Raw genomic sequence first — 144,179 nt, 5'->3', positions numbered from 1 at the left:
GGCGGAAACATACACAAATGACTGCGTCTTTCTTCACGTCATCACTGGATTTGGTTCACAAATATATATATTATATACACATGTACATGCATTATTTCTTTAACTGCTTTTTGTTCCTGATTGTCTAACAAAATATTAAAGAGATTAGAGTTTCACAAAAAATTTAAAACTTGTTACTTGGATCAATTTCATTTGTTAAAAAAATTCTGATAATGTTTCTGTAACATCTAATAGTACTATATTCTGTTTCTTTGCATTATATTTTGAAGATCAATGTTCTTCTTGAGAAATAACAGGTCATGTTGCACCAATTTGTCCATATTAAGATAGCACAATAATACGACAATTATCTGTCAGAGTAACAAGTTTGATTTGATATCATTGAATAAAAAAAAAAAACAAAACTTTTTTGCGTAAGTAGCAACCTCAAAAATTCCTTACTCTGTTCAATTTAACTCAAAATTGTGTGTGGATATAATTCTAAAGGTTTTCGTCGATTCACACTCTTGTATACAAAAAAACAATAAAGTAACTGAACAGAGAAAAGGATTTTCTATTAATATCTTTCACCTCCATTATCACAGTAAACAGCTTTATTTAATATAATCTTTGTAAAACTTTTTCAGGGATAAATAAAAATGTTGATTCATGAGAAAATATCTTGTCACTACCTCTATTTACATAAATTTTCCTCCTTGCCCTGTTTGCACTGCAGAAAATCTGGCAAGACAAAGTCTGTCTCATAGATCAACATTTCCACAAAAAAAAGTTTTAAAAGGTGCAGAAGAAAATGCTCCCTTCTACAAAGTTTAAAAAGTTTTTTTTAATAAGTTAACTTTACATGATAAAAATAAATTATTTATATACAAATAGGACAGGCAATACAATTACATAAATATATTATAATTTTATCAGTAAAATAACCCCGGACCTCTGTCTTTAAATTTTTTGCAAACCTTTCGTATGCTGCCTTGGGGAAAATTTATATCCAAGTCTTCCCAATTTTGGAATTTTTACAGAATTTGCAAAAATTGTATTTACAGAAAATCCAGTTAAACTCTTTCTTTGAAATAATACATAACTTTCACTTCTGGAATAAAACCCACACTAATTGCACAGGTAAACCAAACACGTAAAAATCAACAAAAATATTGGAGAAAAAATGCTGTATAATCCTATGAAGTTCCATTTTTATTGAAAACAGGGCACACCGGTTACATCAGAAGACTTTGGGTGGACGATAGCTTCCTTTGTTGGCCTGATGTGTAATATCATTGAGAGCCAGCATTGAAATAAACCCTTCGTATCATTCAGCAACTTTACATAAGACAGCTTTTTTTCCTCTTGAGATCAATATTTGCACAACAGCAAAAGATAACCCTGAATATTTAACAAAGCCAATTTGGTAAAGAATATTTCTTACCCCCTCAAAATAACAGTATTTCAAGCAGTGAAATATTCTGAATAGTGCCTTTACATCGTAATTTGCGTAGCTAATATTCCTGATGATCATAGAAGAATATAAAAAACATTTTGCCCCCTTAACTAAAAAGTACTTTCCATCCAAAAAAGTGGCAAGACTTCTGCAGTAAAGCACATACTGTACCGACGTACGGAAATAAAAATTGCCCTTCAACATGCAAAAAACAAACTGAGTATTATTAACTAACCCAGTTTTTCAATTCAATCAGACTGCAGTAATATGTGTCACTTTCATAAATTATTTAAATTCATGGTTACTGCCTCTAGATTTTCCTTCAAAAACAGGTTAAATATGGTACTAAAAAGTTATAAGTTTGTAAAAGCTACATGTGTTGCTTTGAAAACTCACTTTCAAAATAAACAGAAATAGATTTCAGAATTATAAATGTACACTTGATTAGACCTAAGCTGAAGAAAAGGGCTAAAGAATATTGTCCACTGCTCTTTGTACAACATTGGAAAAAATTAAATGTCAGAAATATATATATTTGGCTTCACAAGAGAAAAGTTACAAGATATGACTATACTTAGTACTTTTTCATTCTCAACTCCAGAAAAAAATTGCATCCCCTTCTTCAACAGCATACACATTCCAATCCTTTGTACACTATGTATAACAGATCTTTTAAAAAAAATGTTGAATTTTCCTCTACAAGTAATACATTCATACACATATATTTACACAAACAAACACATATTTTCTGAGAGTAAATTGAAAAAAAAAATCTTCCCTCTGTCTCTTGACATACATGCAGACCTCATTTATTTTCATAGGGACTCTGGATATGGAGATGAATTTAATACTAATCGTTTGGAATCATAACCATCGCTGCCACAGCTTTCATCAGTATCACTTGTTGAACTTCCATACCCTAAAATGTCAACTTCATCTGGAAAGAAAATTTTACATTCATATTTTACTAAACATGTTTTCATCAACACAGTTTCACTGAAAGGAGTATTTCCTGTATTTGTTTGGTTGGCAGTCATGAAAGGGTTACTTTATATTTATTTATTTAGGGATGTAAACATTTTCTTATCAGTGAAAGAACCTTGTCACATATAAGTTCACAGAGTAAACTGTGTCTTATGACCTACACAACTGTGAACAGGTACTACCACTATCAAAGACAGATTACAAAGAAAAAAAAAATTATTGAGTCTTTTCCACTTTATTTCCCATTTTATGTACGTACACTTTGACATACTGACTACCTGCTTGTTAATTATCTTCTGTATTTACACAAAACTACAAACACTGAACAATCTTTGCCAAAAAAAAAAAAAATCCACGCAGTATACAAAATTTAATTTGAAGAAATTGTACGAACCGGTTTCAGAATTTGAGGAGGTAGTTGAGTTGGTAGTGGCACTACATTCACTGATGCTGCGCTCCTGTCGCCTATACTGGCCCTGCATTAGGGACTCTAATCTCTTCTGTAATTGTTGCTGTTCCCTTTTCAATTGCACTTTGGCTGAATGACTTTTCCTTTCTCTGTCTTCCAACATCTACAGAAAGAAAGCAATTGATCCTGCAAAGTCAGCATGTTTTTTTTCATACTTTGCATTCCATTCATACTTCACCTTGAAATATTTAAAACGAAATGTTCTTGTATGTGTGTATTAAAAATGTGATCTCTAATTAAAATGAATTATATAATTTAAGTTTGTAATAACTCATAATTGAAATACGTTTAAACAATACTGTCACATAAGTTTACTGCTATCAGATGAACAGAACATGTGAAGTATTTAGTTATATCTCAATATAATCAACACCAGCCTGCATGAGATAAAAGAATTTCACTAATAGTTCCTATTTCCTGGAGGCATCATGAATAAATCAGTTTGCATTATAACACGTTTACAACTTACTGTTAAAAAAAAATGAAGTCACACTAAGTGAGATAACCCTTAAAAAGATTACATCAACAAAACACAGATTACTTACTCTGATAAAACTTTTAGCCTTTGTTAATAACCCCAAGGTTGTGTGTCTTGAGGAATCACCACCAACGGGCACAATATCTTTTAACTTCTCCAAACAATATCTCAAATGTGCTCTCCTATTGGTGAAAAAAAGTCAATGTAAGCATGAATAAACATTTTTTTTTACAAAAAAAAAAATAAGCAGAAAAAACTTCATTCATTTTGGAAAATGAAATATGCACACACAGTAAATATCTAATCTAATCACATTCATATGTTTAAAAAAATATCTTTGGCCAATTAAAGCTTGGAAATATCCCAACATTATTTACTCTTCCTTGGTAAACATCAAACTTCAAAGGCAAGCACAGCTGATCATGCAGATTTCGGTGCATGACCACATTTGTAGGATCATTATATTTTCCCTGCCAATTAAATTGGATAGAAAACAGGCTGAATTTCGTTTAGCCAGCTCAAGGTTGGGTCACTCTAACCAAGTCCTCCATCTATTACTTGATAACCTCGTCAACAAAAACAAAGCAGTTGTGGCTGTGTATTTATACACTATAAACTCCTATAACTGCATGTTCATAAATATTGACTAGCAGCTCTTATCATTTCACCAGCTAACAATACACAATACTGTTGATTAAGTATTCTGAATTTCTCCAGTACAGTTACGCCCACTTGAGATATAAAAAGAATCTGGGTCAAGTTCACTTTGTGCTAAACAGCTTTTGGCTAGGGATTTTTTAAATGTTTTGATCATGTGATCTGCCACACACTATCAGATTTTTGTAGTTCTGGCCGACATGCCCCACATTGAGCCAGCATGTTTACAGTTTTCAAGATGATTGTAATTTAACTCACCTATTCTTCTCTAATTCGTTGTGTGTAGACCTGAAAATAGAATTCATATGTAAAATACTTCATCGATAAAAACAGATTTCACATGGAGTCTTTTATCATTGATCTATTATTTCAGCTGCTTAATGCAATTTTCCAGATATATCACATATTATCAAGATAATTAGGCTAGTTTGCAGATTCAGGGTGTGCACAAACAATGCAGTGTTGTGTACATGTGCAGAAAATGCACATGCCTGACATGGTGGTTTGCAGACTTGATTATCGTTTTGTTTGGATTGTTGACCCTAATAGCTCAACAAGTGCAAATGGTACCTGTTCAATTGATGATGCTTTCTTTCTTTCATTTTTTCTGTTAATTTTTTTTTCTTAAATTAATAGTAAATACTTCTGAGGCCATGAAAATTTGGATCTCGTATTCAGTCTAGACGAACTCCAAAAACAGCGTTTCCGGAAGTAAGAAATTGAGACTGAAAAAGACTCCGAAAAAAGAGTCCGCGCATGCGCACACACACAAAAAATGGCGATTTTTCGGCAAAAATGATGGGTCTACAAATACTGTCCGTGCAAAGTTTTGGAAAGTATGGCAATTATACCAGTACTCAGAAATGCTAAATAAAAGACTTCGGAAGAGATCGTATTTGTCAGATTTTTGATTTTATTTGCAAAAAAGGAGATATTTACTTTCGAAGTTAACGTTTCAAGTCAGATCAACTACAGAGAAAATAGTACGTTTTGAGAAGTAAATATGCATAAAAAAGGGATATATCTGCAAAATGGGACAATATGTATTGTAACTGTTAAAAACTTGACTGAATTTTACACATAAATTAGCATTCAAGTTTTTTATTTGTGTACGACATCTGAATTGGACGCGTAAGTTTTTACCATCGTTATTTACCGATTTTTTTTTATCATATACGAACATATATTATTATGAACACATTTTTTAAACTAGTATCTATCAATATGAAGAATTTAAAACTGAACGTGGTGAAAAATGCACATTTCCTGATTAAAATAAATACAAGTTGGGTGTCTTCAAAAACAAATAGAAGCACCTTTAGTGTAGGAACGACATAAAATTTAAATCAAGGAGACAATAAGTTTAATAAGAAAATATTTCTTACCGGCAGTATTGAATTTAATGTCGTATATCCAATTCACTATTATGCAAGAGTTTGAAGCGATAAATAAGTCAATATTCACAAAATAATTTAATAAATGCAATTATCCATTGAACAAAAAATAAAATGAAGTAATATTGCACTAAATACAGCCATTATGCAGCCGTATATTTGGAGAAAGCGAACGATAATCCATCGTTTGTTTACATCGGACGCCATTTTGACGCAATGCATGATGGAGCCAAAGACTTCGTTTTCGGAGTTCACGCTGTTTTTGGAGTTCGTCTAGACTGGTATTGGGAAATATTCAAACACCTGTCCCTAGCAGCAGATGGCTGTGTTATTTTGGCGGTTTCTTGCCTATCTATTCCTTTTTCAGTTCACAATCAAGATATTTGATATAATTTTCTATTGCATTTAAATTTTTCAATGTTTTGGGGAAAAAAACTTCAGTTTCTTTTAATATAAGCATGCATTTCACATGTGCGCCTTTTTCCTAAACGACCGTTACTACGTGTCCTATCGGTTGGACAACACGAAGAGCTTTCCTCCTGAATTTAAAAAATCAGAGTGAACTCCCCTGTAGTTTAACCTTAAAATAGCATATCGATATATTCGTTTTTTATTTGACATTAACTTTAACAAATACCATATATCCCTATCCCTCCTCAAAGTTTTTGTTTTGAATTTTCGTGAAATCAAAATGGCGAAGTAGGTCATATGAACAGTCAGCAGGAGGCTAATGCAACTCAAAAATATGCAACAAGTACGCGAAATCGAACAAAACTTCTGAAGGAAAATAATTGTTTGATGTTTCAATGAGCTAATTATAGATGAAGAAAAATAATCAGATCAAAAACACTAAAGCAAAAGGAAATAAAACTCAACGACTATGTCAGCTGATTTCAAAATGGCGACTGCTTCGTACACGTGAAAGCTGAGTAATCAACAAAATCGAAAGAAGAATTTCCACTTACCGATTTCCCTGAGATTTCTTTGGTTTTGTTTTCTTTTTGCTAGCTAAATATTCCGGCATAGGTGCAGTAGAAGCATAACCATGTTCAGCCTCTGAAAAATAGATAAATCCATGTGAACTCACACGTACTCCTTGTAACTGTCAAAAATTAAAACACTTCCAAATGACGTGGCGAAACACAAAATTATTTTTTTTTCAATATTTACCTCTCTCTCTTCTATCCAGATACTCTGCAGCTTGAATTAATTGTTCAATATTAAACACATTGCAATTCTCCATCTTCAAACTCAGACTATGCAGAAACACTTGTTATCCCTTTGACAGTTCTCGTTTGTTTTGCCAGCGTACACGTTGAGGCAGTCAACGCAGGATTTGTTTACCTGTTAGTGCAGTGCGTCAGCAAAACGAATTTTATTGGACGAAAACACACGGTGACCTTTTCATCAACCAATGAAAAATTGTTTTACATCAATGCTCTTCAGGACTTAGAACCACGCCCCTGCTTCCATATTTGGCTGAAAAGGTGTTATTCAGTAGTAAATGCGCAATCGATTTGCTTAAAATATGCAATAGTGAAAATGTTCAGTCATGAAAAACGTGTGTAGTCGCAGATAGCATCTTTTTCCTGTCTTTATAATTCTATTAAGCATATATGTGAAAATTTAAAGATAACATGCAATAAATTTATCGCTACATTTTGCATTTTATATCATTCAAAAATAAGGGAAGATAAGTTATACGCACAGCACAATTTTGGCCATAAGAACATCCAGATTTACTGTCAAAATTCTGATTTGGAGAGGGGGGCTTAAAAAGAATGAAGGAACATGACAAGGAAATCAAACTCCATTACCCACTTGCATTTTTATTTATTTATTTTTTTTTATCATTTTTTTAATAAAAAAAAATGTAAGCTTGATTAAAAAGTGCTCATTTTTAAAGTAATTATCAATCACATTTAGCTAATTCTGAATGTTATAGAAAAAAAAAACAACAACAAAATACAGGTATTTTTCTCTTAGATCAAATTGATCAAGTTGCTACCTTTGTATAATTTCTTAATGTATACTGGAAAATAGTCCTGTTGATACAGATGTTACACCAGCATATTTGGTATATTTTCAATGCAATAGTACAACTATGGAGGAACAACTAAAATCAATGTTAAATGAGAAATTTTCACCGAAAGATCTTTCTTATATATAAGTATATATTACACACAGGTGATGTACTTTACTAATTAATTATGTTTACAATTATGACTTCACTGATTGAAAAATGCACACAATTTCATCATGTAAAGCTTACGAAGTGCCCAAATTAGCAACTATTTTAAAATACACAAATATGATAAGCGCAATATAGAAATGTTACATCACTCTGATTATTAGTGGGTAACATGATATAGATTTTCCGTTCTGAAGGTATAAATTGATTCTGTAGTCACGATTCTTTCCCTCTACTTACATACTTGATGGTATGCGTATGTAATTATTGAACATTTAATTACTATTATTCACTTCTAATGATAATGTGACCCAGTTTTCCTATCCTTCACTGAACATTTTCGTAATACGAACGGACTAAATTAGCGCTGCGGATATGCATGTTATGGTGTAATTTAAAAATCTAGAACATCATGAATAAATAAATATATATATATATATATATATATATATATATATATATATATATATATATATATATATATATATATATATATATATATATATATATATATATTGAATCTTTAAACTATAGAACACGTTGTTGTTTCAGCAATATTAGTAGAAGATTTCGTTTTTAAAGTATAATTTTTCAAAAAAAAAAGCAATTTCTTCTAAATCAAAATAACTTTAAAAAGACCTACTGTTTATGATACAAATGTACAATTAGAATACGTATATAAAAATTACTTATCGTAATTTGCAAAATATGAAAAATAAAGATTATGCATGATTCCATTTGCAGAGTTTGTATCATGAAAGCTTATAATGAGTTCAATAGGAAACTGTCTTGGAGAAAATTCGTACGTACTGATCAGAATTGGTCTGATTTCCGACACGCAAAGTGGTTTGGTAAAGTGCATTAAAGCCACTGTCTGAAGCAAGGACCTATATATGAACGAATTCTTGTGCCGCAAATTGTCTTTGGGAGGGTCATTGGAAGGCCTGTGCGTGTGGTTTGATATGAACCTGCTGCCTGTTAAATACACATTATTAAAGTATTAAACTATGAAAAGCTCACGCGTCTGACTATAAATTCACAGATACCAAGAGCTGACATAAGAAACTGTTAGGGGAGGGAAAAAAGACAGAAATTGAACGCCATTTAAGTACAAAGATCTGTGCAAGGATTAGAAGAAGATCAAATAGAGAAGAATTCATTGCCTGTCTCCTCTAAATAAAATGTTCAATTAAGTTTAACAAATACCCAAAATTCTTCCAATAATCAAAGTGACCGATGTGCATGTATTCAACACTTTAACATCTGAAGCAAGGCTTCCAGGGGACTGTAGTCTACTGAAACCCAAGTGTGCAACTGGCTTCTAGTTACACAAAAGTCCTATTCATATAATTTGGGGTCAGTATGGAATCTCTTCACCTTAAATGACCCCACGCGATCACGGCTTCAATTAGATAACCAAATATTTGTTTGCAGTGAACACAAGTAAAACATTACCTTGTTCTTTTTAAAAGCGATTTGATTTAGTTTGAATTTGGTTCAGATGGATTACAGGTATATCACAAACCCAAGGACTCTTTACACTTACTGGGCACTGATCGCCTAGTACAGAGTCAGTGACCGGTTACCAGGTGACCCCATTGGTCAGGGGAACTGATTCTAGTCCTATAGCCTATACAATCGTCATTAAGGGACACTGCATATACATGTGTAGTCACTGCAGTGCAAGTGGTTTCAACATTGTTTGTCTATATAAAGTGTATACCATGAAAGACTTTGTAAATTATGGTGGAGTACATAGGACCCTTAACTTTGTGGAATTTTTCAATGAAGATCGAAATACTGGAAATAATTATGTTGTTTTTGATCTATCGGTGTGTCATGACCTTGAGCCAGGTTCATTTGTTCAAGGTCATGGTTACAAAACTCTTGGCTATAACTATGCACTGCAGAGATTGCAGGAGTCCATATACTTGACACAAAGTTTATAGGTGATCTTACCATGTCTCAAGGTCATTATATACGAGGATAAAAGCTAGGATAAGAAAAGACAGCTCTAGTCTTACTTGAAAGAAGCATCTTGCCCGCTAACAAAAAATATTAAGAAAGGAGGGGGTATTGAAGGGTATCCATAGCCAGTTCAAAATACCCGGTAATAAATTTATAATAAATTCACTAAATGCAAGAAATGAATAGAGATTGTATACTGTTATTAGAATTGAAAATGATATGGGCAAAACTAATGTAGTGAATTTACGGGGAAATATGACCGCTTGTCTCTATTTAAATTCATAATTTTCGAAAATAAAATATTCCCTATTTCCGATTTTCGTAAAAACCTGAATTGTAGAATTAATTTAATTGAACTGAAGTCGAAAGGGAAGTATGGAATAGATATTAATTTCCCTATTTAATCACAATTATCAGCATAATTTTTATGCTTCAAAATTATATGTAGGCTGTAATTTTAAAACTTTGAATATTCAAATAAATTTAAAAATTGTTAAAAATTATGAAATCATATTGTATACTGTATTTAATTATATTATTGCTTTCTTGTAATATGAATTCAAATACTGAAATTTCGTGAAAAAGCTTTAAATAGATCTAACAACAGGTATAAAGGTTTCACAAAGCTATTGAAACACAGGGAAGAAACAATTTATCCAAATGCCTATAACAGTGCGACATTTAACTCCGGACACGACATTTGTCCGGACTTTCGCCAACCACTTTTCCAAAGATACATGGAAACCATTTATGTCATCTGGTGGGATTTTTTTAATCGCACAACATGGACTAACCTTTACACCTGAATATCTTCTAGATTAAAAGATATTACACCTGCAATCAAGAAATCCCATGGGACTATGGTGGGATTTTCTCTCCTAACTAATATCCCACCATTATTCTGTGGGAGAAAAATGAGTTCTGTGGGATTTTTTCTCCTATAGAAGCAAAACTCCCATTTTTAACCTTACATGGGATTTTTTATCCCATAATTTGTGAAATAGGACAAGAAGTTCTATAATTGTCACTAATAGGATTAAAAGTTCTCTAACAAAATGATTTATAGAATATTTTATCCTACAGGAGAATGGAAATTGTTTTTTTCTCTTTAATGTACAGGGAAAAACAGTCCATCTTCTTTTAATCTAATACAGTCAAGGGTTAAAATTATTTTTGAAAGCTTTTTGCCATATAATTCATTGCAAACTTAACATTTTAAAATCATTACTTTAATATTTCATTCAGAAATAAAAAAGTTATGGCCATTCAAGAGAACACACCAGTACGATTGACAGAGTATAATATGACGATGGATTCTCCCTATGAAAATTTCATTCCTCTTACAATTTATCATTTTATATTTAGAAAGTACATGCTATTGCAAGCAAAATAATATCAAATTGGCAAAATTTCATTCAGAAATAAAAAAGTTATGGCCATTCAAGAGAACACACCAGTACGATTGACAGAGTATAATATGATGATGGATTCTCCCTATGAAAATTTCAGTCCTCTTACAATTTATCATTTTACATTTAGAAAGTACATGCTATTGCAAGCAAAATAATATCAAATTGGCAAAATTTCATTCAGAAATAAAAAAGTTATGGCCATTCAAGAGAACACACCAGTACGATTGACAGAGTATAATATGATGATGGATTCTCCCTATGAAAATTTCAGTCCTCTTACAATTTATCATTTTACATTTAGAAAGTACATGCTATTGCAAGCAAAATAATATCAAATTGGCAAAATTTCATTCAGAAATAAAAAAGTTATGGCCATTCAAGAGAACACACCAGTACGATTGACAGAGTATAATATGATGATGGATTCTCCCTATGAAAATTTCACTCCTCTTACAATTTATCATTTTATATTTAGAAAGTACATGCTATTGCAAGCAAAATAATATCAAACTGGCAAAATTTCATTCAGAAATAAAAAAGTTATGGCCATTCAAGAGAACATACCAGTACAATTGACAGAGTATAATATGATGATGGATTCTCCCTATGAAAATGTCAGTCCTTTTACAATTTATCATTTTACATTTAGAAAGTACATGCTATTGCAAGCAAAATAATATCAAATTGGCAAAATTTCATTCAGAAATAAAAAAGTTATGGCCATTCAAGAGAACACACCAGACTAGTATGATTAACGAGTAATATATGACATGATGATGGATTCTCCCTATGAAAATTTTAGTCCTCTTGTATTTTATCACTTTACATGTAGAAAGTACATGCTATTGCAAGCAAAATAATTCCAAATTGGCAAAATTTCATTGAGAAATAAAAAAGTAATGGCCATTCAGTAGAACACACCAGACTAGTACGATTAACGGAGTAATATGACATGATGATGGATTCTCCCTATGAAAATTTCAGTCCTCTTACAATTATTTATCAATTGACATTTAGAAAGTACATGCTATTGCAAGCAAAATAATATCAAATTGGCAAAATTTCATTCAGAAATAAAAAAGTTATGGCCATTCAAGAGAACATACAATTAAGTACGATTGACAGAGTATAATATGATGATGGATTCTCCCTATGAAAATTTCAGTCCTCTTACAATTTATCAATTGACATTTAGAAAGTACATGCTATTGCAAGCAAAATAATATCAAATTGGCAAAATTTCATTCAGAAATAAAAAAGTTATGGCCATTCAAGAGAACACACAATTAAGTACGATTGACAGAGTATAATATGATGATGGATTCTCCCTATGAAAATTTCAGTCCTCTTACAATTTATCATTTTACATTTAGAAAGTACATGCTATTGCAAGCAAAATAATATCAAATTGGCAAAATTTCATTGAGAAATAAAAAAGTTATGGCCATTCAAGAGAACACACCAGACTAGTATGATTAACGAGTAATATATGACATGATGATGGATTCTCCCTATGAAAATTTTAGTCCTCTTGTATTTTATCACTTTACATGTAGAAAGTACATGCTATTGCAAGCAAAATAATTCCAAATTGGCAAAATTTCATTGAGAAATAAAAAAGTAATGGCCATTCAGTAGAACACACCAGACTAGTACGATTAACGGAGTAATATGACATGATGATGGATTCTCCCTATGAAAATTTCAGTCCTCTTACAATTATTTATCAATTGACATTTAGAAAGTACATGCTTTTGCAAGCAAAATAATATCAAATTGGCAAAATTTCATTCAGAAATAAAAAAGTTATGGCCATTCAAGAGAACACACAATTAAGTACGATTGACAGAGTATAATATGATGATGGATTCTCCCTATGAAAATTTCAGTCCTCTTACAATTTATCAATTGACATTTAGAAAGTACATGCTATTGCAAGCAAAATAATATCAAATTGGCAAAATTTCATTCAGAAATGAAAAAGTTATGGCCATTCAAGAGAACACACCAGTACGATTGACAGAGTATAATATGATGATGGATTCTCCCTATGAAAATGTCAGTCCTTTTACAATTTATCATTTTACATTTAGAAAGTACATGCTATTGCAAGCAAAATAATATCAAATTGGCAAAATTTCATTCAGAAATAAAAAAGTTATGGCCATTCAAGAGAACACACCAGTACGATTGACAGAGTATAATATGATGATGGATTCTCCCTATGAAAATTTCAGTCCTCTTACAATTTATCATTTTACATTTAGAAAGTACATGCTATTGCAAGCAAAATAATATCAAATTGGCAAAATTTCATTGAGAAATAAAAAAGTTATGGCCATTCAAGAGAACACACCAGTATGATTGACGGAGTATAATATGATGATGGATTCTCCCTATGAAAATGTCAGTCCTTTTACAATTTATCATTTTACATTTAGAAAGTACATGCTATTGCAAGCAAAATAATATCAAACTGGCAAAATTTCATTGAGAAATAAAAAAAGTTATATATAGCCATTTAAGAGAACACACCAGTATGATTAGGTGAGTTTAATTAACATGGCAAATGTTCCCCATGAAAATTGAAGTCTTAATTTTTACAATATCAGAATTTCTACTCTTTTCTATATCAGTATAACTTTAAATTTTGGGTCATTTTTAAATTTAAAGGATTGTAATTATATTGATAATTTTTTCAAGGAATGAATCAAAGAGCTGAGATGTATACCTATTTCTTCATACAAAAACTTACGATGAAATATGGCACAGTTAGATATTCTTCATTTAATTTATACACTTATTATTATCATTAAATTTCCCAAACATTTAGGTATGAAATGAAAAATACAATTTCTGGTAAATTGAGTCTAAATTCTGTAAGTGATTGTAATCTGCACCATAAAAGACAGTACTGAATGCATTGTAATAGGAAAGGTCATATTATATGTATGCATATATATAAATTGGTAAAATTAAATTGAAATGTTAGAAAAGTATATTTTATGAATATATATTTTTAATCTGTTAAATAAGAAAAAAATAAAATGTTGAATAAATGATGGTTTTTTAATTATGAAAATGAGTTGCAACAGATCTATGAATGAGCAAACCATGAAGCCTCATGTATACATGTATGAATACATGTATTTTGAATTTTTTTTTTTTTTGAAACAGATACCAATAACTGTTTTCATGTGATAATAGCACTAACAATATAATTAGTCCAACATGTTGTTACCTAAACTTAATTAACAAGGTTAACTATATTTACTAATTATTAGCCATTGTCATCTTCATTGTTTTGCAGTAAAAAAAAACTATAACTATACATATTTTTGTATGTCCATTAATCAACACTTTAAAATGTTGTTGTTTTTTCTTGGAAAATGTTTTAAAATAATTTTTAGAGTAGGTACTCCAAAACAAAGTATATACACAAATTGATAATAAACAGGAAATGGCTCGAGTCATCATCAGTCGGTGTGGAGATGAATTGTTGAATATATGTGTATATCACTGTTTACATTGAAGTTCTGGGAAAAAAAGGTGTGAGAATATTCCCTTCAGGCTAAATTTTACAATATATTTTCAAAGGTGTGAAATTGGAATCCATTCAATGATTTCAATCTGATCACTCTTTTACAACATTATATAAGATTTTCCAGAATCAATAAATTACTCTAGATCTCTTGAAAATTCTTCAGCAAATCAAAGATACTGAAATACAATCAAGCCTTTGGAAGCAATTTCAGTACTCTTTTGAGATGGGGTGGGGTACATGTAAGGAGGTGGGCTCAACTGATGAAGAATTTATAGAAGCATACAACTTTTATAATTTTGTTGCATAATATTCGTAGCGTAAAAGAGACGTCTGCATATGGGGGCAACATTTCTTCTGCTTGATTTTTTAAAATTGTTTTAATTTTATTTTTTGTTTTACTGAATAACGATAAAATGTGTGAATCTTTAGCTTTCCACTCTTACTCTGTATTTGGTGTTGATGTGCAGTGCTAAGTTTGTACAATCTCGTAAAATTTCAATACATGTATATAAAAAAAAAACCTGAAATAGACTTGAAATTAAACAACAGTGGCCTTATCGGCAGACATAAGGCTGCAATTAGCCCTTCGTTTTATTTCACAAGTCCTGCATCTAGTATCTGAAATATGTACTGTTTGTACACTTTGAATACAAGATTATTGATAGGAAAGTTAAGTATATGTGTATACTTTTCACACGGAAATTACATTTGGTACATCATTAACTTTCAAATATCAAATTATATATTTTTATTCATTTTTTCTATTTACAATTTAATCAGTTTGCTCTTCCACGAAAGATATTTTGAAATGCGAATGTGATCTACAGGATAACATTAAAACAAGGTGATTGAAGTTATATAGTAGGATGACATATTATCTTCTTTATATACCAACAGTCCTAAGGGGACCGCTTTGATTATTTACTATAATTTAAATCAAGGATCTATAAATTGTCATTTTTTTCTACTAAACTTTAAAAAAAATTCCTTTTCGTCCAAAGTTTCTTAAAATAAAAGTTACATTGGCTATTATTGTTTAGATGAAAAAAATAAATCACGTAAACGTAAAGACCATAAGTATTTAAAATCTATAATTTACATTCTAGAAAGGGACATAACTCTGTAAAGAGTATCGTATTATGCTATAGTGTCCTAGATCGGACATAGATATTCTTTAAGCTAGAGTTAAAGCTATAATTTTATAAATGATTTATTTTTATTTTATCGATAAAAAACAATAATAGGACATATTCATAAATGCGTCACAAGACCCACTTCGAGATATTGACTCTGCTGACTTCTAAACGCTTTAGCTTTGGACGGGACTATATTTTTGGACGGGGGTGTCGATCCCAAGTTAAGCTCAATCTGATTTTTTTTTTTTTTTTTTTTTTTTGATATTTGTCATCTGAGTTTGATTTCACAGAAAAATAATCAACTTCTGTTGTATTACCTGTTAATCTTGCAGTAAATGTTTGAATACTAATAAAGCAACTTAAGTCTGCTGTTAAACCTACCCCCCCCCCCTTGCTAACTTCCAAGAAACCAATATCTTCACCCCAGATCTCCATAGGGTATGATACATGTATGTATATACCTAGAGGCATTTAAGAGTCTTTTGTTTTCCCCAGGTAGCAAAACTGTCACAATTTGCTTGGAACTAACAAAACATACACAAGGGATATTAACACACAGCAAGTCGATTTAACAAATGAATCTACAATAGAAATTCATGAAAAACAAACTCCATGCTTTTACTAAACCTTCGGATTAAGTCATAATTTTTTTTTCATTTTCAATTTAAAAATTAAAATCCAAACAATTTTACATCATTCATAATTGATAGCAAACAATTAATATAAAATTGCATACCCCCCCCCCCCCCTTAAGGACAGATGATACAAACAAACGCTTGTCAAAAAATTCGAGAATATAAACTTGAATCATGTTTATGAAAGTAAAATGAATGCTCGTATAGCTTTTGATTTTCATTCTACGTTTCACAAAAATGGGATTTGAAGTGACAAAAATTTATAGGTTACTATTGATTATCAAGGATGGTTGGTGAATGATACAATTTTGAACATCATAGAAGGTTAACAATATATCAAAATGTCGTGAATTAAAAGAAGAAGAAGGGGCTTTATTGAGGCTATGTACTGACTGGACTTTTAAACTTGTACTGAATATCCCACTGACCATGCAAATAAAATTTTCTTGACTTTTCAAGGGAAACATTAATTTTTATTTTAGAGATACAGAGAGACTACCCACCCGTCCACTACCCCTCCTCCTTCTTATCATGTTCTCAATGATCATGATGATGTCCCATTTATATAAAATGTTAATATTTTTGGTATTGGGCATTTTAATTACCATTATTACCCATGGCAGTATTTACAACAACAACAACAAAAATCTGAAAAAAATAGGCCTGATAATTTATTTCATTTATTTGTTTTCTCGTGAACTATGCATTGTTTAAATTAAAAAAAAGATAAACCAATAAATAAAAAGAAGCAGTAATATTCTATCTATGGATTCACTTCTTAAAAATTCTGTGCAGACGGACGCATTATATTCCTAGAATCACCCAATACCAACCAAAGAAAAAAAACGGCGACAAGATTATGAGGATATTGGAATTTCCACATGATGTTTGTAAACAAAATTATGACGAAGACCTGCTCTATTTTTGTAAGTAGATCTAGAATTATTGAATTTGTTATTTATTTCATTTAAAGCATGTTAATACATGGCTCATAGATTCTTCTTCTTTTTTTTTTTTTTTTTTGAAGTCTAAAGATCTATAGATCATCCTGATTCCTCGTTACCTATGAATTTCTGTCACTGTAAAGTGTTTGCAGAAATAGCAGTCGATGGGGTTATTCAGTAGTACATTATACAAGTTAACAAAGTAAACAATCGTCAGAAAATTATACACATCGGAATATTATTCTTTCGTTCGAATTTCCTCAATGACAACGTTGTAGGCTAGTATTCGTTCGTTCGAATATTCTCAATGTGTACACTAGCTGATGATTGTACTTAAAAAATTATACTGTCATGTCTAAATTTGTCTGTAATTTGCAAGTTACAATTTATTAGTATCTTGATCACAGTCATCATGGTCATCAGCATTACTGATTAGAAAATTAATTAATTATCTTCTCTCAGACATGGTTAAAAGTATCCTACTACTGTAGTGTACTAGGGATTAACAAACATTGCATGTGTTGCAAGTACTATTTTTTTTTTTTGTTGGTGTCAAGATAAATTTTGAGATATGAGGGGTCAGTGCTTATAGTACATGTCATGATGTACATAATTAATAACCCCCAAAACTCATACTTATATTGTTTGGAAGTATCCAAATATCAAATTACTAATTCTCTGTTAGAAAATTGGTTGATCCTCTGAAGTTTACATAGGACATGTACCCACATGATTATTGATATAATCAATGTTTTTTTTTTTAATCTCTGAAAAACAGTCTTAAAACTTTGAGTGAAAAATCAATCTTTATACTGCTAAACTCATTTTTTATACCATGAATACATACTTAGGAATATCATTATTAAGTTATGTTCATGTTCTTTTGAGGGGAAAAAATATACATCATGTAGATGCTTATGTGTAAGTAAATTATAAAAGACAAAAATGCTAGGACTTTTTTATTTTACATATTTATTTGTAAAAATATTTTTTCTATTAATTGGAAATGAAATAAAAAAAAGTTCTAGCTTTATTACTAATATGATTTTTTATTAGAATTGATAGGATATTGGATGTTTAAGAAATAAAGACCGCATTCTCATGAATGTTGCAGGATAACCTGCAATGTTAATGTAGACATAGATTTAAATTACACGAGGACTCCCATGCCAATTTCAATAGTCCTCGCCCACTGAAGTCAAACACAAAGGTAGTCACACGAGATTTACATGCATATTTAGCCTCCTTAGTGTCAGACACAGAGACAGGTGTGCACAAGATTTTCATGCATATTAGGCCTTCTTAGCTCCTGACCTATCGACCTGCCTAATTTACATTCCGATAGAATTACCAAGAAATCAATTCCGCTAACTTTCAAAGAGTTACCACAGAGAAAAAAAAAACAGACATGGAAATATTATGGCATGACATCATGAAAAATTCTCAAGGGCATAAAACTACTATAATACAGATACCGGTAAATGTATGCAGAACATGCACAAAGTTTCATTTATGGTATATTGATAGATAAAAATAATTTATACTTTTATACTTCGACCTCAGTAGGGGTAAATTTTAGTGTCAGTCATTTTGGCTGGATCGAGAAATTTGAGTGATCGATATTCAATTCATTTTCTAATTTTAGTGAAAATTTAATCCATGCTTTGTTATTATACATATAATTGGTATTGTATGATTTATTCTATTTTTTTTTCTTTAACAGAAAATGAAGGTATAGTAGCTGACATATAGTGTACATGTACCATTTGAAGATTTGTCCCCCTTGTAGATACAAGAAATGCAAAGGTAATTCTTTGTGAAAATAGAGAGAATGAATAATAAAATTTTTCAAACCATACAACAAAAACTACTTTGAATAATTAGTACGCAACCAACCATTTACAATTTAATTTTGCAGTTTTATTTCTTTAACATTGAAAAAAAATCAAATTTGATATTTTATTTAGCTCTACTGGTCAGAGACCAGAAGAGCTTATGGGATAGGAAGGTGTCCCTCTTCCATCCGTCTAGCTGTCCGTCTGTCTGTCTGTCCATGGCGTCTAGTTGTCTGTCTGTCTAGCTGTCCATCTGTCTGTAATTTTTCAAAACACTACTCCTCCTACAGTTTTATTCTGATTTCAATATAACTTAGACTGCACTAAGGTACATTTCAATGAACGGTGCTGCCATGGTTACTAAAAATAGAAATTTCTGTAAAATTCCTTTAAAACGCTACTCCACCTACAATTTTGGTATGATTTCAATATAATGTGGCACACAAGTAGACTACACTTAGATACATAATTCTATTTATTGCTGTCTGTTGCAAAGTTTCAAATCCAAGTGTTACTTTTTCTTTGTTATACATATAGACCAGTAGAGCTACATGTACAGTCTCATCAGAGACTTCTGGTTTATCCTTTTCATCACACAGCGACTTTCTTTTTTTTCAGTGTACACAGATACATACACATAAAAGGAGACATCACCTCATGATCTGTAGATCCATTGAAAACTTTAAGGACAAAACTTTTGATAATTCATTCATGTATAGAGTGTTGACTTGAATATTGAATATCTAATGAATGGAACCAAGAGAATTAATTTAAGAAGTATTATATTGTATATTACTCTTTTAATTCATCTGTCAAATTTCTTAATTAAAAATTAAACTTAAAGGCTTAAATAAGGATTTTTTTTTCATTATTTTAATTAGAACAAGTTCTTTAATTTATTTTTCTCTTATATAAACGGGCATTTAAGGTCATACGCAACGTAGTTTGCACTTTATTGGGTTCTTCCCTGGAGTTGAAGAGTTCCATTAAATGAAGGACCTGTGTGCAATATTTTTATTGTCTATATATGGATTTGTAAATCTCTTCTAAAACAATTTTGATAAAAAAAAATCTGGAATTTATGTTTTGTAATTTTTGTACATTTTTATTTGAATAATGCAAAATTTTTCAAACTTTAATATCTTTTCAAAATCCCTGGAAATGCATGCTGATTTTTTGTTTTAAAACATGTTATATGGTACATTTATTATAAGTTTAAATTTAGAATATCTTGAAAAATTATCAGTAGGTAAGGTATCTTGCGTATGTCCTTAAATGTAAAATGAAGGTATGTGTACCTTTATTCAATGAACTAGGGAACTCATGAAGTGTGCATATTTATATAATAGTGTTGTATTTTGCATGCACTATTCTTAAAAAGTAGTCAGGGTTTGACACATGGTGCACAAGCCGGAGGCTTTAGGTATAATGTACAGATAGTTTTAGAGAATAGTAGTTGAGTGATGGGGGCAATTGCAAGAAACTATTTTAGAAGAATTATTTTGTTTATTTTTCATCTTAAGTGTTAGCTGCAGAACTGTAGCTCTCTGAAAAAATATATATTGACAGACGGGAGAGCTACAGTGCCACCCATAGAAAAAACTGTATATTTATTGTGCACTTTTTGTGCGCTGTTTCTCGATTTATTTCTCAGTGTTTTTAAAACTGTCATCTCAAAATATTACTAAACGTGTGTTTCTAACATATTCTTTCACTGTTTCCACAATAAAACATTCCTTATAATTGTTTTTAACAGCTCTCCTGGCCCTGAAATTGAAATCATTGAAAATTTTGCCTATTTATACTGCCATTTTGGTCTTCACGAGAATTCGGTCCAACGCACTTAGTACAAGTGTAAACTACGAAAGTTATAGAGGAGTAAGGACTTTTTTGAAATGTAGCTTTTTTTTCAATTGAGGTAAGAATTTCGAAGAATTAATTCAGAACCGAGCGCACTTTTTTGTGCGCAATAAATATACAGTTTTTTCAATGGGTGCCACTGTAGCTCTCCAGTCTGTCAACATATATTTTTTCTGAGAGCTACAGTTCTGCAGCTACTTAAGTGTAAAATATTTGAAACTAAGTTTATATATATTATAGTACATTGATATTTATAACGGCGTCTGTGTTGTAATCGGTAGCGCGTCGGACTGACAATCTCGGGGTTGTGAGTTCGCTCCCAGGCGTGGGCGCAGTCAGTTTTTCTTCAGAAAATGAAGTCGTGCACTATTTCGGCATAGTATGCTTATGCTATTTAAATCCTTAGAACACTATGCAAGAATAGTAGGGTATGGGTTATGTAGAGACAAACTGACAGGAAGCATAATAATTGACAATATGCATTTATGACAAGAAAATTGAAAATCTTCCTGAAAGAAGTTGAATAAATTTAAGCCACTTAAGTACCAATCTAGTTAAAATTAGATGTTAGATCTGCTCACATAGTCACTACAGTCAGTTTAGCGAGTATGCGTGCGGATCTAACATCTTATTTAAATTACACGTAGATTGCTGAGGTAAAAGTTTAATACATGTACCCAATATCATTCTGCTATATTTGCATCCGCGTGGGTATTAACAGTGAGCATTAACTAACTGTGGCCTGGACCTCTTATTTTATGTGTTATGGGGTGTCCAAAACAAGGTGCATGCTGACATTTAACAAAGAAGAAACTTGCAATGGCCTAAGGTGACTTGGCTATTATCAGTTGAATACATGTCAATGGTGCATGGTTATTATATGTACCAAAAAATAACAAGTAAAAGATCAGCAGAGTGCTTTTATTAAAGAAGTAACAGAACTAAGGAAAACTTGTTTTCTACTGGATGATATGAAACAATGAGTAGAGTACCACCGCAAATATTTCTGGATCCATGCCCTTTCATCATGTTTATTTTTGAACGGGTTCAATGAACTGTCAAAAATTCTTGATATGTTTCTAAGGTGTAGGTAGAAAGTTTTGAAATTAGTGAAAAGGTTGTTAAATATTTTTAATGCAAACTACCAGTAAATGTGCATAATGAAGATGGTTGAATTTTTTTCAACATTATTTTCTGTTCATTTGTCAGATCGGGTTCGTTATGTGTAAAATAATTTCCAGCTGTCATTGGAACAAAACAAGGCATGATGATCAGGATCATACAAAGAAAATTAAAAGTAAAAATTAGGTAAATTATTACAGTTTGTGCATCTAAATAAGTTTTAAAACTCTCTTAAGAATCTCAGAGTGACTGATACGACCCAATTTCATGTGATTTTTTAATTGGAAACCTATCAGTTTAGTGCAGCAAACAGGCAAAGATCTAACAACGTGAATGGATCTGATCATGTTGTAAAGCTTGACAAATGGCACTTATGCAATAAATTAACCTAAATGATCAGGAGGAAAATAAACAAAAAAAAAGATTTGTTCTTTCTTAATTGCATTTTTTATTTTTCCCATTCAAAATTTACATACAAGGAATAAAAGAAGGTAATCTACATACAAGGGAAATTGCCTTTTTACTTAAAAAAAAAAAAAAAAAAAAAAAAAAAACAAACCTGAAAGTTATAGAGATAAAACCACTTTTGATTTTTTGATCTTTAATCATTGAAAAAATTAAACATTACCCCAAAATTGGTTAATTTTAAGAAATTTAAAAAAAAATGGTTTAGGAAACACATAACTTAAATGAAAATAAATAATTAATAGTAGTTAAACTGTTCAATAGTTTCTTTATTTGGTTTAAAACTGTTGTTTCTTTATCCCATGGGAGAATTTTTTTCTATTTTGTAATGAATATGGGATAAATCCCACATTTATAAAGAGAAGGGAGATTATCTTCTATATACAAGTATATGGGAGATTTTGTCCCATTATAAAGCATTCATGGGATTTTCAAACTTCTATGGGAGAAAAAATCCCACAGAATACCTTTTTCTCCCACAGAATAATGGTGGGATATTGGTTAGGAGTAAAAATCCCACCATTATCCCATGGGATTTCTTTGTTTCAGGTGTAATATCTTTTTACCTAGAAGATAATCAGGTGTTAATTTTGGTTCATGTGTAAAGTTTTAAAAAATCCCATCAGATGACATAAATGGTTTCCACATATCTTTGGAAAAGTGGTTGGCGAAAGTCCGGACAAATGTCGTGTCCGGAGTTAAATGTCGCACTGTTTTCTGTATTCATACAATGAATTGGGAAAATAATCACCTAAAAAATAAGAAAGGGGTTCAACAACACTACGTACATAATGTATGTGGTAAATGCCTTGTGTGACAAGTAAAAAGAAATCTGTAATACACCAGATGGTGTTTATTTTCTACGTACTTGATACGCAAAGAGCAGATGGAAATTTAAAGAAGGTGTTATTGCCACCCCTCCCCCTCTTCCTCACCTGAGATGCAATGTATTACCGGAAATTTCTCCAGCCACTACCGAAATTATTCATATAACATGCGCAGATCTGGGGGGGGGGGGGGAGTCGGGGGACACCCCCCCCCATCTGGAATTTGCAGAGTTATTAAAAGTATATACTGAAGTAAATAAAAAATGACTTTGGGCCCCCTTAGAAAACGTGGACCCTACCATCACCACCACGAAATAGGTGTTTTTCACGTTTTGGAAATGGAATTGGATTTTACGTTTTTTTTCTTGCTTGTCAAGAAATTTTTGGGTTAGAAATTTTTTTGACTGGGATCCCCCCCCCCCTGGAAAAATTCTTGATCCGCGCCTGTATAATCATTATTCAAAATTGTTAGGTAATATCCGAAACAACATATGTGCAATGTATAGCATTTATGAAAATCGAACTTCAAAAAATCTGTCATGACTACATGAGACCGATTGTATTATTTCCTCCATGGTTACCACGGAGAATGACTGAGGACTTCGAAAAGGATAATTTAAGGAGATTGGCAAAGTTCCTAGCTTTCGTAAAGAATTTTTCAAAAACTCTTGAGCAGGTGTAGTGGTACTAAACAATACACTTTATTGGTTTTCACCGCGTAGAAAATTCTACACGGGAGATAAGTCTCAATCAAGCTCCAGACAGCTCAGTATTACTCCATATCATTATTCGTGGGGAAAGAAGTCCCGGAGAGTATGGAGTATGACTCTCAGTCATACTCCATACAGTGTCAATTCTCCGGGACTACTTGGTATGGAGTTGTAGCGTAACGTAATACTGAGCTGTCTGCAGCTTGGACTCTCATGATCGAAAACCCCATGAATTACCTTTTTTCTCCGGATAACCGTGAGTTGCCACTTTCCATAAATGAATAAAATAAATAATCATAAATAATCAGCGTTTTATAAAAGAAATATATTTTTGATTTAAAATTAGACTGAAACGCTTCTAGTCGACATCACGAAAATGTACATATCATGTAGCTTGAAATGGGAAATATGACGCACGCTTGACAACGTCCCCAGAAACAATCAGTCAGTATAATTCAATTCAATTCAATTCAATTCGTTTATTGACCAATTAAGGGCCCTCATGGGGCAAAAAGAAAGTACATTGTTAAAATGTATATATTAATGATTATGATCATACACACGAAATACAATATACATATACATAAGAGGGAAAGAATTACTTGATTGATAGAAAAGACATACAAGTAGGGGAATACCCAAAATATTTTATATGAACATAAGACTTGTTTTATAGGTATATATACAGTACATCATATATATATGCATACATTACTAAACCATATACTTGAAAGTATCATACTTTTACATAATTAATAATAATAATAATAATAAAAAAAGTTATATTCCTAAGATTTATGGTAATGTTTTTTGTAAAAAACTTCCAAGAGAGTTTAGTATATCTAGTTCTTCGCAATTTAGAATCCAGAATAATTTTTGTTTATCAGGCAATTCTGTAAAATGTTTTACTTTAGATGAGATCAGGTTAAATAGGTCTTCTCTTTCCTTTGTGAATTTGCTACAGTGAATAAGGAAATGTTCTTCATCTTCAATTTGATTAAGCGTACAATTTAATTTTACATATTCTTTCTGATCTGGGTGTGTTACTGTATCTGCCTAATTCTATGAAAAGTCTGTGCGCTGACACACGTAATCTACATATTGGTTTTCTGTATTCAGGTTTTAATAAAATTAGATATTTTTCCAATCTAAAATTGTTCTTCAGAAATAAATAAGTGACAAGTTTGCCCTCTTTTAGTGTTTCATTTGAGTGTTGCCAATAAAGTGAGTATATTTTATTCATGGATTGTTTTAATGAATTCATAAAATTACTCTTAGTATAGGACATTATGCTTGGGATATATCTGGGTGCATTGGGGGGGGGGGGGGGTTATAGCACAAATTAATGTAGAAAATAGAAATTCCTTGATACGCAAAAAAAAAAGGAAGAGGATCAACTGATGTTCCCTCCCCCTTCCCCCGTTCATACAGACGTGAGATACATAAATGACTTGTATATAGAACTGGACATTCAACTTTGCCCAAAATGCTTCATGTCGGTAATAAAAGAAAATATTTTACAATAATGATTTTAAATTTTAATCGGTCATGCAATACAGCCTGCTAGATTATCCCACAGTCTGTCTATTATAGTCACAGTAAAATGTGTAATTTCTTTTTCTTTCTTTTTATTTTGGCAAAAAAAAAAAAAAAAATACAAAAATACAAAAATGAAATATTATTTCATATGTAGTTCATTATGACGAGGAAGAGTAATATTTTTATAAGAAAGAATTAAATCCAAACCATGATTATACTTTAAATCTGATGTATATGTTTTCAATATTGAATTACCTGTTTTAAGCTTTAACATTACATGTATTTTGTTTCTGCAGTAAATACAGAGCGAATACAACATTAGGCTATATATTACCCTATCCACAAATAAAGGACAAAATATTATCATAAACTGAAAACAAGTTTATTGTTAAAACTAAAGGGAAGCATATACATACTTTTATTTTTTTATCGATCTCAGTATTAAACTCTACACTTGGAATAAGAAATTTCTTTAAATATTGTAATAAAAATAGACTATATATTATTATATAATTATATCACAATTTCGATGTGTACGCATGAATATCATAATAGTATTATAATTTGTTCTTCAGCATAATTCATTAAAATAGAGAATTCATATCTATTGATTTAAAGCAAACACATGACCATTACATTGTCATTGCTATCTGCCGCGGGCTCTACCTGCGGGTACCTGTCAGGTATACGAATACTTCACACCCCCATTGTTTTATTGCCTATACACACCGGCAGATTTCACACCTTTAATCGTCCTAATTTACACAAAGCAAATGCTGGGGAAAAACAAACACAAGCCCAATAAATGCGACATTTTTTTTTTAAAATCATTGCCCGAAACGGCATTGCTAAAAGCACACTAAACATGGAGTAGCAATTCCTGCCCTAAGAGTTATATTGTACAAAAAATAAACACAACAGCTAGGGTAAATCCTTCATCTTTCTTCATATGATGTAAACAAACTCTCTTTAATTTTATGTGTTTAAGTCAAGATTAAAACATTTTGCACCACCCGGACCTTTAAACTTAGGCGGACCTTTTCTTATACGGGCCGGACCTTTTCTTATAAAAGGCGGACCTTATATGTTATCGTATTAGGTCCCCCCGGACCTTTAAACGAGGCGGACCAAATATTATGCGACACCGGTCGGCAGGGGATGCTCACTCCTCCATAGCACCTGATGTTTTAGAGGTCCGTGTTTGGTCTGCTCCAAAATTTGTATTGTTTAATGGACCTTTGAGCTTAAATACTGTTCGTTATCTCCATACATTTTGATTTTAACCACCGAACATGTATCTCTGCTGGTGGACAGTCTGTCCCCGAGGATAGTTGTCGTTCGGTACCTATTCATTCATTAGTACACAGAATAACGAAATGATACTGGCAGACACGTCGCCCAGTATAACAAGTATTCTGAGAGTATTGCATTAGCAATACTAGTCCCCTACCGGCAAGTGTAATCTGCTTCCCGTTAAAAATCGAAAATGCCATAATTCCCAAAAAAAAAACAATGAAGCGGAACGAAATGCAAACTTGATCTATAACTCATCAAGGTAAAGTCACACACCGAAAATCAGCTCAATATCTGCAAGCGTTTAGATAAAAAGTGCGGGAAACCAAGTGGGACAGACAGACGGACAGCTAGACAGACAGACAGACGGAGACGGACGGACAGACTCAGAGGAAACCTATAGTCCCCTCCAGTTTCACCGGTAGGAGACTAAAAAGGCATCACTCTTTTGAGTCTATAAGGGACACAGACTCAAAGAGTTCATTACAAAAAATTGTAAGAATATAAAGTTTCTATTAGAGATATATTTGAAGATTCCCTTCCGATCCCATGTCTTCTATTTCAAAATGTTCTGCAAAAAACTGTAAAACCTGTGACATTTTGATAATTAACACATCTTTTACTAGTAATCTTACTGGACAGAGCTTCTATACCAAAACTTGGGAAAATCTGAACTGCAGATCTTCTAATGTTGTCTATGGAATAGAATGTAGACTTTGTGGACTTGTTTATGTTAGTGAAATTAAGGGTTCACTTAATAAAAGAATATCAGGACACAGATTTCAAATTAACAATGGGGCCCAGCAGCTTCTATACAACAAGCATTTTAATTTACCTGATCATTGTATTTTGTCAATGAAAGCTGGAATTCTAGAAAAGATTTATCATCATCCATCACCGAGTACACCTTTCCGTAGACAACGAGAAGAATATTGGATTAGAAAACTAGGCACGGCTTTTCCCTATGGATGCAATGACAATGTCGATAGTGTTGGGAATCTTTCCAGTCCACAGTGTAACAATGTAAATGTGATGGGGCTTTTTAACTATAAACAGAGACCTAAGCGTAGTCATGGGCATCGGTCTTACAATAAACCTTTAATACACGATGTCTCTTTTGATTAATTACTACCTTATTTAAATCAACAGTTAGGTCTTCATCACATTCGCACCAAACTTTACTCTGTCCCTTTGAAACTTTAAAATAATCTACTTAAAAAGGCCAAGGAAAGTCCATTTTTTGATTCCTCGACACTAGAATACAGACTCAGATCTGTGGTTATGGACATTGCAAATCATCGGCTTTTTAAACCGCCACGTTTTACAAAAAAACATGCAGCTAAAAAAACCCCGTTTTTTCCTTAAACTCCAATATGCCAACAAAGGAATTGACGCGGTTAATATAAGTAATATTCTTAATCACAAAAGGGTCCAGTCTTGTATTCCACCACATTTCAAGTTGAAGACTACACCTTGTATTTCCTACAAATATACATCGACTATTGCTTCCAAACTTTTTAATTACAAGAAAGCTTTACAGAGCCTGGATAGTGAACATCTGATACATATAATTCTCCTTCCTGTTCATGTTCTTCTTCACCCTACAACTATAGTCCTGCTAGACACGTTATTACTGGTGACGTAAAATAATGAGGACCTTAAATCATTAATTTTAATTGGGCCAAAATTTAGGGAACCCCGATCTCAAAATTCTATAAATATTATGGCTTTGTGGAAGATTACGCCAGACGATGGGCCAGACATGAAAAAGAAGACCTTGACACTTTGTCAGAATGGATTAAGAGCATCAGATGGATGTTGAAATCTCGCATGTTGAAAACCAGCTATCCTTCTGTGTTCAATAATTCAGAAGTGAAAAAGAATTAAATAGATTACACGATCAGCATGGACTGGTCCCTGCTGACAAAGCAGGTAACAACATTGTCTTTGTTTGTAAGGCTCATTATTTAAATTGCATTTTAGAGGAACTTGGATTTTTAACAACAAATGGTAATCCAAGTTATACCCACAGCTCCCTTTCTGAGGAGTAAATTCTTCAGAATCTTATGTCAGTTTTGAATATTTTTAATATTGCCAACAACCAACATGAATTTGAATTACCACATCTATATTGGATTCCGAAATTTCATAAAAATCCCTACAAACAAAGCTACATAGCGGGTCACAGTAAATGTTCTACCAAGCCTCTTTCTTTACTCATCACTAAAATATTAACAGTAGTGAAGGAGAAACTTCAGGAGTACTGTGCAACTATATATTCGAGAAGTGGTGTAAATCAGATGTGGATACTTTTAAAAAATCCAAGGAACTTTTGGAAAATTTGAAATCACAAAATTTTACCAAAATCAACAACATAAAAACTTATGACTTTTCAACTTTATATACAACCATTCCCCATGATATATTAAAGTCCAGGCTTTTTGATATCATTGACAGCTGCTTTTCCAAAAAAAAATGGAACTCGTAAATTTACTTACCTTGCTTACCTTGTCATTGGTCATTTGCAAAATTATTTTGTTAAAAACATTCTAATTTTACACACAAGTACTCTATACTTTACTTTATATCGTATAAATTGGGTTGCCTATGTCACAATAATTTGCGTAAAAACGTATCGATCTGCATGCCGTTACATTTAATTTTTGTACAATTTGAAGTCATTTTCTGAGGAGAATCATTTTTCTTACACTAAATGATTGAAAATTAAATTATAAGAAATGAATTCATGAGCTACCCAATTTATACGGTGAAAACTGGGTTGGAATAGTTTACGCCTTTTTATAAAGCGCTTCCACTTGACAATACTTTGAATTTCACTTGAACCCTTGGTGACTGCATATCTATAGAAAATGAGGTTATTTTTAACTACTGTATGTATTTTGCATAGAGCCAAACCTCTGATCTAAAATGTGCTTTTATATCATTAAAGAACTTTTCTAAAAATTGTAACTCTTTGCTGAAGGTACTTAAATACACACACACACGATACCTGGAAAATTCAAGAACATTGCAGTTTCATGAAGCCTTTTATTTTTTAATACCTGGACTCTCAGAGGAATCTTTTTAATAGGAAATGAAAGCAAAGTTTTTATACTTACATATTGAGCTAGGACACTGGGTACTAATGCATTGTGAATTGGATGGATAGAAATTATACAATGTTATGTCTTTTGAAAATGCGAAAATTATATAAGACTAGTACAGATTGGAAAGATTGATGCACTGCGCAAATGCTCGAATAGGTTGAAAAGGCATAACAATAAACATACCGTCAACCTCCCTCATTTATGTAGCGAGATCCAATAATCCCCAGTTTATGGTATTTGTGTCTCAATAGAATACGTTCTGCATAAGATCAATTTCTGAAACGAGACTGGTAACTGATTTATAAGTTTATGAAAGGGTTGTTAACAAAATTCGTTTTATTTCAACATTTCCTAAATATTAGGTCTTTAGGATGATCTTGTTTCCAAATAAAAAAAAATCAATCAGTCGAATGTTGTCGGTCATTTTCGTGCAAATTGTACAGTTCATACTATCAACGTACATTCTTATATGTAGTACAATTAGCATTTGTTTTGTATGCATCGAAAGTTTTACCTATAATATCTCCATGATAATACAATGTACCAGGTGCATTACTTTCTGTTCTCCATTCCTAAGGTCTTACAAAGATCTCATCAACTGCTCAGGAATAGTGAAAGATGACGTGTACTGGATATATCCAACTAGAACAAATGGACAGAGAGTTAAGCTCTCTCGTCACAACATGGGATCCGACCCATCGGTATACATCAGCTTTTTTCACTTGCCACGACAAATCAAATCAGACAATTCCTCCACAACAATGACAATCAAGTTACGTTCCGCCTTTACAAATAAGTAATTTTACAAAAGTTGCAATAGATATGCATGTAAATACTTATTCTAAAAATGTTTAATTGATAAAGAATGATCAATAATAGATGTATAGAAAATGGTAAGGTATCTTAATTTTACAGAAGATTAAAGGAACGGATTACACTTTTGCAAGGTTGATTGGTTCGCAAAAATTATGCTGTAATGGGGGGGGGGGGAATTTTCGAGCCCCCCTGCACTCATCAACACCAGAGGAACTGGATTTATTATCGATCCTACAGAAAAGTCTCATCTAAAATGAATTAAAAACGGAATCGATTCTTACTTTTATTAATCAGTGTATATTGTGAATTAGTAATATCCTCGTAGTTGAATAAAAGCCTTTTCTCTCCCATTCTTTTCCATCTCACATTAAGCAAAATCATGTATTTTTAGGTAACATGGGGTGTAGTCCATGGTTGAGCTGCGGAGACTAAAAGCTTGCAACGTTCTACGGACGGAAGTGAGACCTCTTTTGCTTGTATAGGGTATTACTTTTCAAGTTACAAACGAGTGTGGTAAGATTTTTTTCTTTGGTGTGTGTAAATTTCATGTAATCTTTCTAATCATATTCATCTTTCCCCTTTCTCTATTTTGAACCGTAAGATAACAAGGAAGACTCACATTTAATATCCAACTGATGATCTGATGATACATTCAATTAGTTGGACTTATGAATGAGACAAACGTACTTGGAAATATTGTAAATATTGATAACTGTGGAACAGTTTTCTCAGTGTTTCATTAAAATCCCTAATTAATTTCTGTTAAGGAGATATATCATTTAAATAAATGAGTCTAGAATGGACTTTTTCAGAAATCATCTACAGCTACATGATTCCCGAAAATCTTAATCGTGTAATAATGTCATTAATATCATTAATTTAAATCAGACTAGATTGATTGGTGTGGGAATCACAGTAACATTGGAATAAATGTTCTTTAACATTTCAAGCTGATCTTTCATTCCAAAAGATGTCCAAAAAATCACTTGTAGCATTCTAAAATTGTTGACAACGATTCATGATGGAATCAAGTATTTGAATCCTTAATTGTTGAATAATGTCCGATGATAAGATTTTATACGGAACCACATCCTCCTGAGTTCCTAGGGAAGTCTAGCAAAATACTGAACGGATACTTTTATGTACTTATAAAACTGTAGGAGGTCTTATGACAAGAATATGACACAATCCAACGGACGCATGAAACATCAGCTAGACTAGGATAAGACAAAACTTTCTGTAGAAGGACCGGATATTTTAACTAGACGTTTACGATAAAACAGTTTACATTTTTAACTTAATTTTTTTTTCATTGCATCAAAACAGTCATTGAAAATATTGGCAATAACTTCTTAACAAAATTTACTTTATAGTAAACTTTTGTAAATCAAGGTATCAAAGTTTGATTTTGCCATATTACAAAAAAGGTTTTTTTGGGTTTTGTTTTTTTTACCTTAGTACATCAAGGTTTCAATGATTCTGTCACTGTGAACCAAGGTATTATTATTATAAAATCAAAATTGTTTCGTTAAATTATTTTTTTATCATTAAGGAAATATGAATTGTATAATTCAAATATTGTTTTAAAAGATACCATCATTACCATCCAATTCGTGAGATAATACTGCTAAGTCTTTAAGCATAGTAAATTAAATTATTACAGTTTGTATTGTAGTAATCTATACTAAACTTTTGTCAGGGTGCCTGTAAGAACTAGACAGCAGGGCACCCTCTCCAGTCAAACGACATCTGGTATTCTAAATTTTCAATTATGTAGAAATTTCTTAAAGCTTCATGTGTAAATTACATTGTTCTTCACGTATCAATGAAGAACAAATTGTATGTTAAACTTCAGAGGCACACTATACTTCACCACTTGATTAAGTACACTTTAGGTGGCATTATGGATCCATACATTCATCAGCTACTAGAGCAGAAGATTGTATGCAATGTACATTTGACTAAGCTAGGTTAAGACGCATATCCAAATATCTTAAATACCCGAAAAAGTATATCTAAATTATTCTTTAAATTTGAACTCAATAATGGTGACATTTTCAAACAGTAATTAATCCTTTTATAGACATAGTTTTTAAAAGGTTTACTCCAACAAAAATGAATAACAGATATACCTATTATATATTCAAAAATGTATGTTTTAAAATGAATGCTTTTTCAAATTTTAGTAAAAGAGATCTACAGTATTATTTCATGATCAAACAGTTGCCGGTTTGTAAATACATGTAGCAATCACAATAGCTTATCCATGTCCATTTCTACACAGTCACTCCAAATAATAGCTTATACAAATCTTAATTCCTAAAGAGTTTGAAAAACAAAGAGGTTCCATCAGCCTATAAAAGAGCACCGAGGCATTACTGTGCTGTGATCTAAAATATGGAGGATTGCATATGGTTAAGACTAATTGTGGCAATACACATTGATCCTTCTTTTGTGATCCGACATAGTCCCACTACATGAAGAAAAATACTTTGAAAGATCTTAGAATGCCTGCAATTTAATTTATGTTTCCTCATGCTGCACAATCTATTGTTTAACTTGATTTGAAAAAAGTAATTGCATTTCTGACAATAAAAAAGATAACTCTTGAATGGAATGATCTAAAAACAAGAGTACAACGAGACAGATGATTGTCACTTGTTGCCCATAAAATTCTTTTATCAATTAAAACATTCAAAATTCTATTTATAAGGCATTCTAGATTTTCTTAAATTATCGCCTTATATTGCACTAAGGGGTTAAACCTTTATATATATATATATATATATATATATATATATATATATATATATATATATATATATATATATATATATATATATATATATATATATATATATGAAAACTTTTACGTACATTTGGTCTTTATTTTACTCTCTGAGCATTAGGATCTTTATCATATACCCTATTTTAATACTGATAAATAATCCCTCCTCCGAAGGAGGATATAGATCATCATGCAAACATTTTGACCTCCTGTTACTCAAAAAGTTTTGTTGAAATTACCATGTTTCTGAGAAGGTCGAAATTCTGTGTATTGTGAACATACCGGCAAACTTTGTTTCGGAAACCTCGCTTGAACTTTCACTTCAGGTAACCAGAGATCGGGAGGTCGTGAGTTCGAATCTCGGCCGCGACAGACCTAAGTCGATAAAAAATAGGTAGCAACTGTTCCTTCGCCATGCGCTCGGCACTTTGAAGTGAAAGTTGCGGGTCCTTCGGATGAGACCTTAAAAACCGAGGCCCCGTGTCACGGCAGGCGTTGACACGATAAAGATCCCTCACTGCTCAATGGCCCTGAGTGCCGAGTAAAGGTCAAAATTTGAAGCCCTTCACCGGTATATGGTGACGTCTCTATATGAGTGAAAAATTCTCGAATGGGACGTAAAACAATATACAATCAATCAGGTAACCAGAATGTTATTTTACTAAAGACAATCACGGTCAGCAGATGAATGTAGTTTACAAAAAAGATGAATTACACTGTCCTAGTACATATCCTATTTTTCTTTGTTGACCTATGGGGTTCAATATGAAGATGAATATAATATTCATAAATGGTCTGTGAACTCTAATTGACACAAAGGTTTATTTTAGTGATCTTTACAATTCATATTTTTATTTTGCCTTTGTTCCATTGATGTACATCACATTTTCTCTATAAATTAGCAACTGGTTAATGTTTACTTGACCTGAAAGTAGTGAGAACGCTAATGCTTATTCTGTAGTCAAATCAATAATTGAACTAGCCACACTCATTTTGAACAATGCAATATGCTTTCAGTGTTGTTTTGAATGCAGACAACATATATTTGTCCAATAAAAGATATTAGACTAGCACAAACATAGTCAGGTTGTTGAATAATTATGATGGTCCCAAATGCAATTAATATATCTATACTTCTCTAGTCATCTTTGTTTCCTTGGCCTTTTTCTTTGGTGAGACTATTTTCATTTTTCGATTTTGAATGAATGTATGTGAAAGGTGATTTTGAGTGATTCATAAATAATACACTGTAACACAGTGGTAAGAAAACCATCTTTCACCAATATTTATATGATCTTTTTTTTTATCAAGAACACGTCTTAAAAAGTAGCAAAAAGGTGTTCCACACAAGTTGGAGATAACACAACTCTCTCACTTTTTCTTCTCCAGAACCTTCACAACAACATTTTGTTAAACGGAACCGGAAATTGGATAAAATAAGAATTATCGAACGTTCTACAGACATATTGAAAGAAGATAGAGGAATGCATTCATAAGATTTGATGAATGAGATGAATAATGAGGGAAATGTTTTTGACCTTCACAAGCCATAAATTTGTTTATCTTTGAGAAAAAAATACAATCAGCTTCAATACCACCCTCCAACCCCTTGAAGAGCACGTAAGAACATATTGATTTGTATGTTAAGCATATGAATCCCACTATTTACAAATATAGTAAAAATCTGTTTGTATTACAAAATTGAAACCGTAGAAGTATTGAAAATACTCGTCGGACGATAAGGGACAGTTTGCATGGTTTTGATTTAAAGGCCCGTGCATAATATCAAGAGGTGACGCATTATTGATTCAGAATATTCATATCATCAGATATATAACCCAAACATTATTTTCCAGATAATTTAGTTAAATAAGCGGGGATATATTATGCATCGAATAAATTACTTACTCATCTTTTGCTATCTTTACCCAGGAATATTAATAGTTGCAAAAACAAGTGAGTTAAACAAACTCTGATGATAGAAAAAAAAACCTTGAGTTTAAACATTTTATTCCAATAGTTATTTCAGATTATGAGATTAGATTTATATATCCGGAATAATTTTACTATTTACAAACTTTTTTTTCAGATGAAATATACATACGGCTTATAAAAGTAAGACCGGATCTTGTGGAGCCTTCATTAGCTTTTTGGTCTGGATTTTCAAACACATTGAATCGCTGTACGTTTCAGTGTCTTCAAGAAAGTCACTGTGTGTCTTTACTGTACAATTCTACTGATTACTCGTGTAAGCTATTTAACACCATCTATAGTCTGGATAGAAGTGAATACACTGAAAGCGTTCAGTATTATATCCTGCATAGTGGAAATACACGTCGGGGTAAGTAATGGTGGAGCTATGATATTCACTCTTTTTATCGTATTAAACAAGATATCCACAATCATTCAAAAACAATAATTTAGCTATATAATATTTAAATGATTTGATTCATGCTGGAGGTACTATTTATAGTCTATAAAAGCATTAATGTCTGACATTTAAAACTGCAAAAGAATGATTTTTCTAGTTCTTAAACATATATATATATATATATATATATATATATATATATATATATATATATATATATATATATATATATATATATATATATATATATATATATATATATATATATATATATATATATATAATGTATGTCGTAAGCACCAGGTCCTATAGCTTTCTGATGTTTGGAACAGATATTTTAAGTTGGAAGAGTTGGTAGAGGCATCTTAAATGCTTCGTCCAACAATGCACGTTCGAAGACTTTTAAAGAGAATTTTCAGGTCACGGTACATTGTAAATTCCTATATCGCCTAACTGAAAAGTATCTGTTAAGTTCCCTTCTTGTATTTTTTTTCCCTTCGGTAAAATTCAATGCAAGATTGGCGATATCGTAGATGATATTTCTCTCATCATACCGTGTTATAAACCTTCTGATGATTTATTCCATGAACTTGTTCATGTTGTGTTGAAATTTCAATTCGAGATTTTTTCCTTATAAAGAAATATAATAATTTTAAAAATTGACACCTTTATTTCTATTAAATCTCTATATAATTTTGCTTTAAAAATGAAATTAACATAATTTTGTTTTTCATAAATTGATTATCATTTGGGAAATAGCCAAAACTCTATGTCATTTATACCAACATATCTTCTTTAAAAAATATATTAGAATCTTTGTAGGACGAAATGAAAATTGTTTGCCCCTAGGAATATTTTCCAGAAAATGTTAACTGACTATAACATTCCTTTAAAGTTTTAAATTAATGCATTGCAATCAGTGGTACAATATTTTATGAAAAAAGAAACCTTATTGTGGTACTGACGTACAATGTACTCTCATTGCTGTTTTGTTTTAAGAGTTTGAATTTCCTAACTTATTAAAAATATTATCATTTCAATAATTTGAACTTATATGAAAATTCTTCATTAACTCAAACATGGGTTTGTTTCTGATTCCATTTTATCAGGTTTGTTCGATTCCCTAACACATAACATGCACTAAACACAAACAGACAATACTGGTGTATTGGTTTTGCCTTCTTCTTATTCTGACTTGCCTGATTGTGCTATTAATATTTTTACACCACAGATAAAATATAGAGGATAGGAACTGTAAGTTCAAAGATGTATGAAAATCAAGCATGCCAGCATTTTGTGTCTATAATAATTTTAAGATTCAAGAAGTTTCCGAGGATGCTTTTGTAATTTAAAAGTTTGATGGGCTCTGGCAAAAATTTCATGTAAGCAAGTGGGTATTCCATTTAACACAGAAGACTCTTGATTACCAAACAAAAGTAAAGAAAGGAATAACAGAAGGCCATTTCATAATAACAGAAGGCCATTTCTCTTACGTCAGAATATTCTTTCGATAAGTTTTAAAGGTTAACTTTATAACAGCTTTTCCTGGTTCATGAATAACAACTCATCATGTTGAAGAAAGATTTCAGTAACATACAAAGTGATGAATTTGTACTATTTTATTAAAAAGTTCCTTTTCTTTTTATAATTTTAAGCTTATATATATATATATATATATATATATATATATATATATATATATATATATATATATATATATATATATATATATATATATATATATATATAACATTTTCAACAGTGAAATACTGTGATTTATTTATTGAATAAAAGTGATATTCTCTCACAGTGTGAAAGGATACCAAAATTATATTCTCTCACAGTGTGAAAGGAAAGTAAGTAAAAAATAATTCCTGGCCTGTCATAAGATAGAGATAGTAACTACGCATCTTGATAGAGCTAAAACTGCAAATTTCTTCCCAAATATGTTGCTAAAATCCATGCTATGTAATGTTTTCAATGATCCCACAACTGCTAAGCTATGACGTCTCAACCGCTCAACTATGACGTCAAGCCTATGACACTGTGTTATGAAAAGACAGAGGCAAAGTAAAAATCAAAGAAAATGTAATAAACAGAAAATTCAATGTTTTGTAGATGAATATGGAATTTATTTCATTCGTGAGACAGGATTTTTTGATATTTTTACTCGTGCTTCGCACTCGTGAAAATATCAAAAAAATCCTGTCCCACTCGTGAAATAAATTCTATATTCAACTACAAAACATTGAATATCCTCTATATATCTCAAATAAAATCACAACACCGAAATAAACTCTACCGGTTTCATTTTCAATCTTCAGGAGTTTGACAACATATTGCTTAGTTACACATAAATACAAAATCAACATTCTTACTGTGACGTCAAAAAGCGCCAATATTAATTTACGCGTTACCAAAATTAATTATGACGTCATGACATAACGTAAGAAATTAAGTACGGGAAATTAAAATTTTCCGTACAAATTATACAGATATATACTGCGGGAAAAAGTATATCTTTGATACAAACTATAATTACGTAGCATTTAAAACAGGTTTATATCTGTTAATAAAAAGTTTTTCTTTGGTTTCACGTTCTTTTTCTGTGGTATCCCTTCGAAATTTGTAAAATGGAAAAACGGTAAAATTGGGACTTCTATTCTTTGCACAGTTTCTAATATGGTCACTGACGGAGGTACACTGGTATTTTGGTTCCCTAATTTGCTGTCGGTGTACGGTCATTCTGTGTCTTAAGGTGTCTCCTGTCTGACCGATATAATTTTCACCGCAACCGGCGCAGGTTATCACATAAATAAGATTGGAACTAGTGCACGTCATGGAGGTTTTAATATTAAATTTACTTCCGGTTTTGAAATGAAATGTAGATCCTTCTGTCAGGTATGGACATGTACTGCATCTGGAATTGTTGCATTTATTGATGATGGGTGGTTCCTGGTTGTTACTGGAAAAAGATGCTCTGGTAAGGATAGATTTAAGAGAAGGGCTTTGTCGCTTGCTTTTGATAATCTGTGAAGTATCTAATATTTTCTTCATGTCTGGGTCATCTTCTAAGATAGGCAGGTTATTTCTTATTATGCTGAAAATTTCCGGATTTCTTGGATTGTGTGTTGAAACGTATGGTATGACATTATCAACCATATAATAACGGACGTTTTCTGCAAAATAACAGATACAAAACAATACCTTATATTTGATTCATGTCACCCTAGACACACCAGGAATAATATTCCATACAATTTAGCTAGGCGTCTTTGTACAATAATCTCCGATACGGAAATCTTGGACTCTCGTCTCACAGAATTACAAAATCTACTCCTTCAAAGACATTATCCGAGACAACTGATTCAAAACGGAATAAACAATACCAATTCTCACGAAAGAGAGGATCTTCTTACAGTGAAAAATAAACCCGTTGATAATGTCATACCATACGTTTCAACACACAGTCCAAGAAATCCGGAAATTTTCAGCATAATAAGAAATAACCTGCCTATCTTAGAAGATGACCCAGACATGAAGAAAATATTAGATACTTCACAGATTATCAAAAGCAAGCGACAAAGTCCTTCTCTTAAATCTATCCTTACCAGAGCATCTTTTTCCAGTAACAACCAGGAACCACCCATCATCAATAAATGCAACAATTCCAGATGCAGTACATGTCCATACCTGACAGAAGGATCTACATTTCATTTCAAAACCGGAAGTAAATTTAATATTAAAACCTCCATGACGTGCACTAGTTCCAATCTTATTTATGTGATAACCTGCGCCGGTTGCGGTGAAAATTATATCGGTCAGACAGGAGACACCTTAAGACACAGAATGACCGTACACCGACAGCAAATTAGGGAACCAAAATACCAGTGTACCTCCGTCAGTGACCATATTAGAAACTGTGCAAAGAATAGAAGTCCCAATTTTACCGTTTTTCCATTTTACAAATTTCGAAGGGATACCACAGAAAAAGAACGTGAAACCAAAGAAAAACTTTTTATTAACAGATATAAACCTGTTTTAAATGCTACGTAATTATAGTTTGTATCAAAGATATACTTTTTCCCGCAGTATATATCTGTATAATTTGTACGGAAAATTTTAATTTCCCGTACTTAATTTCTTACGTTATGTCATGACGTCATAATTAACTTTGGTAACGCGTAAATTAATATTGGCGCTTTTTGACGTCACAGTAAGAATGTTGATTTTGTATTTATGTGTAACTAAGCAATATGTTGTCAAACTCCTGAAGATTGAAAATGAAACCGGTAGAGTTTATTTCGGTGTTGTGATTTTTTTGATATACGACCACGTGTGTGGATTTATATTATATATATATATATATATATATATCTATATATTAGGGATGTCAACGAGTACCCGGTTAACCGGGTACTCGATCGAACGTCCGAGTATCGAATAATAAAAATGGTACTCGGTTACTCGGATGTGTATTTTTTTTATTTCAAAGAACATATTTTTATCAAAAACTTATCAAAAAATAACTCAAATGTGCATACGGGTAATTAGCGTGTCGTTTCTACACCTTTGAAACACCCGTTATCGCCTGAGGCTGTGTATATACAGTAATTAGTGACCAATCACCTGGTACACAGCTCTCCTCACCTTTTGTGGTTCTAAATTTTGGATGGCTCAATTAATATGGTCTATTATCTTCAAATCATTTTAATTAAATTATCTAGTTAATATACAGCAGCGAAATCGGGCAAGGATATAAATGCTGCTACCCACTTCAAAATAAGTAAAGATTAAAAAAAAAATCTAAAGTCAGTTTGCGTAGTAAATTTAATGTATTCGGGGGAAATAACCAACAATATAAAATATTAGACTAGCGATCCCAACAACTTCAACAACGTCCGTTCCTTCTTTTTCGCTAGTCTAATCAGCACAAACCTGCGTAACAGATTGTCCTCCTTTTGTGTTAATGATATAGATCCTAAACAAGAACTGTAAACATTTGTAATTTTTTAATTGCGTCTTTTGTGTTTATTTGATAAATAAATTTAGCAGCAAAATCATTTCGGTTGGACTCCATGTTTATATACATTCATAAAACATGATAAAAACAGCTTTGGGGTTTAAGAGCTTAAGAGGGCTCAAGAAAATTAGTTTAACAGACTTTTATTTACATTTCTACCGAGTACCCGGGTACTCGATCGGAAAAACGTCCGAGTAACAGATTATCAAAAATTGACCGATTTGACATCCCTAATATATATATATATATATATATATATATATATATATATATATATATATATATATATATATATATATATATATATATATATATATATATATATATATATATATCCAGTTCCAAAGTCTTGCAAAGATCTTGCCGACTGCTCAGGTATAATGACAGATGGCGAATACTGGATTTATCCTACTGGTACAGAAGAAAAAAGGGTTAAGATCTTTTGTCACAACATGGGATCTGGTCCTTCTGAATACATTAAATTGAAGCAGGAAAACTCCTTCACTCACCACCACGGATCCAACAAGCCAATCAATTCGCAACAATGCCAATCGAGTTACACGCCACCTTTAAAGAAAGCAGTTTTTGGAAAAGTTGCAATAGATATTCTGGTATCTATTTTTAAAATGTTAATTTGATAACTAATGCCTTGAATAGTCAATATCAATATTTTATTGTTTGGACTGATCAATCGTTACTGATCAAAAGTTTCAAGGGTTCTATTTCTTTCTTTCTTTCATCAAAGTATAATTAATGAACTAAATCCTGGATATCATTTTGCAATTTTTTTGGACTTAAACTTTTAATTTGCAAACAACTTTAAACCCTTTTAACTTTCTGAATGTGAAATATCGATACTGTTCAAATCTTAAGAAAAAGAGCTGTTTGTAGAGCAAATGTTTAAGTTATCAAACATGGAGACATGCCTTTGATTTTACAGACAATGGAGGTCAAAGGTACTGATTACACTTTTGCAACTTTAACTGGTTCGCCATCGTTACCGTATGGAGAAATACATGACTGCAACGGTGAAAATTTTCGAAGCCCATGTCCATATTTTTCATCTGCGATTATCAACACCAGAGGAACTGGACTAGTCATCAACCCTTCAGTAATTCTTTGTTGAAAGGCCTAAAATGGAATTGACGATAGAATTTGAAATCATGCTTTTTTCACTCCGTGAATTTGCATTTGTGAATTAGTTATACCTTGTAGCTAGATTCAATAGATTTTGGCTAGCTCCTTTCTGAATCCCAATTTTATTTCTTTTTGTTTAATATACACCATACTTGTTTATCTTTAGGTTACATGGGGTAAGGTCAGTGGATGGGCTACAGCGATAAGAAACTTGCAAATCTCGACGGACGGAACTGAGATTTCCTTTGGTTGTTTGGGATGGTGTGGTATATGTGGACCTTCATCAGTATCTATTTCGTTGCAAGTTTCAAATGAGTTTGGTATGAATTTATTTTTCTAGGGTGTGTGTCACTTGTATATTACTTTCCTAATCAGGATCAGATTTCCTTCTCCCTGTTTCTATCTCAGAGCGTTAGATAACAAGACTGGCTACATTTAATGTATAACTTTTAGTGCACGCAAGTACTGTAGATCACCAAAAATTCTGCGACACCTTATTTTCGCGAGAAAGTAATATTGAATTTATGAGCGAGACAAAAATTTCTCGAACTCTGATTATTGTTCTTCATAGTCTTTAATACTTCAATCACACGAGACAGCTTTATTTTCGCGAGCAGACTGCTTCGCGTAATCACACAAAAGTAAAATTCTCGCGAATAAAAAGTTATTTACAGTGTTCGGATTGATGACTATGAGAAATGCTTGGAAATATTGTAAATATTGATAATTTGAGTGTCGACTTTATACACCGTATTCTGATACAGTATCTATAAATTTCTGAATTCTTATTTTTCAGTTTCTGCTGCAGAGGCTACAGCAATGATCTGTCAAATATGATGTGATTCATTCGCCAAGGATTGGTGATAATAAACAAGAGAATGCTTGAGATATAGCAATTTAAATTTGCTTTATATACCTTGTGCATAGATGTTTAATATTCTGACAAAACTACAAGTAAATATACACGTTATTGCCCACAAACATGGATGAAATAAACAGATGAAAAACAAAAAATAGCAATTCATTTTACAAAATAAAATGAAAAAGAAAAAAAATCCCCATATTAATACTCAGCATCTGCATTCTTTCATTGTATAAAGTTTCTTTCAAATATAAGTTTTGGACAATGCCAATAATTTTAAAAATATTTTGTTCCAATAAAAGATGAAAATTGTGCAATAAAATCATGGATTTAACGTAGCCATTTGTGCAGAAAATCGCAAACAAAAGATATTTGAAATGTACTTATACACAATACATTCAAGATAAATCTTTCAACAAAAGGGGGAACTTTCATTCAATGGGTATGGGTATTCCTATCAATAAATAAAACAGATATTTTTGTGTCAGGTTTTTGCTCACTGATGGATGCTCAAGGCATTAAAAAAGCTTTTCCTACCACTACAAAAATCAATCTTAATGACAAGTTCAAAAAATTTAAATGCGCTCGTTTGATATATATTTTCGCCGAAAATGATTTTGTCATAAGATTTTGACTCTTTTGGCAGTAGAAAAAACACGCACACATATACGGGGAAGTCTTATGCCTCAACTTATTTAACTTAATCAAAATCTAGTTTTATATCCTATTATTGAATTGGGATTTGCCTGGTTTTATAAGTTAGAAAAAATGATAAATTGTATATTACTTCCTGCATCTGGTTAACGTTGATATAGATTTTCCTTCCAGGTCTAGCGATGCCAGTTGAATCTCTTTTACAGTGCTATTTCATAGGTTATGTAACTTAACAAGAGCAATGACACCTTTCCTTTTACTTGTTCTTGATAAGTAAAAGATTATAATAATACTGGAAAAGGGAAGACTTTCAATATGATTTCAAGTCTAGACTCCCAAGGTCGGTCTGAAAAAAAGGTGCTACATGTAGGAAGAACTGGAGACTGATCAGCTCAATTTGATGTTTATCTGAGGAACTTTTACAGGTCGATTCTTGAAAAAGTGAAAATGCCCCATGTGAGATCCAAAAAAGTGGGTTTCAATGTAAAAGACAAAATGAAAAGTTCACGCAAATGAAGGAATGACGAAGTGTAAGAGTAGATTGTGAGAAAAGGGTAAAACAATTTTAAATAAGAAGGCTAGAAAGCTCTCAAGGTGACCAAGGTTTTATAATGCTCTTCTTATTAGTCATTACCTTTGCTCCTGATCAAGGTGAAAAACAGAATCGATTAATATGAATGAAAATAAAAGTTTATTTCAACCTTTATTGAATAATTTTGGACTTTCTTTTCACAAGGGAATTCAAATTCAAAATCATATGCTGATGATGAAGATTTCTTTATTGATGTAACAGTGTCAGATTTCTTACGAGTGAAATTCAACCAGCTGAGGATAACAAGTTTGAAGACATTGGGACCATTCTAAACAATGAGATTTTTCACCAAACTTTTCAAAATGAAACATCTACAAATCAAGATGGTAATATAACGGCTTCTCTATACAAGATTATGTCATAGGACAGTAATAAGCACGGGTAGGTGTTTGTTTCTACATGTACCCACCTTCATATGTGGGTACCAAAGGAAGATCCACAATATTTCTATAATACACAAAAAACCGTTTTCGACCCCAATTGTCCCCAGCGTGAAGATTGATATTTCAAACACAAATTCACATCTACAGGACACTCCCAGACTTATTCCGAAATATGATTTGGCTACTGTGAAAAATGATAGATGAGTTCAGTGAACCAGGTTTTTGTTTTTAAATTTTTTTATTTTGTCCCCCATTTGGCTCCCACGGTGAAATCAGAGTTCTAAAGCCTTATTGCACATCTACCGGACACCACCAACCACCTCCCAGAAGATGATTTTGCTGATACAAAAAATGTAAGACCGGGTTAAGGAAACCAGGTTACGGTAGAAAAAAAAACGCCTTTATGACACCCCCCCCCCCCCATTCATCCTTTAGGTGAAGATCTAAATTCTGAAACCTTATTCTACATGTATATGACATTCAAATTTATATTCAAAATTTGAATGGCTACTGCTAAAAATGTACGAGCCGTTCAGGGAACCAAGTTTCTGTAAAAAAAAAAAACTACACTTTTTGGTCCCCAATCGCCCGTCGTGAAAAAAAAAATTAAAAACCTTAATGCATATCTACAGTGCACTCACAGTTATATTCCAAAATATAAAGAGTTAAGGCGAAAAATGTAAGAGGTGTTCAAGGAACCAAGTTTTTATTGAAAAACGACGTTTTTCGACTAACACTTTGCCCCTAGGGTGAAATTGAAAATTCCGAAACCTTATTGTACATCTATATTTTTGTTCTAATTGACTTTCACCTGTCAGAGTGCTTTCCTTACTCAATGAACTCGACATTATTTAATTATCAGGTGTTGATGCCATCGGGTCACATCTATTGAATCTTTCCTCATAAATAATACATACACCTGGAACCCATATAATAAAGACTAGTATATTATCTGGAATATACCCTGAGAGTTTGGCGAAAAGAGTAATATATAAAATATAGGCTACGCAAGGCACAAAATCCGGACTCATCATGGGTGGAAGAAGATTCAGAGCTGTGGTTAATGTACATGACTCCGATAGCAAATCAGAATGCCTTGCAAGCTCCGCAAATTCCACATCCTAAGGAAATTTCAATTTTAAGGGGGTCTTGTGAAAGGTTTCCATGCATGTACACTCACTCTAGCTGTTTACGTTAGACATAGCTGTTTACGTTATGCCTGCTGCTCAATCCCATTCACTTTTTGTTAATAAAACTATGTATAAATTACATAGCTGTTTACGGTCGCCCGCGTGGCGCAGTGGTTAGAGCGTCTGCTCTAGAGTTGCGGAGTAAGGAGTTGATCCTTACGTCGCTGGTTCGAATCCCACTGTGGGACGTGGAGACCGGTCCTTCGGATGAGACCGTATAAACCGAGGTCCCGTGTCGCAGTAGGTGCTGGCACGAAAAAGATCCCTCACTGCTCAATGGCCGTAAGTGCTGAGTATAGGACAAAATTTGCAGCTCTCCACCGGCAAGTGGTGGCGTCTCCATATGAGTGAAAAATTCTCGAGAGGGACGTTAAACAACAAACAATCAATCAATATAGCTGTTTACGTTGCAGTAATCAACATACGATGCTACATTGCACTCTCACACAAAACATTGCCGCTCATAATTTTCATGTTCCAAGTAGATTCCAGACACAGCTTACTAGCAATACAAATAGGGCACAACAGCACGTTTCAGGGGACCAAAGAATGTTAAACCCAACGTCCCCGTTTCAGGTTTACTAATCCACAAGCTATGAGGCCTTCGCAAAACGCATATTAAACTGTCTATATTAGAGAACCACTTGTAATGCTACCCAAATAGGCCAATTGCATAAAAATTGTAATAATAAGAAAAAAAGTCCTGGCCTCAATTTAACGGGTTCATACTGGTTTCAAGTAAATGTTCTACCAAACCTCTTTCTGTACTCCACCCTAAAATATTAACAACAGTGAAGGAGAATCTTCAGGAGTACTGTACAACAGTAACATTTCGTTCGTAGTGCATGCTCTTGCGCATCGAATCAACTGGGAGACATAAACTCCATAAGCAGGTGATAATGGTATATTGCTACATAAGGAAAGTTGACGATAGAAAAGTTGCAGTCATCACGTTTATCATACAGTTTTGTTGTTGGGTAACCATTAACGTCTTTTTCTAGTAAATGTACAAATATGAAACTCCATAAGCAGGTGATAATGGTATATTGCTACATAAGGAAAGTTGACGATAGAAAAGTTGCAGTCATCACGTTTATCATACAGTTTTGTTGTTGGGTAACCATTAACGTCTTTTTCTAGTAAATGTACAAATATGAAACAGATGATTCAGACTCCGTGGTATCTTTAATTTTAAGTTCAAAGTGATATATAGAATCATTGTAGGAATGAAAATGAATATTATTAATTGATAAAACGTTGTCGATATATCTAAATGTTGAATTGAAGGCCACAGCAAGAGACTTCTTCTTTTCATAAAGAAGATTTTGAATAAATTCATGGGAACCTGCACCAAGCAAATGTGGAGCCTTTGAGTTGTACATCGACGCCGTTGAGTCAGACATTGAGAAACTCCTTTCAATGCGAGACAAGGTCCCCGACAATTTATGTAAGGAAGAGAGATCCGCCTTACAATCCTTAAAAAATCGGGATGACATAGTGATCAAGAAGGCAGACAAAGGTTCTACAGTAGTAGTCCTTGATAAAGAGGCGTACATGGCAGAGGCCCAGAGACAACTCTCAGATGAACGCTTCTGTAAGAAACTGGACTCTGACCCCACTAAAGAGTTCTCAGCCGCAATCACCAAAACTCTAGACGAAATGTTTGAAAATAACGAAATTGGTGTCAACGTCTATGATACTCTCAACCCTATTGACTGTAGACCAGGAAAATTTTACCTGCTTTCAAAGATACACAAAGAAGGCATGCCAGGTCGCCCTATAGTTAGCGCCATCGGACACCCCACGGAAAAAATTTCAGAGTATATTGATTTACATCTCCGTCTGCATGTAGAAAACTTGCCATGAAGTGGATGGGATGCCGCAACAGACTCGAGGAATTCGTTTCCTTTGCTAAATCCTTCCATCATTCGATTAAATTTATTGAAGAAATATCCGACTCCAGAAAAGTATTCTTGGATACTACATCTACCCTGATTGATGGCAAATTTGAGTTCAATCTACACACGAAACCCACTGATTCCCACCTGTATCTCATGTCGACAAGCTGTCATCCCCTACACACATTCAAAGATGTGCCTAAGGGTCTAGCCACCAGGATCCGCCGCATCTGTACATCCTCTGCTTCATACCAGGAAGAGAGAAATCTCCTAAAGTTCCACTTACGCAAGAGAGGCTACAAAGCCCAAACCGTACAGACTGCTATTGATGAGATGGCAGGACACGACAGACAAAACCTTTTACAATACAAAGAAAAAAAAGTAGCAGCAGGGTTCTACCACATACCATCCTGTCCTTTAAGAACTCAACGATGTTCTTATAAAAACCTCCCAATTCTTTACTCCAACAAAAGTAATAGCTGAGGTCTTTAAGGAACCTCCATTGGCTGCCTACAGGCGCCCAAGGAACTGGAAGGATATAGTAGTAAGAACCAGATTGGACAACCCATTACCCAGTGGGGGTTTTAAAACTTGTTCTGACAGAAGATGTCTTCTCTGTAAGCACAGCTTTGACACAGACAGTTTTAACAGCCCAATATCCGGTCGCAGGTACAGAATATTAGGGAACTTGTCCTGTCAAACAGTTAACTGCAAATATCTCATCAGCTGCAAAGTATGTCAAAAGCAGTATGTTGGGGAAACGGGAGATCTCCGCAGAAGAATCATTAATCACCGCTCGACCATTAAGACCAAGAAAATGAATGAACCAGTTGGGGAACATTTCAACCTTGAAGGTCATAAATGGGAGGACATGACAGTACTGGTTATTGACCATAATCCAAGATGGGCAAACGCTCAGAGGAAAAGCAAGGAAAAATTCTGGATGCATAAACTGAAGTTTAACCCTAATGGCATTAACAAACTAAATGACTTCACCAGGATGAACGTGAACTAGATCAAATTCCTGATTGTGACAAACAAGAACATTCTCTCCATATAGTGTAAACTTTACAGTTAATTCACATTATCAATTCCGGAACGACCCACACACATATTTTTTGCTTACATTTTTGTTCTTTATTTCTTTTATCCGATAAGCAGTCCTAAAAACATTTCTAAATTTATAATAGATCCAAAATCACATTTTAAAATCTCCCTTCTATATCATCTTTCTTATCTTTCTTTGCTTTCTTTTATCATGTATAGTTACGATATTTTGAGAGAATAAGACAGTGTTCGATTTACTACTTGGTCGTAATTAATTAGCGATAATTAATCCGTTCAATTATGTAAATCGCACTTCACCAGAGTACACCTGACAGACCGGACGTATTTCATGAAGGTCCGAATTTCTCTTTTTACACATGGTTATCAACTTCAAATTAAACATGTAACATTGTAAATATATAGTGTTTGGTAGTTTAGTAGAAGTGTTACTTGTTCTTTTTTTTGGGGGGGGGGGGGCATTTTTTTTTTTTTTTTTTGTTTGTTTTTTGTTTTTTGTTTTTGTTGTTGTTGTTGTTGTTGTTGTTGAGAGAGAGAGAAATATTGCAACATCTTGATTATTTAATTGAGTAGTATATGTCACTCAATAAAATGTATCATCTATAGATATTTTAAATTTTCTTTTCCTTGCAGTTCTGCTACAGACGCTTACGCTGTGATCTGTGAAATTTGTATTGATCCACGGGTCTTTACTGAGAGATAGTAATTACAAGCTTCTTCGACCTCATGCTTGAGATCACAATGTACGAATTGTAATTTCAATGTTTTGTATGAAGTTCATTAGAAACACTATTAACCTTTCATTTTCAAGATAAAAGTTTCATATTCCCCTGAAAGGCTTGAATGAAAAATCGTTTTTCGTGTGATAAAAGAGTTATCTGAGTTGTGGTTAGTCGTTTTTTAGCGCTACATCTTCAGAACACTGAGGGAAGCTTTCATGGTTTGATTTTCAACTTCAGCGCAAAGAACTGAAGTAACTCATTATTGAATCAGAATATCTATATATATACACGTGTATTAGCCGATAATTAATGCTCAGGCAGAAGGAAAAGATTATGCAATTTATAAGTCTTTTACTCATCTTTTCATACTGTTATCTTTACCCAGGAATGTTAACAGTTGCAGGAGCAAGTAAGTAGGAGACATTCCTATGAAAAAAAATCAAAAAGTAGATGGATTACATTAAAAACATTTTGTTTATAGTGTTTATTCTGTGTGATCACTTATACATCTCCGGATTTATTAGATGTTTAATTCTCAAGATTTTTTTTCAGATAAAAATTACATACATCTTTTAAGATCAAGACAAGATCTTGTTGAGTCTTCACTAGCAATTTGGTCGGGTTTTTCGGACGAGCAAAATCATTGCAGTTTTCACTGCCTGCGAGCAAGTGATTGTGTATCTATATTGTACAATTCTAATGATAAGTCTTGCAAGCTTTTTAACATCATCTATAGCACGGAAAAAAGTGAAGAAGCTGATAGCATCCAGTATTTCATCCTAGGTAGCGGGGATACCCGTAGGGGTAAGTAATGAGAGAACTGCAAGGAATGCCATTCATAAGTCAACTGAATTTCGTTGTACACTTTGTTTTTTAAATGATATTTCGACATGAAATTATTTCATAAAATATAATGTTATTTCTTTAGTTCAAGGTAATCAATACTGTCGCTCATTTTAATGTTAGCTTCACGTTTGAGATTAAGGTATATCATAAAACTGTTTTAATTCAGCTTTCCATAACATGTTACCTGTTTTTACGTAATAACTGCACATAACATGTTATGACACTCTGTATGATAGAAGCATTTAATATCATCAGATGAAAGATTATGTGAAGTTGTATAAAAGTTTTATTATTAAGAAGATGGGTGAACATGACGAGCGAAAAGCCTATAGTGTGACAAACATGAAGGTGAAAAATTAAATCTCAATTATAACAAAATTTTCCTTGATATTTCATCTTACATTAAAATATACTTTATGTAAAATCTCTACAATTTGCAAAAATTCTCACAAAGATTGAAATTATTTGCTTGTGAAATATTATACATACACTCAAGAGGGCAAAAAGAGTCATTTTCTCATAATATAATACTATTTTTCGATATGAGTGGGTCTTCGCTCCATTTTTTTGAAAGTTAATCCTCAAAGTTTGCATAAAAATATACATTTTTTGGATATCTTAAAAATATACTTTTATGACATAACATTCGCATCTTTTCGAAAAATATTTGAAGTCCATTAAGTCAAGGGTCATATCAGAAACATAATTTTAAATGCCACTATTCATCAGGACTTGTGTAGTTTAGTGGTTAGCGTGCTAGTCTCGAAATAAAATGATACTCAGGATTTTTATTGCTAGGGTTCGAACCCAACGAATACCACATTATTTTTTTAATAAAAGAATAAATTTTGCCGAGAAAATTTTCCTCAGAAAAGTTTTGTTTATCATGATGTCATAAATTTCATTAATGAGAACTTTAAATACTAAATTCACAAATTGAACATGATTTTTATATATCTGAAGCTATAGGCTTTCTGCACGCTATGTTCGCCCATCTCCTTTTGACTCTTCAACTACTCTTGTGCCTACAATAGAATACTTTCTTGCACACAATATTTCTATTATCAATACAAAACATTGCATTTATATTTCATAATTCTTTGTCTTTTCTGAGATGACATCGCTATAAATAAGACACGAGGCTGTAGCACAGAATTACAACGTACAATTAAAGTTATGAATCGAAACAGAAACATTTGCAAAATATTTTATATAAATTCAGTGAAGTTCTTACAATCTTTCAATCCATACTTCATTGATCAATGTGTGACTAAACTGATTTATTAATGGGAAAAATTAATAAGCCGGAAGATATGAATCGGCTTTTTTTATAGAGAGATTTTTCATTTCTCAGATGATTCAGCTCACACATTCATAAAAGGAACAAAGATCAGTAAATTTTCTACCCTTTTATAATCAGGGCCATGAATAAGTCATAATAAATTTCTTTTTTTATTATGTTCCCCAAACGAAGTTTGGGAACGTGTTGTTTTATTCTATTTTTCTTCTTCTTCCTGGGTACTTTTTTGTCCACGAGTGATCTCGGAAACTACTCATCCGATTGACGTGCGTGCGCATGCGATGCGTGAAATGACTGATATACTTGATATAGACGTAACTTTTATATTTTTTGATGAATTGAATTTAAACTCAAAACATAAAGTTATATAAGTGGTCTAGACAAAATGGCATTGTTAATTTATGATGAGCCCACGCGCATGTACGAGTGCTTCGCTCTGATTGGCTGAATCAAAAATCTCAATAGCTTCATTTTTTTTTTTTTACAAAATACTTTGAAATTTGAAATATAGGTATATGTTATAAAGTTCTAGAAGTTATTATACGGAAAATCTTTCGAACACGCGCATGCACGTGTACTGTAATTTGATTGACTGAAACTTTAAATGACAGCAAATTCCTTAGTTTTCTACAAAACAGAGTGAAATTTAAAATATAGATAGGTATATTGGGTTTCTTCATTATGCTGCTATCAAAATTGAATATAAGAACATATATACAAGTGTACTGAAATCTGATTGGCTAATAATTTATAGATTGTCTCTCTCTTACTTTACAATAAATACTTCAAGACATGGGTATAAATTATAAGGCCCTATAAGTATAAATAAGTGAGAAATCTAGAAAATACACGACAGCACGTGTGTTGAATTCTGATTGGCTAAGATTGTAGGTATTTTTAACTTTCTTAGTTTTTTTATGGAAGGAAGACGAAATTCAGAGTATAATGTGAAAATAAATGAGATGATGTATCTTGAAATTTTCGAAAACTTGTGTATGCACGTGTACTGAAATTTACCTATTTGGGTTATGCTCATGTGCGTTATTTCTCTAAATGATTTAGAAAATAAGATTTTTAAAAAAGTCAATAATACAAAGATTTTGCTTAATTTAATGAAGCTTATAGGGATGGGACACTAAAAGGGAGTAGGGGATCGTTTGGGGAACAACTGTAACGGTCTCCGTTACAATCAGAACTAGTCTCATGCTGTCTTTGAAGAAATGCATAGACCAAATACTTGTCGATGGGATTGAGGATAATTTCAAGAAATGCCCATAAATTTGTCATCAAATGGGTATTTTTAGAAGAAATCCATTTAAAAATTGTTAGATCATGACAAAAAAACTGTAAAGTTCAAGAAATTTGTTGACAAATACTGAAGAAGAAAAATATAGGATAGACCATTAACTGATAGAATGGTCTACGTTGGAGGCAGATCATTATTAAAAACCAAACGGTTAATTAGTAAACAGGACTGCGTTTTACAAAAAAAACTTACAAGTTACACCAAAATTTACCTTTGTAAATTATTTTATTTTTTGATATAATTATGATTTAAATCTGAATAAGAAGAATTCAGTAACGTAAATTTATCTCAATATAATGTAACAAAATTATGAAGTTGGTAAGATTTTAGAACACAGTCGTATGTGTTGAAGTCGAAAAGCAATTTCATAAATTCTTTGTTTGATTAATCATTTATCATTCATCTATGCAATCCATGAATATAACGTTGTGGAACTATGTTTGTAATCGATATGAAGGAAAGATTCATCTATCTCAAATGGATTAAATAATGGTATACAATTATGGTAAATCTAAATAATTTCCACTAGATTTTTATTTTATCACGTTTTTTTTCTTTGAGTTGTCAGTAAATGCAATCAAACTGTGAAACAAAGATAAACGTCGAAGAAATAAATTGCGAATTCTATGACATATGAATATACATGTACATATGACTTAGAAAAAAAAAATAAATCTGAATAATTTATCTAGGTTATTTATTGTTGTTTAAGAGAAATTAAAGGGAGTTTAGATCACTATCCTAAGTGTTTGGGAAATATGTGACAAACATCAATATATAACATCCTAGATGAATTTAAAACAGAAATACTTTTTATATTTCAAATTTTCATTTTAATCAAACGAAAAATATACAGCAAAAATCTGGTTTGTTGTGAGGTCTTCAGGGTCTTGCCCTCTATTGTGGTCTGTTTCGAGCTGACGCTCCGCTGTCGTGGCTAGTATTTCCTCTCTCTAATGATAGAGAGGTTACACGTCTTGTGACCAAGACCACGTGAAGATTTGCATGGTATCTATCACGTACTATACAGTGATGACTTGTCAAATACCCATGCACAGTACACTATATTTGAAAAATATATAGTGCACATACATGTACACGTGACGTACACAATTTACATACTGAAAAAAATAAAGTGCACATATTTGTTCATGTGACCGACACAAAACATAGAAATACTTACATCATTTTACTCTTTACACGATAATGAAACGTAGGTTATACACATAAAGGCAACCTTACAATTACTACTCGTGATGAACACTTTTGAGATACAATAAATAAATAAATAAATACTTCTTCCATTATACCAATTAACATCTGCAGGGTCATGGCCTTTAATCAGTTAATGTCTATATTCAAAACCACATCAGACACAGATACAGGCACCCACGTTGTGCTGCAATCGACAAGGAGTAGTTTCACCAAAATTATGTTCATGGTCGGTTTCAGTCTCATTTTTCATTTCGATTCTTATTAAGGTGCTTCAATTTCGAGGACCGTCAAGATTAAATATGTATGGAAACTTTGTCTTTTTAACGAGGAAATTTTCTCGACTGCTTCGTCGGCCATAGACAATAATGTGTAAATGAAGATTATTATTTGGCGGCGTTGCGGAATCCGGAAAAACAGCACGTGCTAATATGCGGATTCTATCTATCACGTGACTGCTATCCGTCTCTACCTTAAGGAGTTCCGTAACTAGGTGTTTTCAGATATTTACAACTTTGCTTTATATAATATTAAAAATGTTAACATTGTTAACAAACAAGGCTTAACTCAGAGAAACAGGACCATACAATTGAACATGAATAAAACGTTGAGTTGAAAATCCCTCAGTGGTCTGCTATTTAACTCCAGGTGCTGACATAGATACACTTTTTAAATTACAAAAAGGCATGTAGAATTCTATTAGATGTGGATCCAGATGACCTATCAGATGCACAATCCTTTCTTAAATAAAAAAAAAATGGGGAAATTTATTTCTACTTCTCTCCATTTCTTACGTTTAAACCCTCCATCCTTCACAAGTATTTCGAAAGTATTCAATAATGCCATGTTACGATATTTTAATTATTGTATTCATAATTGTATAATTATTTTACATGAATAGAGAGCCCCGAGGAAGAATAGTGCAATTCACTAATCGGGTTACCCTCTTTCAAGACCCAAATAAAATAATCTTATTCTTATTTTCTTTATATTATAATTATATTATATTAAATTATATATCTTATTTCATTTCCTTTTTTAATTTATTATAAAAATGTTAATAAACATTTTGATCAGTGAACTTTTTGTTAAAAATTAAGAGCATTGTATTGAGCAAGGATCGAAACTGTAGGATCTCTTTACCTTATTTATAAAATGAAATGCTTTAACTACTCCAGGTATGTTTACTGCTATTTCAAACGCATATAAAACTTTCGGATGTAGTTGCCTTATTTGTTTTAGGTATGTCTTTCTTTCTTAAATATGTTATAGTTCGGATTAAGATAATAGTTGAAGTAAATAAGCGTTGTGTTTGAAATAAAGGTATAAAAGGTGAAACCTTAAACAAAGAAACCCTGTCACTTAGATAGGATTCTTGCAATGAGTGATGCAAAACGGGAAAGTTGGCGATGAACCATGCAAATTTTGTTCTACTATTGAGAGTATGTTTTCGTAAAAATACAGGTTTCAATACCTAAAAAACTACTTTATGGAGAGAATTATTTTCTGGCCCAAGGCGAAAATTTTGGTTCACACCTTCCTTCTTATCGTATGCGTGCGCAGAAAAATTTAACAGTTACCAAGTGAAAAGTGAAAAGTCGGAAGACTAGTTGCAAGAATTTTGATACATTCTTCGAAAATGATAATCAGAACATATTTCTTACCTCTGCACGCTCCAATTTAATGTTGTTTACGAGTCAAGTTTTACGCTATATTAAAATTTGACAATGATAGACACAACATTTGCTTCTCTGGTCCTTATATTTGGCACTCTTTGTTTACAGTGCAGTCGAGTTCGTTAAAACTACGCGATACTCGTATTTTTATAAATCTTTGATTCATGATACAAGTATCATAAAAGAAACATGATTTTGACTTATTATGTCGCTTCAATAAGTAAACATAACAATATTATTTACTATTAAGGAATTTTTTTTTAAATGTTAATACTTGATAACATTTTAATTTTTTATATATTGTAGTTTCAATGTGCATTTGTAGAACAATTGAGATCTTTTATCCTTGATTTAATCTTTCAATACAACCAAACATAATATCATTCATAAGCCCATTTTTTATTTGTTTCATTTTCTGTTCTTCAGTTCCAAAGTCTTGCAAGGATCTAGCCAATTGTTCAGGTATATCAACAGATGGCGAATACTGGATATATCCTTTAGCAACAGGAGGACAAAGAGTTAAGATTTATTGTCATAACATGGGAGCTGACCCGTCAGAATACATCAGTCTGATTCATGAAAACTCCTTCACTCATCACAAGGGAGCGAATCAGCCAATAGATGCGGTGCCGTGCCAATCGACTTATATACCACCCTTAAAGAAAGCAAATTTTGCAAAACTCGCAATAAATATGCAGGTAGTTATGCATTTTAATGTTTTATTGATAAGGAATGATCAAGATTGCATTGTTTTGTCTGATATGTTTAACATATCCTCGATTATATAGAAAAAGGTTCAAGAGTTTCATTTATAAATTTTTATCTAAATATAAACTGATTTATCATTAACGTTTAAGACCTTGTATTTTCAGCAATTTAAATTTTGAATTAAATGAAAATCTCAATTTTAAACAATTCACAACTCTGATCTTAATTCTAATTTCCTGAATGTTATCTATCTATATCCTTCATATCCAGAAAAAATTATAAACCTGTATGCAAAGCAAAGGTTATGTTATTTCAAAACCAACAGTTTAATTTTACAGACCATGGAAGTTCAAGGAACAGATTACACTTTTGCAACGTTGACCGGTGGACAATCATTACCCTATGGACAAATACATGACTGCAATGGTGAATATTACCGAAGCGCCTGTCCCTACTTCTCATCTGCGCTCATCAACACGAGAGGAACTGGATTTATTATCGACCCTTCAGTAATGCCCTGTTGAGAAAGCCATAATTATATGAATTGTATTACAATGCAAAAATCGATGATTTTTTTTCTAAAATTTGAATCATTCTTTATACTCAATTTACATTTGTAAATTAACAAGTTTTGTAGCCTGATTCAAGATTTGTTTTTAAAGTTGTTTTCTGAAAAAAAGCTACATGTATATTACCTTTCATTTAATAAATATCATATATCCTTATCATTAGGTAACATGGGGTAAGGTTAGTGGTTGGGAAACAGAGATTAAAGACATGCAACGTTCGACAGATGGCGCTGAGATCTCTTTTGGTTGTTTGGGGTTCTGTGGTATATGTGGACTTTCATCAGAGTCTATTACATTCCAATTTACAGAAGAGTTCGGTAGGAAATTTTTGTACAGTGTTACACGTGTAAAGTTTATGCAATATTTCTACTCAAATTTAGGTTTCTCTCTTTCTTCTATATCAAACATAGTTACTGTAGGGTGAATTAAAAAAAATTATGACCGACGAATGATTGAATTTTTTTTAAATTCAACTTACTGTATCATGCCATATTTTTCAACTATAACATCGTATTGTATATACATTATAGTTTTAAAATTTCCGAAGTTACAATGAAATTGACAAATGCATAAAAAAGTTTTAGAATTTTTAGTAATAAAGATTCAAATTGGCTTATAATTTGCTATGTTACATTAATTCTGGTTTGGAAAGATTTGACTTGAAAGAACTGTGATGTAATTAATTCTCCAAAAATTACTTTTTGTCAATTTAGTCAATTTTTCAAATCTAAGCCAAAACAGAAGTTTGAAATAAGTTTTCTTTTCAAAAATACTAGATTTCAATGTGATCCTATTTTACCATATTTTGTTGCACTCCTGACATCTGGTATGTTTTTTGTTCTGTTTTTTTTTTTAATCAAAATTATGTTTTTAAAAATTAAAACACACTATCTCATTCTAATTTTGTTAAGCAGTTCGTTATTCATGTTTTTTATCATTGATGGAAAGTTTGTTTTATATATATATATATATATATATATATATATATATATATATATATATATATATATATATATATATATATATATATATATATATATATATATATATATATATATATATATTTTCTTGACTTCTAAATATGATTATTTGTTTCTGTGATATATATTTTTAAAAGATATGTGTTTGATGATGAAAACTATTCAGTGAAATGACTCAAAATGTCCAGAAATATCTGTGATTTGTTGATATACATAATAATTTTAACTACAAATAGTATTAAGCATTTTCTATAATTTATTTTGTACTAAAGAAAGAGAAAGTTAATTTATAATAAAAGAACAGTTTTGTTGCACTCCTGACTGCAGTAAGATTTAAAATTTAAGCAACAAAACACAAAAATTCAGTAAGTTTTAGCAAAATCTAGTTGTGATGGAACTGTGCAATATCTATAGTCCAATACTTCATTTTCAATAAGCATAACATTGTATAAACTAAGCTTCATATCACGAAATCTTCCCCTTTAATGTTGTAAAATTAGTGGAAATATATTAGAAAAATAAAGGTATATTTTATAGGACATTTTTTTCATTGGACAAATACTGTTAGCAATTGAGGTCATCCAGAAAACTTCTACTGATCAATTTGTCTGTATATATTCAAATGTGATCACTGATAATTCTTACAATTTTGTTGCACACATGACCAAGAGTATGTATCACCCTCTGGTTTACACCGTCATGATTATTTGGGGAATTAGCTGTGTCTGATTGAGTAAATCACAATCACAGACAGTATAAATCTAAAAAGACAGAATCAAATCTGTAGAATTACAATGAACTTTATTTCTTTAGACCAGATCGGAAAGTGATTTTTCAATACAAATCAATATCAATCAATTATAATAAAGTTTACAAACAGTAGTAGTCATAAACAACATCGGAAGTAAAAAGGGAAACATCATTATTTATATACAAAGTCACGAACACTATCGGAGAAAAATCCATTTATGAAAGAAAATAAACTTTTTACCAAAATAAAGAATAATTAAGCTTACCGATTAAACTGTAAAAAGTTACAATTTGTCATAATGATCGATAGATAAATAAGCGAATACCAAAGATTAAATAAATTTAAGCAGTTTTAGAATTTAGCGCTACTACTTTCGGTTTTAGCTTATAAACACTAAGTTATTCGCCTCCGCTTACTAAAGAGTTACACATAAAATTTAAGCGGTAAATTCGAAACACAAAATTTCAAAGTAAACAAAAGTTAAAATGCAAAGAAAAACTTTTAGAAAATTATAGACAAAACATGATTTAGAGATTAAGTAAAAATAAAATGAATTGATATGAATTTGCATAATACAATAAAATATTTTCTACCAGTAAGTAAGTTATCAATGAAAAATAATTTTAAACACAATACTGAAACAGTAAAAATAATCAAACAAAGAAGTCTACAAATTCCTTTTAAAATTCTTAACTTAACATAAATGAAAACTTTCAATCTTATTTAAATATCGTTATTTTAAGATGAAAATTATTTAAGCAATTAGAATAAAAATTCAAGCTTACCTAAAAAGACAGAATCAAATCTGTAGAATTACAATGAACTTTATTTCTTTAGACCAGATCGGAAAGTGATTTTGCTAAAATCACTAACCGATGCGGTCATTCTACAGACTTGAATTCTGAGCAATCAGGAAGCACGTTACAGAATAGTTTTAGCCAATTTTGGCAAAATTTCTTTTATGTTTGACACTAATCGCTCAACTAATGAAAGTGCTAATGAAAGTACTTATCTGTCCACGGATATTTTTTTATAACAAAGACGGATTAAAGAAAGCCGAAACAAAGTAAACATTTTCCGTGATGAGGAATTTCGAAGTGTCAAGTTAAGTGTATAAAGAATTTATTTCCAAAGATGCCGAAATAAAGAAGAATTTATTTATTTACTCATTGGCTTGATATGACTATTTGATCTTAAGAGACATGCTAATTTAATACAAAGGAAGTGAGAATTAACTTTGTTACCTAGAAATCTAAAATCTAAATATTCACGAGTAACGACATGTCACTATCAAAAGAACAAAAGATTTTTTTTTCAATTAAACTAAACACGACAAAAACTGTGCAAAATTGAGTAACCTTACATTTTGACAATTAAACTATATTTCCGTTTTCATTAATTAAAAATGATATGTTTAAGCTATATTTCAATTTAACATTATGAATTAAAAATTCATTTATTTATAATTGTTACATTAAAAGTTTAAATCTAAAGTTTAAACTTATCTATAACTATCTCTCTCCTTGAGATAGTTATAGATAAGTTTAAACTTTAGATTTAAACTTTAAATGTAACATATGTTTTACTTTGAAGTAGAATTATGGAGTATAAACTTCTTCAGAACACGGTTCCATTGTTTCATCATTGCGCATCTGGTGCATCAAAATTGGTACCAATATTGTAAGTTTTACATTTTGACCCCTGGGTGGAGGCCTCTGCTGTTCGACTGTTAGTCCCCAAGGGTGTCTACAGCCCAGTAGCTGAGTACTTCGGTACTAGCTTGAAAATACGGATATATATTCAATTGCTATGGTAAAATTTAGAAATTTATTTCAAAATGAAGAATTATCTCACTCATGCATAGCTCTGATCCCTCGACGTATTTGGCTCCAGTCTTTGGCACCCCCATTTTTTTTTTTTTAGCTCTTTAAGATTTTAGTAAAACTATAATGCAATTATCTGAATTTTAATACAATATTTTCAATGTTGTTCTAAAATTTCGTGAAAAAAATTAAAGAAAACATAAAAACACATCTATATTGATGAAATTGAAAAGGAATTGAAAAGGAACAGATTTCTATTTTTTTAAAAAAAACTGTAATTAATTTAGTAATAAATTATTCAAGTAGATGCAGTGGCCCGCGTGGCGCAGTGGTTAGAGCGTTTACTCTAAAGTTGCGGTGTAAGGAGTTGATCCTTACGGTGAATAAACTGAGGTTCCTTGTCCCAGTAAGTGATGGCAAAAAAGGTTTCCCTCAATGCTCAATGGCCCTGAGTGCCGAGTTTAGGTCTAAATTTGCATCCCTCCAAAGGAAGTGGTGGCGTCTCCATATGAGTGAAAAATTCTCGAGAGGGACGTTTAACAACAATTCATATAACATTTTAAGCCTTTAAATGGTATACCGGTTATTGTTAAACACTTTCAAAATTCCTTTTTTGACTAAATTGTCATACAGATTTTTAATTCAATATTTTTTGGCAACATTACGTTTTATCTGTTATGGTATAGCATTTTTTTTCAGCATCAGCCTGACCATAACTTGGTCAAGCGAAAGTTAGTACATTTTAATCAGGACACTATTTTTGTTTTCAGCATAAACCATTATTATTGTTTTTAACAAATCTTCAAAAAATTTGCAATTTTCAAAATGTCACAAAAAAGTGTTGCACTCTTGACATTTTAATCATCAGTTTTTGCATAACTTTTTTGTTTTTCAAGATATCAATAAGATATTTGGCAGGCATTTAGCCAGTATCAGAAGATACTTTCTGAGCAACATAGCTTGAACTGTTAGTGCAAGTTGATAATTTTGTATATGGTCATTTTTTTAATTCACCCTTTGACCCACAGTTCAGGTACAACCTTATCTATATTAAAGTAGTCAGAATGATGACTTTGAAAAAAATATTTCAAATATTGAGAATTTAAGGAAGCACTCAATATCCAAGAATCTAGAAACATCTAAATATTTTTATTTTAAATTCTGTTTTAGTCTCTTCTGCAGAAGCTACAGCATTGATCTGTCAGTTATGAAGAAATGTGTTTCTATCAAGAGGATTGGTAATCATACGTATTGTACGACAGAGTACTTGAGAACAGGATTAATGCATATTTGTTTAAATTTATCTAAATACTTCCTGTTCTTCTGTTATGATTTACATGTATGTGAATTATTAAGAGAAAATTCTAAGTTTTCGTTGGTGTTCACGTGTAATTTGCATGTCACTGAGACTAATCCAGAAGAAGTCATAAGTATATCTTTTGGTAAAATTTAAAAGATAACTTTTATTAAAAAAGTCAGCATGTCAATGTTTTTCCCGTGTTTTTATTTCAGATTTTTGATACACTGTATTACAATGCTCGTAATTTTTGGAATTATATTGTCTATATGAAAGTTGAATATTGTTAAAAGAATCTGAAACAAAATGTCGTTTGTGCATGGGATTGCCAAAAAAATGTTGATGCTGTGGTTATGCACAGTGCATTCAGGATATCATGCCTGTATGTAAAATCAAGATTTAATTTAGAAAAAAAATCGATAAATAAAATAATCCATCACGTCAACATGTTCAATCAAACAAATACTTTGGCTCTTAGGTTTAACCCTCGATCAACATGTGGTTAAGATACTGAAATACCTTTCACAACAAGTGATATACATGTAGTTAATTTATTTAACCTTTCTATACTGATCATGAATGCATCATTTATTGACATAAAAATATAAACTTTGCAGTCTGGAGTTAAGGGTTTTCTATCTTGTAATACACATCATTTTTGTTGTTTACAAATATTGGAATCTAATGTTTATGTATTATACACTGTTTAAACAGAGGATGAAAATATCAAACATTTGTGGATAAAAAAAAACATTATTTGTATCATTTAAGCCAGAATTTTTATTCATGGTGAAAGGATTTATTCTAGCTTGGTATTTTAATGTAAGAGAGCTACTTTATCATAGTAGTGGCCCGATCATCATTCTAGTATAATTATGTTAAATAAATTTGCTGATAAAAAAAAAATAAAATAAAATGAATGCTTTAGGTAAAGAAGGAAAACTTACCTCTGTATCGATAATTTGAAGAAAAAAATTGTCTCTAAAGTATATCAGCGTGAATATTCATGAAAGATCAAACAGATGTTATTCAGTTAGACAAGGAAAATCGCGAGGAAATTTTACCTGAAGTTACCTGAAATTCCAAAAGAAATAATTTGAATGTTCTTTGTATAATCAAGTATAAATTACATTAAAGTACATGTAAGTCCTAGCAAAAATAACTTTTTGGTAAATGTATAACAGTTCTTTTGTTTAAACTTCACAATGGCTTTCATATTCATAACTAAGAGTAGTTTAAATGTTAAGGCAGCAGTCCATAAAAGGAATCCCTAGTATTTCAATCAATAAACGATTACCTGGTATCTATATTGTCTTTTGTGTCTATCAAGTTTCTGTTTACAAAGAATTTCGCCATGAAATGTTGAGTTTGATATACTCATCACATACGTTCATTAGTATCTGTGACTTGTATGTCTTTTTTGTAAGATTGAGAAGAATGTCGTTGTCTTTGAGCATTGAAACTTTATATACAACTTCAAATCATAAGAGACATTCAAATTGTAAAGGAACCGACAATGAAAGTGTGTCTATGTCCCTTTAGGAAATCGTCAGCTTGAAAGTTTATGTCGAGATGTATTCTAAAAGGTTATGAAACGTTGGTATAGAGGATATGAGAAAATACATTCGATCAAAAACCTTACATAAATTTTAATCAACTTTTCTTTTTTTTAAGATGATTCAGATTCGTTCAAAAACGTATGGGATCATGAATCTTTTTTTTTTCTTTTTATTGGTCGAAAATATTAATTATAGCTTATATGTTGTCAGTAGATTAACACCATGATTTGCATTTTGATTTATCTGTATTCTTTCAAACTTAATCACAAAATTCAAGCAGATATGCTTTCAGTAGAGAGTCACTTTTCTACGGTCAATATTACGCTACAAATCCTTGTGGGTTTTTATCGTTCAGTCTTCTTTTTTGTCAGATTCCATGTCAAAGAAAATTCAGTCGTTCAAGAACTTAAGAGAAAACGAAATTTTGTATTAAATCGTTTTATGAAACACATTATCGAATGCTAGAAATCAACCAATTCTACCAAGGAAAGGGTTAAAAATATAAGTACTTGAATGCATTTATCTGAAAGGAGGGACATATTGTTTTATAGTAGTTTTATCGTTAAAAATATAGTTATAAAAATAATGTTATTTAATTATTTTTTTTTTTTTTTTTTACAATTTCCTAGATTTCACGATGTTTTTGAATTAACAACAAGAGATTCAAATTAAATTCTAAAAATAAGTGAAAATTTTGTATCCTGACATATCAGCTCGAAAACCCTTTGCAAGACAAAAGAAAGCATTTAGTGATGAGTGGACATCTGTAATGAATCAATAATACCCCTCAAGAAAGAAAAATAGATAAATAAAATAGGTGTAAAGTCGGACAGAGGAAATACAGTTAAATTCTGAACAGAAAATTCGATTGATAAAGCATGATGGCGTAATGAAACTTTATACAAAAACCTTCATCTATAACTTGCCATATTAGATTGTTTGAAATTTTGAGCCCCTTTTGATATTTATTTAAATTGCTATGTTTTATGAAACTATTCTAATAATCTGAGCTTATTTTTCTAATATAGGGGTCATCTCGTAGTTATAAACTACGCTAAACAATCTGTTGGGTTCGAAACGGTATATTTCATTCCTTTCTAGTTTCCGGGGAAAATCCCCTCCACCATATCTTTAATATTCCTTAGTTACATGTACTATTAAAAAAATAGTTTGTCTATGAGATCAGAATGTCCTAAATGACTGCTATTATAGATTTCTTTTGGTTTTGTTGTCCATCAACAGTTTCTTCTTGGCAAGCACATTCGTCATTTCCTTTTTCTGGACATAAACAACCGGGTTTATCTCCCTTATTTGAATTTCCTGGTGTTACTTGGTTTCCTAGATTGCTGAAGTAGGAAAAAAATGATTAAAATTAAATCATATCTTAAAATCAAGTGAGAATATCTAGAATAAAACTGGATAAACTTTTATTTTTGATAAATAAAAGTGTTCAGTTTATTTTCAATTTAATTATTATACTCTAAACATCAAAATGTTAATATTTTATGGTCTTTGATCTGTCTGTGAGATCAGTGATATATAGGCATAGCTAACATAAATAGAACACAGCCTTTACTTTGTCTTAAGATGACGATTGTTAAATCGACTATCAATAGTCAATCCGTGAAGTTACGGAAAGAGCCTTGATCCAAAAATAAATTTTGTATTAGTATAGTAAAAAAAGTTAAAAAATGGTTTTGTGACTCGCAAGACTCTGGATCCTCTTGACAATATCTACATGTTTTTGCGTCACCTCAAGAAACAGAACCAGAATCTTGCTAACTCCTTCAATGATATATTTAATTTTATAAAATTTCACACTATATATGCACATAAAATATGCAAACTAAACGTCTTGAGCATTTTCAACGAACAGAAAACAACTAATCTCTAATGAAGTATCAATGACAACGTCATATAATGACTCCCACCCAACCCTATACTCATTTCTTTTTAAATGCGGGAAAACTTCATTTGTCAACTCTGTATAGATATTACAGAAAATCAAAAGATAATCTAAATTGTCTATGGATCATGTCAGACTTCACAATAGCTGGTCCTGCTCACAACCAGAACATATCGATCGAGGAGTCAACTTTTCTGTAAAAATAAGTTAACATCTGGTAACCTGAATATTGTAAAGATTGCTATCTACGGGGAAAGGCCACGAATTTGAAAAATAAATATTTGCAGAATGATTCCTTACCGCTTTGCCTCCATCAATCTATGGCCAATCTCCTCTGTTCCTTTCTCCTTGGGAATTAAATGTTGTGTATTAACCACAGATCTTTCACCGTCTGTCTGTTCCTCTACCTGTTCCTGACGAATTCTAGCAATGGACGGATCAATACCAACTGGTACCTCGGGTATATCTTCTTGTCCGTTTGATACAATAACCTCTATAACATCCTCTATCGATGGCCCTTCTTTTGCGCATGCGCAATTTTGTCCATCTGGACATGTACATTGTCCTACCGTGCGTTTTTGCAGTGATCTGGGATATTCTAGCTTCCTGAAAAATTTTGATTGATTATTATTTTTGTTTAACGCCGAGTCGGCAATATTTCAGCCATATTGAAAAATAACTAATAATGCCTGATTGTGCACGTATACTGCAGACAAACTATTACTCGCGTCATCTTTTATTCGCGATTCATCACTTTGAAATCAATCCGCGACGATTAATTATCGCGACTAAGGAAACATTCTCTGCAAATACAAAGCAAAATAAATGGTTCGCTGCGATTAATATTCACGAGTTAAAGTAGGTCCTGAGACTCGCGGATATTTCTCGCACGCGAAAAAAGTTGGTTTACAGTAGTTCGTTGAGAAAATAGGTGGTGCGGCTTCTAACCAAAATGAATTCTAAAGCCCTTGACATCCGGAGATTGAACATTGATACGCTGCTTAAGTGTCGAGTTGGAATTATTTATATGTACTTTTCTGAAAGTGCAAGTCTATGAAATGAAGAGAAAACCGATTTGATTTCAATAAGCCATAGATCCTATCAAAAAAATTGAAGAAATCTTAAATGGTCGCCAAGGACCTATGGTTACGCATTACATATATTTGTTAAGTCTTACACATAACTGTCATGGACAAAAATCCATGCCATATCTGGAGATTTATTTTAAATACAGTGAAACTTGTCTAATCTGGATGCTGTGTATTCCAAAATCTTGCCTAATACAATGTAAACTTCAAGTCCATTTCAGTAAATTCAATTGTTTAAAATATCTAATCTGGCCAATTTCTATGGAACCAATGGTGTCCGGATTAGACAAGTTTTACTGTATACATAAAAAGGTCCGGATTATTCTTTAATGTCTTAGAGATGAATTCCGAAAAAATAGATAGTCCAAAAAATAGTTCAAATCTGTGGAATATTGATAATTCCTGGAAATAGAATGATTTCATTCCCGTTCAAAAATATTAGTTATTTTTGAGACAGATTTATCCGTCTTTATGATAGTATTTGACTTTTTTTCTTCAAAAATTATCAATGAGAACAATTTAAGTAGAATCTATCTTAAGAATTGTCATAAAAATATTTGTGCATACAACTACTTTACTAATTTTTTTTTTTTTTTACATAAAACGAAAGATTTTCGAAGAAAAAAAGATTATTATTTTGGAATGATTTGTTAGAAGCTACAATTAAGATACCACCACCCTTTCTCTTAAAAAAATAAGAAATAAACAAAATCTTACCATTTGATTTCCTTTTGATGACCATTGATGCTACAATGTATCTGGAGTTTGTTGCTTATAGAGAAACATTTCAAGATTCGAGTTAGACTTCTCTTTGTTTGAAGGTCTAGCTTCTGATGAAATGAGACAAAATGAGAGGGTCAATAATATTAAACGTGCTCGCCTATCCTCCATGTTTCGTGCGTGGTTGGCAGCACTGAAGCACACAATGCAAGCGGTTATATAGTGTTTTCACACAATGAAGGTGACTTATTGCCGAAAATACAACAATTCTCAAATGAGACTCAGGTGTTGTAGATTTCTGATTAGACAAAAACAGCTTTCCCTATGAAGTCATTTAGTACTTTCTGTGGGCTTTCAGTAAAACTTTTATTCTGTGTGCTGACGTTCCTTTCTATGACCACAAATGGATTTCTTTGTTCAAACGAGAATCTTTGCTTCTTCATATGGTCCACACAAGGTCAAGGAGGACATATTTTTTTCAATAATATTTTCAATCTGCAACATAAAAAAACATCACAGTCTTAATTGTGCAATGCACAAGCATTTTTCCCAGTTTCTAAGATAAGACTACAAAAACGTTTAAGAACCTAGTTCATAATAAGTGATGATGAAGTCGGTGTATTTTTGGACACGGTTCTTAATACGAGGGTTGATCAAAAAGTAATGTCACATCTACTATGAAATCTTTAATAATCAAAAGTATTCAACACAACTTTATATACTAATACCTCTGCCTATTTTAACTTTTGTCCTTAAATTTCATTCCGATATAAGCACTACTTTATAAAATATTAAAATAAACACATTGTTGGGTCTCGTCTATCGCCCCACGGCAAGAACGTACCGTTGTCGTTATTTTGAATTAATTTGAATTTGATGATACATAAGATTTCCACAAAAAGGAATGAATTAGGAAATACTACAACTCAAAACAACACGGTTTATAGCAAAATGACAGTCAAAATTATTTTAAAAAGAAGCACATGAGAGGTTGAAAAGATAAGCGGATGAACTGAAAATGGGTACCAAAAAGTAACGTCATAGCGATTTCAGTAATCCATTTTCTCTACATTGGACCAAATATAGATCGGAATCTTCCAGATCAATATATGTTTGTAATGTTTATGATATTAAGTTTTGTCATCTTATGAAATCCTACGTCTTCAACGGTGTTTGGCAAAGACTTTATCAAACAAGAAAGATGACAGGGTTTGCTCAAAGGAGTATGTTTTATTCAATCATTGAATCTTAAAAAAATTTTGTTTTGTTGTTTTATTTTCAAAACGACGATTTAGCAATCATAGAAATCAACTACATGTAATTCTCTGGACACCTTTACCATAATATTGACCCAGAAACAGCATAATTGTATCTGCACTATCACCATTTTCTTTCTTATAGTAAACAGTTACGTAATAAAAGAAAACACTAATTATGTGGCACTATTATTACTAAAATTTTATATTATGTTGTGTTTATTATATATTATTATATACCTAACTGTTTTCACCCAGTTTTACTGTTGAATTTATGCATTCACGTGAAGGTGTGATCCGACGTTCCGGATCACCACACTGTGGTTTTCTGAGTCCATATCACCCCTCTCTGAAACTGATGACGTAGTACACAGATAAATGACGTTTTTATGCTGGCGCATCAAAAAGTTCCTTGACAAAATGGTTTGTTTAATGGATAAAAGTTATGTAATTGATCCAAAAAGTTTTCTTTTATTATATTTTGCTAGTTGTAAAGGGGTATATAATAAATTTATCATTATAACAGTAACTTGATCCGAAGAGCCGTATCACGTCTCGTTGACAGGCGCGGATCATCAGATCAAACTCGACGCTTCGCGTCTCGTTTGATCTGATGATCCGCGCCTGTCAACTTGACGTGATACGGCTCTTCGGATCAAGTTACTGTTATAATAATATATATTTATGTACTAATCATAATTTGTTTCCTATAATGGACGGCCAAAACGTCGTTAAAAGTCAGAGTAAATTTGAATCAAATGTTTGGTTTTCTCTCCTTCATGATATATTTTCTCTGCTTTTATAACAATGCACTTAAAAATGACTGTTTTCTAGATAACGGATACTGATGAGTAATATTTACAACAATAAGTTGTAATTGTGTCGCCCACGTGGAGCAGTGACTAGAGCGTTTGCTCTAGAGTCGCAGAGTAAGGAACTGAACCTTACCTCGCGGGTTCAAATCCCACTGAAGGACGTGGAGACTGGTCCTTCGGATGAGACTTTATAGTATAAACCGAGGTCCCGTGTTGCAATAGACGCTGGCAAAACTGATCCCTCAATGCTCAAAGAGGCAAGTACAGGTCTAAATTTGCAGCCCCCAGCCGGCAAGTGAAAAATAGTGAAAAATTCTCGGAGAGACGCTGAAACAAACAAACAAATGACGAAAAGACACTTCTTGGGATGATATTAAATTATCTAAATATCAACAAGGCAGGTAGACGACAAATTCAGAGAGGTTACTTGAGCTAAAGCTTTGTTTAAATGAGGATAAAATGTGAACATTTTTATCAACATTGCATTTTTGCAAATTTCAATTTGTTAAAACGTATAGGAAAAGACCAAACGGAAATCAAATATTAGCACTTTTAAGCTAGAAAAAATAAAGTCTGTATCAAATAAAATGTATTTTAATTTTTTTTTATTAAACCTGTGATTGATTTATATAATTTAAAGCATCAATCTACTTTAAATACTTTATTCAGGTAGTTCAGGTGCAAAAAATCAGGAAAGACAATGCTTAGACTAAATGAGATAATATTCTTTAGCCTTATTTTAAAGATGATAAAAGTTTGGACAGCAAGTAAGTCTGAAATTATTCATAAGAATTTTTTTTTAGATAAAACAACTGATTTGAACAAATATATCGAGAGATTAATTCAAAGATCACTGAAACGAGTTTATGTCTTTTTTAGGTGAAATTTCTTTAAAGCAGGTAAGAACGAGACTTGACCTCATTGAACCCTCATTAGCAATTTGGTCTGGATTTAATTACCCGTTCATTTGGTGTGGTCTGGAATGTCTCAAGGAACATAACTGCGTGTCCTTACTGTACAATTCTACAGAGATGTCTTGTAAGCTTTTTCGAGTCATATACAATGAGGATGAAGATGGAGATGACACTGTAAAATATTACATACTGGATAGAGGAAGAACCCGCTGGGGTAAGTAGCAGAGAACCTCAACTTCGGAGTTTTGAAAATTGCTACAAAATGTTTATGTTACATCTTACTGAGCAACAGTACAATAAACTTGACCTTTTAGCACTTAAATTTTAACTTTTAGGTTTATCACTTTAATCTTTTAACATATTTTGAAAGATGTAATCATGGCAACAATTATCATCTAATTTTATGTAAAATGGCTTGGATAATATTAATTTTTCAAGAAAGTCTGCAAATTAATTGTGTAAATTATTGGGTGACCTTTTTGCACTATAAGAATATCATATTTTGGGTTGTAAAAATCTAAGTAGGCAGTAAAATATTTTCTTGCATCAAGTTTTTATTACTCTAGTAATGATTGATTGGAAGTATCGTGTAGTTTAAAATAATGAGAGAGAATGTTATGCCTAGTGATGTGAATTTTGAGACATTGGTTTAAATATGCGATTTTCAGGAAAAAAGCAAGGAAAATCTTATCGTGACTTCTTCAATATATCTTCATTTTTTGGCAAAGTTTGTCAAGTGAATGTGTAAAAGTTGTTCTAAAATATCGATTGAAACCTATATTTAATATTCCTAGCATATAATAGCGGAAAAAAATTCTCTGAGTAAAAATATGTTGGGCTAAAGTTCAAAGATATTAAAGTTTTAAAAAGTGTGCATTTAAAGAATTTTCTTCCAAATATCCTTCCACGACAAAAGATAGTCCCCCATAAATCTTGTTTCCTTATGATTTTGTGAACAGTTTTTAAATTCGACATCTGAAGTCTCAATGATAAAGCTTTAAAAAAAAATCTGAATACTACTGTACGCCATGTTTGAATTATTTCCTTTGACCTTTTGACCGATATATATATATATATATATATATATATATATATATATATATATATATATATATATATATATATATATATATATAGATATAGATATATAGATATATATATAGTCAATTTTTTTTCTTTGTTACAAAATAATATTCTCGAAAAAGAATGTTTATCTTAAACATAACATGACTATCATAAGCATTATTCTCTAGTGTATTTGTGGTTTTTTTTTAAATAATGTTGATGCAAAATTTTTATGGCATAATCTACATAGGTTATTATTCAAACTTTATGTAACATAAAATTTTCTGTAGCAATTTTCAAAACTCCCAAGTCTACGGACTAAGATTTTTAAAAATCTCTTTTCATGAAGGCATTGTTTGTATTGTCATTTTATAATTCAAATAATACTCATATTTCTTTTTAGTAATGTTTGAAAGTTGAACCAGTTAAATTTCAGGAAAATTCAAATCTATATATATCATTTGATACCCTAAAACGATATAGAATAACAATTTAAAATCTTCTCAGAGTGAATTGAAAAAATGTGTCTCAATTAATAACAACTAGTAAAACAAACACAAGAATGTTCATCCACTCTTTCAATATTTAGATTTTAAAAATGGATCAAATTTATAAAGATATTAAAAACAGTCTAAAAAGATACCTTTGCTTGAACAATAGGGTTTCTCATAGCTTTTCTACAACGTTTATTTTTCACAGGAGGGAACTAGAATTCATGCATTTAAAGCACATTCAATCATTAACTGGGAGACATTTTTAAAAAATTATTTCCTTTGATGTATGAAGAGGGTCTCTTTTTGAAATTGATCTTAATTTTTAATCTGGAAATAATAAAAAGAAAATATAATATAATTTTGGGGGGCTAGTTAATGTTTTGCAGATTCCTTGTAAATAATGAAAGTTATGAGGAAATGAACATAATTCAACAGTAAATGGATCGAGTTTTGTGATCTCGAATCACAGCACCAGGTCAGACCTGAGAAATAACATTAGTAGATTAGTTTATTAATGATATGATTGTACCGTGTTAATATTCAATGGTACAGCATCATTAAACCAAGTCATATAAGGATAAATGTGCAATTCACACATCGAAATTGATATAATTTTATCTTTGAGGATTTTATGTCATTAGTGTATACCCTTAATCAGTTTTAGATTCTTATTCAAAGTCGAAAAAAGACCAAACATTTCTTTAAAGCTTAGAATAGATTTTTTTTATTTCTGGAAACCCATAATGACAAACGAAGAGATTAGCAACACGGTTTTGATTCTATGTATAACTGCAACAAAAAATATATTAACTGATATTTATCAGTTTAGTGTGGAATGGTCCCTTCAACAGTCATTCTTATATATCAAAATATTCCCATCGATCCTAAAGATAAATATCTAATGATATTCTTTTAGTTATTTGAATCCTTGGAAATTTGGAAAATGAATTTTGTATCCCTTTTTTTACACATAATTTAAAATCCTGTATAAAACACAGGTAACAGAGAAATGCTTGGACAATAAATAGTCTTTTCCAGCTTTTAATTTTTGTTTGATTTTTATTTCCCTGCTGCAGTACCAGAGTCTTGTAAAGATGTCGCCACTTGCTCAGGAACAACGACAGATGGCGAGTACTGGATATATCCTCAAGCAACGAACAGAAAAAGAGTGAAGATATTTTGTAACAACATGTCATCTGATCCATTAGAATATATTACTTTAAGAAACACAAATTCCTTCAATGAACACGATAAATCGAACTGGCCAATCATGTGGCAGCAATGTCAGTCTAGTTATATACCACCTTTGAAGAGGGCAGATTTCCAGAAAGTTGGAATACAAATTCAAGTACATATGATACATAATGTTTTACTGCCGCCACTGATAATATATCAGAATTATATAACATATTCATCATTTACATGTAATTAATTGAATATATTTATAGATTCTTTTAAAATTTCAGAAAAGTATAAGAGATATACAACAGTGATTATTTTCATCGAAATTAAAAATCCAACTACTCAAAACAAACAATAAATAATTGTCTGAGCTATTAAAGTATACAACCTGGGCAAAATAACATCCGTAAAATCACAAGATAACTTTAATGGATTGCATATTTAACAGAAGGAATGCACGTGTACATTTTTTACACAGACAATGGAAGTTAATGGATTGGACTTCACTTCTGCATTGTTGACTGGCACGCCTACGATATCATATGGAGAAATAAGAGACTGCAATGGTAAATCCTTTCGAAGTCCTTGTCCTCACTTCGCAAGTGCAACCATCAATACTAAAGGAACCGGACTGGTTATTGATCCCTCTGTAAGATTTTGATGAAATCTAATACAGCATAACAAAGATATACTAATATCGTATAAGTGGAATTTCCAGCCAGACGCAAATTTAGCGATTTATCCCCAAAAATTGATATGTATTTTTAGCGAGAAGTAATTTTAGCGATTTTATAATGTCAAGAAAGATAGCTATAAGAACCGATACGGTATAAATTGTTAGCCATAATCAATTTTAGCGATCCCAAAACTCTCGCTAATAATGCCAAATTTAAATCCTTGTTAAAAATTCTGCTTATATGATAAGCAATTCTTCAATTCTAGCATTGTTAAGTAACACATGTTTCGTAAATCTTTAAATATAGTATTATATGAACTTTGCTTTGCAGTAAGGACTAGAATAGTCGATTTCAGGTTTGAATTCCGACAACAGAGCAACCCTGACTAAAATTTATTATTTTTGATCAATGTACACAGAATTTTCAGAATAATTATTAAACAAGACCTGAAACATTTCTATTTCAGATCAACTGTTCTATCATACTCAATCATAGTTATTAAGTAATTTGAATTCCGCATGCATTTGATGCATAAATGTAAAAATCAATCTTAATTTTAAAAGAAAAACCATGTGCTTCAAAGAATATTTCATAAATGCAAAAAGCGGAAGTCTCAATCAGCGTGTACTTTGATTATAGATTTTAGAAAGCGTTCAAAACTATTTAAAATTATATCACTATCGTTCAATGTATACTTATCCTTTGAATAATGAAAGCAAAAGCCATCCATTAACATATAGAAAATATTTCATCTCTACATTAATTTTCTTAATTGTCTCCTGTCTCGTATATGTAAAAAAAAATCACCTTTACTATACTCTTAATCATAATATCTTTTTTAGAAGAGGAGTGAACCATAAGCAGCATTCATCTATGCAAAAGGGACTGTTTTCCTATTGAAGACAACAATTTTATGCTTATAATCTGATTTGCAAACTTAAATGACATTTTAGACCATGCTTGCTAAAAAAAGGTTATCATATTAAAGTTAAGAATTTTTAGTATTCTTATATCATCCGTCCATTCCCCCATTCCTTTGCATTTTTTACTAGCAATCAACCCTCTGAATGTATTTACAGGGATCTGGGTTTTTTTTTTTTTTTTTTTTTTTTTAAATTGTTGGGTATGAACATCGTTATAGTGTATTGATAAAGATCAAATCTCAATACTAGAAGAAAACTTCATTAGATCAATTTCGGGTCAAAGATGAAGCATCTTGTGTTCAAAATTTAGAACAAAAATATCTAAAATTGCAAACCACAGATTTTGCTTATTCCGAAAGAGTAATTTTATTTTCCTAATCAATTTTAAAAAATTGGAGCTGCATATTCGAGGCTTTCTTTCAATATTGAGTCTGGTTAACAGTGGAAATTTCTTCACTTGATATTCATGTAAGCATCAAATTCATGTATGTGCTAATCAATTCTCGTTTCTTCAGTTGACGTGGGGAGTAGTCAAGGGCCATTATCTGGAAATGAGAAATTTTCAAAAATCAACAGATGATTCTGAGATATCCTTCACCTGTGCAGGATGGTGTGCAAGATGTGGACCAGCATCGGGACCCATTATATTTCAAGTGTCAAACGAATTCAGTAAACTGTTTTTTTATCTACTCTTAAAGACAAATCATAATGAACATTTTAAGCGTATTAAATATTAGCTTCAATCTGGATGATTATTCATAAGATCAAGTTGTTAAAGTAAAATACTGGAGAACTAATATGTGGCTACTTGATATGAGTTCTTTTTTACCTAGTTAATAAAAGCAATAGATGTTTATGTTTAATTTTAATCTCATTTATTTCAGTATCAGCTGCGGATGCACAAGCCTTGATCTGTCATAATTGAGCTATAATTCCATCTTTGAAGACACAGTAGGTGTGAAAATACAGGAGACAATAGTTAGAATGGTGAATCAAAAACTAAATAATAATAACTTCACTGCTCTATATATATCACGTTATTCACACGATACATGCAAATATTTTAGCTCTTTCTTGTTAAACTTGTACCTATGAATTTGTAGAGGTAAAATAAATTTGAAATGAACATTTTTCTTATTTATATTATTATTTTTTAATGGTTCAGTTCTCCGTTGTCAACGTTTCAACGGTAATACTTCTTTTAAACGTTTTCAGTATTCAAGCATAATGTAAATTTATGTGTGTTTCTATTTTCTCTGTAGCTGGACCTACCTCATTTCCCTAAATATTTTATATGATATCATTGCTGATAAAATAAAGCAATAAATTAAAAATTGTTCTTATCTTTTTACAGAATGAAAACATGTTTGTGAATGTCACAAAATGTGAACGTCTTGTTTCGATTAATAATTATCAACCCAAATATTCTAATGGTTATGCACAACTCGCAGAGATCCTATTGTCTGTTAGGTAACACAGTGTAGAATATATTATACATGTAATGAACTCTTTTAGTGAGTTTCAGATTATATATAATATGCTGACATATTCTGAGAGTTTTTGTTATCCTTTATAATCTTGATGTTATTCAAAGAAATACACAGAAAAAAAATCAAAACAACAAATTCTTCAGTCTACCCTGCATGATTAGTATTATGATTACTTTAAGCAACAGAGAATTCCTTCTCTCTAAAAACACTAATTTTCCTAGGAATTAGCTAAGCTTTTCTATTTTGTTTTTGTTTTGCGTTGATGTACATGTAATTTTATTTCTCATATATGCACAAAATGTGGTGGACAATTATTTTTCGAAAGTTTATAGTGGCACAAAAACAGAGCTATTGTGTCATCGAAAGAAAGTAACATTGTATTCTAAACCGAAATATTATTTACAGTTCAATGAATCAAGAGGATTGAAAATATAAATTAATTGCAAGTATTCATCAGGTGTTTTAGTATAGCATTTATCAACAATTAAATATAGCATTAATATTTCATAACTTTAAGGAAAAAAGAGAAAAATATTTTATTTCCCTAATTGGATCCCCCATGCACTGAAAAAGGTTCATTGTGACCTTTCATTAACCTTAGAAAAACAAATCTCCATAAATGCTGAAATTTGTGCAATAGTTGTGTTGAATTTGTCGCAAATACCAACGATCAATGCAAGGGTAAAATTAAAAGTAAAGAAAGTTAGGTAGAAAAGTAAAACACATACTTGTCCGGTTATTTAATTTTTCCTGGTATTACTTATACTAATTGTGAGCAGAGCAAACATTTACTTCTGAAAACAGAGGTGGGCACAGGTGCCATGGAGGAGTAAGCATTCCCTGTTGACCAGTCACACCCGCCATGTGCTTCTCGACATGATTGGATTAACGGAGAAATCCGTCAGCAATTCCGTATGAAAATTGGCCTAACAATTTATATGAAACACATCAGTCAACATTCGACCTAACAAAAGACTGTATTTGCAAATTTCAATTCATCGATCATGGAATTTGCTGAATGTTGCCTTTAAACGAGATTGTTGATTTCTTGTATCATCAACATTTTTATCAGTAGCCCGCCTCGTTTTAGAAATTGTTCGTACGCACAATATTCTAATGAGTATCGAATCAGCTTGGAGATATAAATCACATTTGCTGGTGATAATGGAATATTGCTACATAAATTAGGGAAGTTGGCGATAGACAAGTTGAAGCAATCACTTTTATCATAAAGTTTATAGCTGTAAGTTTGCCATATGATATATAAATCCATAAAGGTTCATTGCCATTAACTCGATATATAATCCTTCATAATAGAATCTATACAACATAATCCTTGATATTAGATTCTATACAACAACATAGCAAAATGAATCTTTTAGAATAAGAAACATGCATTTACACCCCTATAAAAATATTTAAAAAACCCAAACTTTTTTTCTTTTAGCTGTACTACATTGTCATTATTTTAAAATGGCAACATTCTGTTCATGCAATCTGAGTATGGGTTTCAGTCTCAAAGACTGATCTAATTTCATCATATGACTTATTCAACACCTTAAAAAGTGATCCTCCATGTCACTTTCCTGTAGCAGCGTTGCCTAAGTTGTGGCCTGCAGCAGGGAATGGTTTAGAAAAAAAATACAAAGCTATGAAAATAACAAAATATAGAGAAATAGTTGAGGATAACTTCCTTATGTTATTCAGAATATTTATAGCAAGAATTAATAATAAAAAATATTCAGCCTCAACGTTAGATGTACATTGTATTTGTCCCCCGCTTTCGCGAAAGCTCATGGAAATTTAATTTCATCGCCTGTCTCTCCGTCCGTCGGTCTGTCTGTCTGTCACAAAACCTTTAATCTTAGTCATAACTTTTGAATGAGAGAAAATGACCCTGACGTCAAAATATGACTCTTTCCAATTTCAACTTTTGTAATGCAGGCCCGTAGGAAGCAATTTCACTTTGAGGGGGCACAACCATATATTTTCAGTTTGGAGGGGGGCACTATCAACCACCAAAATTCCCTTAACAAGCAAAAAAAAATTTTAAAAAAGGGCCTTAGATTAATATTGAGGGGACACAAGCATTAAGTAGTTATGTTTATTATAGTATGCTATATGTCAGCAAAATTATTGGGGGAAGGCATGGCCCCCCGTGTCCCCCTCCCCCCCCCCCCGTTCCTAAGGTTATGTAATACATGTAACTTTTGAATGCGAGAGGATATGGCTTTCATATTTCTTGTGTGCAATAACTGTGAAAAGATCTCTCTGGATATACTTTACTGTTTTTGACCTTGATCTATTAAAGTTTTATCTACTTTTCAGATATTTTAACCTAGATTGTAGCTTTTGTACCTTTAAAGACATGGCTTTAACATTTTAACATGTGCTCTTTCCAGTTTTTTACTTCAATTTCTTGGAGTTTGATCTGCATTAAAAAATTGCAACAATCAACATTAATTGATATTCATAAAACAATATAAAAATTATATCATTTCGTACTAAAAAATTTCATAGGAAAATTACATAAACGAGATAATGATATATGTTATACTAGTAATGTATAAATTTGCATCTATTAAATGCTTCATTCACAGGGAACCGTCCTTTCTGCACTGTATCATAGATAAATATTTAGAGGGATTGTTATCAAATATTTGCATTTTAAGGTAAAGATAGTGAAGTGAATATCAAATACAATGCCGTTCCATTTATATTTTAAAACCAGTCAAAACCCATTAGCTAAAATAATGATAATCCAAATATTTTTATCCAGGGGATTTATACATGCATGAAAAAATAGATCGTTAAATCTTTTGAAAAAAAATCTTCGTTACCCCTTTAAAAATCTCTTGACCATCATTTATTTTCTTTTAGCTCTACTTAAACGTGTACACAAGGAAATAAATGATAAACCTAAAGGAATATATATATATATATATATATATATATATATATATATATATATATATATATATATATATATATATATATATATATATATATATATATATATATATATATGAATATATTGGAATTAAATTTCCTTTACCTGTAAAAACAAAACTTATATAATATCTAATTTTAAAGTGACAAATCAGTTTTACTTCCCTCTACCAACGTCTCTAAGAATTGGCGTTAAAACTTGTTTTCATCAAAGAATAATGCTTAGTAAATACTGTGGAATCATTTTAATTCGTGGGGGTCAATGTTCGTGGGCAAGCAAAATTTTACTTGTTCGTGGGGACGTAATTTCGTGGGTTACTCGTTTATACGGTAGATTCAATGAATCAATATGTTTACAGAATAAACGTTCGTGGGGATGTAAATTCGTGGGTAAGGGTGACCCACGAAATCCACGAACATTGGTCCCCCACGAACAATGATGATTCTACAGTATATAAATCAATGAAAATTATAAAAAAAAAATAGAGAAACATAGAGAAATAAATGAGGATATTTTATTTAATAAAGAATGCATGTAGCAAAAATCATTAATAAGTATATATTAGAAGCTCGATGAGCGGTTATACTTGTGAATAAAATCACCACAGTCAACATACATTCACATCATGAATTATTTCTGGAACATAATACTAATAATAATTAAGAAAATAAAGAATTTTCTACTGATAAGTCTCATAACAAAAATGTTACATTAGCAATATACTGTTATCGCTTATACGGCAAATAGATACATCTACTTGTAAGTACATTGTTCCATTTACTGGGAACTGTCCTTTCTGCACCGTACTAAAGACAATATTTGCGCTTTGAAGATAAAACAAAAATGAAAAGAATAACAAATATAATTGCCTTTACATTATTATTATTGAGAGCCCATTATTGACTTTTGCTTTCTAAAGTATCGATATATGTATAATGTAAAAATTTCGATCCAGGCAATGTATAGAAAAAAAAAGAAAGGAAGACCAGATTTGTTCATATTTATGCTATCTAAAGTATCGATATAACCCGAACATTTTTATCGAGGTAGTTTATATGAAAAAAAAAGACAGGAAAGGAAATGCATAAACTAAATTTGAAAGTAGTGTTTTACGTTATTCTTGGGATATTAAAAGTCTTGAAAGCAAGTGAGTGCGTATAGATATATTCATAGAACTACTTTTCCACAACCCAAAAATTTATTGGAACGTACATCAATAGATTACTTAATAAGTATTTTTAAGATTAATGCCTCAGTATAAGAAATTAATAATTTACAAATTCATATCTTTGATTTTAGGTGAAATTTCCTTACGACAGGTAAGAATGAGACTTGACCTCATTGAACCTGCATTAGCAATTTGGTCTGGATCTAATTACCCTTTGACATGGTGTGGTTTTCAGTGTCTACAAAACAGTAACTGTGTGTCTTTACTGTACAATTATACCAATAAGTCTTGTAAGCTTTTTCAAGTCATATACAGCGTGGAGGAAGGAGAAGATGACATTGTTAAGTATTTTATACTGGATAGAGGGAATAGCCGCTCGGGTAAGTAATAAAGAGCTTCTAAAATCACAAAAAAAACATTTTGAGAGTATTTCATAAATAATGCTGAAGGAGAATGGAATACTAAACTTATATATCAAAAATTGGCTGAATACTAGTATATGCCATCGTGTAATAACCAAATAGGACAGTCTGACTGATAGAAAGACAGGCTGCAAAACGGACAAACAAAGTCGAAAACTATACTCCCCTCCAGTTTTACTGGTAGGGGAGTCATACCTCTTTGATTGCCTTCATTCATATATTCACAATGAATAAAAAATAAAGATTGAGTAATTCACAAATATCCCTTTAAAACTTTTAAACATTATTTTGCCCATGTTGTTAACAGACGATTGAAAATAACACTAATGTGGAAATTAGTCTAAAGTGGTGATGTGAATTTCACCGGGATAGCCTAATCAAAAAATCATAAGTCGAGTACTCATTGAAATTATTTTTCTCACATTAGTTAAACTTTATGTCATTTTCAGACTGTTTGTACATTCAATATTTAAAAAAAATATCCTCATATACTATGTATTTCTCAATAAAAGTATTTACTAAGGAGAAATACCGTGTCGCCATTAAAATTATTTCTAAGGCATATTTTATCAAAATACACTATATTAAATACCACCAATGATTTATCTGTAACAAATTTATTATTAATGCACGGTACTTCTATCTGTAAACGACATTGTTAATGAATGTTTTTTAATCATTAAGATACATTGCTAGCATTTACTGTTATTATACTTTTGAAAAAAAGTTGGTATTAATTTATGTATTTTAATATAATTGTAGTGAAACTCATGTTTTACATATGAATGACGATTATAAGAAAATACTTTTAACATTGACATTGATGATACAAACACTCTACCCTTGAAACTTTGACTTTGAATTATTAATTTGTAAATTTGTAAAGACTGAACTTCAGGACTATGCTATTTATGTATCATAACATAGTAATATCTCATCTTTGCCGTGTCCATCACATCACAGGTACCCTTATGTCGAAGTTTTATACAATATTTTCGGACATTTCACCACCACCCCTCCTCGAGCTATATATATATATATATATATATATATATATATATATATATATATATATATATATATATATATATATATATATATATATATATATATAAAGCACTAAAAATGACCAACGACACGAACAATTATAATTGTCAAATTTTCGGGACAACCTGTCCCTTCCTCAGGACAAAGAAAAAAGTTAAGAAGTCATAAAAACAAAGGAAATAGAGAAGCAAAAACAACTAGCACTACTACTAAACTACCAAACACTAAATATTTACAATGTTACATGTTTAATTTGGAGTTTATTAACAGTTGTGAACAAAGAAATCCGGAGCGCTATGAATTGCGTCCGGTCTATCGGGTGTAGTCTGGTGAAGTGTGATTTACATAATTGAACGAATTAATTATCGCTAATTAATTACGGCCAACAGTAAATCGTACATTGTCTTATTCTCTCAAAATAGCGTAACTCTACATGATAAAAAGAAGTTTAAGAAAGATAATATGGAATGACAATTTTGAAATATGAATTTGGATATATTATAAATTTGGAAATCGGAAAAAAGAAATAAACAGAAATGTGAGCTGTAAATATTTGGGTAGATTGTTCCAGAATTACTAATACGAATTACACTATATAGAGAGAATGAACTTGTTTGTTACAATCCGAGATTGGGTCTAGTTCACGTTCATCCTGGTGAAGTCATTAAGTTTGTTAATACCATTAGGGCGGAATGACTTCAGCCTGTGCATCCAGAACTTTTCCTTGCCTTTTCTCTGCGCGTCTGTCCATCTTGGATTATGGTCAATAACCACTACTGTCATGTCCTCCCATTTGTGACCTTCAAGGTTGAAATGTTCCCCAACGGGTTCATTGAGTTTTTTGGTCCTAATGGTAGAACGGTGATTATTGACTCTCCTGCGGAGATCTCCTGTTTCACCAACATACTGTTTGGAGCAAACTTTGCAACTGATGAGATAAATGCAGTTGTCTGTTTGACAGGACAAATTCCCTAGTATTTTGTAGCTGCGGCCTGTAACGGGGCTGTTAAAACTGTCTGTGTCAGAGCTGTACTTACAGAGAAGACATCTTCTGTCAGAGCAAGTTTTAAAGCCCCCGTTAGGTAATGGATTGTCCAATCTGGTTCTTACTACCATGTCCTTCAGGTTCCTCGGGCGTCTGTATGCAGCCAATGGGGGCTCCTTAAAGACCTCTGCCATTCGTTTATTTGAGTGGAGAATTGGCAGATTCTTTTGAAGGATACCGCTGAGGTTCTTAAGGACGGGATGGTACCGTCCTTAAGAACCTCAGCGGTATTACCGTTAATTCGTATTAGTAATTCTGGAACAATCTACCCAAATATTTACAGCTCACATTTCTGTTTATTTCTTTTTTCCGATTTCCAAATTTATAATATATCCAAATTCATATTTCAAAATTGTCATTCCATATTATCTTTCTTAAATTTCTTTTTATCATGTAGAGTTACGCTATTTTGAGAGAATAAGACAATGTACGATTTACTGTTGGCCGTAATTAATTAGCGATAATTAATTCGTTCAATTATGTAAATCACACTTCACCAGACTACACCCGATAGACCGGACGCAATTCATAGCGCTCCGGATTTCTTTGTTCACAACTGTTAATAAACTCCAAATTAAACATGTAACATTGTAAATATTTAGTGTTCGGTAGTTTAGTAGTAGTGCTAGTTGTTTTTGCTTCTCTATTTCCTTTGTTTTTATGACTTCTTAACTTTTTTCTTTGTCCTGAGGAAGGGACAGGTTGTCCCGAAAATTTGACAATTATAATTGTTCGTGTCGTTGGTCATTTTTAGTGCTTTATATAAATTTCCATCCGTGACCTTGTATCTACTTAGTAGATCCGACAATTAGGATATGCAGTGTTGTTGGTTTTTAGTGCTTTATATATATATATATATATATATATATATATATATATATATATATATATATATATATATATATATATATATATATATATATATATATATATATATATATATATATATATATATATATATATATATATTACATATATCTTTAATTCTGTTAATTGGAATCTCGTCTCAAATTTGATATTAATCTTTATAAAGAATTGCCAATCATAGGTAATGAAAGGTTATATTTATTTAATAAAAAGTGATTGAACGTTGTTTTAAATATTTTATCCATTTCATGTGAAGATCAAAGGGTATTAACATAGAAATCCTATTGTGAAGCCAAATAAATCGCATTAAAATTGCTTTTAATATCTATCTGATTTTTATCCCCTGATTTTTATATCTCAATATTTATACTATTGGAGAATATCGATAGATACATGTAAACCATGTATATACTGGGCTACTAATGCACTTTTCCATGGCATACAATTTACAAAAATAAATCAATTTAACGAGAGCTCTTTTTTTTCATTTTAAACTTTGAACTCGAAATAGCAACCTAACAACAAAACTTTATGATACACGTGACGCGTCAACTTTTTCCATCGTCATGCAATTTATCGTTGTTAATGTAGCAATAAACCATTATCACCTGCATATGGAGTTTATTTCTCCGAGTTGATTCGAAACGAACGAGCATACTCTGCGTAAGAACAATTTCTAAAATAAATCAAGCTATTGACAAACAAATTGATGATACAAGGATATCAACAGTCCCGTTTAAAGTCAACATTTCGCAAAAAAATCTATGGTCGATAAAATTATGTAGTTAGCACATACAACCTATCATTACGTCTAGTGTTGATTAACGTTTTTCATACAAATTATATGATTTAGCAAATTATTTTCACATTGAACTGTCTACGGATTTTTAAGTATGCTTGATCAAGAAGCACACGGTGGGCGTGGCCGGTCGACAGGGGATGCTAACTCCTCCTTGGCACTTAATCTCACCTCTGATGTTTTTAGAGGTCAGTGTTTGCTCTTCGCCCAATTTGCATTGTTCTAATGGACTTTATAGCTTGATTACTGTTCGTTGTCTTCATATTTCACTAAACAAAAATTCGTTGATTTGTACAATTGTCTTTCAAATATAAGCAGGCAATATTTACCATATGAATATATCAGTGTTCCAGAACAAGTTTGTTTTTTAAATCAAAGCATTGCTCTTCATATCTTATGCAAATGACGTCTGTTTTCAGTACCATCATTTGCATTTAAAAAATATACAGACTTCATGATTTGAATAATGTCAAATCAGATGGTCTTATATGTTAGATTTGGCCAAGCTTTTGAGTCTCAAGCTCAGGAATACATGTAAAAGACTACATATTTTCAAGATTTGTTACCGAACAGTCATGTTCCAATGGGTTTAAGGATAAGTTGAGGGGGAATAAATCCAGGAATGTCATCATTTCTCTAAAACCAATCAAATCTGAAAATAAATACGTTCATAATACAATATATATATTATTTACAATTTAAAACAATAATTTTTTGCCTTTAAAGTTGATTTTTCTTTGATTCTGAACCCTGCAATTGCATGAAACCTAATACTTCCAAGAATTGAACGAAAATTTGTGTGAGCCAGTGCAAAAATCCTTTAAATCAATAATTTTAATTATTCCGTTTTTGTGTCACTTTGTCTCTTTAAATGTGTTAAACAAAGGTTCGGTCTTAAAATTATTTATTTGAATCTATGAAAATATTACTGAACAATATGGATAACAATTTTATACTCAGAAGTATTTTTTATATATAGTTACATTGGTAGCATCAAATATTATTATAAGCAAAGTTTATCTATTAAGTCAAAAGTCTTAAAAATATTATTACAGTATAGTCAACGGGGGAAAATAGTCTATGTACTCAATATCAGAATATATTGAAGCTATTTGGATTTTTATTTCAAATGTAACAATGGTGGCTCAACTAGGATATATGGATAGGTAGTGCCGGTAAATATTTTCATGGTTGAAGAATTAATGTGCAAAGAATATGAGGAAATTTGGAAAAATTTTATGTACCGAAAGATTGTGGACATGTATACAGGTGGACAGGTTGACAGGTCGACAGGATGAAAAGATTGTTTGGTTGACAGGTCGACAGGTAGACGAGTCGACAGGTTGACAGGTCGACGAGTCGACTGGTTGACAGGTAGACGAATCGACAGGTTGATAGGTCGACGGGTTGACAGGTTGACAGATTGTTTGCTTGACAGGTCTACATGTATTCAAGAAGAGTCGACGGGTAGACGAGTCAACGGGTTGCCAGGTCGACAGGTTGACGAATCGACGGGTTGACAGGTTGACAGATTGTTTGCTTGACAGACCTACATGTATTCAAGAAGAGTCGACGAGTAGACGAGTGGACGGGTCGACAGGTTGACAGGTCGACGGATTATAATCTCCAGTTGGTTTGAGCACTAACCCTAAATCTTTCCGTTGGGTTCGAGGAAGAACCCTAATCTTTCCGATTGACACGAGGACTAACCCTATAATCTCGGGAGATTTCGAGAATTAACCCTTATCCATCAGGTGTGTTCGAGGATTAACCCTAAACTCGGGTGGGATCGATCAATCGAGTGGTTTTACAAGACTTACCATAATGTATTGTGTTTGTTCGCAGCAAGACAAAGCTTATTAGTTCGAGAGGATGTTATGAGGGTAAAAAGAATACCGAGAGGTGGTCAACTTTCGACCTGTCAACTTTTGTTTTGAGTTATAAAGGAAACCGAACGGGTATCAACTGTTCACTTTTGTATTAAGCGAAGATAGTGTCCCAATTTGGTGTCAACTGTCGGCCTGTCGACCTTTGTTGTGATAGATAAGATTTAGCAATGTGGTGTCGACCTGTCGACCTTTATTTTGAGGGATTAGAGTTTAGGTGTCAACTGTCGACCTTCGTGAAGACGATACAGGTTAAGTGTCAAATTTTCAACCATTTAGGAAAAAACTCTTCTTGTTGACTATTTTTTTTTCTTGTGGACTATATGACGTAATAAGGCAAAACACTCACTTTTTGTGTTATAAAGGGAATTATTTCTTTCCTTGTTTTAAATTTGAATCAGTTTTACGGATCTATTTTTCCGTGTACCCTAGTTGAACCACATTTATGGTCATTTATGAAATGTGTTTTTAGAAAGAAATAAATGTTAATACTTTTATTTTGAATATTAATCCAAACAACATTATACAATTATTGTTGTTTTTTGTTATATAATTAAATGATAAAACTCGGTAAGCAAATCTTCCATCTTTCCTGATTGTTTACATTTGTTGAATGCCTAAAAAACGAACTGATAAAAGCCAGATGAAATAAACAACCAGTTGTATTATTTCAGAATTTCTTCACCTATTTCTGGTGTGATGTAGAAAAAGTAAATAAAATCTTCATTTGAAAGTCGGTTGCGGTTTCATGACCACACATGTTTCAATTTAGAAGTTCTAGGTCAAATTTTGGTCCAACGTGGAAAAAAATATAAATGTTCACTTGAAGGTCTTGTGCAGGTGAATGTAACGTAGAAAGATTTCTACAATGTTGGAACTAAACCAATCAGAGAGTTATGGATCATTAAATCATATGAAAATAAAAAGTAACTGTTTATGTATACTTTTGTTTATTTTAGTTGACAAAACTAATGACGGGCATACACTTGGGAATTTATTTTTATTCTTACAAAACTAAATTAAAATACAAATGTATTTTTAAGTTCTGAGAACATATTCTTTAAAGGGTATGATAAAACCCGTAAACTGCAAAAGTTAAGATTATTTAATTTTTGCAATATAAACTATTTACATTTAATTATATTTATTCATTTAAAGGGAGAAATCATGTATAAGATATTATTATTCTGACTTTAATTCAGACTAATTCACAGTAAATGAAATAATTTATTATATGAGAAAATTCCTATCTTTGTGATTGGATGAAATCGGCTTGTCCACAATATTCTCGAAAATTCTTTCTATATTGGACAAAAAAACCTGGGGACTTCCAGTTTGATATTTTGGTAATGATCATTCTTGTTCTCCGATAAAATCCTGCGTCTCTCTCTCTCTGCATACGACTAGAACTGCTATAGACGTAAACAACCATGAAGGATGGTGACGTTTGCTTAAGAGTTTGTATTATTCAATCATTGAATCATATTATAAACAATTATTGTTGTGTTTGTTAGGTCATTACGATAATTACAACCCTCAAAATACCCCTTAGTTTCGATGAATATTTTACACCTCATGAAGAAAATAAATCACCTCAAAACAGAATGTTTGCAGCATTATACAAAGGTGATTTTTAGGGAGCAAGAAAAGGCACTTAGTAACTTAATATAACTGAGCAAATTTTGTTTGTTTTAAATCGTGAACAAATACTGCTTAGGGGAAATAATCCGCAGTACTAATGTCAGTTTTACTTGCTCTCTCCCCTTAAAGTAGAGAATTAAAAAGAAACATGGAATATTTCATGTTTTCAGATTTTTATGTACATATCATAGACCTAATCAAAAAGTGGCATTTCACCTCAAAGACATTATACATTTATGCATATTGGTATCTTAATATAACCTAACCTTGATCATTATGTTTTACATTTTTAGTAATAGTTATGATATTCCTGTATCCGATAAATGTCTTAATTTCAATTGGCAGAAAAATGTTAGAAAACTTTTTTTTTGAAAAATGTCTTTTTTATAGCTTTTAACATCAAGTTAGATTAAATTTTGTAAGTTAATACCATATTTCTTATTTCCCTGCTGCAGTACCAGAGTCTTGTAAAGATGTCGCCACTTGCTCAGGAACAACGACAGATGGCGAGTACTGGATATATCCTCAAGCAACGAACAGAAAAAGAGTGAAGATATATTGTAACAACATGGCATCTAATCCAAATGAATACATAACTTTGAAGAACCCAAATTCCTTCATTGACCACGATCAATCAAACTGGCCAATCATGTGGCAGCAGTGTCAGTCTAGTTACATACCACCTTTGAAGAGGGTAGATTTCCAGAAAGTTGGAATACAAATTCAGGTACATGAAGAAAATAATGGTCTGCTGCCGCCACTGATAATTGTCGCACAACATATTCATAACTAAATTCTTAAATTAAAAAAAAAAAACTTTTAAAAGTTCCGATGTATAAGGAATATATGACAGTGAGTATTTCCTTTAAAATCAAAAAATAAAACTATTAAAACAATCTGAATTGTACAACTCTGCAAACTTTGGCTTTACAACAGTCCTCAAATCCGCAGATATTTTATGGTATACATTTTACATGTACCAGTGAAAATCAATTAAGTACACATTTTCTTTTTACATAGAATATGGAAGTGAATGGGATGGACTACTCTTTTGCATTGTTAACTGGCACGCCTACGATATCATACGGGAGGATAAGAGACTGCAATGGTGAATCCTTTCGGAGCCCCTGTCCACACTTCGCAAGTGCAACCATCAATACTAAAGGAACCGGACTGGTTATTGATCCCTCTGTAAGATTTTGTTTTCAAAATTATTATAAAAAACATTCTGATTGTACAAAAAAGTACTCTGAAGTTGATATTAAAAAGATGCTTGTCTCTATATGACAATATCTATGTAGTGTTTGGAGATCAGGTCTTCCAGCAAGCTGTTGGAATTCCCATTTGTACCAATTGCTCCCCCTTATTAGCATACCTATTTTTGTATTCATATGAAGCATAATTTAGTCAAAATCTTCTACATGAGAAGAAGAAAACATTTGTTGTGTCTTCAACTCGACATTTAGATATATCGGCGACGTATTATCAATAAATATTGTCGACTCGAGATATCCCAGTAAGCTTGAAATAAAAGATACCATAAAGTCTGATACATCTGTTTTATATTTGGATATTTTACTAGAAAAAGACTATAATGGTAACCTAACAACAAAGCTTTATGATAAACGTGATTACTTCAATTTTTTCAATCGTCAACTCCCCTACTTATGTGGTAATATACCCTTGTCACCTGCATATGGGGTTTTTGTCTCCCAGTTAATTCGATACGCAAGAGCATGCTCTACGTATGAACAATTTCTAATACGAGCAAGCTTTTGACAAAAGACAAACAAGTTTATGAAACAAGGTTATCAACAGTCTCGTTTGAAGTCATCATTCCGCAAGTTCTATGGTCGACACAATGATATTGTCAGCAAAAATAATCCATCGTTAAGTCAAATGCTGACTGACGTTTTTCATTCTAATTGCTAGGCCTTTATTTACACACTGAATTGTCTACGGATTTTTCCGTTTTTCCCCGTTTCATGACAAGGAGCACATGGCGGGTGTGACCAGTCAGCGGGGGATGTTCACTCCTCCATGGCACCTGATCCCACCTCTGATGTTTTTGGAGGTCCGTGTTTGCTCTGCTCACCTTTTGTATTGTTTAAATGGACTTTGAGCTTGAATACTGTTCTTTATCTCCATGTTTCCTTTCAAACAACCTAACAAAGTAATATAAATTCAAATTATAAAAAAGAAATAACTTGAATTGTTTAAATGTTTTCTTATTAAAATCTCACGTAACAGTAAACAAAGTGAAAAGTCAAGGTCTCTATATTTATTTCTTCCCCACAGTACAATTATGGCTAACGTGGGTTTTTTTCAAGAACTTTGTTAAATGTAAACATCATTTCCTTGAAATTATTCTGCAAGTATTGTTATTTTTTTTATTTCGTGTTCGATATATTTATGCATAATTTTATTCACAAAAAGTGAATTGGATTCCGCAAAAGGCATAGCCTATTTCTATATTTAGCCCCGATATATGTGAAAAAATCCTCGCCTTAACTTCAAATACATTGCTGATGATCAAATCAGTATCTTCAATAGATTGATTGATTGTATGTTGCTTAACGTCCCTCTCGAGAATTTTTCACTAATATGGAGACACCACCACTTGCTGGTGGAGAGCTGCAAATTTTGTCCTATGCTCGGCACTTACGGCCATTGAGCAGTGAGGGGTCTTTTTCATGCCAGCACCTACTGCGAGACGGGACCTCGGTTTATACGGTCTCATCCGAAGGACCGGTCTCCACGTCCCACAGTGGGATTCGAACATGCGACGTAAGGATCAACTCCTTACTTCGCGACTCTTCAATAGAAGATGAAAGATAATATAAGCAAAGATCTGTGCAAAACTTGGATTTTTGTCCGCAAAAGCAATTTTGATATTTTTTATAAGTCTGTTCTTTAAGACAATGTTTCCTGTAAACGATATACATGTCATTCTTGTTAAGAATTCGGATTTTTATATATTACACGTCAAAACATGTGTTGTTTATATCTTTATCAGGAATTATTTTTTTTTACAAATATATTGAGTAAAACACCGTGATGATAATGGAAGAATAAAATAAGAGGTAAAAATTTCAAGACTTTACGAAAAAATATTTTATCAACTTCATGTCAGGTTTAAAGAATTTGTTGTCCAGAATTTTGAAACGACATCCAACATGGCACAAATGCTTCTTGTTACAAGAGTGCCAACTGTTGTTTTCTAATTATAAAAAATCGGAAATAAATTACTTATGTGCATCAAGCTCTCTGTAAATATGGATTCAGATACAGAAATTCCTTTACTTTACATTTATGTAATTTCAAACGTTATGTATGATAATCGATGTCCGTATTTTCAGCTGACCTGGGGAGTTATTGATGGCAGTTACCCAGAGATGAGATATTTTCAAAAATCAACAGATGATTCCGAGATATCTTTTACCTGTTCAGGGTGGTGTTCTACATGTGGACCAAAACCAGGGCCCGTTGTATTTCAAGTATCAAACGAATTCAGTGAGCCATTTTTCGTATATCAATATTTATGTATACTGTATACAGGGAAAATTTTGCCCTCGTTTTATTTTCGCCCCTTTCCCCCTACTCTCAGGTGGGCGAATTTAAAACGGAGCGAAATCAAAGAACACAGTTTAATTTCTTAAACACTGACTGGGCGAATTTAAAATGGCCCAAAATTGTTTGCAAGTTTGAAAGGGTGAAAATAACCTTGTATTCAGTATACAAATTATATTGAAGTCTTTAGCTTAAGCATGTTAAGTATGGAATTCAATCTCTATGTCGTTATATAGTTATCATACAAGATTACCGAAGAATTCACGTGGATATTTGATTTTTTTAATTCATTGGTCAGAGCGATTTATAATAACTGTTTTTTATTCTTTTTTTCAGTATCAGCTGCGGATGCACAAGCATTGATCTGCCATAACTAACCTATCTCTCTATCCCTAAAATCAGTTTAATCTCAAAGTAACGTATTTAATATAGAAAAGTCTATAAATTTTAATGCTTTTCCTACATTTCATTTAAAAATTTACAAATATTTTTTTACTTTTCATGTTAAACTTACACCTATTATAGCTTTTTGAAATAAATATAAACAGAATGTTTTATCTTGTTCCCTCGCCGATGAAGCCTGCACCATTCATTCTTTTTCGAGGCAAGTTTTACATGCAAATGGAATTTAATTTTATTTTTACACAATTATTTCACTTAAATTCTTACCTTCCTGGTTTTTTAGTATAAGAGGGGCCTAGACACATGTACACTTCCATTGTCGTTTCAGTTACAATTTTGATTTTATCTATTTATTTTCGAGATAACTGCAGGTAAATGATTTGAAAAATTAAGTCTTAATTTTCAATGACAACGGCATTTTTTACAACCTTACACCAAATACCTGTGTTTGTAAACATGGGCTTTAGGACACGCAACGTACCTTACCCACTGATAATTTTTCAAGATATTCTTAATTTAAGATTATAGTCCCATCAGATGTTCGTAGACAAAATATCAGCATGCATTACCAGGGGATTTGAAAAGATATCGATTGATGAAAATTCTTGTATAATTCAAAGAAAAATATACAAAAATTACGAAACATATATTCTAGATGTTTTGTTTATCTAAACTTGTTTTAGAAGAAGTGTACAACAGCATATATAGATATTAAAATGTAGCACACAGTTCCTTTAAGTATTGGAACTCTTCAACTCCAGTGAAAAAGGCAATAAAGTTCAAACTACGTTGCGTATGTCCTTAAGCTCGTTTACTTACATTTGCTGTTATTGCTATTATTTACGTTTTAACTACACTCATCATTAAATATGAACTGAAAGCGCTGGTTTGTTGGTTTTGCTTTCTTACACACAAGCACTCTGAAATAGATACATGTATTAAAAAGATACTTGAGTCTTTGTAATTTTTTGGAGATCTGGTCTTCCAACAGTCTGTAGGAATTTCCATAGGTACATGAACCAATTGCGCCCCTTTATTAGCAAACCTATTTTTGTATTCATGTGTAGCAGAATTTATTCAAAACCATACATGAGAAGAGGACACGTGCTGTGACCTTCAACTCGACATTTAGATATTTCGACACGTATTATCAATTAACAATAGTTAATTTCCATTCGTATGTCCACTCAATATATCCCAGTGAACTTGAATAAAAGATACCAGTGTCTGACACATCTTATTTTACTAAAAAAAAAAAAGACGCTAATAGTAACCTAACAACAAAACTTGATGCTAAACGTGATGACTTCAATTTTTCAATCGTCAACTTTATTAATTTATGTTGCAATATACCCTTATCACCTGCATATGAGGCTTATATCTCCCAGTTGATTCGATACGCAAGAGCATGCTCCACGTACCAACAATTTCTAAAACGAGGCAAGCCATTGACAAACAAGTTGATGAAGCAAGGATATCAACAGTCTCGTCTAAAGTCATCATTTTGCAAGTTTTATGGTCGATACAATGACCTTGTCAGTAAATACAATCTATCATTAAGTCAAATGCTGACTGACGTTTTTCATACTAATTGTCAGGCCATTATTTAAACACCGAATTGTCTGCGGATTATTCAAATTGCTCGATCATGACAATGAGCACACGGTGGTTGTGACTGGTAGACAGTGGAGGCTTAGTCCTCCATGGCACCTGATCCCACCCCATTTGTTTTTTAGAGGTCCGTGTTTGCTCTGCTCCCAATCTGTAATGCCTCAATTGACTTTTGAGCTTGATTACTGTTTGTTATCTCCATTTTGTTGATTATATGAACTGCATCTTTGATGTCGGAAATTTTTGTGGCAAAATTGTAATTAACAATTTCAATGACAGAAAAAAATAACATTTATAAACTTCTATTCTTCATATTTGCGATGGAAGAACTACTAAGAAGTTTTGATTGAAGCAAAATTACATTATTGTCGTCCTGTACGATATTGATTTCTTATATAATACTATACACTCCATTGTACAGAAACCTTTTTCTGAAAAAAAAATTAATACTTTATTTTAGTCTAATTGTTCATAAAGGTTTTAATTATATACAAATTTATCATAACAGCACATTTTAACAGCAAAATAAAATTCTTAAAAATGCAGCTCATATTGCTTTAATATATTTTATTATAACACCATATATTTCTTACTTTTCTTAAAGGTCAAGTACGGTAAAAATAGATTTTAAAATCCTGTTTACCATTCATTAAAAACAAATATAGAAAAATTATAGTTGTGTTTGTTTTTTAACCAGGTATAGACACAAAATACCTGTTCAAATATCGTTATTTATAGACACGAGTGACCGAGATATCGCCCCTGGATATGACGTCATCAAAGGCAATGACACTAAATATTTACGTAGATTTATAATACCAGATAAGTCATTAAATGGCGAATTCGGCGAAACCGTGGATAGTGACGGTGAAATTCCAGGGATTGACTTAAGTCTGAAAATTCACCCTTATATCTTTGAGCCAGTTACCAATATCATCGGATTCCGAGTCGGAATCAGAGGGTAGCGAACATGACTCTGACCAGTCAGGAAATTCTTCACAGGGCCAGTCCACAGAAAATTGGTAATTTTATACAACAGATCAAACAAAAGGAAAAAACACCAGACGCATGTATTAAGAATACATAAATATACATGTACGTAAAATAAAACTGTAGGCTTGAAAATGCACGTATTTGTACCCCTATGAAGTTCATGCTATATGACTGTCAACAGTTGTGAGATATTTCATAAAAAATTCGAGTAATAATCTTTAATTCATTTAAATGAATGATATTTACCATTGAAAATTGATAATTATGTGAGGACCAGAGACGGATCCAGCAGGTTTCCAGACACAGGATAAAATTTGATACGTGAAAGTATAAGGATGTACAACAAACATCAACTTATCTGTCAGTAGTCTGCCTTTGTTTAAAACGTGATCGTAATCAGAGCATACAGAATAAATTGGGAGAGGTAAAATCTATATGCAGGTGATAGCAGAATATTACTACATAAATAAGGAAAGTTGACGATGGAATCCTCTCGTTTGTCATACAGTTTGGTTGTTAGTTGTTCATTATCGTCTATATGATCAGATGACTGTCAAGGAAAGTGGCCTCTTAAAAATTGTTAAAAGATTTCATCGGGAAAAAATCATTTGCAAGTTCTGGGAAATATGGGAGGACACTATGGAGTTAGTACTCAAAGCTTTAGAAGACAGGTGTATTTTCATTTAGATTGCAAAATTTAAACATATATAATTATTCAAATTTTTGTGCCAGACATCCCTCCAAATATATATATATATATATATATATATATATATATATATATATATATATATATATATATATATATACTTAATTATTATATGTATACATTGTGGAAATAAAAAATAAATATCTGAGGCGGAATGCCACAGTTAACACAAACTACATATGGAACAATTACTCTTCAAGGAAAACCCAAGGAAAGTCTGTAGTTTGTACCATCTCGTGTTAACAAATGCGCCGCTCATTTTTTTACGTCTCTATATGAGTGAAAAATTCTCGAATTGGACGTAAAACAATATACAATCAATCAATCATTAAAGAGTGCTTCCATTGCTTCTAATACACCTACAATACTAAAGAATAAGAAAAAAAAGATTTATACAAAATCTAATCCAATTCCTACTTTATAACCAAAATTTAGTCCTATACATACCACTATGGAAGGTATGTGACGGTACATATTGCCGTTTTGTACATATTGTCGTCGGCGACAATATGTACCTACCCTCACTGTACATATTGTCGTCCATCGGTACATATTGTCGCCGGCGACAATATGTACCGAGACGAGCCTTATTTTCTTCCTGCATAATGGACGACAAAATGTACAGTCAAGCACCAGCACATATTGTCGTCGGCGACGATATGTACAGTCAAGGTCGGTATATATTGTCGTCGATATATTGTTTTGACGAATATTTACTTGAGAAAAGAAAGGGAAATTGACAAACACACACACGCACGGAGGGAGACAGACAGCATTACTCGCAATACTGTAGGGAGAAAACTTTTTGGTCAGAAAATTGTGTTCAGGATTGATGTACATCACTATGACATATCAAGATACCGTAATTCTTGAGATATCTGATAAATCAGCAAGTCTTTTTTTCTTGTAATATATACTTAGAGATTGAATACAGGTATTTTTTTTTTTGTTCAGTAGTAATATTATTTGGAAATAATTCTTATATACGGTCATGTGCCGATATAACATTATAAATATAATTTATTGTTAATAATAATGTAAGAATAACGCAAAAAATAACATTTTTAGATCACCTGAACTGGAAGTTCAAGTGAGCTTTACTGATCAAATTTTGTCTGACCGTCCGTCTGTCTGTTAACTATTCATAATTTCAGCTTCTTTTCAAGAAATACTGGGTCAATTTCAACACATTTTTTACAACAAACAAACAAAAACAAAATCAATATTGTTCAAGTCATTACCCCAGGGGTAATGTGAGCCACAATGGGTGATCAAAGTTTTACATAGGAATATATACAGAAAATCTTTAAAAATCTTCTCAAACACCAAAGGCAGATGTAGCACCCCCCCTCCCCCCCCCCCACCCAACCCCCTTCGCTTGGTGGTTTGATTATTTTTTATTTGCTTTGGTAAATTCTGTTTAACTTGTATATACTTAGTCTACAGGTAAAATTTCATAATTAAATAATTAAGTTAACGTAATATTATACAATAACACTGACGGACGACAATATGCGCAGTGAGGGAAGGTACACATTGTCGCCGGCGACAATATGAACAGGACGACAAAATGTACCGTCACAATCACGCTGCATGAAATAGCAAACGAGACACGTCAGTGTGATTCTCACACCAATTACATTCACAAAACTACCAAAAAACAGCAAAAGACATCTTTAAACAACAATATCTTTGGGGCGACAATATGTACAGTGAGGCACATAATGTCGCCAACGACAATATGTACATATGTAACTTTTCAGTCGGCGACAATATGTACGGATGGACGACAATATGTGCAGTGAGGGTAGGTACATATTGTCGTCGACGACAATATGTACAAAACGACAATATGTACCGTCACAAGGTACCCTTATTTATTGATTCAACTATCTTCAGTATAAATATCTGTTCTTGATTTCCTTGCAAGCAAAGCTTATAGCTAAGAGATGGGACGAACTCTGGCATCACTTTGTATACTCTTTGTATTGTATCTTTACTTGATTAAATCAGATGGAAAAACAAGTAAGTTAAAATATATAAATGATTACACGAATAAAAAACTTAGTTAAAAGAAAAAAGGACATAACCCATTTTTAACAAGTATTAGTACAATAATCTATTTTAGACGAAATGTACCTTCGGCAGATAAAAATAACAATAGATCGTGATGAGACAAAGTTTTCGGTTTGGTCTGGAACCTCTTCTAGCCTAGCTGACTGTAGTGTTATGTGTTTGCACAAAAGTAACTGTGTTTCTTTATTGTACGATTTTACTGAGGCGTCCTGTAAGCTTTTTGACGTGATTTACAATGCTGATGGGAGTGTGGGTGCTGAAGATGTCGTGTACTATACTCTGGAAAGCAGCAACAACCGTCGGGGTATGTAAAACCTAAGAAGCTATATGTTTTTAATTGTAAGCTAATATCATTAATATTGCATGAAGTTGTGAGTAACAATGAAAATTCTCACCCCAAGAAAACCAATGTCAAACTCGGCTGCGCCTCGGTTTACAATGTTTTTTTTTGGGGGGGGGGGGGGGAGGAGGGAGGGAGGGATTTTCAATGTTACCCTCAGCTACATCCAATAGTTATATAATATGCTGTGGATATTTGATTAAATTAAACTTTCATATAAATTACTTTAATTTGATTCGTCGAGAAACATTTGTTAAAAAACAGTTACCCTTTGAATGATGAAACTACACTTTCCAGTGCGATAGAACTTAGCAACAGTGAGTTAACATTGATTGACAACGGGTGGCATTCCAAATGTTGACTACGCGGAATCTATGCGCTTGCGGTTCGAATAAAACAAATACATAAAAAATCGTATAAAAATATTATAATAAATACTGCATGTACTTGAGGGTTGCATTAAAAATTTTCACCGCAGCCTCGGTTGACAATTTTTTCAATGGGCTCATTTTCACAATCATTTGAGAATATGAAAATATTTGACATCTTTTTTATGTCTTCACTCTTTTAAAAAAAAAATTTCATAATCAGTTGTAGAAAATACTTGGTTTACAATCGAAAGATAATCAAATTGACCAAGCTTAAATGACAAACGTAAAATTACTCCATTGCATTTATTTCTTTATTGTGGTATTTGGCATAATTGAAAAGCGGATAACAATTTGTGTGCTCACCTGAAAATGAACTGAAGGCAGTCTGAATGAAACATAAATTTCACTCTTGTAATAGAAAACGATAAAATGTCAATTTGGATAAGGCCTAGATAAGTATTCATTTTATTAACATGTAGAAGAAGCGATAAAATGTCCATTTGGATAAGATGGCTCTATAAAATGATTGACGGTCGATTAAGGAATTGGAGAGTATTGTTTACAATCAAGTTAATCTCAATATACATGTATTTCTGGTAATTTCAAATCTTCAGAAATTAACTGCGACGAGGCCTTTTATAGCATTTATGATCATATGAAGTTTGCTTAAACGTAGATCCTAAAGAACAAGAGAAAATAGGGTAAAAGCATCAACTTTATTTTTATTTACATACCAAGTCTTTCAAATTCTTTGCATTTGTCATTCACAGATATACAAATTAGAATTTAGAATACTGAGGTTATTGCTAAGGCAAAAAATTATACCAGATACCGAGTAAGAAAAAATGTGATGTCATTCATGTCACTGAATGTCAAACACTGTAGGAACATATTATTATCATCAAAGGTGAAACTTAACTCTTAGTAGAATGTAAAAATGATGACATGACGTCTTTATAAGAAGACATCATCATAGCAAAGACTTGTTAGCACCACAATTGTCCAAAATTACATATGACGTTTATGGAGCAGAAGGGATCGATTCATAAACTCAGCTCACTCATATAAAATGTTTCTTTAACTCTTATGATTCCCCCAAAGAAATTATTTGTTAAGTAGAATACAAACAATTATAGTATAGCTTGCGGGGCAAAATTGTACAAAAAAGACACTTCAACTTGACAAATTTATAAAGGAATAATAGACATACCATTAAGGGTTATCTCTCTTATCAGAGTATCGATGAACCTTAATTACACGGATCCTCCATTACCTACTATTCCATTAAAATCCTTTGCAAAACTTCTTGTAATGATAAGATTTAAAGAAAAGAAAAACCAATAAACGAGTACAAGTATACAGTATTTTAAAATCGTTTTTCCAACCTAGCTTGTCGATGTAACCTACAAAACATAGCTTGAATATGTACATGTACATTTAAGCTTTGTTTACATACATGTATGTAACATTTTTTTTTGTTTACATATGTAACACTTGATTTCCAAAGACACAATATTACGGGAAATTTTTTTCCTTCCTTTTGATATCCTTTATTCGGCGCTTATTTTTTTCCTTTAATTTTCAGTTCCCGAGTCTTGCCAAGATCTCGTTATTTTTTCGGGAGCAAAGACGGATGGGGAATACTGGATATATCCCAAAGCAACAAACGGACAAAGAATCAAGATCTATTGCCACGATATGCAATTCATTCCATCTGAATACATCACTTTGAGGAACACAAACTATTTTATTCAACACGATCAATCGAACTGGCAACTGAAGTATATACAATGTCAATCGACAATCAAACCACCCTTAAAAACGGTCCATTTTTCAAAAGTCAAAATAAACATCCAGGTATACGTAGGCCCTACGAGTACATATGTATAAATTTGCGTGTAAGCAAAAGCAAGATCCCAGATGGAAAATATTTTTAGTATTCCAAATATGGCACAGAAATCCTTTTTTTGTCTGCCGTTGTTTCTTATTAAACTCTCCTATTTATGCATGAAGATAACTGTTTGAATAAACAAAGGACTATTTAATCAACAGGTTTATATATTATAAACTCTGTATAAATAAGTTTCCTGAGTCTGGCATTAGAGACATTTACTACTAAATTACATTGAAAATTATTTCAAAATTCAATGATTTTAGAGTCAATGCATATAACAATACCTTAATTTATATTCAGAATATGGAAATCGATGGGAATGATTATCAATTCACCTCTTTGACTGGTTCTCCCACGGTCGAATATGGACAAAGCACTGACTGCAATGGCGAATCTTTTCGGAACCCCTGTCCACGTTTCTCGGAAGCTGTAATTGACACAAGAGGAACAGGGTTGATTGTAGATCCTACTGTAAGTTTTACTTTCAATTTCTATTTTAGTTAATATGTTGACGGTGCGACCGTTGGGGCGAGCGCATTGTTCACTTCATTTTAAGATCCGCCTCTTCAAACCGCACGAGATATTTGGAACGTCTAGACTGTGACGTCACATGACGTCGTATGTTAGCTGCATTTCCATAAACAAAGTTTAAAAAGTGCAAATATTTTAACAAAGAACGTTTAATCTACTATCTGCATGCAATAGCCATTAATTAAGGTGAGTTTATTTTTTGTGAAATTTAGTTGTTGTCACCGCGTGAACGAAGTTAGCAGCGAGAACAAGAAGCGATGCATTGTGGGTCAGAATTACTGCGGAAAAAAATTCTATTGAATGAATGTGCAGTAGTCCGAATTTTCTCTTCGCCCAGGCGTTGTCGTTAGAGCTCGCAGTGACGAGCGGCGCTTAGCGCCGCTCGCTGCGCTCGCTATTAATCAATGTTGAGAAATAAAAAAGGTGTTATGTTTGTTTTGAAATGTACATTTTGTGAACTATTATGTTTGGGGAAATCGTTTATAAAAACATACATATGTATAATACATGTGCATAGTGTTTATCAATGTATCCGTAGATGATATTTTAACGTAAATGTATCCATAGATAACATATAAATTAATTTGTCCACAGATATCAGGTTAATTAATGCATCCACAAAGGCATATAATGTCAATAAATCTGTCCACACATAACATGTCAAGTAATGTGCCTTCAAATATCATGTCCACTAATTTATCCAAATACCGGTATATCACGTTCATGAATGTATCCGTAAATATGTCATGTTAAGTTATACATTTACATTCTACATGTATTTTGTTTATAAAGTATATGGAAAGCTTTGGCATTCAAAACACCATTACACGGACGAGGTGTTCAAAGTTTTATGATTTTTATTTTGTTTTATTTATTTTGACGTCACAAAAGCAAAACGCCATTCAAGTGCAACATTGTGAGCGAAAATCAAAATTCAAGCTCACATTGAAGAGTGTAACGGTAGTAGCTGTTGGAATGACTCTTCCATTAATTATAATTTATCCAAATGATAATACAGGGATTTTGAAATAGAAATCATATTTGCAGGCAAGGCATGAGTTTAAAAAATTAAATAAAAGCATTGAATTATTATTTTTTGTAGTCTCATAACTGCGTCAGAGTGGTCGCCCGCGTGGCGCAGTGGTTAGAACTTTTGCTCTAGAGTCGCGAAGTAAGGAGTTTATCTTTTACGTCGCGGGGTTCGAATCCCATTGTGGGATGTGGAGACCGGTCCTTTGGATGAGAGCGTATAAACCGAGGTCCCGTGTCGCAGCAGGTGCTGGCACGAAAAAGATCCCTCACTGCTCAACGGCCCTACATGAGTGCCGAGTATAGGTCTAAATTTGCAGCCCTTCACTGGCAATATGAGTGAAACATTCTCGAAAGGAACGTTAAACAGACAAAAAAACAGAGGAGGAAAACATATTTCTTGCATACACCATTGCAGTTATGAGACTACATATTTCCAAAAAAAAAAAATCAATGTTATAAAAGTATCCACAGATGTCATGTGTATTAATGTGTCCACAGATACCGCGTAAATTAAACCATTTAAGGCATATACACAGATATAATTAAATTAATGTATCCACAGAAATCATTTTAATGAATCAATCTATAGTTAACCTATTGTAACCGAGCAGAAGAACAACGCAGCTAGGTTCACGTTGATTTCTTTATTTTAACAGCAAACAAATAACGACAATGACAATTCAGTCATTCTACGATAAATGGACCAATTCAGAGTAAAAAACATGAAAAAAAATAATTGTTTCAAATAGCAAAATGAACATCATAATTCTCTAAAGGACATATCAGTGAACTTGAAAACAAGGAATTGTCCACAAATCTGGTATCTAACTTTTTACAACACAATTTCAAGATACCATTGATTTTAAGGTAATGTTACGGAATTTAATGCTTGATCAAGCCATTATATTTTAAATAATTAGCTGAATATGACCAATTTTTCGTTTCTGATGTTCAGTAAAGAACGCTAAAGTATGATTCATGAAGTTTCGCATGAATCCGAATTTAAATTAAATTTTCGGGGAAAATATTGTTACGGAATTTTAATCGTTACGGAAGTTAATTCCCAGCAATAAAAGTTAAAATTCTCTTCAATAGTTAAAATCAAAGTTTGTTTTAGGATATTAAACAAAAGTATGAAGCACTTCGCTCCCAAAATAATAAAAGAAATTATACCTTTAATTCAAAAACTTTTCTGAATTACCGTTACGGAAGTTAAATTTTTAAGAGAGACAACTGTTTTTGTCTAATTCATTTTGTTATGTCGAAAATGTTATCGTCTAAAAAAGTTAACTCGCAACTAGAATCGATGATATAAGGTTCCGTGGTCACTTTCAGATAGGTTTCAGTTCTTTTTGCAATCTGCATTCTATGCGTGAAATTTAAAACAAAGTCGTTACGGAAGTTAATCGATTTTAAGCGACATGCTTATGAATTCGCATGAAAGGAGATCCATGCATTCCTTTGCGAGAAGTGGTTTGATTTCTTTTTATATAGGATAAAAGACATTTTTTAACATTCATTGCAATCTATTCGGAACGATTTTACGACTGAAAATTTCATCTTGAAATTTGTAAATAAATGAAGCGACATTACGATTTGCAGTGGAATACGTTTTTCAACATTACGTTCATATCAAAACTTGAACTGCATATATATCGGAGAATATTTACAAAACCATGTGTATATGTTAAGTCTTATAGTTGAAATCGACCTTTGAATTTATAGTTAAGATATTACAACGGTAAATTTGTAAGCGACATAAAAAATTCTTAACTGGTCATGTTTTTGTAGAATGACTGAATTGTGTCTAGAAAAAAATACACATATTATATATTCTACCCATTAGACAAAATATAACGTCAAATAGCTACAAAATAAATAACAACATTATAAGTTATGAAAGAGAAAAGTATTACAAAAACAAATACCCATATGGACAGCACGACCACGAGGTGTGACTTTGAAATTGGCTGACGGGACAAGTAATTCTAATCGAACCTGTGTATTTATACCCAGATCTACTGTGCAACTGGATTGAGTTGATTTAAAAAATACACCAGTCAGGTATAAGATTACATAAGAGTGTTCGACAAAAGCCTTTACAAAATGTTAGAATCTCACCGACTTAATTCAAATAATCGAATAAAAAATAAGTTTACAAAAGTGAGTTCGATACTCGCCTAAATAGAATACAACGTATATTGAAATATTTGGTCACACTATTAAAGAATGTATCTACATATATCAAGTTAATTTGTTTAACCACATATATTATGTTAATTAATGTATCCACAGATAACATGTCCATAAATGTATCCACAGAATTGTTATCAAGTTAATTAATATATCCAAAGGTACCGTAATAATAAATGTGTCCACAGATAGCATCTCGTAAATTGATATATCCACAGATAACATAAATATAAATTAATGCATCTTAATGATATTATGTTTATAAATGTATCCACAGATGGCATTTAAACCAATGTATCCACAGCTAACTCATAAAATACTGTATCCACGTATCCACAGAAAACATATAAATTACATGTAATATACATGTATGCACAGATAACAATTTAAATTATTGTACCCACAGATAACATATAAATTACTGTATCCACATATAACATATAAATTAATATATCCACAGATGACATATAAATTAATTGAGAGTAATACATGGCAAAATCTGTATCACACGCCATATCAACCGGAGACTTCAATATCAGCCCGGGGGCCAAAGATGTGATACAGATTTGGTTATGTATATTTTTATTATATCTTTGAAAATAAGTGTTTAAAAATCATATATAAACTTAAAATTAATTACTGAATTTTTAATAGTTGAGTGTGTTCCGTTTGTATAATTTTTTTCCCAAAGAAATGCATTCAGCGATAATTATAAATTAAATGATTATTTTGAATAACATAAATATATGATGAAATAAATTACATTTTAAATAAACTTAAATAAAATAAACAAATTAAAAAAAAAATCCGAGGAACTTCGAATGAAAAATACAGAGATGTTCCGGAAAGGTGAAATAAAGGGTGTGATAAAGGGTGAAATAAAGGATGCTGATACAGGGTGTGTATTACAGGGCACGTGCCTGTGTTCATATTAGGGATGCAAAATCCTGTATTATATAACAAATATAAAATAGAATCCACGGATAACATATAAATTACTGTATCCACAGATAACATATAAATTACTGTATCCACAGATAACATATAAATAAATGTATCCACAGATAACATATAAATTAATGTATCCACAGATAACATATAAATTACAGTATCAAGAGATAACATACAAATTACTGTATCTACAGATAAGATATAAATTAATATATCCATAGATAAGTATAAATTCATGTATCCACAGATAAGATATTAATTACTGTATCCACAGATAATATATTTTATGTATCCACAGATAACATATAAATTACTGTGTCCACAGATAACTTATAAATGAATGTATCCACAGAAAATATATAAATTAATATATCCACAGATAATATATAAATGAATATATCCACAGAAAACTTATAAATGAATGTATCCACAGATAATATATAAATTAATATATCCACAGATAATATATAAATTAATGTATCCACAGATAACATGGGGTGTAATAAGTGGCTGGTGGGCGAAAATAGAAAATATTAATCGATCGACAGATGGCGCTCAGATCTCGTTTATCTGTACTGGATGGTGCGGCGAATCAGGACCGATCATACTACAACCATCGAAAGAATACAGTAAGATATATAGTATTTAAAAACCTTTTTAATATATTTTTTTAAACAAGTTTCTTTTCTTCAAATCTAGAAATAATTTTCATTCGATTATGTATTAAAGAAATGTTTGGTCATAAATTTCTGAATTGCACGTTTTTACATAATGAATAATTCTTTCAGTTTCGGCGACAGATGCAAAAGCTTTGGTCTGTGATTTAGATAGTCCTGCTCTAATTCTTCCTGCTATAATTATTCCATAGATCATATCGTATGCATAAACAACAACTTTCGTTTTATTTTGTATGCTTGAAGTAAATAAATATTAATACACATGTGCTTTTTTGTGGAGTTCTTTATTTCTTGAGGTTAAGTTAAGCAGTCGTTTCATTTATTACAGATATTTGTTGATACACTGTAAGTATATTTTATACCCGCACTTTATCATAACTGTCATAGATGCTCATCGTGCTAAAAGAAATTTTATATTTTTAAGATATGTTCTTGTGCGAAAGTTAAGACCATCATGCGAGTTATATGTTAACATGCAAAATAAATGAACTGATGTCATCATGCACGATAATTGTGTTGATATGCATCTTATCAATGTCAACATGCACGATAATATTTCGCATGTCAACATAAATATCTCGCGTGTTGAGATAATTAACTCGCATGTCAACATAATTATCTCGCAGGTTAACATAATAAGTCCCATGTGTATATAATTATATCACATGATGACATTATGAAAAAAACGTGAAGATAACGAACAGTGATCGATCTCAAAAAATCTATATAAAGGAATATAATTCTATGAAGAGGGCATAAAACATAGACCCCTGAAATTCCATAGATAGTATCATGTGCCTAGGAGGAGTAAGCATCCTCTGTTGACCGGTCACACCCGCCATGAGCCCTGTTTTGATCAGGTAGACGGAACATTCCGTAGCCAAAAGTGTAAAAGCAAAGGCCTAACAATTGGTATGAAACAGGTAAGCCAAAATACGACCCAATGATAGGTTATATTTGCTTACAAGGTCATTATAAGGACCATAAAATTTACGAAATGCTGACTTTAAACGAGGTTGTTGAAATCCTTGTAACATCAACTTATCTGTCAGTAACCTGTCTCGGTTTGAAAAATTGATCGTACTCGGAGCATGCTCTTGAGTCTCGGATAAGATGGGAGATGTAAACACCATAAGCAGGTGATAACGGGATATTACTACATACATGTATATAAGGAAAGTTGACGATTGAAAAGTTGAAGTCATCTCATTTGTCATACAATTTAACATGTCTATATAATTATTTGCATGCCAACAAAATCATCTCGCATTTTGAATAAATTAAGTCCCATCTGTACACAATTATATCACTTGTTGACATAAATAAGTCGCATGTCAACATAATTATCTTGCATTTTGGATGTGTAATGTCAGAAACTGGCTTGTGTCCAAGTGCTATAAAGAAAATGTGTGTTCCGTTCAGTTACAATTAATGGAATTAATTACTTCTTTGATGCATATTTCAATAAATGGAAAATAGGATTTAATTCTCGACATGTACACATCCCTGTACCCTTAGCAGTATTTCAGGTAGATGAGTTTACAGCGTTCGAAGCGTTTTCTCAGAATGCATGCACGTATATCTGAATTTATTGCACATGAGTGCATAATATGTGCATATACCGTGTATCAGAATTTATTGCACATGAATACATAATATGTGCAAGTACCGTGTATCATGTAAAGAGCTCTAACAGTACATACAGAGTAACTGGAAAAGATGCATGTCGTAATCTTTTCCTGTTTATTTTCGAATATTTAGGAGCATCAAACTTGCATGTTCCGTTTTGATTTTTTTCTACATTGCATCTTAAATATTCAAAATTTATTATTTACTTCTTACTAGTCCTAGTTTTGGTTGAAATTTATGTCTAAAACATGTTTTAGGTCAGTTTGGTGTGTCCAAAACTTTGCTATCGGAGATGAGTACATGCCGACAGCCAGGGTCATTTATATAGCCGGTTGAACAAGATGGGTATAAGAAAGAAATATGGTGGAAAGGGGCGTACAGGAATGTAATATGTCGTACAAGGATGAAAATAACGCATATTTAAGAGTTCAGCTTTAAACCTGGGGTCGGGAAACCCAAATCATGGTATAAATTACAAAACACCACAAAACAGTTAGAATTGTTAAATATATCTATTACTAATACTAAAACATATATTAATATTTGGTAGTGGATTCTATTTAACGCCTTTCGCGGAGAGCAACTTCCACTAAATTAAGTACAGTGTATGTTGTTAAATGTCTTGTGTATACTAGTATAAGCAAATTCAGAACGCACAAAATCAAGTATACACTAAATTGTCAAAAAAAAATCTACTTCCACCAAATATCATTTTTATTTTTAAAACAAGGACATTATAACGACCGTAGAATTTGCGAAAAGCTGAGGAAATGCAAAACAAACAATTACAAAGGGAAAGTCTGAAGGAGGTATTAGTAATTAAATAGGGAAAGGGGGTAGAAAAAAGAAAAATACAATCAAAAAAGAAACAATATGACTCGTCTTATTTCTGCTTTTTAATACATTTCCATCCTAGCTTCCTGGCTGCTGAAATGGCTCCATGTTCGGTTCCTTTTAATGGGATCTTCTGCTCTTTATTCTGTCAATTAAATAGTCCAATCAATTTATCATGAAACGTCAAACCAATTGCATCGTCGGAAACACACGGCTGATTACGCTTCGTTCCTCTCTCCATCACGAAGCGTAATCAGCCGTGGGTTTCCGACGATGACCAATTGCAACACAATACCTTTTGTTATAAACTCTAGAATGCACCAAGTAAATGTAACAAAATCTAACAAAATCGGATGAAGGAAAATTATTATTTGGGGCTCATATATTTTCTGTGAAAATTACTATAGGAAAGAAGCATAACTCTTGTCAATATAAAATTTTGGTGCATTTTTCGACTTGAATAAAGAGGAGGTGAATTAAACTGTGTATAATGACATTTATAGATGAAGTAAAACCCTCTATACCCAATTTTATATTTATTTATTTTATAAATTTTAAGGATGTTTAGGCTCATTTCAAAGTGTATGTTGCATTTCTTCGCCTCATAATTATAAATTTTAGGGCAGTGGTTATCAAAACATAGATCAAAATATTCGTCTCTTATTCTTTATGGGTATTCTTTTTACGGTTATATTTAGTATTTATCATGTTTATGTACTAAATGAAATGATCAATGCATACTAAATCTTAATTTAGGGGTAATTTATTCATTTTTTTTTCTTTTTTAAACTCTATATTCACTATCTTTTAAAAATGCTAATATTTAAAAAAAAAATCAAAAAATATATGAAATTAAATTCACAGTACCCGTTTCAAATTATATGATCTATGCGAAATAATGATCAATTAAATTGTATCAGAAAGGTTTAAATCAGATTACGCTTTAATGAAAAAAAGAAAAGAATTTCTTTTATAATGTAATCACATCCGCAAAACATTGGATGGATTTGCAGAGTTTTGCCCCTTTTCTATAGTAATTCCCATAGCTAATTAAATCATGCCAAATTATACTTTCCCCTCATAAGATTTTCTTAAGATTTTTTTACTGCAAATGTTTTGTACATTTTAGATTTAATTTATGATGAAATAATTTATGATGCAATTTGTTTGACGTTGGGTCCATACCTTTGCTAAATTGACTGGACTAAAAAGACAGGCGGTCAAAGTTGCAAGTAGTCTAGATCATATGAAAGCAACTCAAAAATATTGAGTGTGCAAGAAGACGAGCCTAGCCTTACTGCATCTTCCAAGATTGGTAGTAGTAGTTTGGGGAAACCTTGCTTCTGGTAAGACAGAAGTACATCAAAAGGAGTACTGGTGCTTCTTTACATCAGAGAGAGAGAGAGAGAGAGAGCAAGGAGTGCACCCCTCTTATCCGTACTCTTCATCTGCCTAGCAGTCTGATCTCTTGCCAAACACAGAAAATTAAGAGGTCAAAGGAGTATTCCACTTGCATCAAGTGAGAATGAAAATCAGAAATCCAAATGCGCAACAATTGCAGGAAGTTTCTTACCCTGTCGCCGTAGCAGCTACCATGCATCCTGGCAGTGGACTGCCCCCCCCCCCCTTATGTGGCTCGCCACAAAGGGACCACAAAGGGAAAGTGCAAAGAGGGGATTATTAATGTTAGAAAAAGTGGGGAGGGGAAAGCAAACAGAAATAAAATCAAAAACGAAATTTTTTTTTAAAAATCTTAACTACGGCCCAGAATTTGGAAAACAAGTTTATAAAGGTTAATGAAGAAGAATTAATTTCCTTTAAACGGGACTGAATATGTTCAAAATGCTATTTTTTAGACTTTGGTGCATGTTGCCATGGTAACCATGAAACCTAGCTGTCAATTTTTGCCTGATATGAGTTTATGATATCAGAAACTTTTATCATAAGTTTATATTAAATGAAAAAACTGTAGATGTATAGCTCCCATATAAGAGTTCCAAGTAAATACAACCTGTTCCAAAAGCATTAACCTGCTCCTGGCCATTCTTTTGGAAAGTGTTGGCTGAAACTGCTGCATCTTGAACATGACTGGTACAGTCAACACCATCAGTATTAGATGCATCAACCATGTAACTCTGATAAATACTGAGTATAAGGCAGGTAGTTTTTATATTTAAAGAAAACTCCTCCAAAAACTTTAATGGTAAAGTACAGTATCACATAAGCTCTCCCTAACTTCCTTGAGGTGAGCTTAAGTGTACATAATTTTGTGCATCAATTTTTGATTTCAGTGGTGATGGCATAACTTAAATTAGAATTATCAAATGAAGGAAATTCTGTCTAAATGCTACCCTGCGTTCAGTTTTGATCAAATTTCAATACAACTTGGTACACATGTAGAAAACATTAAGATGCACAATTCTTTTTATTCATTTTTAACTTCAATGAACATTGTTTTCATGGTTGATAAAATAGAGTAACATGACAAATTGTTTTAAAAAATTCAGCCCGTACATTTTTGTTTTTGACTGATTTCTAGTTGGTACATAGTTTCTGATTTTAATGAAGAATGTTGCAGTTTTTGTTTTGAAGAGCAAGTGGTTGATGGTTTACAAAAAAAATAAATAAATAAATATATAAAATTTATTCAATTATATATTATCTTAATATATATACATGTAATAGCTACTATTTTTAATTGATATAAATTTGCATGCAAATTTGATTTTTTAAATTATTCTTTTTAATGCAAAATTTGCCATGTTGTTTTTTCAATTATAATACATTATCAAACTGCAACAGCACTGATAATGAACAATATTATATAATAATTTGTCCTACAATAAGAGCTAAACATAAGCTCCATCTTTTCATGGACAATAAAATTTATAAATTGATTTAATGACAAAATGGCACATTTCAAACATACATGTAAGCATTGTAGATCATACTTGTACACACTTATTTGTATGATTTTTTATGTACAAAATTACTTAAAAATCAAACATTTATTTAATAGCTTAACAGAATACGAAAGGTTTCACTGAATAATATTAACAATCTACAGTCAATAAATAATATCACAATCATTGCACAACTCCATAAAGAATTTGTTCTATACATTCAGGTGTCACTTTCGCCAGATGAATCCAGTGCTTCAGTTTCTTGCAATTGTCTTCTCCTACAAAATATAGCCAAGCACCTTAAAATTTTATCTGAATATACAATCATATATTAGGGCTCAGTCACACTTTAACGGATACATTTTGTAGCTCTAACAGATGTAAAATGATGGCAAAATTTGCAATGTATTCCCATATGTGTCTTTCCATTTCTCATTCTGCAAATTTGTTGAAAGTCCGAAAAGTATGGTGAAATTTTATTTATGGTAGGTTCAAAACTTGGAAAACATTAATCACTGGACTAATTAAGGTGTCTGCTTCAAGTACGGTAGGTTCATTTAAGTACATGAGGTATGCCTTTGCATGCCTTTCACCTAACTTGTGTGCTTCTTTTCCTGTACTTGACTGGTCTGCTTATCCATTGAACATGTGTCACAAATGAGCAATTTTGTGAAAATGGATAAACAGGACGTGCTTTGAATACCCAAATTAGACGACCATCAGTCTAACATTGGAAAACCTTTTCGTCAGTATCTCATGCATTGCAAATTCATTGTTCTTGGTACTCATTCATGACTGATACAGTGGAATCTGTTAGTTGACTGTAGCTTGCACAGTAAATGGCTGTTAATTGCACAGCTTTTGTCCACTTTATAAGCTTCATACATTGATGGCAAGAGCCTTGAATTGCAGAGTAGAGGGATGTTCATCAACATACTAGTCTAGTATTACCAATGAATTCCATTCTGCTGCACTTTTTTTTTTTATCCATTTGACACCTGTCAGCACCATCTGGTAAGGTGTGACTTAGCCCTTAGCATTAATAACTGATAAATAAGTGCTATCTACTAACACTTTATTCATATCAACATTTACTTAGAACTTGTTCAACCTGAGTTTAATTTCTGAATTTTTCTCTCAACCCCCCCCCCCCCCCCCCAAAAAAAAAACCCCATCATTTTATACTTTAATTCCAGCAAAATATTGGCAAAAATCAGATCCTAGTACAAATTTTGTGGAAATTCTTTACTCTAGCTTAAATGTACATTTATTTTGTCAGGTACATGTACTGTAAGCTACCCTGCTCACAATACAAGGGTTGTCCTGCAAAATCTTGGATATCGCATTTTTATCAAAATATAATGCATGCACTGAGCTGAAACTTTCAGCAATGCTTATTTATCATATTTAAGAACATCTTTGTATTCTTGATAAATCATATTTAAAAATAAGGGGCCCGTTTTACAACAGAACTTACGACTAAAACCAAAATTTAATTTTCATGCATATATAACTTTCTAATTAACATTATATTGACAATGGATTTTATCTTTTTAAAAGGAATGTAGTAAGATATGTTTACAATAGTAATTTTAAACAGAATAATTAATTTGCCAAATTTTTCAATCAACTTAAGTTTTTGGTCTTAGTCTCAAGTTCTTTTGTAAAACGGGCCCCAGGATTTTATTATACTTGAATTTGCACAGGGTATTGCCCTACCGCGCACGACCAAAAAATCAGGGTTTTTTTTTTTCTGAGAATATTCCAGTATTATTTCGAAATGAAAGTTTTAAATATAGATCAGGCTGGGGTAAAAATAAAATTATTTTTTATTCCCAATCTATTATGTCATCATTTAGAAATCTTCAAGGGATTTGCTTAATTTTTTGCAGTTTTCCAAGACTTTGAAATGGGAAAGTGTAAACGCAGCACCAGAAAAATGGCAATGTTTGATGACATTATGGCCACGGGAGAGCAGTTCAATTATATACTGATTGAGAAATGACGCCCTAATACTTTAGAACACAAGTGGAATGTGCATTTTATTTTTAACGGAAGCTTTTTGATCGAGTCCCCTGGTAGATCAAAACATACAAAAAATGAGCTTTTGGCAATGATGAAAAATGCTATCATTGCAGATCATTGAAAAATGACCACATAAATAAGCAGTGAAAGTGAGAGTACTTTCCATTACTTATTTTTACAAGTTTTCATAGGGCCCTATGTGTGTGTGAGATCAGTACATCGACTGTTTCTGGAGCAAGAAAGGGGAACTCAAGTGTGTGCATCAGTAAAATTGCCAGTCCGGGAATTAAAGTGGGACTTTTCCTGCTTTTTTATGCAAAGATGAAACGTGAAGCTGCTTCAGAGATTTTAACGTTATCATCCGTGTGCCGTAAGCCAATACCACACATAAAATCCCATATTTTGTTATTTTTGAGCATATAACTCTTTGAAATTTGTTATGTATATTGATGGAAAATGTATTAAGGAGTAGGGAAATTTTAGAAAGCAGTGTTGATTATTTTTCGCTCTAGACTTTTTGTCCATAATTTTACTGGACAGCCCTCGTAGAAGGCAAAAATAAGATACTAAGGGAAAACAAAATCAGAGCCCCCCCTCCCAAAACACAGCAAGACTTTAAATAAAGAATACAAGTTTGGGACTGTGTAAAATATTAGCCTAAAAGCCTCCCAACAGAAATTAAAACAATGTAAATAGAAAAGATTCTTGAAATGCCATACACTGGTTTTAATGCTATAGGCAATTTTACCTTGCTTCAATCCTTGAACACTTTGGACACTTTCCTTCTATATAACATGCCTTGTGGAAACAAGATGAACAGTCTGAAAACAGAGGGAAGATTAACAGCTAGACTTCATGCAGTATAATTAAATGTCTGACTGAATGCCAAATTAGGAAGTCACTCTTTATTATGACTGGGGTTCAAACACCAGAGTAGCCTTTTTCTGATGTTTTAAATGACATCAAAAACTTCAACTTCCTTTAAGTGCTTAACATTTCATAAAACAATATACAACAGAACTTTTCACATGCCCCTCGTACTGTATGAATTCTTATACTAAAGAGGAAATGTTTCTAACCTTTACAAACAGTGACAGTATGCAGTTGGAATGGAAAGATAACATCATTTTCATCTCTACAGAGCTCACAAATATAACCAAATCCCTGGCAGAACTACAAAAGTTCAGTTATCATCAGACAGGTGTAAGTATACTCTGAACATGATCAAATGTTCATGAAAATAATGTGGTTTACACACGGAAAGAATCTGCCTTACCGAGCATTCTTCTACATGATCTGTAGCTTCATTCACCAAATCCCTGAGCTTGGTAAACATGGAATTATTTTTTATCTAAAAAAAGACATTTAATTTTAACTGGCTCATCAATATACAGTATAAGTGGAATTTTTAGCGAGATGCAAATTTGGCAATTTTTCCTAAAAATTTGATATTTTATTTTAGCGAAAAGTAATTTTAGCGATTTTGTGATACATAGAAAGATAATGATAACCTCCGATGTGAAATGAATTGTTAGCAATATCAAATTTTATCGATCTCAACAAAACTGAATCCTTGCTAAAATTTCTGCTTATATGGTATACAATGTAACAATCAACAGATTATAAATATAACATTTTCAACAAGTTAATGTTCCAACAACAATGATAGCCGTACTTCACCTGAAAGAAAAACCTGTCAAAATCCTATTGTTATGTGAAATACCCACCCCTTTCTCTCAAAAAAATATTCTAGGAAAAAAGTGTATATTATATTCGGCCAAACACGGTAATCTATTTAATTCAAATGGCAGAAATCAATACAGTCATTTACATTTTACATGTATTAGTGTGGGACCAAACTCCAGTATTATACATGTTTTTATATAAGATCACAGTGCACTTAACAAACACACATTTCACACAATTATTATATTTTCATATACCTATGCAGTCTTAGAACATTTTACTTCTGTTACATGAACATATACAGTAAAACTCGCTTATAAATACAGAACTCAGATATATGGAATTCTCACTAATAAAGAAGTTGAATATTTTCCCAATCCCTCACATCATTGCACTATAATTTTTTTATAAGAATATTATAAAGAATTTTGGTTGTAAGGAACTAAAAACTCGTGTCCCCAGGACTTCCTTATAAGCAAGTTTTTATCCCCAAATTTGAATAACTGAAAGATCAACTTACATTAACAAGATCACAGATAGAATACACATCTACGTCCTCATGCCAGTGGGAAGGCTCCTTCTTTATCTTGCTAATAATACTGTGAAAACATACAATGTAGCTAAAGAAACGTTCAAAGCTGTTGTGTCAATGTTTCAGAAAATATCAAAGGAAATATATATTACCAATAATGTAATCTTATCCATTTAAAACACTGTAAAGTTTTTTTTATCTTTAAAAGTACAATATTTCTTGAATAAGAATTATGATTTGATTTTCATGAATTAAGTTTGCATGTGTAATTTATATCAAAATAAGAAGCTGTCTATATTCTATTTATAAGTGTTAAATTAGCTAGGTACTATTTTTGTGATTCAGTAATTAATAGTTTAATTTTGGTTAGATCTCGCTATTTGATTGGAAACAAAAATTAGTTTATATATAACTTGTTTTGCCTACACCACAATGACTAGCATCAAAAACTAATAACCAATCTGCACGACATCACATTTAAAACTTGTACAGTTTGAAGGCATTTTCGAAGAAGAAGATTTATACAGTGTAAAATGCCCCAACCCAGGTTATATAGTTATAAAGCCAATAAGTTCGTTCCTTAAGATTAAAAAAAGTACAAATTACCTTTCTGAATATTTACAAATCTTAAGGAATTTACACAGGTACATCAGCTGTAATCTTAAAGCTTGAATAGCGTCCAGTACTTTCACTTTCTTGAACAATGCTGGATTAATTGTCAATAAATTAAAATAAGGTTCATTAAAAATCCGTGAGAGTAAACGCCAAGAGAAGTCGGACACTGCATACTGCTTAAAATCCCATTTCCTAACTATATGTCCAGGAATGTAGTTGACTTTGTTTGTGTGACAACACTGACAAAAATATTTCCCCAGGTATTCACAGTATCGGAATCTCTTCATATATGCTGAAATGCAAAATCCTTTATTTAGAAACCTGTTTTCTTTTCTTTTTTTTTTTCATAGCCCTTTAATTTACTGTTCATTTAGCTGAATTGATCAAACTCTTACAATACAGTATTAATAAAGCAGAATGATGGGAAAAACAAGAGATGTTTGTGAAACACTTATGCCCATGCCCCCCCCCCCCCAATAATTGGAATTTTTCTAAGTCCAAGGGGCATAACTCTGTCAAAAATTGCTCCATCGTACCCAAAACAGAACTTGACCTAGATATTTTCATGATATATCTGTATACCAAATTTCATTTCAGTATGTGCAACCTCTGCGAAGAAAATGAACGGAAACTGCAAATAATTGGAATCTTTCAAAGTCCAAGGGGCATAACTCTGTCAAAAATTGCTCCATCATACTCAAACAGAACTTGACCTAGATATTCATATGATAAATCTGTATACCAAGTTTCATTTCAGTATGTGCAACCTCTGCAAAGAAAATGAACGGAAACTGCAAATAATTGGAATTTTTCAAAGTCCAAGGGGCATAACTCTGTCAAAAATTGCTCCATCATACCCAAAACACAACTGATCTAGATACTTTTATGATATATCTGTATACCAAATTTCATTTCAGTATATGCAACCCCAACAAAGAAAATGAACGGAAACTGTTGGTGGACCGAACGACAGACAGCAGCAAAGCAATATGCCCTCCCTTCTTGGAAGGGGGGCATAAAAATCACCGTACATGTATATATTTAAAAAATCATGATAATTTATATACAGTAGATTAAAATTTTGTCTTCTTTCCATTTTTAAACCACTTTTCAGTCAGTATACCTGGTTCAACTCTGGTTCCACATCCAGCACACCGGAAATTCTGTTTTGCCATGACATCCCCTCTCCTGAAATACACTGCATTTATAAGTCCATAAACAGACTTTCCATGCCTACACTATTTTAATGTTCATTGAATAATTCAAATAAATCCTAGCTACTTTTCCAATATTACAAGTCACAGGTGACACAGAATGTTACAGTATTTTTTTCTGATGATGTGATTGATTTTAAAGTATCACTTACTTTTGATTTGAATGAATGTCAAAAATAATCTGAGATCGGGGAGGGGCCCATTCATTGTTTCCCCTCAATCTCAATGCCTGAAATAAACAAGGCAATTTACATGTATTGCCAAAGAGTATGACAAACTTATTTGAAAAAATAAATATCAGATTCACAGCCAATAAGTTAACCAAGTTTCTTACCCCAATCACCGAGTTTGTAAATCCTTCCATTTCAGTTTCCCCATCATCAGGTGATATTGGATAGGATTTTGGCAAGGGAAGTAACTGAGAAGCAAATACAGAAGAAGAAATGCATTAAAAAAATTCAACACTTTGGATTCAAGTTCCACACATACTGTACATGTATATTGAATTGTATGTGCTATATCTCTCTCTCTCTTACCTCTTGAGGTGCCTCTGATATAGGCACAAGCCACTCTAAATCAGATGCTTTGGGAAGTTGCTTTTCTGAGAACTTTTTCAGAAGAAGAATGGCCACCGATTCTGCTGATACACCGGATTGATCTGATACCTCCATCGAGCTGCACAGATAAAATACAAACATCACTCAATTTTTAGATCTTTAGAACCATGTGTTTTAGGAGTTTCCTCCTTTGAGTTCAAATGCTAACACAGAATTACTGTGGAGTCAGGAATTAGAGCATAATGCATATTTGCATATTTTTTTTTAGATTAAGGTTACAGACTATGGAAAGTATAGTTCAGAAAAGAAATTGACCAATTTTGACTATATGTTTAACTAATAACAATACCCAAAGACTGAAGGAAAGAAATCAATCAATTTTGGCTAATCCCAATACCAATCTCAATGACAAAATACATGTATAGTTATTTAACCTATAGATGCAGTCTAGATCTTGTTCAAATGATTATTCTGGGATCATTATGCTTGAAGAAAAAATAATCTCTAGAATTTCACCATGATAAAACTTTACAGTCAAGCAAATAAGACCCCCCCCCCAACATAATGATTATGTTTCATCCATCAGTCTTCCTTCTTCAGCATGATATCAGGGGAATCCATTCAAACTCTTACTGATGCATAAAAAAATTATTTCATATCTAGCTTGTAACATGAGATTTGATTGGTTAGCAAGCCATGGTTAATACATCACAATGCATAGTTCATCACAAAAAGTAAAATAACATGACGGCATGGTAGCACGTAGTAAATCTTATAGGTAGAAACACCATTGACTGTACTTGCGTTTAGATAGAATTTATTAGGTTACATAGGAAATAAAGAATGAGTCTTCATAACACTGCTTTCTCGCCCCTTTTTAAATGAAGAATTTTACCTTTTCAAATCATAACATTGTCATATTATAGCTAAAGTCTTCAAGCATGGTCTGTATAGGTACTCATAAAAATTTTTTTGGGGAAATAGACTTTCAATATATATACGATATTGATTAAATAAAATCGTATACTTTACTATAAAATCCCAGCTTAGCCATTACAGCCATGTAGGTCATTGTATTATTTGAATGAGAAGGCGGGGCGTCTATCAAGCGTGGGATTAGTACGAATACATTAGTGTGTGTTCGAGGTGTACTAAGTTTTATGAATAACTGACAGTTAAAGCCCCTCTAATTTCGTGCTAGAGACAAAATATAGGCATTTTAGCAATTGCAGGGTCGCTAGAAGAAACCTGAAGCTTCCCTTTACCCGGTATTCAAATTAGGGGTGCATTTTGTGCAAATGTATTCATCCAGTGACATTTTATCCGATATGTATACAGGTCTTTTTAGCGCTCCTTATTTCAATTTCTTTCCCTAAGGTTTCTCAAATGGAAGTATGCATTTGTGCACTTACAACAGTTTATTTTTCTAAAGATACATGAATTAGTGTTTTTCAAATAATGGTCTATAAAATTAATTGATAGTTTTAATTGGAAAAAAAGCTATTCTATCTTTCAAGAGTCAATGAATGTAGCACTGATGTATATTTAAGAACAAATGCAAAATGTAATATATGCACCCACAATGATTTAAATTTCAAAATTCTGTATTTATGAGACACAGGCAGTAAGTGCAAGCTATATGCTATATAGAAATCAAAAGAAAAAAAATCAAACAAAATCGACTGAAATAGCGTTTACTAACAAGTAAATAAAAAATCTTAACATAACTTAATCATAAATAAGTTTTCTCCCAAAATTTTAATTCCCATTTGAAAAATGATTTGACCATCGATAGCTCGCAGACACCTATACACGATGTCGCATAGGTGTGATCAAAGCGCGAAAGTGAATAGATTTAAGGCCCCTTTCCCATAGTGCTTTGTTATTCAAGAGGTCAAAGGCGGCTTGACATTTGTAAACAAGGTGCCTTTACTATGGAGACAAGCACCCGTGATTTTGCACCTTTTTAGAAAATGACAAATGAGCGCAAGACTGTTTCAATTTCTTTCATGAATGTAAATGACTAGTATATCTCTTTACATTGACCAACTTGAAACATCCATGCGCTCATATAAAAAATTGGCTTGCAAAATGGGGGTGTAGCCTAAAGTCTATGAGAAATGGATGTAAACAACGTAGCCCTGCTATATTAATCAGGTAAATACCTAATTACAGTGCATGGAAGTAAAAATTGAAATTGAAATTAATAAACTACAATGTTTGGTGGGAAGATTGAGACAAAAATATGCAGAAAATCTTTGATTTAATTTTTTGTAAATTATCGAGGGGCCAGATTTGAACATTTAAACAATTCATTCTTTATTATCCAGGTCCAGTCAAAGGTGTACAGGGATTTACCCCCGGTTTTATTTCATACACCCTTCGCCCTCAGGATGTATGGAATAAAATCAAGGGTAAATCCCCTTACCCCCTTGATTGGACCTGGATAACTAATAATATGACAAAATTCTTGCTATGATGAAATATTGAACATCAAATTATTGTGACTTTTTACAGTAAATTACTAACCTTTGTCTGTCAGGTTTAACTTTTTGTAAATCAGCATCTTGAAAAGAAAAGGTCAGTCAGTAAGTATAATGAACAACATGTAATTATAGGTTACGGGTTATTCCAACTTTTTTTAATTTAGAAACATCTGAAAGAAATCAATTTCATTGAAATTGCATTCCTATGATTCTTAAATTTTACACTGCATCTGAATATTAACAAGAGGCTTTTGGGCCACAACACTCACTGAGGTTAACATTTATTCCTCACAAAGGAGACAAATGAAATATCTTATTGTTGCCATAAACTGTTAAAATGAAGTTCATGGTTTCAACCACTCTAATTCTGGTTTGGGGGATGTCATATAGGCAGACAGATGGGTGAAATTTTTATCAGAAAATATGACTCAAGTCTCATTTTCAGATAGGCTTTAAATCTCAACTGATCAGTAGCAAGCTAGGTGAGCTCTACAGCTAAGGGAAGGTTTGGATCGAAGTGCATACCTGAATACAGTGAAGCCAGGGAAAGTGAAAGCCCTTTTGATTTGAGCAAACTCAAATTTCCTTCATTTTCCTGCTCATTATCTGAAACTGCATAATTTTAGTCATATTTAAAAAGTTTGTGTAAAACTTAATTTAAATTTTCTTTTATTTATGGCTAACATTCATCTGTTATCATGTCATGTGAATCCAACTGAATGTTCTGATGTTGTACTCTGCTTTAATGATTATTTGAAAATAAAAGAAAAAATATGAAGTATTCACTAGTATTCTTTTCATTATGATATTAAAGTGCAGTTCTAACTTATACTTTTTTTGACATCATGTATCCAAGTAATATGTAAAATACAATATCTAGAAGCAACTACATGTACATGTATAGATACATCTAAGTTGTTGTTCAAGGTAAATTTTAAACTTGACTGGTTTGAGTTCATCTAACGCTGCCTTACCAGGTTATTTCCCTTGTTATATCAATTTTCTGACTTACAAGTTTCAGTGCTGAGTGTTCAGGTAAGATAAAGCTGGCAAATATATTTGAGTCACTAGAGCTGCTTAATTAAAAGGATGTTTTCTGACATATATTTTACATGTAAAACTTCTTTCAACTTCTTGCTTTTTAAAAGATCTTCTGCATTACATCTACCATGTGGATAAAATTTAATGAAGTTTTGAATTTAAAAAAGCTTTAAAATACTGTTATCATATTCTTCTTTCTTCTCAGCTGATGCTTTGTACACACTTTTCATTAAATTACAGTGTAAATCATATACATTGTAATAGAATGTGCAGCATTGTTCCATGGTTTTTAATGTTTTTAATGCATTTGAACAGACTTACTTGTAAACTCTATTTCATCCACTTCAACATCAGAACCACTGCTGTCTAATGAAAAAATAATGTAAAGTTAACTATCATATGAATTTATAATTAAACTCAATCCTCTAGATAGGTCATAACTTCATTTCAAGTATGATGACACAAACAAAATGCATGGATGTATGTCAGAATTGAATTTCACATCTGATTTTCTACAGGGGAAGAAGGACCTTGAGCTGAACAAATTCAATATTGTCATTTAATTTTTTTAATATTTCATATGAAACTAATTTAGTATGTCTTAAATATCTTAAAGCAGTTATTTTATCAGGTTTCTTACCTCGATTGTTTAAAGATATAAATAGAAAAATACTGTGCCCTACAGTGTCTGTATGCTTTGATTCTTGATGTTCGTGTTTCCTTCCCTTTATTTTGGAGATTAAATATGCTGGTTTCACAATGGGGATACTTTAAATCACAGGTTCTACCATAACTTCAGCATTTACAGTATATCACTCTGATCACCACAATACAGTGGAATCATCATTTGTGGGGGACCAATGTTCAAGCATTTTGTTGGTTAATCCCATACCCACAAATATGCACCCCCCCCCCCCCCAAACTAAAGTTAACATTGTCAACCTACTGGTCCATTAAAGCTCATGTACCTATGAGTTACCCATGAAATCATTTCCCCATGAACAAGTAAAAGATTACACACAAACATTGACCTCCAGAAATTGAAATGACTCCACAATAATTCATACAGTAGATTATCTAAAATTATAGACTCATTCAATACATATCTTGATAGTTAAAGTCCTTCTTGGCTCTGAATAAGTTACTATTGATTCTCATCAGATATCTGAATTGTGGGGTCATCAAGGGGAAATCTTATTCTACAGAAATGAGAAACAATGCACACCTGTAATATTTTGGAAGGATGAACTTAACACTGAAGAAGGACTCTTGCTAGTTGTAGCAGCTGACAAAATGAAAATATAGTTTGAATTATAAACAAAATAGTACAAACAAAACTGAGATTCAATTCAAAATAAAAAATGAATTGCACATACAAAATTACAGTTGCATCAACAACTTAAACTACAACAAAATTATTAGCCTAAGTGCATCTACACTATAAATAAAATAATTGTGATGAAAAAAATATATCAATTGAAAGTTAAGTATTTGATGTAAAGAAGTGTGATTTAAAGTAAAAATAAGTCTAGAAAATAAACATGTACTGTACATCTGCAATAAATAAAAAAAATTCTTCTAACATTCAAGTTAATAATACTTACTTTCAGTCAGTCCATCACTGGATGTTGGAAAAAATTTGGCTTTCTGTGAAAAATATAAAATACCATTACTTTTGCTTATGCTTGTAAAAACAGTAGTGTACCGGTATATACGGTATTTTGCAAAGGCATGAATGCAAGACTTAAGACTGACACTTAAAATTGAATTATTTTATGCATATTTTGTCTGTCTGCTAGACATCCTCAAGCTACAAGTTTAAGATTTTTATATATAAATGTATACTGTAATATAGCCTAATTTCTTCATATTTATTTGGTTTGTTTGATGATCACAATATTGGAAATTATACATTATTTGAAAATTAATAATTCTAACTTTAAAAATTCCAGAAAAGGGACACCAAAATTTAAAAAAAAAAAAAAAAAAAAAAACAGGAAAAGAAAGAAAGAAAATAAAATTTCTTAAACCTTTCTTAAAAACTTGATTAAAATACTTGAAACTTACAATAACTTTTTCAGCTTTTTACTGATCTGGGTAATTTGTTTTTTATATTTGCTTCTTCCCTTTAAAAGTTTTGGAACATGTACTTCCTGTTTTGGATTTTTTTTTGTTCTTACCTCCCTTAGTTTCTGTTGCTTACTGATCCAGATCCGTTGTTTGTTTTTTTGTACTTACCTCCCTTAGTTTCTGTTGCTTTCTGATCCGGATCCTTTGTTTAAGTTTGTTTTTTTGTTCTTACCTCCCTTACTTCCTGTTGCTTTCTGATCTGGATCCGTTGTTTGTTTTTTGTTCTTACCTCCCTTAGTTTCTGTTGCTTTCTGATCCGGATCCTTTGTTTAAGTTTGTTTTTTTGTTCTTACCTCCCTTACTTCCTGTTGCTTTCTGATCTGGATCCGTTGTTTGTTTTTTGTTCTTACCTCCCTTAGTTTCTGTTGCTTTCTGATCCGGATTCGTTGTTTAAGTTTTTTTTTGCTCTTACCTCCCTTAGTTTCTGTTGCTTTCTGATCCGGATTCTTTGCTTAAGTTTGTTGATTTCCTCATCAGAATCCTCTTCGTCCGGATCTTCTCGTACTTTGGGACTGATCACATGGTTCCACTTCATCTGCTCAATGGCTGCTATTAAGGCTTCAGAAATGCTAAAATGTGCATTCTCCTGTAAAAAAAAAAAGAAGAAGATTCAGTTACTGAAAAAGTAATCTTCTAGGCTGTACATTTTCTTTTGATTGAAAACTTATATCCTAATGAGAAAGGAAAAATATCTATTATGAAATTTCCAATTCTAAAATGAAAATTTTTTTGCAAAAGCTTTACTATTTCACAGGTGTTTCAAACAACAATTTAGAATTCAAATCTAAGTACAAAGTCAAGCAAATGTACACTGTAAAATCAAAAATTTAACAACATTATTTCAAAACTACTTACTTTATCTAGATTGGCACAGGTGTGGAAATCCTGGGAGGATAGGTAATTAATGAGGGACTGTCCCTGTAAAGGTTGTTTAAATGTTCCCTCCCCTGGCATATCTGTAATTCATAAACCATATAATGTATTAAAATGTGACATTTTCAATATCCATTTTCATATTTTAAACTATTTCACAAATTAAACATTTCATTCCAGTAATGTCAGACCATCTATTGTTCGGGATTACATATACAATATAACAACTAAACATGATACTTGCAACATAACATTTATTTTTTTTTTATATATATATTTTAAATACATATACACGTACTTGTACATGTAAATAATAGATTACCACATTTAAGTAGAGTATCTCTGTAATTACATATCCATAAGCCCATATTATTTTTCACAAAAAATTGTGAAGGTTGATATAGAGGATCATTGATATTAACATGTAGGATAAAGAATTGTTTACAAACCTTTATTTTCATATATTACAACTCCTTTTGCTTCTGTTGAAACCTTATTCTCTTTTTGTGTCATTTTCTCAACCTTGATCCCTCCTTGATCTGACCTTGACCTCTTATGACCTTTTGATTTCACTTTGGACTTCTCCTTTTCTTCTCCCTTTGGAGGGCATTCAGAGTCTGAGAAAATATCTTCAAGTCTGCTCACAGACCCAGGAGTTTCATGGCTAAAATCCTCATTATCCTTGTAAATATTTTTTATCACAGCTGAGGTTTTGGACATTCCAGTGTCTGACTGGCTTCTGACAATGACCTTCTTGGACTTATGATTTACCAGCTGTGGAGTGGACACCACTTCCTTTAAGGTAGGATTCATATGGTTCATTTCATCACTAAATTCTATATTTAGAAGAGGATCACTATTCAGATTGTCATAGAAACTAAAATCTGGGGCATCCCCTGTTGGCGACTCTGAACCGGATTTACGTAAAACTGTCCTTAAAGATTCACGGGCCAAGCTCTTGGTTTCTTCTGGACTAGTGCTTTCTCCTGTTATAAAAAGCACACACTTGCACAAATGAGAAATACTCGTTTTCATAGCACAGACTTGCACATATGAGAAAAATTAGCCCTCACTTCTGTATCATGACTTTGTCAATATTTGTTATGTCTCTGAGGTCAATATTTTCAAATTAAACGTTGCTGTATTATACATGTAACATGTTACTGAATTTGGGCCTATTTACATTTCAATTGTGCATTAAAATCACTATTTGTAATACAGTCATCATAAATGCTTAAACATCATGTACCGGTATATTGATTTATGAATTCTACATGTACATAGAGCACAGCTGCAATTTATAAGATTAAAATGTCATAACATAATAATTACATGTTGTTCATTACACTCAAGTAATATGTGACTGGGATAAAAATTTTGAATAATACTGTAGCAGCCAGAGGATTGAAGTTTCCAGATAAAATGACTAGAGGGCAAATACAACTATGACATACTGTGGCACCTGTGCATCTGTCACAAATCAAACGTACACAAATTCTAAATACATGTAAGTATAATATTTTCATACTTATAGAGGAAGGGACTGCATGCTCATCAGACATGCACAAGATGCTCTCCTGTTTTGGAGATGCAAAAGGTGGTGCAAGTGCCATAGCATCATGGGAACTAGACTTCCTATCACCAACTGAGTTGCAATGTTTTCTTTCTGGTACAGCCCATGATCTGCTTCTGGTTCCTCTAATATCTCGCTCATGGCTGTGACTCAGCTAAAATGGATATGCAAAAATGAAATACTAAGAAAAAGCTGGAGTAATAATCTATGTATGATCATGAAATAAAGTGATTCAAAATTGCTAATTTTTGTATAATTCATAAATCCTTTGACTTAAAATGATGGAATTCAATCCTGCAAAGATTTAGCATTTAATTTTTTCCAGAAGGTGTTTAGTTTTTCCAATGTCATTAGCAATCAGCAAAAAAAAAAATCAATTTTTACTAATATACTTAAAATTTATCATCCCTCTGTTCACTCTTAATTGCTTTATGCTTATGATCCCCCCCCCCAAAAAAAAAATATATATATATATATATATATATATATATATATATATATATATATATATATACAATTCATTTAAAATGCATACAATTTAAGCATACATTAATTGTGGGAGCAAAATTTGACAGAAATGGCCCTTTAACTTGACAAATTTATTGAGAAATAATAATTATTTCTCACAGTGAGTTATCTCCCTTACCAGAGGGTCAATGAACTTTTAAGTTTTCAATTTTCATAATGATAGTTGCCACATAAGTCACACAACTGCAGAAATTACCTATTATATGGAAATCTGTTTAATTTCTGCATCAATTAGAAGACACTTATTGTTTATATTTATCTTCATATTTTATAAAGTAAATTCCCCCTTTACCAATTTTAGATCCAGTTCAGCTAACAGGGATATTCTGTTGAGCTCAATGGCTTTCAAACAAACACATAAAGCCTTGAAGTACTGTTCGTCATTTAGGAAAGCAAACTCTGAAACGCCAGATATTCACAATAAGCAATATCAATTCAAATTAATGGCTAAAAAATACATCTTTTAAATCACCAATAAATTTTCAGATATTAATGCTTACCAAAGTAAAACTTGCTCATCAGTGACTTGTTGGATACAAGGGTAGATAACTGAGAGGATAAGGTGTGATCCCTTAAGCTCTCTCTAAGCCAGGTAGATCCCCTGTTTCCTCCTGACCTGTTGACCTTGTCCAGTGCTGGGGCCAGGACAGGGTTCAATGTCTTCAGGCTGTACACAACTGGCCAGAAGTCCAGCTGTATGCCAAGGTCTCCCTGTTTGAAGAGAAAAATTATCCTTTTTTTTTAATTGTGAAGATACATTTATGCCAACCATAAAACATACAATGATGCCAACCACTAAACATAAAAGATTTCTGAATGAAAGGAAGTCTTCTGTAAAATTCTTTCAGTAAACACTCAAAAAAAGTGCTTTTAACTAAACATTTAGAGAAAAATGATAATTTACCTACCTTCTTCATCCCCCTACCTGACATATATCATAATAACTCATTTCTTCACATTGACACCAGAAGAAGACACATATACATGCATGTACATGTATATAATCATATATGAGTTTACATCAATCTCCTTTGATTTTAACGTTCTTTACTTTTCACTAGACCTACCTTAATGCTTTTCAAACCATGATACATGATATGCTCCAGTTGAGCACACATCCTGTTGAGCCCTCCGTGGATGTTCCAGACATTACTGCTCTGTCCAGACAATAATCCTTCAGTAACAGTCTTCAATCCAAACAACAAGCTCTTGTGTTCTGACCTGGAATAGGGACACAAATTTTCTCTTTCATCTTACCTTCATTAAAAGGAAATCAAAATACTACAGTGATCATATATGATAAAACGTATATTTAAAATGATTTGTTTTTTCAAAGGCTAACAGTGTACTGAACTTAAATCTCTTTTATATACTTTGTGCAGATCAAACATTACAAATTTCTTGCATGTAAACACCGAGGTAATTTAATTCATATAATGCTGTGTAATAGAAATTATGGGAAAATATGCAATTGTTAATTCAATTTAAACTCTACTTACTCTAAAAAGTTACTCTACTGACTGATCTACCTGTATCTGGTCACACTGAATACATATACTTTCCAGACACCCCCCCCCCCTTATCCCCAACCAAAATTAAATTCTACATGTATGTCCTTACAGTGAGTTACTGAGCCAGGTTTGTCCCTGGAAGACTACATGTAATATGCCTGTCATGCAATTCTAAGTGGTGGCATGTAGCCCCCATTGTCAAAAGAAGAAGAGTATTTGGTGGACCTGAACAGAATTTGATCTCTAGTCCCTATATCCAAAAATGTATATAATTGAAGGCTGCATGACTTCAGTCTTTATATCACATTTTAATAATAATTCTGGCCTTTTTTTATATTCCTGCTAATTTGTATTGAATGTGTTAATAAAAACTTGTGCCAATAAGCTATGAAATGCCATTTTATTATGATTTATTCAAAGAAACAAGATGCATGAATTTAATTGAAATAGGTGCATAATTAACTCCCTTGTTCTGGAATGAGGAAGCACAAACATAGTGATTTCATTTATCCTCATAATCTGTCAGTGTCTAAAGGTAGATAAAGATACAGATATACTTTGGGTTCAGTGAGCTGAAATATGGACTGCAAAACACAAGATAAAATTATTTTTATTTTTTGAAGTACTTTCAACATCCCTAGGAACTACAAGTGTCTACATGTATCTTGAAAAAGGGATATATATAATATTTCAAGAGGGTTACCATATATATAGTTGATTGTTTTTAAGAGCAAACTTTTTAATCCTGTCATGCATTTGGTCTTTGAGGAAATGACAATTAAAAATTTTACCAGTCAAATGAAAATGTAAGAAATTCCAGGTGGTATATGTATTTTTTATTCAGATGGAGATATCTCTTTCCACTGACAAAATTCTTTGTTTAAAGAATGAGATATCTCTTTTATAAATGGATTGTTCTAGTAGATGTTATGACTGATACATTCTCCCTTGAGGAAAAAAAGATGTAGTATCTTACTTTGAATCTTCAAGAGATCATCCATTAGTTTTTTGTTGGTTGTTTTTTTTTTTTTTTTCATTCTATTACCGGAAAGCTTTTCAGTAGTCCCTATTAGAGATATATTTAGATATTGAGAAATACATGTATCCCCTTATTTTGAGAAATATTCCTTTATTCGAAGAGGGATTTCTATTTCAGAAAGACTCGGTTCTCTTTTTTGATCAGTTGATAGAGATAAACAGTAAAACATGGTTATGATTAATACAGCCAACATACATTTTGAATTCATGCTTATACTTATAGCTAAGTGATTTTTATTCCCTGTGATTTTAAAATATATCATGAACATAACAGTCATAACTAATTAGTACATGCATTTATAACAAAAATTGATATTCTGCAACTTGAGTATCTCAAACATCGATATCTCAGATACCATGGATATGTCAAAGTGAGTTGAAATTCTCTATAACTTTTTAAATCATGTATTGTAATGTCAGTATATTGAACTCTCGGATATCTAAAAAAAAATTCTCGGTCACTTTAAGTTTAAGATACGAGTTAACTTTGACTGTATGATCCTAATCATCCACCTGTCCACGGTCGATCAATATAAATATTGTATTTGTCTTTTTGAATTCATCGCTTTTGAATTATTTGTGAAAAAAAATGAATTGAATTTATAGGCTTCATCTTTTTTAACCATGCTTGGAATTCGATTAGATTGTCAAAAATTAGAGAAACACGCAAAAATAACAAATCGTCTCCGCCCATCATATATTTGTGTTGAAAATGGTACAATATTTACACTGATTATCTTTCAAAGATTTCTAATTAACCTGTAATTATGATCCGTGTGTACTTCATCTGACATCTTCTCGTAATTCAAAAATCTGCGTCCTTTGTAGTATTTTTGGAGGAAAAAGCTCAATAAACTTGTTTACATTTTTACTTCTATGTCGGAATATTGTCATGTGTCGATCCAAGTCATTACATTATAAACTAAACGCAAGTTTAAATTTCCTATGAATAAAACGTTTTGGTGATCCCAACACGTGGCTTTCGGATTATCTCAAGAGTTTACTTTCATAACAATAACCTCTCGAAAAGAAAAACAGGAATGTAGTCTAGATGCGAGTTAAGAAACGTTCAAAATGCCAGGATCTTTGATACTTTTATGTAGATTTCCAGCAAAGCGATCACTGGAAAGGTGAGAGTTTTTTCGATATGCCTGCATGTTCTCTTTTAATTTGTGCAAGTATTTCTTTTGCAGTTCGGATTTCCTCAGTTCCAGTAACCCTTATGCAATGTTGTTATCAAACCATAACAAACTTTTTTAGTCATTACATCATACATGTATATAATTTGTAGTTAACTTTGATGACCAGATTGTTATCCAAGAATGAGTGATATCTTTATTCCGATTTTTGGCATGCTTAAACGATTTTGTTTAGCCTTTGGTTGGTCCAAATAGATTGTTCTAGACTAGGCCTATCGTTAAGGTAGGTCGCGGGTTTACTGCATAAAAATTCTTATGAGAAAACATATCCTGAAAATTTGAAATAATGTTCCTTAGAATTTACAGCATATTATCTAAAATTTTTATTAATTTGCCTACGTGGTTTTAGTGCTATATTTCTGTAAACGCCGTATAGTTTTCGGTATTATTTTTACGCTTTACTATAGAAATATATAGGAAAATAACGTTTTTAAAAGAATTTTACTGCAAGAGTTTCTTTAGAAAAGGTCGGATAACTTTTTAAAGACTTAGACGAATTACTCAGAAATTTCAAAATATCAAGATGAGGTAAAATTAAAACTATTGAGGTAAAAAAAATTGATATGTCTTCTCGCTAGTTTTTTCGCTAAATAATTTTAAAGTTTGCTTTTATATCGCCAAAATGTTGCGTTTTTGGCGTTATTTATGACTAAAACGTCATACATGTATATTGAAGGTAATCGCGTTTACATATAAGTATCGTTATATTTGGAATATACAAGATCTAAAAGGTGACATAGATGCACGCTATAATTTTATTAAGCATTTCACTCATTGCGAAACGTGTTAGGAAGAACAGCAATGTATCTACTTATCTGTATTATGAAATTCATATTTTGCCCAGGAAGTCAGAATGAACGGTACACGGCTGTGATAAACACTCTTTGTGCATTAGAATTAAAATACAGCGACAACACTGCGATTGATAATTAATTCAAGTAATGTTAGGATGTTCAAGTTCATTATTCAGATTTCAATTATAACATGTGAATTTCATCACTTCATTCGAAATTGGTAAAGAAAAAAAAAAAACGCTACTGAGGAGGGGGGGGGGGGGGGGGAGGGGTGTTTACCGGCAATGTTCTTTTTATATCAATCGCAATTCAGTATATAATCCTAACTCTCAAACATTTGTTCTTTCTTGTTTTGTTTTTTCTTTATCAATTTTTCATCGGCAAAATGTAAAATACTTGCATTCAGGTTATACACAGACAGCTTAATTTTGTTATATAAAAAAAATGTACTTGATACTTGTATTTCATAATACATGTAGTATATTGATATCTGTTTTAGAGTGTCATAAAGGTCCGATATGCCGGGTGTTTGTATAAATTTATTTTAACATGTTTAATTAATGCATTTCTCTGTGATAAATGAATTCCTTACTAGCCTGCATAAAGAGAACGACTTTATCAGATTCAAATACAAAATAATTTAAGAAAAAAAAAAAGGGGGGGAAATGCATATAATTAAATTTCATCCGTTTTTAGTGTTGAGGATTGATTTTATCCTAAAAATAACAAATTTGTTTTTTTCCGGCTGTGATGAGCAAACATGGCGCATTACGCACCTTCCCTTCATTACAAATTACGTGCATACATACAACCTTTCAATTTTTTGGCTTAGCAATTTACGGTAACTTTCATTTTGCATGCCATATCTTTAATTTAACACTGACTCATTTTGATGGACCTTTAGCAGTTTAGTATCATTTACAATATAAATTATTCCTTTTGCCTTGTGCATCACATTTATTATGTTTTATTAGTTTGTTCTTAGTTCTTATACATTACACATATAGGCCTAATCAGAGCAGAATTCAATATAATACTCTTGGTTCATACATTTACGACAATACAATTACGGACAATAACATGTACTTTCTTCACTTTGTACGGACTAGATTCTATTGCTAAAGTAATTTTCAGAGAAATAAACGGGAAGCAATGCAACGTCGCCTTTGTGACGTAACTGACGTCATAATCAAATAAGCACAAAACAACCACTGGAATTGTCGAAATTGTGTACCGAAACTGATGACAAAAGCAAACCTGCGACCTACCTTAAAATGATATTTGTCCTGCGGATCCAGTTTTTTGGTGAAGGATTATCCCAAGACACAGTTAGATTATTTAAACTATTAATTAAGCCCTTGGGTCACAGGGGCTTATCTTCAGGATTGTGTTTGTGTATTGTTTGTTTTTCTATGTCTGTTCAATGACTTTGATAATTTAAATAAAAATCAAAAATCCCTCAAATGAGCATTTTTAGGTCACCTTAGTCACTCACATGACATTGCTATCTATTTTTGTCCATCATCAATCATTGTCTCATAATATTTAAACATTTTCAGCGTCTTCTTTTGAACCGCTGAACCAATTTCGACCATGCAAGTTTGGTGTATATATATATATAGCATCTATGGGTGAAGGGGAACAAAATTTGTGAATTTCATGGTCCCCCCCCCCCCCGGGCTTGAAGGGTGGGGCTGATACATGTACAATCAAAATTAATGCAATCTTTCATCAATTTCTTACTCCTGGTCAAAAAGCAGTCAAACTGTTGGCAATGAGTATTAAGCCCTCTTCCAAAATTGTGAAATTCATGCCCCCATGCAGGGTCAGGGGCTCTGGTGTAAGAGGGAGTTCAATAAATCAAATAGTGAAAATGCATAACTTCTTCAAAAATATCATCTCTGTTTTCATCTTCGCTATCCAAGGTTTTTTTGTTAACGCTAGATGGTACAATGTACAGGTAGGCGAACACGAATAACTCATGTTCGTCTACCTGTACATTGTACCATCTAGCGTTAACCCCCAAGGTTTTTGGGTCTGCTCTGCTCCCCATAGTGGACCAAAAACCCTTGGCTAGCGAAGATGCTCTGCTTCTGGGTATTAGACAGAAAAACTAAATACATAATTATGTTGAGCAGTGCCCCTTCCATAATTATGAAATTCATGCATTCAGGTAGATTGGTGAATAGTAGATGAATTAAAATGAGACTAAAATACCTTATTTATATACATTTAGATATTAATTTATGCAGGGTTTTTTTTTTTTTTTGCCCTTTCACTCTTGCAAACAGTTTTGCCCCATTTTAAATTCACCCAGACAAAGATCTGTTAAGGAAAACAGCATTACTTTCTGTCAAAAAAATAATGCTGTTTTCTTTGAATTCACTCATTTTTAAATTCGCCCACTTCAGATTAGAGCAAAAAGGGCAAAAATAAAAGGTAAATTTTTTAATGTCTAGTCTAGAAAATCCAATTTTTTTTTTAATGTTATTTTCAGCAATTAACAATTACACAAAATACACCATCCTGAATATAAATCCTTATATATGCCTTGCATATAGCTGATCTACCGGTAAACATTGAATGAAGTTGGTACATTAAACATTTACCGGTATTGATAAATAACTAAAACTGTTTAATATGATATTTCTAACTTCATAGATATTAAAATGTACATGTACATGTAAGTTGGACAAATATAAAAATTACATTGAGGTTAACTTTGGCTTTTATTTGTAACATGGTTAATACATATCTTCCTCTGTCACAATTGCATTTTAAATTATTTTCTTTTTTTCCCTTAAGGTAATAAGTGGTGCATTTATACTTTCAAGATTTCATTTTTTACACATTCTTTTAATCCCAATAAATATAAGTTTATAAAACTACATATTCATTAACCATGTTAACTGGACTTCATTTTATTTTATTTTATTATTTTTTTGTATCTATAGACAACCTTAACAAATTATGGGTAAATATAAAGTGATGCGTGATTTAAAACATCTCATCAAACTTCTTCTGTAAACGGTTGCTATTTTTAATTTGTCGTTGAAGTGATTTGGTAAAAGCATTATTAACCATAAATTCATGCATTATCTCTGCTTTTTAATGTTTCAGTTTAACTTCTCTATGCAAACACAGTCATGTTTTCAATGAAGCTTGTCAAGGAAGACTGCTATTGCCAAAGGGAAACAACTGTTCTTTTACGCACAAACAGTTTATCAGAGGGGCTCGTGGCACAAAACTCGGTCCACATCAACACTATGAGAGTGACAGTTCTCTCCTCGTGAAGCATTTCCTATTAACAGCCACCGTAAGGTTTTTAAATTATAAATTTATAGAAAAAACTTTAAAGACAAGCATTTAGAAAGCTGAGATGATCTTTATTCGTTTTCTTTCATATTGCTCTTCAACTAGCAGAGAGTTTGTTTATAATTATATCCATCACATTTTGTCCTCTTCTAATAGTTCTTTGTTTTATTAAATATTTTAAAGTTTCCAATACTTTGTGTTACATTATTTGTAGGTATGTGGTTGCAGTTTTACAGGTGCCATGATTTGGGAGTATGAAAACATAAAGAAAAAAATTCAGGCAATGAAGCAACAATTGTACTTCAACCATGGAGTTTTAAAAAACCACTTCATAGAAGTTGTAAGTAAACTTAGTTAATTAATACATATATGTGTGATGGAAACTCTTTTTTTTTAAATTGTACATTAATTATAAAGTGAGAAAAAGATATTACCTTTTAAATGCATGTGTAATTATACATTTTCTTTTATTAATTATAATTGCAGAAAATAAATCCTATAAAGGATGACTGCACTTAAGGACCTTCGAAATTTGCGACAAAATAAACTTTCAAAACAAGCATTTTTCTTTTCATTGCAAGAATGGTCAACATCCAATCTACAACTTTATGTAATTACGTTTAATAAAAGTGTGTATTTACGAAGTTCGAATCTGGTTTCAAAGGCAAGGGTCATCACAATTTCTTGAATCTCCATTCGATAATGAGGACGCCCACTTTTTTACTGACTTTATACATAGTCAGCGCATGTTTGTCTATTGTTCTACGTTTAACAGTAGTTGTATATTTGCACAAATAATAATGTTTCAAAAGGAGATTAATAGACAAACATGTGCTCATGGTTAAAAAGAGAAAAAACTGCTTCTTCTTACATTCGCTCTCTGTGTTGTAACCAAGGATTGTGACATGTTGAATATCATAATTCACCACGTGATTTCTTACCTCAGGTAACTTTGTGAATATTAAATTCCGTCACGTGACTTGTAGGGTAGCATGTTTTGTGCTAACTAGGACATTGTGTTCAAACACGTTAAGTCATCTGGCATTGATATAAAATCTGCTTTATTTACATTGATGTGCTCATATTGTTAATTTCGTTTTGAAACTTTGTCAGAAGTGTATTTGTGCCATACAGAATGGAGAGGGAGATTGGAAAGAGTGATCACATTCTTTTTTCCAAACATGTCATTGTTATTTATCAAGTCTAATTTTAGACCCATTCTTACAATGTTAGCTCCACCTCTCATGCATATCTAATGTTCAATCAAGGGCAGATAAGTGTAAAATTAATTCACTATATTTGGAAAGCAGTAAGGACATGCATGCAGAAAACATTGAATCATTTTATTGTATCACAGTCTAAAATCATTTTAAGATTTAAATTTGGTTTCAAATTGACAGGAGTCTTTCATGAACATACAAAAGTGAAATAAGGTTTAGATATAAAAGCAACAGAAGCAACCGAAAAAGACCCCAAAACAGGCGTTAAGTGCAGTCATCATTTACTTCAGTTTGATGAAATTTAATAAAGTATTTGAATCGGATGTAAAAGAATAAAGAAATTTATGTTTTCTTCTAAGACTAGATTTACGTTTTGTTTTTCGGTTGCAGACAAACTTAGTGAGTGGGATTGTCATGATTAATGCTGTCGTGTATGTTTTATGGAAGGTCCCACGCATTTATCCTTTCATGCAGAGATACTTTTTATGCTCTCCTTGTAAAGGTACACAGGCAGTTCTATGATAGAGTTCCTTTTATTGGAGAAACAATATTTTTGTTATTTGAGTGTGTGTTTTCAGATTTCTAGATACAATACTTATAATTGTAAGATTTCAATTATTCAATCTAAACTTATTATAAAACTTATAACTTTTATTATTCAAGTCAAATTTATTAAAGTCAGACAACATTTTCCTCTATAATATACATGTATAATCGTATATTTTTTCCCCAAGAACTTGTGATTGAAGTATAGCTTCTTAAACATTAAGCATTTATGTACATGTAAAATACCAGAGGATAGTACATGTATTTCCTATATAATTCTATTAAAAATATCACTGTAATTGCTGATGTGACAATAAAAAACAGAATTGAAATCATAAGATAATAATATTTTTGGTATGATACAAAGAGATTCAAATTCAGATATTTGAGGAATGTGTCTTCAGACATTCATTTTTTACTGTTGTTTGTAAAAATTTAATGTTTTTACTTTTTCAGAACAGTCAGTCCTGGGGAGCTTTTTCGCAGCATTCAGCCATGAAAACTTTATTCACTTGTTCTGTAATATGTATGTTCTGTTGAGTTTTTCTACTGTCACACTTAGTATGTTTGGCAAGGAACAGTTTCTAGGAGTTTATCTGAGTGGTGGTTAGTATTCTAATATTTATATATATATTGCAGTTTGTCATAGCTCCCCCCCCCCCCCCCAAATAAAAAAAAAACCTCTTCATACTTCCCAATAATTTTTTCCAATTTATAGCCTTAAGAAAATTTGTTTAAAAAAAGAAATAAATAAAAACTATGTACATGTATAATGTGATGGACACTCCCCTATGAAAAAAAAAGATTTTATCAATTTTGGCAAAATTTTGTCAGCCATTAAAGCTGGACAACAGCCTTGTACCTTTTACATTTTAAACAGAAAATGCACCTCTTCTATGTCATTAAAAGTGTTATATATGTCATTTAAAAGTGGCATAGGTTTCATTAAAATGGTCATATTATATCAGTTTAAATAAGTTTCTGTTGCCAAGGAAAATGCCCTTCAGATGCACGTTTGTTTTCAATTCAAAAATGCCCTTCAAATGCACATGTTTGTTTTCAATTCTTAAAATGCAGATCTATATAATACTGCCTCCTTTTGTTGGTTAATGAGTGACTTTTATTTGGGTTTTGTAAAAGAGAATTTTTTATTTTCTATATATTTTTTTTCATTTTCCTTTGTTCTTTTTATAGCTGCTGTGTCATCTTTTGTGAGCATGTGCAACAAGGTTGCCTGGAAGATTCCAACCCCCTCTGTAGGAGCGGTGAGCTGATACTGCTACTAGCAAATTATGTTTTCATTTCTAGAAAAGTATATTTTGTATAGGAGAGTCTATCAGATCTGATATGTTTAAGACAGAACACTTGAGTTAATCTTCTTAGAGTTTATTTTCACAATCAAAATTTGAAAGATTCAAGTCCCAGGATGTATTTCACATCAGTGCATATTATCTACATTCTTTTAAATTGTGTTATACAGTTACCAATTTAACAAAATACTAATGAAGAAATCCTGTAGTTTACTAGTAATAAGTAAGTTTATGGGATTTTTTTTATATTTATGTTTAGTCAGGAGCTATATGTGCCTTGATTGGAGCCACATGTCTCACCTACCCCGACAGTCAACTCAGTATAGCATTTATAGACCAGATTATCCCACACTCATTCTCAGCTCAGTCAGTGAGTATAAACATTAAACCTACCCTGACAGTTAACTCAGTATAGCATTTATAGATCAGATTATCCCACACTCATTCTCAGCTCAGTCAGTGATTATAAACATTAAACCTGTCCCGACAGTCAACGCAGTATAACATTTATAGATCAGATTATCCTACACTCATTCTCAGCTCAGTCAGTGAGTATAAACATTAAACCTGTCCCGACAGTCAACTCAGCATAGCATTTATAGATCAGATTATCCCACACTCATTCTCAGCTCAATCAGTGAGTATAAACTTTAAATCTACCCTGACAGTTAACCCAGTATAACATTTATAGACCAGATTATCCCACACTCATTCACAGCACAGTCAGTGTGTATAAACATTAAAAGCTCAGTTGAAGTATACATAAAACACTTCATTTAAATTATTGTTAGTGCATAATACATGTAGTTTAGTGGATTTAGAGGTGACTCACTTCTAGTTGCATTAGTGTTGTACATAAAATAATTCCAACTGATTGAGTACACACCAACCAGTCATTTTACAACGACCATTAATAATACATGTACATACTTATAATAGCATTACCTCTTAATAAGCATAAAGTAGTCAATGTATACTTGTATTGCACAAATATGCTTTGCTCTAACGGAACATACCTCATATTGAGTCACTATATTGGGTCACTTAAGTTCACCCACTGATTATAAATCCTCATAATTGTGTGTATTCAAATGCTACTCTTTTCTGATTTCCCATGAGTAGCAGAATTTAAATAACAGATAATGCAATATATCATAGGCGTACTTACAGTGTATTTTAATTCCATCACCAGGGTTTACTAGGACTGCTAACTTTTGATATTTTGGGAGTTGTGTTTAGATGGAGGTTTTTTGATCATGCTGCACATTTAGGTGGAACCTTATTTGGCATGTAAGTATTTTACTTGGAACGATGTGTACATTTCAATATTTTGACTAAAATTCTTTGTGCTTCTACATGTATACCAAAAAATAAATACAAAAACTTTGTTTTTTAGATGGTATGTGAAATATGGCCAGGATCTCATCTGGAAGAAGAGGGAAGCTGTGATTAAATGGTGGCATAACAAGAGAAAATCTTCTAATTGACTGCATGTTTTAAATTAATAAAATTTACATTATTTATAGCATTTTGAGACTCATCAATATGAAATACAGTGTATATGTCTCTAAAACCTTTGCATCAAAGTTTGAGTATAAGAGAAACAACAAATTAATCAGGAATGAGTACTGAATTGAAATGGACATGGTATTGCTTCTAGTGATACTCAAAGATTACAATGACCAAATGTAACTAAACGGAAAAAAATGTTGCAACCCTATATGTATAATGACCTTTTAACCAAAAATTATGTTTCTACGTACATAAGAAATACACATAAAATGGGTTCCTGTAAAGAATATGATTCATGTGCCAAGCAAAATGTTGTTAGATCCATCACATTTTATGCTAAAATTTGAATATCAGATCTATTTTTAAACTGGAATTTCTACCAGAATCACGGTTGTATCAAGCATAGCAAGTGATCCATACATCAAATAACAGCTAAAGCTATACCTGTGTAGTTGATTGGTTTATACTTATCACAATAAGTTGTTAGCATACACAGATGCTGTCTTTAACAGGAGTCGCTTTAGCGTGTAATACTGGTCAGCTACAGCATCTAAAACATGTGGCAATCGTATGTTTAATGTGGATTTGGAGTCTGTGATCAGGCCTTACTCTCATACTGAAGTATGAAATATGTCAGATTCAATATAAGCTGGATCAGACTTTGCATCTCTAAGATGCATATGTACCACTTGCAGTGATTTTTTTGTCATGACCACATTAGCCCATGAGGCTAAATAAAAGACTGTGTTAAAACTGTATGGCTGTCAATACAATTCTCAGAAAAGTCAGTATAGATGTATTACATGTGTATAGATATAATGGTAGTTTGGTTTTGACATAACTTGCAATACTGAAAATAAATCAGTCCACATTGCTGTTTTCAAGTTCAATGCCTGACAAAAAACTAAAACATACTGGTATAATGCTCAAGGAGACTTCCCCCTTTTCCCTCTCTTAACTTGACATGATGAATTTTGTTTCATTTGATCAAGTAGTAGACAAGTACTAGTATATATTACAATGTATTAAGCCTATATTTCTTTTGCTTATTCATAAAAAGAAATGTTTCAGATAACAACAATTTCATGTCTTGTGTATAATTAGCACTTTTTGATGTAACTATCGATTATGGAAGCAAAAAACTTTGGGGACAGTTAAGGATGTTTTTTTTTTATATGCTTGTCAGATTATTTTGGGAAGTCCCTTCTCTCCCACGCACACACTTTCTGGACAGTTTATTTTTTTTTTTTGAAGGTTACCCCCCTTCCCTTTTGAAACTGTTGCTGCTGATTTATTATATATATATATATATATATATATATATATATATATATATATATATATATATATATATATGCGTGATTATTAGTATACAGAATATTGACTGATTGTGATGTCAACTTTGATTATGTTAGCCAACAAGGGATGAAATGTTGCCCGATGTGGAGTTTGAATGCTGAATCATTTGATCAAATAATCCTTTACCGTGTCAAATACAGCTGAAAAATTATATATATTGTTAATCGGTCAATGTGTTAACATGAAAATAAGGAACATGTTGTGTGTTATTTTCGGTTTCCTTAATGGAATCTGTGTTTTGGCCGGACATCAAGGATTGGAAATCCACACGGCGGATATGTTGAATATGCTGCGAAAAATAGTAGCAAAAAGAGGGGTTGGCCTTTCATACTGATTATAATATGTACCCCCCCCCCCCCCCCCGATACTATTGCCCGTGTAAAGTCAAATGTTTTAAAGTTGTTTACGGTCTTCAATAAATAGTACTCTGAAGCACATGAATTAAACAACATTTGTATTCACAGGAAGGCTATTACTACCACTTCATACAACCCAAACACCCTCTGCAAGTAAAGACATCATGGCTTTTTATGCATATATGACGGGTGATACCATTAATCCTGGTGCCTCGCGCACTTTAATCTTTGATAAAATAATCACCAATGCTGGAAACGGTTATCACAATGCAACTGGAGCTTTCATTGTGCCCAAAACTGGCTTTTATGTTTTTACATGGTCCATGCGTTTAGTTAACGGGGCTTATCACCAAGCGGAACTGGTACACAATCACAACGTTATGGGTGTGGCCTATCTCTACGCCCCCACTGGAGACCATACAGTCAGCGATGCGCTAGTCATTCACATCAATCAAGGGGATGACGTTTTCATTAGGACTCAATCCGGGGCCAATGCTGGGAACATTGAAAGTGGAACTGGTGGACGAACAGCATTTTCTGGATGGAGACTAAATTAGATGTAATTGACAATCATGACGAGTTTGTGATTTTTTTTTTATTTATTTAAGAGACTTCTAATATTTACATCTAGCTTTTTAAGCGATGATGTTAATGATGTTGTATCTTCTTTAATTTTTTTTTACATTGATCATGTTTCAGTATATTGAATTCTTTTGTGAAAATTAAATTAAATACTTTCTTTTCAAGACAAGACACATTATTCATTCATGTCCATAAGTATCACATCTTAATTTCTTCGCCTCGTCTTGAAACAATAATTGTACAGATATAGAGACCATTTCGTGATCGAATCAAAAAAAAAAAAAAAAAAAAAAAATGTGTCAGACGGTGAAAAATGGTAGAACTTCAAGTTGAACAAAAAGTTTTTATTTTATTTTCCTTCACATTTTGCAATCTTAAAAAAAAAAAATAATAATGCAGGCTTTAAAGAAAAAAAAATGATTCCTTTAAAAAAAGTTCAGCCTTTATAGAAAATGATATAACAAATAAATAGAGGGAATTCAATGTTTTGTAGTTGGATATGAAATTTATTTCACGAGTGGGACAGGATTAATTGATATTATCACAAGTGCGAAGCACGAGTGAAAATATCCAAAAATCCTGTTTCATCGGAGTGAATTGAAATAAATTTCATATCCAACTACAATATAGTTGAATTTTCTGTTTATTACAATTTCTTTGATTTTTCCTTTGCCTCTGGCAGTTTTAGTCTCTATCAAGATGGTTCAGTTACTATCTCTATATTATGACAGGCTAGCAATTATTATTATTATTATTTTTTTTTTTACTTCCTTTGATATTCTTTCACACTATGGGAGAATATTACCTTGGTATCCTTTCACACTGTGAGAGAATATCACTTTTATTCAATAAATAAATCACGGTATTTCACTGTTGAAAATGTAACAAAGCCCTTTCATTCAGTCAATCCATAGATATTTTAATTTGACCCCCCCCCCCCAAAATACAGTGACCTCGCACTCCGTGCTTGGTCGATATGCTTTTCTGTGAAGTCTATATTTCTTTCAACCAACCTTATAAAAGGGCTATGTTGCATAGTATGGATAACCTCACACTACTTTTAAGTGATTTCATTACAGTAATACCAATGCTCAAATATGAGAGCATTTTCTGTGGTCCAAATAGGGCTGATTTCACGGTGGTAGCGGTTACGTAGACCTACAATCTTGATGTATATGCTGGAAAGATCCTTTGTGCATTCATTCATTGTGGCTAGGTTCTACTCCTACGATCTGGAACGCAGTATTGTTTGTATTGGCAAAAATATTCATCAACTTCTGTCAATGGCTAGACGAATTCGAAGCACTAGAAGGGTATTAATGAGGAAATGTGTCTGTTAATAGTTTCTCAGTGTTAGCATGTAAACCCTGTCGACGTCTGTACATCGAAGACCCTTGATATCCAAAAAAGTAGACACCAAAAAGGGTATAAGAGAATCTCCTCATCAATTCAAATATCAGACAATGCTTCTCAAAAAGAGCATTGGCAATAAATACCGGCTGAATATATTCTTCTGTTATTTGTATAATTTTTCACAGATTATGAATAATTTATTTATATTTGCAAAGATACATGTTCATGTATATTACTACAAACATATTGAAGTTAAAGTATCTATAGAGTATATATATATATCTTTCTTAAAGCACTCAGTTTAACTCAACAAGATTCATTGAAAGAAAACTATACAGAAGTCTACTTTTGCTGATAATATTTACACAAGTATTACTGTTATTCAAATTCTAATTTAGATATTTTTATAACACTTCAATGAAATTAAAAACAATGATACACTGTATTAAATGACCTCTACACGGTTGTAAATCAGTGAATTCTAAACGTATTAACAGTCACAAAACTCTTAACCATGCCTATAGATAAATGAATCAGTACTACAGTGCTACAAATCACTAAGTATAATTCGTAAAAGAAAAGTCTTCGAACGTACTATAATACAGAAGAAAAAAATGGCAATAACATTTTTTAGCACTTTATGAATTTATAAAGGATAAAAGTTCAAACGGGGATTGCAGTTATCAAAAATAATAACGTTCTATGCTTACAGGGCGGAGAGATTATATTTTCATATTTAACACATGTGATCGGAGATATCAAATTCTACATTTATATGCAAAGTGTTCAGGTACATCTTTAAAAGTAGAGAAAGTTTTGGTTGACAAGAAAGCACAGAGAAAATAATAAAAAAGCTGAAGATTATAAATTGAGCTATTTTCTCACTTTTTAGTGCTTTGTACCCGTTGTCCAAATTGGAGAAAATCAATCAGTTATTGTCCACACGTGATGCATGAATTTTCACGTGTTCATGGTAATATTTTTTCTACAAGCTTAAACCACAGGATCAAAGTATTAATATCGACAATTCCCTCTCTTTAACAGAAAACATCACCGTTTCTGTTGTCTGAACATGTCCTGGTCACATATAAATCTCAATGTCCAAACAGAAAATGACGTCATGATCGAACAAACATCAATTCAAGTGAAGGTGGGATTTCTAGTTTTGTGAAAGAGGATGGAGCTTTTCAAAAGCCTGCTCATCTTTACAGTTTTATTGTATATTGGAATTTTAACTAAGGCACAATTAAGTAAGTTAACTTTTAAAGAATATAATGTGGTGTATTTATGTAGGTTCATTGGGCATAGATACGCTCAGATTTTACTAAAAAAATACGGAGTGAGAAAGTATAATCTGACGTGGAATGCTACACCAAAATCTTAGAGAATCTCTTTTTACGGTTTTTCAGCATGGCATAAGATTTTTTTTATTTCTATTTTTTTTTAAATTTTTTTAATTTTGTATTTTATATTTTTTCAAAGAAAATGTAAAAAAAAAAAAAAAATATTTTATTAGCAAATAATATGCTTTAGATTTTAAAAGTTACTTTAATAAATGCACAAAATAAATATCTAATAAAACGTGTTATGAAGAGTAAGATATTTTAGAAAAATATCTTAGATAGTTTGACATTTTTTAATAAAAAATAATTTATCAATATAAAATGCATATATGTGATTAATGTTTTTATTTTAAACCTAAGAGATAAAACTTCCAAGAAACAAGGAATAAAATTTTAGTGTCCTTAAGTGCATTAAACTATACATGTACCTTTAGGTACATATATCTCGAAAATGCTTAAAGAAGAAATGAACAAAATACATTCAGTGGGTCATATATAAACTATTAATCATTCAATCAGAGAATGTTTATTTTATTTTCAAAATCAACTGGAGTGGTTACTCCGAATTTTCTTTTTTTTTTTTCCTATACTTTTTTCTCTAAAATGAGAAGTTTTGAACATGCGTTCAACATGTTCAATTTTTCACCAATCAGAATGCACTAGTTTGGGAGAAAATATATTGTGAATAGATTATCTATTAATTTCTATGATTTTTTTTATTTTTTTTTCTTCATATCTATCTTTGAAGATGAGAGTACATTTAGAGAGCTAGAGTTTAGCAAACTTATCAGTAAACATGTTCTGCCAAAAATCAAGGGGCGCTTATTTACGCCAGAAAATGATACAGCCCAGAATATCACAGGTAAGTGATAGGGAC

The 144,179-nt window shown here is 31.9% G+C and overlaps 8 protein-coding genes and 1 long non-coding RNA gene across 9 annotated transcripts in view; 6 read left to right on the top strand and 3 right to left on the bottom strand.

The window, feature by feature from the left end:
• Positions 1-6,742, bottom strand: part of LOC133202745 (max dimerization protein 1-like) — a 7,433-nt gene extending 691 nt beyond the window's left edge. Inside the window, exons 1-6 of the mRNA XM_061338617.1 lie at positions 6,588-6,742; positions 6,383-6,473; positions 4,282-4,311; positions 3,434-3,548; positions 2,814-2,991; positions 1-2,372 (exon numbers count right to left, since the gene is read on the bottom strand). The exon at positions 1-2,372 is cut by the window's left edge and continues 691 nt beyond it. Of these exons, the coding sequence (XP_061194601.1) occupies positions 2,251-2,372; positions 2,814-2,991; positions 3,434-3,548; positions 4,282-4,311; positions 6,383-6,473; positions 6,588-6,660 (609 nt within the window). The 5' untranslated portion in view covers positions 6,661-6,742 and the 3' untranslated portion in view covers positions 1-2,250. The remainder of the gene's footprint in view (positions 2,373-2,813; positions 2,992-3,433; positions 3,549-4,281; positions 4,312-6,382; positions 6,474-6,587) is intronic.
• Positions 6,743-17,140: 10,398 nt separating this feature from the next.
• Positions 17,141-20,579, top strand: LOC133202588 (uncharacterized). Its single transcript, XR_009723260.1, has 3 exons — positions 17,141-17,229; positions 18,971-19,053; positions 19,701-20,579. It is a non-coding gene; the product is annotated as an uncharacterized LOC133202588 (long non-coding RNA).
• Positions 20,580-64,405: 43,826 nt separating this feature from the next.
• Positions 64,406-66,172, bottom strand: LOC133202863 (uncharacterized). Its single transcript, XM_061338735.1, has 3 exons — positions 66,147-66,172; positions 65,740-66,045; positions 64,406-64,879 (listed from the first exon to the last, which is right to left on the bottom strand). The coding sequence occupies exons 1-3, from the start codon at positions 66,170-66,172 to the stop codon at positions 64,726-64,728; spliced, it is 486 nt and encodes a 161-aa protein (XP_061194719.1). The 3' UTR covers positions 64,406-64,725.
• Positions 66,173-70,349: 4,177 nt separating this feature from the next.
• On the top strand, positions 70,350-75,498 carry LOC133202862 (A disintegrin and metalloproteinase with thrombospondin motifs 9-like). The gene is made up of 5 exons (XM_061338734.1): positions 70,350-70,446; positions 72,868-73,139; positions 73,452-73,622; positions 75,089-75,242; positions 75,458-75,498. The coding sequence occupies exons 1-5, from the start codon at positions 70,350-70,352 to the stop codon at positions 75,496-75,498; spliced, it is 735 nt and encodes a 244-aa protein (XP_061194718.1).
• Positions 75,499-80,093: 4,595 nt separating this feature from the next.
• On the top strand, positions 80,094-91,878 carry LOC133202860 (A disintegrin and metalloproteinase with thrombospondin motifs 9-like). The gene is made up of 6 exons (XM_061338733.1): positions 80,094-80,160; positions 80,313-80,561; positions 88,344-88,615; positions 88,909-89,079; positions 91,248-91,401; positions 91,795-91,878. The coding sequence occupies exons 1-6, from the start codon at positions 80,094-80,096 to the stop codon at positions 91,833-91,835; spliced, it is 954 nt and encodes a 317-aa protein (XP_061194717.1). The 3' UTR covers positions 91,836-91,878.
• An 8,279-nt stretch (positions 91,879-100,157) lies between these two features.
• Positions 100,158-105,429, top strand: LOC133202859 (uncharacterized). Its single transcript, XM_061338732.1, has 3 exons — positions 100,158-100,325; positions 105,049-105,190; positions 105,350-105,429. Exons 1-3 carry the CDS (start codon positions 100,158-100,160, stop codon positions 105,427-105,429), a joined length of 390 nt encoding a protein of 129 aa, XP_061194716.1.
• A 4,962-nt stretch (positions 105,430-110,391) lies between these two features.
• Positions 110,392-129,282, bottom strand: LOC133202447 (run domain Beclin-1-interacting and cysteine-rich domain-containing protein-like). The gene is made up of 23 exons (XM_061338272.1): positions 129,173-129,282; positions 126,932-127,085; positions 126,365-126,575; positions 126,157-126,263; positions 125,292-125,490; positions 124,213-124,749; positions 123,746-123,846; positions 123,303-123,476; positions 122,365-122,407; positions 121,986-122,045; positions 121,082-121,126; positions 120,245-120,331; positions 119,763-119,799; positions 117,213-117,351; positions 117,011-117,094; positions 116,829-116,905; positions 116,586-116,650; positions 115,454-115,754; positions 114,836-114,914; positions 113,906-113,980; positions 113,709-113,802; positions 113,378-113,450; positions 110,392-110,882 (listed from the first exon to the last, which is right to left on the bottom strand). The coding sequence occupies exons 1-23, from the start codon at positions 129,205-129,207 to the stop codon at positions 110,825-110,827; spliced, it is 2,835 nt and encodes a 944-aa protein (XP_061194256.1). The 5' UTR covers positions 129,208-129,282; the 3' UTR covers positions 110,392-110,824.
• A 150-nt stretch (positions 129,283-129,432) lies between these two features.
• On the top strand, positions 129,433-138,320 carry LOC133202314 (presenilin-associated rhomboid-like protein, mitochondrial). Its single transcript, XM_061338109.1, has 9 exons — positions 129,433-129,543; positions 133,527-133,722; positions 133,936-134,061; positions 135,332-135,443; positions 135,944-136,093; positions 136,682-136,752; positions 137,057-137,167; positions 137,990-138,087; positions 138,194-138,320. The coding sequence occupies exons 1-9, from the start codon at positions 129,488-129,490 to the stop codon at positions 138,282-138,284; spliced, it is 1,011 nt and encodes a 336-aa protein (XP_061194093.1). The 5' UTR covers positions 129,433-129,487; the 3' UTR covers positions 138,285-138,320.
• A 1,816-nt stretch (positions 138,321-140,136) lies between these two features.
• On the top strand, positions 140,137-140,595 carry LOC133202891 (complement C1q-like protein 4). The gene has a single exon (XM_061338759.1). It carries the CDS (start codon positions 140,189-140,191, stop codon positions 140,579-140,581), a length of 393 nt encoding a protein of 130 aa, XP_061194743.1. The 5' UTR covers positions 140,137-140,188; the 3' UTR covers positions 140,582-140,595.
• Positions 140,596-144,179: the final 3,584 nt, after the last annotated feature.

This window comes from Saccostrea echinata, unplaced genomic scaffold (assembly GCF_033153115.1).
Source record: "Saccostrea echinata isolate AGI-Se365-2 ecotype Australia unplaced genomic scaffold, CSIRO_AGI_Sech_v1 ptg000047l, whole genome shotgun sequence".
In the NCBI taxonomy this organism is placed as follows: Eukaryota; Metazoa; Mollusca; class Bivalvia; order Ostreida; family Ostreidae; genus Saccostrea; species Saccostrea echinata.
This window is presented reverse-complemented; position numbering and strand designations above follow the sequence as displayed.

Coding starts and splice junctions, on each gene's coding strand:
- LOC133202863 (XM_061338735.1), bottom strand. CDS start 66,172: ATGACGCGAGTAATAGTTTGTCTGCA. Junction 66,046..66,146: donor CGAGTAATAGTTTGTCTGCA/GTATACGTGCAC, acceptor AAAATTTTTCAG/GAAGCTAGAATATCCCAGAT. Junction 64,880..65,739: donor AGATTGATGGAGGCAAAGCG/GTAAGGAATCAT, acceptor TTCCTACTTCAG/CAATCTAGGAAACCAAGTAA.
- LOC133202862 (XM_061338734.1), top strand. CDS start 70,350: ATGTCTTGTAAGCTTTTTCGAGTCATATACAATGAGGATGAAGATGGA. Junction 73,623..75,088: donor GACTGGTTATTGATCCCTCT/GTAAGATTTTGA, acceptor TCGTTTCTTCAG/TTGACGTGGGGAGTAGTCAA. Junction 75,243..75,457: donor TCAAGTGTCAAACGAATTCA/GTAAACTGTTTT, acceptor CATTTATTTCAG/TATCAGCTGCGGATGCACAA.
- LOC133202860 (XM_061338733.1), top strand. CDS start 80,094: ATGCATAAACTAAATTTGAAAGTAGTGTTTTACGTTATTCTTGGGATA. Junction 80,562..88,343: donor TAGAGGGAATAGCCGCTCGG/GTAAGTAATAAA, acceptor TCCCTGCTGCAG/TACCAGAGTCTTGTAAAGAT. Junction 91,402..91,794: donor TCAAGTATCAAACGAATTCA/GTGAGCCATTTT, acceptor TCTTTTTTTCAG/TATCAGCTGCGGATGCACAA.
- LOC133202859 (XM_061338732.1), top strand. CDS start 100,158: ATGGAAATCGATGGGAATGATTATCAATTCACCTCTTTGACTGGTTCT. Junction 100,326..105,048: donor GGTTGATTGTAGATCCTACT/GTAAGTTTTACT, acceptor ATGTATCCACAG/ATAACATGGGGTGTAATAAG. Junction 105,191..105,349: donor ACAACCATCGAAAGAATACA/GTAAGATATATA, acceptor TAATTCTTTCAG/TTTCGGCGACAGATGCAAAA.
- LOC133202447 (XM_061338272.1), bottom strand. CDS start 129,207: ATGTCAGATGAAGTACACACGGATCATAATTACAG. Junction 126,264..126,364: donor GATGAGCAAGTTTTACTTTG/GTAAGCATTAAT, acceptor CTGGCGTTTCAG/AGTTTGCTTTCCTAAATGAC. Junction 121,127..121,985: donor ATCCTTCCAAAATATTACAG/GTGTGCATTGTT, acceptor TTTTTTCATTAG/ACAGCAGTGGTTCTGATGTT.
- LOC133202314 (XM_061338109.1), top strand. CDS start 129,488: ATGCCAGGATCTTTGATACTTTTATGTAGATTTCCAGCAAAGCGATCA. Junction 133,723..133,935: donor ATTTCCTATTAACAGCCACC/GTAAGGTTTTTA, acceptor CATTATTTGTAG/GTATGTGGTTGCAGTTTTAC. Junction 135,444..135,943: donor TTTATGCTCTCCTTGTAAAG/GTACACAGGCAG, acceptor TTACTTTTTCAG/AACAGTCAGTCCTGGGGAGC.
- LOC133202891 (XM_061338759.1), top strand. CDS start 140,189: ATGGCTTTTTATGCATATATGACGGGTGATACCATTAATCCTGGTGCC.